Source organism: Talpa occidentalis, unplaced genomic scaffold, assembly GCF_014898055.3.
Source record: "Talpa occidentalis isolate TD23 unplaced genomic scaffold, MPIMG_talOcc4v2.1 talOcc4.8, whole genome shotgun sequence".
Classification (NCBI taxonomy): domain Eukaryota; kingdom Metazoa; phylum Chordata; class Mammalia; order Eulipotyphla; family Talpidae; genus Talpa; species Talpa occidentalis.
In genome coordinates, this window is record NW_023605194.1 from 30,781,338 (window position 1) to 30,925,516 (window position 144,179).

At 41.2% G+C, this 144,179-nt stretch overlaps 2 protein-coding genes across 10 annotated transcripts; both read left to right on the top strand.

The window, feature by feature from the left end:
- The first annotated feature begins 213 nt into the window (after positions 1-213).
- FRMPD2 (FERM and PDZ domain containing 2) lies at positions 214-70,806 on the top strand. The gene is made up of 26 exons (XM_054690410.1): positions 214-355; positions 1,912-2,069; positions 7,007-7,072; positions 9,164-9,355; positions 11,357-11,489; positions 12,178-12,259; positions 14,163-14,304; positions 16,190-16,261; positions 17,730-17,904; positions 20,410-20,560; positions 21,174-21,312; positions 25,607-25,762; positions 30,097-30,282; positions 37,242-37,389; positions 44,835-45,039; positions 47,310-47,398; positions 48,570-48,662; positions 52,792-52,931; positions 53,371-53,472; positions 54,467-54,560; positions 55,406-55,491; positions 57,274-57,418; positions 59,127-59,341; positions 61,854-61,952; positions 65,338-65,678; positions 70,515-70,806. Exons 1-26 carry the CDS (start codon positions 214-216, stop codon positions 70,804-70,806), a joined length of 3,843 nt encoding a protein of 1,280 aa, XP_054546385.1.
- Positions 70,807-82,631: 11,825 nt separating this feature from the next.
- On the top strand, positions 82,632-130,390 carry PTPN20 (protein tyrosine phosphatase non-receptor type 20). 9 transcript variants are annotated; one of them, XM_037496932.2, is made up of 12 exons: positions 82,632-82,730; positions 93,424-93,620; positions 95,210-95,334; positions 100,358-100,461; positions 104,052-104,149; positions 105,410-105,522; positions 106,977-107,125; positions 113,223-113,313; positions 119,245-119,579; positions 123,609-123,824; positions 127,801-127,863; positions 128,931-130,390. In XM_037496932.2, the coding sequence occupies exons 3-12, from the start codon at positions 95,301-95,303 to the stop codon at positions 128,994-128,996; spliced, it is 1,269 nt and encodes a 422-aa protein (XP_037352829.1). In that variant the 5' UTR covers positions 82,632-82,730; positions 93,424-93,620; positions 95,210-95,300; the 3' UTR covers positions 128,997-130,390. The 9 variants fall into 9 exon arrangements, with proteins under 9 accessions (XP_037352829.1, XP_037352837.1, XP_037352831.1 ...); XM_037496934.2 differs by having other exon boundaries at positions 82,633-82,676; XM_037496935.2 differs by lacking the exon at positions 82,632-82,730 and adding an exon at positions 85,841-85,865.
- Positions 130,391-144,179: the final 13,789 nt, after the last annotated feature.

The following is a 144,179-nucleotide window of genomic DNA, read 5'->3' on the forward strand; positions in this document are numbered from 1 at the left end:
TGCTCATTTACTGAGAAGCATCACCTAGTCAGCCTGGCGGCTCCCCCACCCCCATCCCCATGAACGTTTCCTTATCTTCTCCTGTGTCCCTGGCCCTGTACCCAGCCTGGGGACACAAATGATAAAAGCATGGTGCAGGCATGGGCTACACCTGGGCTGGAGTGGCGAGTGCTGGCTCTGACATGTTCCTGGACATTGCAGAAGTTCTGCCACATGTGTGTCTTTGTAGGCATGATCCTGGCTTCTGTGACCCTGGCCAGTGCCCTACAAGTAAAGGGCAAAGCTCTGTCTGAAGAGGAAATCTGGTCCCTCTTGTCCCTGGCTGCTGAGCGGCTCCTGGAAGACCTTTGTGATGGTAAGAGAAATATGTTTGGGGTGATTGAGTCATGGGGAATTAAATGTGAAGCTTCTCTGACAAACACAATTCTGGCTGCTGTTTCCTGATGTGTTATAGGTTTGAAGGATAAGAACAAGTAGGCAATGCCACCCACCCATGGAGCTGCATTGGGAGGGTAGGTCTGCCTCCTGGACTTATGGCATGCTGCAGAGTAGGAAGAAACACCTTGCTTTTGCCTTGATATTGCAGCTCTTCCAGGCATGGTGCCTAGGCAGCTCTATAGGACTCTCCCAACACCTGGGCAGCCTGGGCATAACCAGAGATTGGAGGCAGAGGGTCAGCTAACACCCCCACACTGTCCCCTGTCCCCATTTGGAGAGAGACCCCCACACTCTGTAGTCTAAACAGGGAAGGTTAATATAAAGAATTAATAAACTTTGATTTAAGAAAACTCCACATGGCCCCCTCAGGCCAAGGGCACTATCAAGTGAGAGACAAGCTTTGAAGTCTGGAATTGGGGTTCAGATCTGTTGGAGTTATGCTTGCAGTCCAAGATGACAGAAAACTTGGCTAATCTGCGTGGTCATAGATTGTCTATTGAAAGCAGTCACTTGAAAGCAGGGTGCAGACAGTCACTGACGTGGGTGGGGTGACCCTCTGGGTGGTGGTGGGTGCAGGGAAGACACAACCCTGGATGGTGGTATGAGCAGGAGACCTAGAGCTACCTTTTCCCCTGCCCCCTGCACCTGTGTAGACAGGGTCAGGAGAATTTGACCACAAGGCCAGGTCAGATTGCCAGGTGCTGGAGCTGCTGTGGGTCCAGGGCCTATGTCCCACACACCACTGGCCCTCCATGGAGCCAGCCTCCCACATATCTCCCCAGCACATCCTACTGAGAATGCTTCTCCTGGCACTCGCTATGAAGGAGAGGTGTCTAAGAGAGGAGCAGCTACTGAATGATGGATTTGGAGCTGCAAGGCATTAACTTGATAACTGGAACAAATACCAGGTGCCCAGTCTCAGATATCAACTCAAAAGTCACCCATGCCTGGGGGTTGCCAGGCCTCAGTGGAGATTCCTCACACGTGAGCTCACACAAGCGCAGTCAGGGTGGGGGTCCTAATGTGGGGAGATGAAGGGAGCCTATGTACCTGCACCTTCGGCTTTATCTTCTCCCTCAAGCTTCACTCCTTCCCTGCCCTGGAGGTTCTGATGAACAGCTACGGTATGCTCAGAAGACCAGCTGCCTTGGTCCTTGGCTTGGCTCCAGTGAATTAGAGCTTGTACCAATCTCCAGGTGACCCAACTTTCCTCTACCTTTTACATCGAGACTTCGGGTCACTAATGAGTTTGGATGCAGGAGCTAGTCCCCCCGTCATAGTCCCCACCTTTCTTAACACATGCTCCTGGGAACACAGGTGTGAGGTTTGAGTTTGTTCTGCTCATGTTTTCCCTGGCTGTGGCTCACAGTCCACCCCAGAGTGGGTACTGGAAGGGATACTCTGGGCACAATCCCACAGCTTGTTCTGCAGAAGGTGGCCTGTTTTCTATACCCATCACTGCCTTGGTTTCAGATTCTTCGGACTATGTGATCTGTCCCTGGTCAGCTTTGCTTTCTGTGACTGGAAGCCTTTCTTTCCAAGACCATATTTCTTATATAGAGGCTGCTCCTTTCAAGGCCCCTGAACTGCTGCAAGGACACAGTGACAGTGAGCAGCCTGATGCCTCTCAGGTAAGGCATGTGGTGTCTCTGCACATCCTTGGGCCCTGTCCCTGGGGAAAGACCTGGTCCTAGAACCTCAAATCTGTCCTCCTGGGGATGGCTTCCTCAGCTTCCAACTCATCCCCAAGGAACAATGAAGTAGAGTAGATTTATAGAATTTTATTCCCAGACTTTCTTGCCGGCAATTTATATTAGTCTTTAATGAAGACCAACTTCTCTGAGCCTCAGTTTCTACATGTGTAAAAAGGGGTTAACATGACCTAATCTATCAGCTTATTATAAATGTTAAGAATGAAGTGTTTTAAAGCTGTGGGTATATGGCCTGCCACATTGGTACCATTGGCAGCATGCAGCAAAGCCCTAAGAAAGACCCAACAAGTGTTCAAACAGGAATTTATCCTAAGGCATGAATAATGATTGATTTAACTGCAGCAATATTTATTACTGCATTGTTGACATTTGTTATAAATTGGAAACAAGCTAAATGTCCACTGAAACAAGACAGCATTAAAATGAAATCTAGAAGGTTATTTAATGTCTTGGGAATAAATGAAATATATGCATGTACAATATGTACAATGTGATCCCAGAGAGAGAGAGAGAGAGAGAGAGATCATTCTAAAAATACATACCCTAAGGTGTCGACAGTGATTATTTTTGGATGGCAAAATCAGTGATGATTTTTATTTCCCCACGGTTGTGTTTTGCTTCTGAATAACAAAATGTTCTAATAAACCTAATCTTCATTTTAAAAAAGATGAAATTCTCAAGATGCAAGGTATGATGCAAGGCAGGCACACAGCACTGGGAAGGACATAATAGGCATTTAGTCAATGTGTTCTGCTCTTCCTTCCACGCCTTTTCATGGAGAAAGTGCAGGTCTGTAAATTCTGCTCCTCTCTGGAGGCTTCCTGTCACTGGGGCTGCTTTTCCTTTAGGCTCAGAGAAGAGGGCTTTGATGGCTTCCAGGATTGGCTTGTCTGGGTCCCTGTGTCACCAAGTGACATCATAGCAGTGAAAGCATCAGCGTCCCCATGGCAGTGGCCCTGGCTCCATCACCCCACTGCCAGTCACCCTAGTTTTCCAGCCCCTAAACCCTTTTCTACATTGCCAGAACCCCGGGGGTAAATCCTCTCAGATTCCCACTGTTTGTCTCTGATGATGCTCCACCTTCAGCGGGTTGCATCTACTCAGCTAAGATGCCACATCCTAAGTCATGGATCTGACTTTTTTTTTTTTTTTTTTTAATTTTTTTTTTTTTAAGAGGCATGTATTATTTATTTATTTGTTTGTTTTGTTTGTTTTTATACATGCACTGGGTACAGTCAGAAGCGCGGGAGGGTGAGAGAATTCACCAGAGCCAGAGCGGGGAGCAGAGCAGGCAGAAGGACCGAAGTACACTGCTGAGGGGAGCAGCGGGCGGCAGGAGAGGTCTGCGTGCCATGTGGGACCCTCCTCCGGTGGCTGGGGAGCAGCCGGGGATCGAACCGGCGCCACAGAGGCCGCGGGCAGCTTCGCAACCCAGCGCTCAACCGCTGCGCCACCAGGGAGGCCCAGGATCTGACTTTTTGAGTGATAAGTGAAGGGTCCTACTGATGCAACTTGAAAATGCAGGGGATCCAATTTCTGTGACATGACCCTTAATCACTGGTAAATGAAAGTTTGATGGAACTGAGAAAATAAATTCTCCTTTCTTTTCTTGTGGACTTTTTTGAGATGGCTAAGTTTTGCAAGCTTTACTGAGACGTCCTAGGTGCTAGGCAGCTCTGTCTTTTGTGCTTTCAGCTGAGTTATGTGGCTTGTTGCAGGGAGGTTGTCTGCAAGGTGATGTCACCTCTGTCCTTGCCTCCCTTCTCATTTATTCCCTCCCACATATTACTCTGGGCTTACAGTTCCAGAATGAGGCATCAACACCTAACCCTTGTCTCAGTCTCTGCTTTGTATAGTAGTATAGTACCTGAGTTTAGATAGATCTTATGTACTCCTGGGGTCTTTCCCTGTCCCTACCACCACTCACTGGTGAGGAACAGACTTCACCCTGCTGACTGCAGCTTGACTTATGAAGTTGTAGTCAATATGCTCAACATGATTTTTTTTAAGATTTATTTTTATTTATTTATGCGTACAAGAACTGGGGTGTAGGCCAGAGGTGCGGGGGGTGAGAAGATTCACCAGAGACAGAGTGGGAAGTGGACCAGGCGGATCTACTGAAATACAATGATTAAGGGAGCAGCGGGCAAGACAGGAGAGGTCTGCTGCACCAAGTGGGTTAGCCCACTGGCTGGGGATTGAACTCATGCAGCAGTGGCCAGTGATAGCTTAACCCCTGTGCCACCAGGGAGGCCCCCCTGCTCAGCATCTTTGAGCTGAGTTGAGCTAGAGATATATATGCTTCTCTCTTCTGCACTTGGTCATCCATGCAGAGGAGTGAGGACTCCAAAAGTTCCAAAGCTAAAGGAATCTGAGCTAAAAACCGGAGAGGTGTGTTGCTGAGTGTGGGCCAGAGGTGTGTTGCTGAGTGTGGGCTAAAGGTGATTTTAATCTGGGGGAGGGCCAATTTTGGGAGGCACTGAGTCCTGAATAAAATGAGTAGTCATTTCTCTTGGCAGCTTATGAAGCATGGCATATGGGAGTATGGTTTATGGGGCAGAAGCCACAGCTTTGAATCTTGACTATCAGCCAGGAGGCAGGGTTGCCTGGCTAGTCTTACTCTTACAACATCTTTGCCATTCAGTTCTCTAAATTGCTTTCTTTTTCATTTATCATATGCTCCTTTCTTTGTCTAACTTAACTTGGGAGGGGAGGAGGGAGTAGGCAATCAGATAAGTGGTCTCTAGAAGAGTTACACTCAGAATCCTGTCCTAGCCCTCAGCCCCCTCCTAAGGTTTGGAGGAGATACCCTGATTAAACCCTCCTCAGTCAACATGCAGCTCTAACTTGCATATTGAGATGTTCTGCCCCACTGCTTGGTATGTTGGTCCTGGGTGCAGGTGGATAATGTGGGCAAGGCATTAAGTACAAGTCACTTATGCCAGCATCACCCCACCATGCTCATGGCAAACATTGCCAATCAACCATAGCATTCTTTCCCACTGAGCTGGGAGTTGCTTTTAAAATCCTTCTCACTACCCTTCCACAAGCATCATCTACCAAAGGTCTGGATGTGGGATTTGGGATGGAACCCTTTGTTACGGCCCTAGGCCTTGCCCTAGGAGACTTTCAGACTGAGTCCTTGGAATCCAGACAAGGTCCAGGTGTGGATAGTGCCTCTGGAAGTTCTCAGGATGCAGCTCCAGCATCTGCTCTCAGGGTCATTTCTCTGGAAATGAGGGTGTACCTTATGCACTTTCCTTCAGGTGTCCAGTCACATTCATCAGAGATGTGCTTGGCTAGTTTAGGTGTATAATACTGGCAAGAAGAGAGAGATTATTGGGGCATGTATGATTGGACACATGCCCTTGACCTAGCGATGTAAAGAAACACCTACTTGTATTTAAGTCCATGGATTGCTCTAGTAACCACACATCTTACACACCATGTTTCATTAATTCATTGTCTCCCCTCCAAAGTGCCAAGAGTCATTACTGAGAAGAGAGTTCTTAAGGAGACTGCTAGTTATATTTTGAAGTCCCACAATGATAATAAGGTGATATTTATTGAGAACTTACTGTGAGCCAGAGGTGACTTAGCCAAGTGACTCAGGGCAAGGGCTCTGGTGACTAGGTTCAAGTTTAGGCTTTAGGCCTTATTTGGGCAGATTCCCTACCTTGCCTTTGCTTTTAGTTTACTGTTCTGTAAAGAGGAGCAATTAAATTACCTACCTTACAGGATTGTGGTGAAGACTAAATTGGTTAACATGAAAGACTCAGAACAAGACTATATATATTATATTAGTATATTACAAATATTCTGTCAGTAACAATAACATTATTATTATTATTATTACTACTATTATTACCACCATCTCCATGTAATTTTCACTTAATCTTCATTAACACTCAGCCAAAATACTCACTTTAAAGATGAAGAAACTGAGCCTCAGAGAAGTGAGAAATTGTTCTTCCATTATACCATGTTGCTTTCTAACAAATATGTGATGCTTTTTAATCAGATTGAAATATAGTATATTGGGGCCCTGGTGGCACAGGGGTTAAGATGCAACCTATGAGGCTGTCCACAGCCACTGCAACATGGGTTCGATCCCTGGCCAGGGAGGTGACCCGCATGGTGCAGCAGACCTCTCCTGTCTCACCTGCTGCTCCTCTCAGCAGTGTATTTCGGTTCATGTGCCTGTTCTGTTCCCTACTCTGTCTTTGGTGAATCCTCTCACCCTCCACACTTCTGGCCTGTGCCCCAGCTCTTGTATGCATGAATAAATAAATCTTTAAAAAAAAAGAAATATAGTATATTGTATACAAATGATTTTGGCTATAAGAAACAGAAAGTTTCAGTGGCTGGGACCATCGATAAAGTTATTATTTATTTGACAAGTCCAGTGATTGGTCAGCAGCTCAGTAAATGTCATCAAGGATGCAGGCTGTATATTCCATTAAACCCTCCTTAGCTGCTGGCTTTCTGTGCATATGCTTATTGCCTAATGGCCACAAGATGGCTGCTGTGATCCCATGCATCACATCAGTGTTCAAGTCAGAAACAGGGGGGAAAGGATGGGATGAGGCAATTGTTACCACTGTCAGTTAAAAAAAAAAAAAACCCAACTTTCTCAGAAGCCCCCTAACAGACTTCCCTTACATCTTTTGCCAAAACTGAGTTTCATGGTCACTGTGGCTTTCAGCTTTTAGAGTAGGCCCCAAACTTTAAGGGAGATGCAGGTGGTTGTTGAACTAGTCAGCCAACAGTGTTGGAGACTGAGTTGTGTATTTCTTGCAGAACAAAGAATAACAGCGGTGGCTAAAATCTAATCATGTGCTTTTTCTCTTGGGCAGATGCATGTCTATTCTTTAGGAATGACCCTCTACTGGTCAGCAGGGTTCCATGTTCCACCCACTCAGGTCTGTAAACAAGATCCTCAAAGTCTTGCATTTACATTTATTTAGTGATTTTATCCAGGGTAGGGGTCACATTCATTGAGCTGTGTGTCACCACTTTGTCCTGTTAGATTCTGGGATGACTTTGCCAACTGGCTACAAAACTGCTTCTGCTAAGTCCAGAAACAATCTCAGAATCCCACCCAACAGTTGCACTCCAGGAAGCTGCAATCTGGAATTGGAAAGCAGGATCAGACTTATTTGTCACTCCTACTCAGAGGAAGTAGCAACCTAGAGGATTTTATAGACATTGAAGATACAGATTTGCAAAATAAGCTTTAAAGTACCCTTCATGAAGTAAGATGTTTTCCTGCAAAAGGGTTTTGTGCTCAATAGATTAAAATGCTTCCTAAATCTCCCTCTTGAAGATTTCCCAAGGTGGTTTACTAAAAACTCAAGAAGGTTTAAAATAAATGTTTTACCTCTATTATAGCATGCTATACAAATTTTGAATACAGAATATGTGTATTTGTAAATTTTCATCTGACACTGAATTCCTTAGAATTAAGAGCACATTGGAGAACCCCTTCCCCTCTCTCCCCCACCCCTATCCCTTCTTTCCTTACCACTCACCTTTGTTCTCTCCAATCCCACTTCCCCATGCTCCTGAGTGCTCTTTTTATTTTTTTAAATTATTTTATTTTATATAATTCTTATATCATTTTTCATTTTTGCACAATGTATGACTGCTCTTTTTTAAAATAGAGTCCTACTCATGTCCCTCCCACTGTGAGACCTTTCGCAGCTCCCATGGGGCTGCATTCTACTTCATAGCGGGCATACCTGGAGCCAGAGTTGGGTTCCTATCTGTAGCCGTGGTACCTTGCTGGTATTCTGCTGTTTCAGGCCAGTTAAATGGGCATGTGTTCTGTATAATAGCACAGGGCCCTGTGCTCATCCTATGCCTGATTTAATGCTCTGCTGTCACTGTCTATACATTAATGATTTTGAACAAGGAATCTACCATACATTGTTATTTTGCCCTGCACCCTGGCCCTGCTTATAACCACCTTCTTTTTAGACATATGGACACCTTTGCTGAAGCTACACTCTCTGCCTGCATCTCACTCTCCCATATTTCTGGCTAACCCAAGGGTGCTTTTTGGGATTTAGCCCCATTTACTTTCCCTACCTCCCTCTCCCTCTTCAGGCTGGGTTCGACACTTTTCTTCATGTCATTAGCTTGTCTTGTGTTTCCAGAGACCACAGGTATATCATTCTGGGCCCTTGTCTCTTGAGGTGACTGTCCTCAAGATTGTGAATGTATGGGGGGCTAGGACTTTCTCCCACTTTCCATCTCCATAGAGGTGCCGTCCAGGAGCATAGCAGGTACTCTGATTTGATCAGCAGCCTGGTGACACTTGAAGTGAGGGATTCTCAACTGATACTCCATGTAAAAATGGTAGTGCATCTTTATCTGGAAATTGATTTGCAGCTTGGATCATCCGTGAGAAAAGGCCTTATTTTGTGTCTGAATTTGAGGCCTTCCCCATATAAGCAGTGGCCATTTACATGCATTGGGAAGTGCTTAATAAAAGATCATTTTTTTGTTTTGCTTGGCATGGGCCCATAACAAACATTTCAAGCCGTTGTTGAGCACTGTGCTGACCACTGTCATTCCAACATGGAAAGAGCACAGCCAGGGGAAAGACCCAAAGAAACCCATCTAAATAATTTGCAAAAATGACAGGCTACCCAGGTGAATGCAAGTTGAAGGCCAATCTCTTCAACTGGGTGCCAGGTGAGTGGAAATCCGTTCTGTCAAGCACCCATTTTTCCTAAGTACTCCAAGCACGTTTCGTCTCTCCTTGCACGAAAGTGCATTCCAGATCAGAAAACAGCAAATCATACACAGCTGGTGCCAAGATCACTGGTTTGCATCTTGTAGCCACAGTGATATATTTTGTATCCATCCTTGAGCTCCCAGGAGGAGCAGGCATCTGTCTGGCACTAATAAGGACTCATTCCTGCTAGTTCCCGCTGCACAGCTGAGAAGGTGCTGGGCTGGGTGGCAGTGGTTCTCCAGATTTCACACCCAGCCTCTCTGCTCTGCAGCCTCTGCAGCTCCGAGAGCCCTTGCACACTGTGCTGCTGAACATGTGTGAAGACCAGCCTCACAGGCGGCTGCCACTGCTGTCAGTACTGGAAGCTTGTCGGGTTCATCGGGAAGAAGTGGCTATATATCCAGCCTCTGCCAACCTCCATGTCAGACATCTGGTCGGCTTGGTTCTGGGCACCATCTCTGAGGTCAGTATAGATCTGAACTATCTAATCTGGGAGCCAGGCTTGATTGTTAAAATTTAATTAGCAAAATTTACTTCATTAAAGTGAAATAAAATAAAAAAATTCCATTCCTCAGTTATACCTACCTCATTTCAAGTAGCTGATGATCACTGTATTAGACAGGGCAGTTCTAGAACATTCCCATCATCACTTTTCTATTCAGTAGTCCTGGCAAAAACCTTGGAGCAAACCCAGATTATTTTTTTAAAGATTTATTTATTTATTTATGCATATAAGAACTGGGGTATATATCTGAGGTGCAGGGGCGGGGGTTGGTGGTGGTAAGAGGATTCACCAGAGCCAGAGTGGGGAACAAAACAGACTGACTGAAATACACTGCTGAGGGGAGCAGCAGGTGGGACAGGAGAGATCTGCTGTGCCATGTGGGTAGCTTGTGCTTAACCCCTTGCACCACCAAGAAGGCCCCACACCCACATTCTTAATGTGGCTAAGATCCTGGGGATCTTTGAAAGGGTCTTTTTAACATAAAAACAGTCATGTTTATAATCCAGGATTCAGTCCACCTGGGCCTCTCATAAGAAACTTCCCCTGCTGCACTTATGTGGTCCCTGGTCTCCCTTCCCTCAGCTATTTTGTACCTGCAGGGGGTCTTGTTGTGCTTGTCACACTGCTGCTTGTCACACTGCTGCTCCCATCACCTAGCATGAGGCCTGGCACACAGCAGGGATTCTTAAATGTTATTTATTAGGGACATGCTCCCAGGGGAGGCGGACTGGTGGAAGGAGGACTGGATGGGGGACAAACCAAGAAGGAGGTGTTCTCAACTGGAGGCAGCCTCAGCCTGATCCCCCAGGGAGCTCCAGACCAGGGGTTGTAGCATGGTTAGTCCCCTCCCTGCTGCATTTGATGCCAGAGCAGGGCTGGGGCTAGGGTGAGGCAAGTGAGGTACATGGTCTCTGAAAGGAGGTTCGTGGTTTAGAGGAATCAGCAAGAGCAACTGGAGACAGGCTGGGTGGCTGCTGCACTTGTCTAGGGGACACGTTGGAGAACTGAGACCAAGACCAGTGCAGAAGTCATGTGGATGGAGAGGAGGGACTGTCGGAGGGGATGCTGCTAACAATCAGAATGTGCCTCTCCCCTCCTGTCCTCCTTGGATCCTTCTCTTTTAGTGTATGAACTTGTTACTTCTTTTTTTTTTTTTTAAAGATTTATTTATTTATGCATACAAGACTGGAGGTACAGGCCAGAGGTGCAGGCGGTGAGAGGATCCACCAGAGACAGAGTGGGGATTGGAACAGGCAGATTGACTGAAATACACTGCTGAGGGGCGCAGCTGGCGAGTCAGGAAAGGTCTGCTGTACCATGTGGGTTGCTCCCTGGCCAGGGATTGAACTTGTGCTGTGGTGGCTGTGGTTAGCTTTATAGGTTGTGTCTTAACCCCTTGTGCCACCAGGGAGGCCCTGAACTTGTTACTTCTATTAAGTCAGGGGATTTGGTGGGGTTTTATCTGAAAGACAGGAGAGCTTATCATCCATTGGTCCCCTGGTGGACATGACAATGATCTACAGCATTTTCCTCAGGGATCCATGACATGAATTTTGATCACTTATTTGAAATTCATGGGAGAACTGAATTAGGTGACACACTGTATTATAGGGAGATATGAGCAAAGTGATAAAGGAAGGTAAAGAGGGCACAGAGATGGAGAGGATTGGAAGTAGGGAGGACATAACTCTGGGTCTTGGAAGCACAAAGGAGTAAAACATGGAGACCTTAATCAGTGGAAAGAGTGCATGAATAAATATATAGGGTGCATGAGTACACAGGTGTAGGGTGCAGGGGAGTGAATACCTTTAGGGTGTGTGGGGGTGCTGGGTACAATATGTATTCTGGTTGCTAGAGAAGGCATCGTGAGGCTCTCACTGTAGGGCAGACACTTCCACAATGACTTAAACTGATGCCCCCCTTCTTGCAATGCCAATGTATAATGCACTTGACCTTCAGGTGGAGAGGGCTGTTATGGAAGAGCGCTCCCCTGTGCATCAGGACAGAAGTCACCTGCTCAGGAATAGGCTGCACGAGGCGAGCTGTAAGAGCCCAGCTCTATGGGCCCTGATGGGTCTGCATCCCTGGGGAGGTGAGTGCGGCACCCTGAGGATCCCCTTCATGGGTACCCTTTCTACTGATTCCTGTCCGTGTGGCCAGATGCTGCCCTGGCAAAGAAAGCCTATACAAGTGCCACTCTTACAGGAAACCCTTGAAGAGAGGAGGCTAAGCTTAGGATTCATCTGTGTAAAAGAAAGCTTCATTTGGAGATAAATTTAACATTTATTTATGTCAGACCTAAACCCCTTTATATAAAGTTCTAACTGTCCAAGTTGATAAGACAAATTAAAATAAGGAACATGAAAGAAAAATGTTCCTTTAATTAGTTTCTAGGTGGAGTGAAAGGAAAAGCAATTAGTAATAGATGCTTTCATTGTTTTAGGTGTGTTAAAGGAATGAATTTTGGAATAATCTTCAAATTTTGTACTCTTCTTGACTTTTCTACTAAATCTGAGTTTTTATTTTTAATTGGTGTTTTCTGTCTGTTGTCCCTAAAGCTAAGTACTCTTTGCCCTTTGGGTTTGTATTTCCCCGTCATACTTCCCTGAACCATCTATAACTGTCATTTTCCACATGAGGAAACAGACTCAGTTAAGAACTTTTGCCAAGGTCATGCAGCTAGTATGTGATGATGTAGATCATGCTAGGCTGCCTAATACAAAAAAATCATGCTCTTAGCTTCTGCATATGCCTTTACCATGCTGTTTGGCTAATTTCAGAGAGAAGCACAAAGACCCAGAGCTCCTTGGAGCCATGCCCCAGCACCTCAGCACATGGTCCCTGCAGCCTCTCTGTTAGCAGGTAAGCAGCAAGGTGTACAGGAATGTGACCTTGGTGTAGGATTTAATTGTGGGAGCTGCTATATCCTCCTTCTTTACTGAGTACTGTTGAGAAGCTCTTGCTTTTCAAAAACAACAACAACAAAAACAGATCCTATTCCAAGGGGAGGAGAAACCACACTTAGGCAGATGGGAAACTAAGGTGATGAGAGGCTTGATGGCACTGTGTTGTCAGGGCATTCTGTCTCCTCTGGGAATGAAGTTCAGACTCGGTTATGGATCAACAACACACTTGCATGTTGTCATGATTTTCTATAGCATAACAAACAACCTAAAACACAGTGGCCAAAATCAGTCATTTTATTTACTTCTTGAGTCAGAGTTGGGAACCTCAGCTGGGAGGTTCTTCTAGACTCTCCTGGATGCCCTGTGCACCTGTGTGCTACTGCAGGTTGGCTAGGCAGCATTGCTTCTAGAACAGGGTAGAGGGATGTTACCTGGGGGCATGACTCTTCAACCATAGGCTAGCCCAGCATTGTTCTGATAGACTTTATTTTTTTCCCCATTTTTAATTATTATTATGTTTTAAATTTTATATATTTTTACATCATTTTTCATTTTTGCACAATGTATGCATTTTCATCTTAGTTATAGTCCCCATACAATTCCCACCCTACCCTTGTTTTGAACCTAAATAAGGGACCAGGAAAAAGACTAACTATAATAAAGTAAAAATCAAAATCAACAAGCAACTGTAAACCAGAGACACACTACAGGGGGGGAGGTCAGAGGGACCAGGATTGTTCTTATCACAGTGACAGAGTTGAGAGGGAGGGAAGAGGAAGAGAAGGGGGAGGGGTGCACAGAACCTCCCAAACCTGTCCTCCACCACTTCTGTTTCATCCCGTTGGCCAAATCAAGTTTCACGTCCAGCCCAGATTCAAGGGGTGGGAAATAGACTCCTCTTCTTAATGGTGTTTGGGACAAAGTAAGCCTGAAAAGGACATGAATCAGGGAGAAGAATTGTGACTACTATTGCAGTTTAACATTGATGTTTAAATTTGCTCAAAATTCACATGGGCTTAAATCATCCTGATCTTGGAACACTGGACATTTTGAAGCTTAGGTATTTATTTACCTATTGATTTGTAGCGGGCTGTGACAGTGTGTTGTCCCTACACAGTTTATCTAAGGGCTGTGGTGTCAAATACACAGTGGAGGCTTTGACTAGATGTTGTAGGGCTTACTTCACAATGATTTTTCCTGCCATTAAACTCTGTTTTTGGGCCTCCTTGGTGGCACAGGGTTAAGACACAACCTTTGAGACTGTCTGCAGCCACTGCAGCATGAGTTCGATCCTGGCCAGGGAGCTGCCCACATGGTGCAGCAGACCTCTCCTGACTCGCCCGCTGCTCCCCTCAGCAGTGTATTTCAGTCAATCCGCCTGTTCTGTTCCCCACTCTGTCTCTGGTGAATCCTCTCACCACCCCCCGCACCTCTGGCCTGTACCCCAGTTCTTGTATGCATACATAAATAAATCTTAAAAAAAAAAAAGAAAAATTGTTTGGAAAAAAAAAACTTTTCCCAGTGAAAGTTGTTTTATTGTTTCTTCGTGATTCCATGAACAATCTATGTTTATTAGCAGCACATTTTGAAAAATATATAAAATCCTAAGGGAGAAAGTCAGAACCCTCTGTGACCCTCTTGCCTACTCCAGGATATTCAGGACTTGGGATCACGGGACCTACCTGTCCTGAGCACAGTGCACAGAGACAGGGTTGTGGGGTAGGAAAGAAACAGGCTGGGCATTTCGAAAGTGAATGTGATAATACCCCATAAAAGGTGGAGTGTACCTGGTGGGCTTTCACTAGTTGGAAGCCATTTCTCCTGTTAACTGCTCCTCCCTTCCTCTGACTGCCGACCAGTGCTCTTCCAGTTGAAGTTCCCCAGGACCTGCAGGAAGGCCAGCTGCTCGGCTCTGGATCTGGATCTGCTCTCTCTCTGGCAGTAGAAAACTCTCTGTCTGCAACTCCATTTCAAAGGAACTTTCTGCAAAGAAAGGGAAAGGTGAGCAAAAGAGACCTGAAAGATAGTCCCTAAAGAGGTTTGAACCGGGAGTTGTGGATGGCTGACACAGCAAATGAAATGGGTATCTTATTCAGGGTGGGTTAGGGGGCAGAGGGGTGGCTGGGCTGAGCTTTATAAAATTGGACTAAAATCAACCTGAAATGTACAATTGAAGGTGGGCTGTTCATTGAGTGACCTTGCTGTTGTAGACACTGTGTAGACTTGAAGATAGTTGAAGATGGGAGGTCTTACCTTTCAGGAAGCTGACAGCTATTGGAGTGGGTGATGAAAGCAAAGTGTGTGATAAGAGAGCTGACAAAGGTTGAATGTGCCTGGGAGGAGCCTTTTGAACTGACAAAATGTAGGCAAAAGGTATGGGAGATAGGATAGTCATAGATTCTCCCTCTTGGTTGGTAAATAGGATGATAGGGTTTAGATGAATGTGAGGAGGTGAGGTTCAAGAGTAGCCAAATCAGTCTGTCCTGGCTTTGAAGTCCAGCCTGGAAGCCAGGATGGATGTCCCTGTCCTCTCCAGTATGCCTTCAGGACACTTGACTTCTTAAAAGCTGGCTGGTCTCTATTGGGGACCAACTTGATAATCCTGGGTTAAAAGGTGAGATCAGGGTGGTCCCAGAATGCATATTCTGTCAGCAGCAGCCTGGCACCAGCTGTTATAGACACTTCTGGTGTTTAGGAAAAAAAATCATCCTTTCCTCAAACCCATCATACTGCCATTAGCTGAAAAACTACTTAATAGTCACATAATCTCATGGTAACTGTGAGGGATTGACATCCCCCTAGAGCTGTGAAAAGCCCCCTTCTGGGCAGGCTGTTCACTGAAGGAGACTGCCTCTCTAGGTCTACTGTTTGAGCATTCAGAACCTTCAGGTGCAGACCCAGATGTGCCCAAAGATCCTCGTCTGTTACAGAGAGATTTGCTTTAAACTCCTCCACAAATGAACATAAGCTGAGCCTGGAGTAGTCTCAGAACATCCTCCCATATGGTCCTGGATTCTCACACTCCTATCCATGCTTTCTCTCCTAGGCCACTCTCACACCCTCAGGGACCTGGGGGGATGGAGGGAAATTCTGGAAATCCGGTTCACCTTCTTTGTCATTCCTTCCTGATCACTCACTAAAGACACTAAGGGACTCACTTAGGATACAAATTATCCCCTGGCTTGGATTTTGGCTTCTTAAAAAGGGAGATTTCCTGGGTACCTTGGGGACATAGTGGAACGCCCCCCAGTCATATCACTCATTGATGTTGGATTTGGGCAAGTTTCTTAACTTCTTAGGGCCTTAATTTCCTGCAAATTTGTTGAGACTATGTACCCCGTGGGAGGATGACTGCTTTCTAAATAATCATGGGCATTAAAATATTTCCTGGGTCACAAGTATAAACAAGAAGTATTCAGTGGAGAGCGGCTGTCCATATCTGTCATTGATTCAACATTCAGAGCTAAAAACATGTTTCATTGAGTCTGAACCCAAAGGTTTTTTTTTTTTCAAAATACCTTTTTGCATATTATATATATATTCGTAGTATATAATGTGCTTTTTAATTTTCATAGATATAAAATATTACATAATGGCACATGAGTTATGAAATGTACAGTGAAGCAGACACCCAAATTAAGAGTTAGACCATCATTAAACCACTATACCACCTGTGAAACTTTTGCTTCCGATTCCAGCCTACCTGGGGCTGCGGCCAGTGGAGCTCCGTTTCACTTAAAGCTGTTTCCTGCAAGCTCTGAGGAACAGAATGCTGTTGGAGGGGTGGGGGAGCTGGTGAATCCACAGAGGAAGCCCAGTCTGAAAGCAGGGGTCCAGCCCCATGGAAATGCCTTCTCTACTGTGAGTGACTGAGTATTTTCTCCAGTTCTCTAGACCAGAGTTTGTCCTGCTGGCAGGAGAGGCCCCAGTGACTTTGCATCTGCCTGGATCAATTGTGGTAACTGCTGGGTTAGACTAGGAAAGGGTGGAGGGTGTCAAGGGGACTATCCAGAGGGCAGGCCAGGAGGCTGACAGCTTTGCCGGGTTCTCCAGCTGGGAGGGCCTTGGGGTGCTCATTCTTTCCTCCAGACTCCTGCCAGAGTCCTCCACCAAGTCATCGTCCTACCTCAGCCCTGCAGCACTTCATCTTCCTCTTTAAGAGGTCCTCTGTGATCCCTGGATAAGCCCTACTTATTCTTTATATCAGGTTCAGTTCAGCCTCATCTCCTTATTCAGTCAGGAAATATTGTATAGGTACAGAGCAGGTGCTAGACACTGTTCCCGAACCCTGACCTATAATGAGAACAAAACAGTCTTTTTCACATGAGCATATGTTCTGGTGCTTATGTATTTGCCCATTTTGAGGGGCAGGAAAAAAATCAACTTCTCTTGGCTCTAATGCCCCAGCCCAGAAAGGGCATGGAACCCCAGCTTCTCAGTAGAGGCACTCAGTGCATGAGTAGGGGGGGCATGAGGGGAGACTTCTCCCTAACAATGCCACAGAAGGAGCTGAGGTACTTCTGGCTCAGAGAGGGAACAGCCACTGTCATGCTCTGCTCTGAGGTGTCTTGGGGTGTGGGGTGTGCCTGACTGAAACAGACCCTGAGCCATCCCTGATTAGAGGGGAGTGATGGTACACTGTGAGCCAGAAGCCACCCTGGGTGGGGATGGCAGAGGTAGCAGCATAGGGAGGTAGGGTGGAGGGAAAGGCCAGGTGGGGTCTGGGGCAGCAGGGAGGAACTTGAATGGGGGAACTTCCCCTTCTATGTGGGAAAGGTGGAAAAGAACATTCTAGGTTGTGGGCAGTATGTGCAGGGTCACAGACAGACAAGTCTGTGTGTGGTGAATGAATCTAGAATTAATTTGAGTAGGGTGAAGAGACAGAAAGCAGACTGTTCCTCATCTCTGGGTGTGTCTCTGCTGAACAATTTCTTCATTCCAAGAAATCCCATAGATCTAGCCCTCTCTCTCGTCACTGGATCTGCACTGCCCATACTCTCTCTGCCGTGCTCTGCAAGACCTCAGGGAACAGTATCAGGTGTCCTGTATCCCCAGGAGTGTATGGTTCATTGGTGAGGTCACTGGGTAGCCCTGTTGGGAAGCTGCCCAGATTTCTGCAGGGAGGGACATCTGTTGGAAAGGCTGTTGCTCAGCCTTTCCATTCTCAGCAGAGCCTGGCAGAGAGTGCCAATTTGAGTCCAGTTCTGCCTCTTAGTAACTGCAACTGTGGGCAAATGCCTTACTGACTCTCTGCCTCATTTCTCATCTGCTGAATAGGAATCATAAACACACTCAGCTCTGAAGGTTGTTTGTCATTAAATGAGACATTGCGCTTAGATAATGTGCTTAGCACAGTAGTTAGCCCATGGCAAAGAAACATGTTTCATAGTTACTGTCATAATTGATACTGTTATTGTTGTTTTCAGACCAAAATTAGGAAATCCTATTTGGCTCTCAGGAACCTCTATGTGGTTCTGCTGAATGGGCAGTGTCTGGAGGTGAAATGTGACATCACATCGACAGTAGGAGCAGTCTTCAATGCCATCATGTCTGTCGCCAACCTTGGGGAACCCACCTACTTTGGACTGGCTTACATGAAAGGCAAGTGTCTCCTGGGTAACCCACAGCTGGTCTGGTGCCTCAGGTAACTTAGGTATCTGGGTAGCTGAATGTTATTCCTTCTATAAAACAAACTACTTGAGACGGGACTCCTCACCTTGTACTCTCGGACATTGACTGCTTGGTGAAGGCTGCAAATGCTCATGTGTTAAGTGCAGGTAAGTACAGAAGCTGTAATGAATAGTGCATGTGAGATGTTGTAGGTTACTGTGTTGTGGCAGGTCAGTTTGATCAATCTCAATACATTGGAGTTACATAAATAAATATTGAAACATTTCCATCTAGGTGGAAATATAAAGTGGTATCACCACTATTGAACACATTAAGGCAGTTCTTCAAAAACTAAAATTAGATTTATCGGATGATCCAGCAATTCCACTTTTGCATTCATACCCAAATAATTAAAAGCAGTGTGTCAAAGAGATAGTTGTACACCTGTGTTCATAGCAGTATTATCTACAGTAGCTAAAATGTGGGTACAACCCAAGTGTCTCTCAGTAAATGAATGAGTAAATCAAATGTAGTCTACATACATAATGGAATATTACTCAGTCTGAAAATTCTGACACATGCTACTATGTGGATGAACCTTGAGGACTTCGTGCTAAGTGAAATAAACCAGTTGCAAAAACACAAATACTGTATGATTTTCCTTATGTAAGGTACATAAGAATAGTCAAAATCATAGAGACAGAAAGATGCTGGGAACTGGGTAAAGGAAGAATGGGAATTGATGGTCAAAGAGTTATAGAGATACTGTTTTGCAAGATAAAAAGAGTTATGGAGCTGGATGGTAGTAATGGTTATGTAAACCATGGGAACATAATACTCTGAACTGTATACTTAACCATTGTTAAGATGGTCAGTCTTCTTTTATATATATTTGACTACCATAAAAAAAATCCATCTAATCATGTGGGACTAATGGGAAAACACACACCACCCAGGAATCCAGGTTTAGAATCTGTTCTGAATATCACGAAGGAGTTCCTACCATCGCATCTGCCCTTCCTTTGAGGGGCTCAATGACTATTTATGCCTTTGCTGTAGTTGAAGCTCTTTAATCACTGTGAAGAGTGATGGGGGCTTCTCCCCTACTGTCTTCTCCCAGCCAGGTACCTGTCCTGGATCCTTCCCATGTGAACATTCTAGTACTGTTTAACTGGGTTCTCCTGGGTCTCCCATTCAAAAGTAACCAGTCTGGGTTTGGACATAAACCCACTTAAGAAGGCTTTCCAGCCAAGCTGTAATGGGGAGCCAACTGTCTATCTCCTGGGGAGAAGTCACCCTAAGGAAAGGGTGAGTCAGTGTGGATATCAGATTCAGCAGTAAGGGCTAAGTATACAGGGGGCAAAAGTCTGGGCATTGTGTGTTAACTGCTATTGTACTTCTCTGGATACCTCCTTCTCCCTTCCCAGCTACTGTGTGCATCTGATTGAAAAGACTACTTACCTGAGTAAAAGCTCTGCCTTCCAAAACTTGGCATGACTCCAGTGTCCAGGCAGCCTGGTGCAGGGACTCCAGAAGGAGTCACTACGAGTGCCCAGACAGGATGGGGAGGGTAGACAAGCTTTGCCTTGAAGAGAGCAGAAGGGTGGAGGCCCTGCCTTCTGTGGCTGGAGTTCACTTAGCTTCCCTCACAGAGGACTAACTCAGTAGATCCTGCCTTGTTCTCTCTTATTAATTATGAAATCCTGAGTTTGGGCTGCTGGAGTTTTCAAGCTGGCAACATTCAGGTCATCTTAGACTGTTGTTTGGGATGTTATTACAAAATTCTTTGCACTAAGTGACTTAAATGACATTTATTTCTTATAATTCCAGAGGCTGGGAAGGCCAACATCAGAGCTCTAGCATAGTCAAGTTCTTGGTGAGAGTCTTCTTCCTGACTTTTAGGCAGCCACCTTCACACTGTCCTCACATAGCGGAGAGAAAGAGAACGAGCAATTCCTCTTCTTATTAGAGTAATTACCTTAGAGGGGCCCCAAGATAAACCTTATTACTTCCCAAAGTCCCTATCTCCAAATACCATCACATGGGGGAATTTGGGCTTCAATATATAAATTTGAGGAAACATAAATATTTAGCCCATAACACACTCATAACTAGGGGGGACTGGGGATGTTCCAGTTGATACAGAGGGCCAGTCCATAGCAAGAATGGAACAAATACTCATTCTACTTTTTCATTTTGTCTCCGTAAGATGGTAGCTGGAAGGCTGATACTAAATGGTATCTTCTCTAAGATAATAATACATTTTCTCCTTTTGGTGCTGGAATTCTATTCCTTGACCCGTTCCTCTTTGTCTCCTGCTCTTGGACTCACAGACCCAGCAAATGTCCGGTGGTGCCAGGTACCCAAAAGATAGGTGGGCTGTCTTTTGCACATGCCTCCTTTGTACCCCTCTGGACCTGACTCAGGGCTCTGGACCCAAAGGGTAGTGTCTTCCCCACTGCTCTTCTCTCCAAATACTCTCTACTTCCATTTCAGGCCAAGAGTTCTTTTTCTTGGACAACGAAACCAGGTTGGGCAAAATAGCCCCCGAAGGCTGGAGTGAGAAACCCCAGAAGAAGGCCTCCTTGGATACCTTCACACTCTTTCTGAGGATAAAGTTCTTTGTCAGTCACTGTGAGCTGCTCCAGTGAGTGCTGCAAACTTGTTCCTGGGTTCCTTAAGGGATTTAGCAGACTGAGGTTAGAGATGATAGATAGATAGGCAAGTGCTTGTAAACTGTAAATTATATATAAATAACAGGTTATAGTGACTCAACTCTTGTTGATTGGTTTCCAATAAGACAGGAAAGGGGGGAAAATCAGTGTTTGGGGGAAGGCCCTGGTCAAAATGAGAACTTACCCTTTTATTTCAGATATTCGCCAGTCAAGGTCAAAGCTCTCTCTCCCCCGACCCTTAACAGTCCTCTACCCCAGCAGTACAGTGATAAGGATGGGGGAGAGGGCCATGGCTTTGGATCTTGGTCACTGCCTCTTTACTCTTGTGCTTACTAAAGACACCATCTAAGTGGATACCAGTTTTCTCACTTGAATCTTCCTCAGATGGAGTAGCACTCAACTAGAGGCAGGAGATGTGTATGAGGTAGACCAGGCTTGTCTTGCTGACATCTCTCTCTGGGTTCTATTGGCTTGTATTCTGCTTTTTTTCCTTTCCATGCTTTCCAGATTGAGGAAAAAAATCTGCTTTTAGTGTTCTCCCTTCTCCATTATCCAATCGCCCTTATTCCTGCTTGCTCCCCCTAGGCAGAGCCAGACAAGACATCAGTATTACCTACAGCTTCGGAAAGACATCCTGGCAGACATGCTATACTGCAACAATGAGACGCTGCTGCAGCTGGGGGTCCTTGCCTTGCAGGCTGAGTTTGGCAGTTACCCTGAGGAGGTAGGGGTAGAAATCTGGGGCCCTTGGGTGGGGTCACTTAAAAAGCAGTTATGGGTTAGGTGTCCTAATAATGTGGAGACTGTGTCTTTGAAATTGTTATTAGCATCTACCACTGAGATTGGGCTAAATTCCATCCATCCATCCATCCATCCATCCATCCATCCATCCATCCACTCATCCATCCATCCATCCATCCATCCAGCATTCATTGAGTACTCTTTGCTAGGTTCTGAGGCATATAAATATAGATAAGTTAAATTTATACATTGTAATGTAGTTCTAGTCTAAGTCCCCTTCTAAAAATAGTAATGAATTTATTGAGTTATCATTATCATCATCAATAGTAATACCCAACCTTTATTAAGATATTATTCTCCAAAGTGTGAAATTACTTAATTTTCACAGTAACATAGATAGATAGATAGATATTATTATTCATATTTCCTAGAAGAGTGATATGAGACACATGTCTAGAAAATGCCGAAGCTTAAATTTGAACCTACATGTATTTGAATCCAACACTAATGCTGATTCTGCTGGACACACTACCTCTGACATGACAGCTCTAATTTCGTTGCATTTGCATTTGCAGCAGAACTACATGTAGGTTTCATTAATTTTGTTTGCCTGTGATGGTTCCTATGGTGCTCACAAAGTTAGTAGAGGCTACTGGCTACTTAATTTGTAAATTCATCAAAGTAGGGAGGCATGTTGCTAATGTATTTATTTACTTAATTAGAATTCAATATGGAGACACCAGACAGGAAGAGGAAGCATCAGGTGAGCTGTGACAGAAAGCAGGGCAGCTTTGCTCTTAGGTTCATGAAACTTAGGCTCATGTTTAAAGTGAGGGGGAAGGGGCTTGTCAACAAACCTCAATATTACATGGTATACAAATGTGAGTCTTTCTGTGGCTGCATCAGCAGAAGTAGAAAGGGAAAAGCAAGGGAAGTGAAGTTCTCACTGTTTTTCTCCCAGGTGACCTCCCAGTCAGCACACTGGGCTTTATCTTGAAAGGCCTCACTACTGTCATGTGACAGAAGCTGGCTGGCTCTGCAATTTACTCACCTTGTAGAAGAAATGTTCTAAAGAGAACATTGGAGATGGGTGAAGGAGGAATTCACTGTTCATAAGACAAAAATAAAGAAAAGTTTAACCCCCATGTCCTTGGGTCTTTGAATACCTTCCCAGTAGTGTCTGGATGTCAAAACTCAGACCCACCCTTGAAGTCTTAATGTTTTGGGCTGAATTGTGTTCTTTCCAAAATCATATGTAAAAGCTCTAAGCTCCATAACTTCATAATGTGACTGCATTTAGAGACACAGTCTTTAAAAAAGTAGCAGAATCAAAAAGAAGTGATCTGGGTGAGCCATTCTTCCAGAACTGGCCTGTCTTTTCTACCTCCTCTCTGTTCCTTTGACAAGCCTCCAGCCCTGTGACTGTTTAGACTGGAGCACTTTCCTGTCTCCTTAGCCCCCAGCACTGGGGTCTTTTCCTAGGACAGCTCTCTTTTGCTCTTGTGCTACTATACTTGGGGGTCTTGGGAAGAGAAGTGTCCAAACATTTGGAGGATGTAATAAGTCAAGGGTGCCAATAAAATAGGCAACAACTTGCTGTCATCTCTGGTCCAATCCTATGTATGACTTGTACAATGTAGAAGGTTTTGGCAATGTTAGTCTATTCTTAGGAGCAGCCTCCATGGGACAGAGGAGTGGTCCTAAGTTTTGGAGTTAGACAAAATGGGTGCAGACATGGCCTCTTTTAGTTAGCTGTTACATGTTCTCGGATGCATTATCCCTCTGAGCCTCAGCTTTCATCTTCGAAATGAAAACAATAGTATTTCATTATTTCAAAGTGGCTGTAAGGAGGGGAGGTGGTAATGCATGTATGACACCTACATGTAGTGACTGCTGTTTGCAAGTTTCTCTTCTCCCTTGCCTAGAATTAGGAGTGTTTTATTATAAAGCCATACTCATCTTCAGACTGTAAATTCAGACATGTGATGGTTAAATCTGAGACCCTACCTCTAGCGCTTAGTATTGGTGGAAACTGTGGGCCAGGCCCACTGAAGGCAGCTGAAAAGCCTGAATATAAGGGTTCTTATATCAGAACCCTAGCTCAGGCAGAGATCTCCCCTATCACGTTACTTGCCCCAAAGCCTCAGGGCCCATACCTGTCTCTAGACATCCCCATTCTGGTGACCCCTGTACCTGTCAAGCTTCTGACTGACTTTGCCCAGCTCCTGCCTCAGTCTGATCTCATCCCTCACCCCTGCTGGGTCTCTAGGAGATCCTGCCCAGCATCAACTCCTCTGTTCTGGGGACCAGAACAATTCCAAGACTCTCTCTGCTGCCCTCATGTGGCTCTCAAAGGGCGACCATTCCCTTTCTCTATAAATAAATCCAACTGATTACACAAACCCATTCATTTTTGCATCAACTCACTCACTCGGAATTTATGGATGACCTGCTCTGGCTTGGCATCATCTAATCCTTACTTCAACTCTGCAAAGCCAGTGTTACTTCCATCTTCAGTTGAGGGGAAATGTACCTCTGTGAGATTTGGTGAGCTAGTGATTGCAGTTAGGCTTTGCTGTGTTGTGTGCTGGGCACTAGTTGGGTATGAGGGGTGACCTGGAGAGGAGAGACCCTCCCAGAGTTTGTGTTGTTAAGTGGGCAGGAGGAGGAGGAGCCTGGTCCATCCAGGGCACTGCTGGTATTTCACTAGCTCTTGCTAAATCCCTATGAAGCAGGCTGGCACCCCTCCTCCCACCATGAGATCCTTCCAAGAGGAGGGCAGGACAGATGTGCCCTCTTAAGGGACTTATATTTTGTGTGATAAATGGTTCTGGTGTTGGGCAAAAATAATTTAGAAACCACTGTAGTGAAAGATTGGGAGCAACTGAAGAATTCTAAGCAGGGAAGTGACATGATTACATTTGCATTTTAAAAAGGGAGACAAAGACAATTTGGCATAAAAATAAATCTCCTTAATTACATCATTGCAGCCAAACAACTTTCCTCTGGGTGCTTTCTCTTCCAGCCTTTGATCACATGCAGGGGATTTAATACAGTTGTAAACTCTGCCACATTGGGTTTGCATTCAGCTTTCTCACTCAGTGGTGTATATCTTCCCGTGGCCTTCCTAATGGTCATTTGGAATGGCTACATATTGTGCCTTAGCAGGAAGTGCCTTTCCTCACTTGCCCCTTTTCTTAGTGCTGGGCCTCACTTAGAAGTGTCATGTGAGTGGAAACTACTAGTATTTTAGTTTCAGTTGCGTCTGATCCTTCTTTTTTATAAATGACACAGAAATTGGGTTTGTACTGGATATTTTTTTAGTTCCATTTTGACTTCTCTTAGACATATTCCCAGCAATAGGATATTCAGTCAAAGGCACTAAGTCGTAGTTGCATATTTAATAGACATTATTTATTTTAGAGCAGTTTTGGGTTCATAGTAAAATTGAGTGGAATGTATAGAGATTCCCTATATACCTTTTGCCCCATCTGCTGTGGTCAGCTTCCCCCACCATCAACATCCCACTAGTGGAATATTTGCTATAATTCATGAATCTACATTGATGTGTCATAACCCCTGAGCCCATATTTTACAGTAGGTTTGCGCTTGGTGTACATTTTATGGGTTTGGAAAAATTTATAATGGCATGTATCCACTGTTATAGTGTCATCCAGAGTAGTTTCACTGCCCTGAGAGTTCTCTGTACTCTACCAGTTTATGCCTTTCTACCCTGACACCTGGCAACTTCTTCATTTGTCTTCATAGTTTTCTTTTCTATGTCCCTTTTAAGAGGGACAGTGCGCTAGGAGTGCATGTGGATGGACATGCTCAATGAATAAAAAGAAACAATATTCGAGGGCCATGGTTTTGCTGTGCCTTTTGGGACGTGACATGGCATCATGGGTTGTGTGAGGATTTGGTGACTAAATCTTGTGCCTGTCACTTTCCTCTTTTTTCATTTTCTTCCTCTTGGCGGCAGTGATGGTAATGTCGCTTTCAAACAGTTACATTGAGGATCAAGAGCACTCAGTGTTCTGAGGACCACCTGGCATGCAGAAGGGGCCCAAGAACAGGGCCTCCTTTCTTCTCTCCCTTCTACTCCTGTCATGTGTTTTGGCCTGACTTTTGATATAGTAGAAAAAGATATCCCAGTGGGCATTTCCAAGGATCCTCCTTGCCAGGGCCCCTAACTGGGGTCTCAACTGCACATAGGCATCAGAGTCCCATGGAGGGCATCCTGGTGATGCCCCTTTTCTTCTGTGTCTTATTTCCAGCCAGTAGAAAACAGAGCTTATTTTCGAGTTGAAGATTACATCCCAGCAAGTCTGATTGAGAGAATGACTGCCCTTCGGGTGCAAGTCCAGATCTCAGAGATGCACCGTCTCAGTCCTGTGCTCTGGGGAGAAGATGCCGAGCTGGAGTTCTTGAGGGTGAGGCCTCCATACCCTGGGGTGTTGGTGTTTAAGGGAACCTAGTCAGTGACTTCCTCCAGATCATTCTCCAGATATGATTGGACCTAAGAGTGGTACAATCAAGGCACTTGAGGCTCTGGGAAGAAGGAAGTTCCATCACTCAGTGGGGCATGAAGAAGCTTCTGGAAACAGGTGGCATTGGAGATGATCCCAAAAGATGGGTAGGCCTTAGTGGGTTGGGATGGGTATGTCAGGGTCGTTCTTCAACCTTAGAGCTCACAGTCACTTTTCTGTGAACAGGGAGACAACATTTCTCATAGATGACATGTGGGGCAACTGAAGTACAAAATTGGGTCATGAGCTAAAAGCAAAGTTATTGGAAGACCCCATATCAGCTGCCTTTCAGGCTGCTACAGCACAACACAGATGGTATAGTCCATGCATACAGGTGAGGTTGGATCCACCCTCTCTCTAGCCCTACAGCAAAAGCAGTAACACTTCAGTGCCACAGGTTGTGGGCTCACACAGAACCTTCAATGATAGGCTTTGCTCCATCCACAGCTTACATCTACTATGGACCAAGAATGGAGACAGAAAAAGACATCCTTCCTGCCTCCTGAGAAACCCATCTCATGGAGAAGGGAACATGTACCCAGAGGCATGCAGCATTTTATAAGCCTGATGATAATACCAGTGACTTTATGTCAAGATGGGAGAGAGTGGTCACTCTGCCCATGATGGAGCTGGAGAGTTATGGGGAGGAGGTCCCCAGCTTCCCCAGGATACCCAGCTGGACCTTTAGAGCAGTTTCAAAAAGAAGCTCCAGGAATTCTAGGTTGCTGTATACAAGTGTGTCCCAAGATGGGTGGAAATATTCTGCCCTGTTTTCCTGCCTTTGATAGAGATGGCTATTTCAAAGTAGAACTTTTCAAGCAAGTCTGGCCTTTTTTCTTGTTGGTCACTTAACAAAACTCTGCAATGTAGTGTGGGTGTAAACAGCAAGCATTTCAGCTGAGAAAACCTGGCAGAAATGCACTCCAGCCTTCTCGAGTGTTCCCTTTCAAGAGGATAGACCATTGACAAAGGACAAGTGGGGACTTCAAAGCTATCAGCAAACACATGATTGAGAGTGGCCACAGACCCACAGAAGCAGCAGAGAGGCCAAGCATTTAGGCCAGTGGGGTGGATAGCGCCAGCTCATCTCTCCTCAGGCCCTGGCTTGTAGATGGAGCTCAGTGTCCCTCCCTCCACTGGTTGAATGATAAAAATGTCAAAGAAGCCACCATCTCATAAGCAAAAGTTCAGAACAATTTTTTGAAAGTCTTTCATGGAAAACACTGAATAGATTTGATTTCATTTGCATGAGATCTCATCAGTTTCAAGGAATCCTGGGTTTGGCGGTTCCCGTTGGTGGCTCATGGACTTGTTAATGCAGCATATGCCCAGGGTGCAGAGACTAGAACTAGAGAGGACTTTGTGACCCTCCAGAGCACATTGTACCCCTTCTCCTTAGGACAAGTGTTTGTTAAGTGACAACCTTTCCCCCACGTTTATAAAAGTAAACATTTGCTCCTGATTCTGCTCCTGGAGACACTCTGCATGGTGGTCATTTCTATACATTTCTGGCCTCCTCCACTAGGTTATAAGTCTCCAGAAGGTCCTGATTCTCAAAGTCTACCCAGAGCCCAGTTACTCCATAGGCACTGGTTTGTTTAATTATAACTCATCCCAGTTTTTCTCCATATCTGATGGTGCCTGTTGGCTTCCAGTTCACTGATGACTAATTCTGCTAGTTCATCATCTCTCGCTAGAAGGAGACTTGGCAGAAGTCCAGTTTGGGTAACACTGAATGGCATACACTGTCTGGAAGATTCACAACTACATTAGCATATCAATTCCAGAACAACTTGTTTAAGATTAACTCAGTGTTTTCCAAACTTCCTCAATCATGGAATAATTTTTCCACATAACTAGAGATTATTATATATATTTTTTGTTGTTGAACTCATACTGGTTCACCCTGTATTTTGCCCAACTTAGATTTTATAACATACGCATCCTCTAGGTGATTACAAATGCTTTGTAAATGTCATTTATAAAGATTGCCTGGACATTCTTTCTAAGGGGTTATAGCCTTTACAAAATCATTACTTCTGGGAGCTTTTCTCCCCCAAACCAACCCTGCAAGTCAAGATCAATCATTGCTATGAGTAGAGTTTATTTTGATTATTCAGTATATTTTCTTAGGAATATTTTCAGGAGTGGAAGAGCACAGAGACACACATAACATTATTTTATTTTATTTTATTTTTTGCAAATTGAAGATACCCTTGACATTAAGTATAGTCACCTAGATCTCTAGATTTAATGGAAACTTTCAATTTTAGTTGCTAAGAGTAAAGAATCAGAAGCAAACAGACACATGTTTCCATTTCTGGCTCACCAGTGGGAACTTTGACAGAGTACTTAACCCTTCTGTGCCTCTATTTCCTCTTTTGAAAAGAGATAGCTATAGTTATGAAAATGTTAGTTATGAAAATGGTACAATAGAGTAATAACATTCTGAATAAGGTTTTAGAATTCAGAATCTTCTGGGTCATCTCATGATACGTTTCTTTTCTCAACTGTTTCTATCATCTCTTCTGATTGTGTGAAGATGAAATGAATTCATGCAGGGGAAATGTTCAAAATGGTGCTTCACTATGTTGAGAATTTTGTAGATTCATGTACATCGATGCCATCTCCCTCTCATCCAATAAAAAGAAAGCAAAATATTTAAAAGTATAATCAAGTCTAACAAATACATCTTTATTCTAATGAAGCCACTTTAATGCTTACAATTTTTATTTTTAGAAATATCACATTAAATTCTTTTTTAAAAATTATTATTATTATTATTTTATTTATTTATACAAGCACTGGGTACAGTCAGAAGCGCGGGAGGGTGAGAGAGTTCACCAGAGCCAGAGGGGAGAGCAGAGCAGGCAGACTGACAAAGTACACTGCTGAGGGGAGCAGCGGGTAGCAGGAGAGGTCTGTGCGTCATGTGGGACCCTCGCCCGGCGGCCGGGGATCTAACAGGCACTGCAGAGGCTGCGGGCAGCTTCACAACCCAGTGCTCAACTGCTGCCCACCAGGGAGGCCCCCACATTAAATTCTTAGAAAAAAATTTTATCTAATTTTTGGGGAGGTGGCCCTACTTTGTCATACTTTAAGCACTTGTCTAGTCTCGCCGTTGATATTTCAGCACTATTGCTCAAGAAATAACTCTTTCTGTCTGTTGCTGCTGCTATTAATGCTGCTGCTCCTGCTGCTGATGACAGGTCTCCCCAGAGGGAGGTTCAAGGCCCAGAAACTTAATCAAAAGCACATGATAGGCTCTGGAGGCGGCATAACCTATTATTAGGTTATAAGCAACAATTATTTATCAATAGGACAGAGGCGGGCAAAGAGCCTGAAAAAGAGCTTTCAAAAGTCACAATTTGTCCCTGCCCTTGGACCCTACCTGGGGTGAGACAGATTGGACAGGACATGATACTCTCTTTGGAGAGGTTTTCAGATTCTTGGAGCAAGATGTTTCTGCTGTGAGTCCTGGTGCATCAACTTTATGAGGAAGACTAGAGTTTTCCAGGTGAAGGTGAAGATGGCAGAGATGTAACTTCCATTCCAACATAAAAACATTTGTGTGAGGTTTATATTCCATTTTGGCCTGATGCAGTTCCCAGCTCTGATTGACTCCCAGGTCCTGATAAAATACAGTTTCCTAGCATGGTCAACTGAGGATAGAGTTTGGGCAGTGGGAACCCCACCAAGGCACTGCTACCTGGTAAGAAAAGCCAGCGACTAGTCATGTTCATGGCTCCTCTTGGCTTAACAGTGATGCTAGCCACCTGGAAACTTGATCTCTTTGCCTTGGCCTCAGTTTTTCTACCTGTAAAATGAAGGCGTTAGTTACACAGGGTATTACTGCAGTAGACTTTGATAGAAACAGTTGAGAAAGGAAATCAACCATGAGATGACCCAATTAGATTCTGAATTCTAAAACCTCATTTGGAATGTTATTACTCTGTTGTAACCATTTTCATAACTATGTTCCAGGTGCTTTAGATATTCCATAAAGAAAATATTTCTTTGCTTAATAAAATTAAAAAATGCTGTCATATCAGAAGTACAGAGAAATTCTATGTATGGAGATCTGTTTAGTTCATTGTTTTCAAAGCTTGTTTGACAATAAATTTGTCAATCTTATTTTTTTTCCTCAAACATATGTTAAGGCATTTTTCATAGAATGGTTTGAAACCCATTATTTCTGAGTACCTGTCTGTTCTAAATTGGCCTTTTTCTTGCTCCAGGTCACACAGCAGCTCCCAGAATATGGTGTGCTGGTTCACCGAGTTCTCCCAGAGAAGACCAGGCCAGAATGGGAGATAGCCTTGGGGATCTGCGCCAAGGGTGTAATAGTATATGAAACGAAAAATGACAGCAGAATCGCAACCTTATATTTTCAGTGGAGAGAAATTAGGAAGATTTCAACTTATGTAAGCATAGTTGATAAAGGACTCATACTTCATTTTCCTTTGATCTTTTATCCCTTTTAAAGAGCAATGGGTCAGATTTCCTGACCAGTTAAGTTCACAGCCTGTCCACAGACCTGTACGCCTGTGCACAGGTGATATCTTTAGGAAACTGCCAGGAATCTGAGACCCTAGCAGGGCTTTTCTTCCCTATCATTCCTCTGCTGGCCTCCTCATAATTCTGTGGGACAGTTATCAGCTTAAAGGGCTACACTTTCCATCTAGGTTAAGGTTTTCTTAATTTGGAGAATCCACCATGTCAGTGGGAGATGGAAGAAGAAAACCTACCGAAGTTGAAATAAAGTCTACAAGGTTTTAAAACATTTTTCCTTGCATTTAAATTTCCTTTGATATACAGTATGCCACGGCACCTGGCCTGACTCCATGGATTGGTGTGCCAGTGGGCACTGGACACTGTAAACCTTTGATAGCCATTGAAGGTTTATTTATTTATTTTTTATTTTAAAGATTTATTTATTTATGCATACAAGAGCTGGGGTGTAGGCCAAAGGTGTGGGGGCAGTGAGAGGATTCACCAGAGACAGAGTGGGGAGCAGAACAGGAAGATTGACTGAAATACAATGCTGAGGGGAACAGCAGGTGAGACAGGAAAGGTCTGCTGCGCCATGTGGGTCAGCTCCCTGGGCAGGGATCGAACTATTGCTACAGTGGCTGCTGATAGCTTCTAAATGCTGAGACTTAACCTCTTGCGCCACCAGGGAGGCCCCGTCATTGAAGGTTTAAAATTCATTTTTAAAAAAAAACAAAGAAAATCCTAATTAAATGTACAACATTTGAAATCTTATCTGAACACAATTTGTGTGGGTATTAAAGCTTCTTGACTTTGATTACAATAAATTTGGTACTGAAAAACGTGTGTTTTTCCAGAAGTCGAGTAGCTAGCCTACCTGCCTGTCCTGTAGGTCATCCCTGTCTGCATGCCTTTATTTCAGCAATGATTTCATGATGTTCTTCATCTTGTGGCCCATGACAAAAATTAGCTTTTCTTTCTATTTCATTTTCCCTTATGGTTTTGTCACTGGAAAAGGGAGAGCATCTGGGGTTCCTGCAGTCTGATCATACTTTCTTGCAACATAGGTGGATAAGCTGGGAACAAATCAACCACTGTTCCCCTGTCCCACTTGTTAGAAATCAGAGGGCTGGATCAAGGGGCTCTGTTTCCAAGCTGGGAATCTCTTGAGATCATCTGGTCAAGATTAAAAAGAGGACTCCACAGATAGTGGTGAGGACAGGCAAGGAGTCCATATTTATTGATTAGTGAAAGAGTATGAAAAGACCCCTCTGGAGAGATCTCTCTGGGCATGGGAGACTCTCTGAGATGCCAGGGCTAAGGGTCTATGTAAGTTTCTAGGACTGGCAGTTGAGAATAAAGGAATTAAACTTCATTGGCTAAGAAAGCAAGTGAGGGCCTCTCCGGTGGCCCAGCAGTTGAGCGCTGGGTTGCGAGGCTGCCCGCAGCCTCTGCAGCGCTGGTTCGATTCCCAGCTGCTCCCCGGCCACTGGAGGAGGGTCCCACATGGCGCACAGACCTCTCCTGCCCCCCGCTGCTCCCCTCAGCTGTGTACTTCTGTCCTTCTGCCTGCTCTGCTCCCCGCTCTGGCTCTGGTGAATTCTCTCACCCTCCCGCGCTTCTGACTGTGCCCAGTGCTTGTATAAATAAATTAATAAATAAATAAATATTAAAAAAAAAAAAGAAAGAAAGTGAACTTGGCTAAAGTCTATTTATTGTTGCTATTTGTGTACTGATGAGCTGCAGCTCAGTGGTTGTGCAGGGCTTGTGACCATAGCCAAGGTGGACCTATCATGGAAACTGTGTGCCTGCAGCTCCAGTTTGAATTGGTCTGGTCTTAAAGTCTATAGCTCTTTTCTTCAATAGCAGCCAACTTGAGAAACTGTAAAGGGATGGCTCAGGAATGCCAAGGCTGGGGAAAATTAGTAATTACAACAGTGGGCCAAGGACATTTATGGCAGCAGGTGTCTGGGCCTGGAGTCACAGGTGTGTTTAACCTCTTGTTTAGCAGCCATGGGAACAGCAAAGTTTTGCCCTTGAGTCCTGCCCTACCCTTGTCCAGGACACTTCTTTTCTCTGTTTTAAGATATTTCCTACTAATTGAATTGTAGTTTTAAATGATCATTATCTGGCATTCAGTTTCCTGACTAGAACATAATTGGTTTTATTCATTTTCTCGATGTTGCTTTCATCTTGGCTGTTGGAGTTAATATACTGTTAAAGTATGATTTGTGATAGAATTTCATAATAGATTATTGTTTATCTTCAAGGAAAAATGTTTATATCTAAAAGTAAGTAATAATAAGTAAGCATAATTTGAGTACATTAACATTACCTTTATATCAGCAAACTGGCTTTTTCCCCAAATATTTTTGACCATATATAAAGGTGAATGATATTTACATTTGTGAATTTTTCAGAATTTTAATGATTTGAATTGATTTAATTCAATTGAAAGATTATTTAAAGAATTTTAATGATTGAATTAATTCAACACTAATGCATTATTTCCCATGTTGTCTTAATTGTTCAAAATTTTCAATGCAATTTGCTTTAAAATATTTATAAAAATACAGATAACTTAAAGAGTAATTTTGAAAACTAAAATTTTTTGAAGCCTTATAGTTTAACAGTCTCTTTAAGGAAATATTTTCTACTTATAATTTTTATAGCTAATCTGTTTTCCCCTCACCAGGGACAATTTCTTGATTAAAGTTGGAAAGTCATCAGGTTCATAAGACAAATTTAGTAGTATAAAAACCTTGTTGTTAATTAGGATTTCCATGCCCTGATAACTGTCCTCTTCCTCAGCATGAACATCTATTTTTATGAAAAGGTCATTACATGAAGTTGTGTCACCAGCTGCTTGTGACAAACCAGGAATCTTACACAGAAAATGACTTGAACTCTTCATGCTTCTGCAAGCACAAAATGGGGAACTCTGCAAGCAATACAAGACTAAGCTCAGGAAGCTGGTTTCAAAATTGCCTAATTAACAGGGGAAGCCAAAATGCTTCAAACAATTTTAGATCATTGATCTTGCCAGCCTGCAGGGAAATAGTAAAGGAAACAGGAAAATGCCATTTTCAAAGAACATGGTTTGTAGATGCTTTAGCAGCTTGTCTTGACAGAGACATCAAACCAGATTATTCAATCAAGAAAGTGTTTGGTGGAGAATGATAAACCTACCCATGTTAGTAATTGTTCTTGGTTACTAGCAGTGAAGATGGCTAAAGGGAAATGCATCCAGGTAAGGGAGGATACAGGCTTTGTAGGGCAGTCTTTAGCAAAAAGAATGCAAAGTTCCTAATACAAACTATGGTAGGAAAGTGAATGTTCATTGAGAATGAGGCAAGAAACCACCAAAACTATGAATTTTAAAAAGCTGAACAAATACTGCAAAATCGCAGAAGCCCCAAGTAATATTTTTATTAATTAACTCCCTGAAAAACTCTGTAATTTTCTTTTTCTTCTCACATTTTGGTGGCATACACTGTGATTACTTTTCCATATGATGATGCTTTTATAAAATCATTTTCTCTAGAGACTAGAAATATAATATAGAATTCCTTCTACCTGATTGAAGGGTGTTTTTATTATTGATAAGATGCATAAAACATGTGGCTTTTCACAGAGACATACTTACTCTTTGTAGTGCTACTACAAGTTTCTATGCAACAGTCATCAGAAAGGTAGTCAATTCTATTTTGAGTGAAGCCCATCAGAAACAGAAGAATATTATGTGGTGTGTTGATAATGCAGTTTTATGCAATTATAAAATATATTCCTTGTAAGTCAGAATTTCCACTTAATTGGGTGCCACTGAGTACTAACTTGCAGCTTTTTATTTCTGACAATTGAAAAAATTTCCTGCAGTTTGACTCCTGGCTCTGTACTAAATAGACCTTGTTCCCCTTTGGTGCCCATCCCATATACTTCTGGTTCTGCGTATTGTAGAAAACAGTCAATTTTATGTGGCCATTACCTTGTACCTTTGGATGAGTTGGCCTAATAGAAGGAATATTCTGAGATGACTAACAATGAAGTATTGCAGAAAAAAGACAAACAACCACGTAAATAAATTGCACTATATCTACACTAATGTGTCCCCATCTCAACTCTTAGTGGTATCTGCTTCCATACTACCCCACACCACCTGTGGTGAGGAGACTTGGGAACATTTGGAGTGGAACAACAGTTGATTGTGATGAAAGCATCTTACTTTCCACATTTTACAGGAATCCACGGACATGTTGTCAGTCTCTCTCAGGGAATGGACCTGGTATTCTAGCTGCCTTAACTTGTTCTGCAAAGATGTTTCAAACAAAATAAGTTTTCATATTTATGCTGAAAACTCTGAGATTCAAGTTATACATCATCTTATTCATCGAGCAGCTTGCCTATGTGAAAGTTTGCCTGCAGATAGGATTTTTCCCATTAAATGATGTTATCAAAGTGGTGATAAATGGAAAAAAATCCAAACCATGACAATCACGACTGTTTTCATGCGAAGAAATGCAATCATAATTCCACATGTGTAGTGTTTAATACATACAGCATTGGTGTCCAAAAAGAGAGTTTGGCTGAGGGTTTATGAGCAGCCAGAAAGATGGACTCTTTTCAGATTTCTTTTTTTTTCTTTTATATATTTTTTACATCATTTTTCATTTTTGCACAATGTATGCATTTTCATCTTGGTTATAGTCCCCATACAATTCCCACCCACCTTGTTTTGATCCTACTCCTTCCTCCCCGCCCCATAGTATGTCTCTGGTTTATAGTTGCTTGTTGGTTTTGATCTTTACTTTACTATAATAGGTTTTTTCCTGGTCCCTTATTTAGGTTTTCTAAATTCCTGCTATGAGTGAGACTATCTGGTATTTTTCTTTTTCTGGCTTATTTTGCTGAGCATGATCCCTCCCAGCACCATCCATGTTGCTGCAAATTGCATGAGTTTATCTTTTTTGATTGCTAAGTAATATTCCATCGTGTATATGTACCACATCTTCCTGATCCAGTCATCTGTTTTTGGGCATTTGGGTTGTTTCCATAGTTTAGCTATTGTAAATAGTGCTGCTATAAACATAGGAGTGCAGGTGCCCTTTTGAATTAATGTTTCTGTGTCCTTTGGGTAAATACCTAGGAGTGGAATTGCTGGATCATATGGAAGCTCTATCTTTAGTAGGTTGAGGAATCTCCACACAGCTCTCCATAGTGGTTGGGCCAGTTTGCACTCCCACCAACAGTGCAGGAGAGTTCCTCTTTCTCTGAATCCTTGCCAACATTTGTTGTTGCTAGTTTTTTTAATATGTGCCATTCTCACTGGTGTAAGATGGTATCTCATTGTAGTTTTGATTTGCATTTCCCTGATTACAAGTGATGTTGAACATTTTTTCATATGCCTGTTGGCCTTTCGCATTTCCTCTTAGGAGAAGTTTCTTTTTAGCTTTTCTGCCCATTTTTTGACTGGATTATTTACTTTGTTTTTGTTGAGTTTTTTTAAAAATTGACTTACCTAAATATTTTTAATACCTGAGAGAACTTAAAATAATCAAGACTCTATGAAAGCTTATCGATGTGTATTGACAAATTGTAGAGTCCAAGAAAATACTGAATTTTGGAAAAGTATGGATAAGAGGATAAAGTGAAATTTATGCAGCATTATAATTTGAATACTAAGGAAGAATTTTTAAGTCTACCAGAGTAGCACCTATGAATAGTTGAGAAAATATATTGTTTTAAAGAATGCTTAATGTGATATAGTTCAAAATCCATTCACATTAGTGTTAAGATGTTCAACACTACATTTGTCAATAAAAGGAAAGAGTAGAGAATGATCAAATTATTTAAAATTAGGTTAGTGGTTAAAAAAAGCATTTCCTGGATGAAAAGCAATGAACAATTATTTGCCTTTTGTTAATGTCTGACTTGTGTGATTGGAGTTTTTTAGAAATGGTGACTATTATGATTTAAAAAGGATCAGAATTAAAGAGGACCAGGAGTGATAGGGAACCCTTTTAAGCATAAACCCTGTATTAATAGTTATCTTCATGGGAGTAACTTCAAAGTTCTTACTGATATCACTAGAATAGCTAAGATAAAGATTTGATTTTTTTTGAATATAGATAAATTCATATTTCACCTCATCTCTATTACTGTACTAAAATCTATTGTGAATTTTTTCCCATGAAGCTCCATAAATAAAACCCCATGTAGATAATCCTTTTTAGATGATCCCATTGAGTTAGACAAATATCACTTTCTATTGAGGAATATGAGGAAGCATTTCTTGTGATGTGACCTCTATTCCTCTGCATTCTGAGGACTCTTGCTCTATTTTCTCATCTGTAGAATAAGAATAATGATAGGACATCCTCTTTCTATAGCTCTGAGGATTAAGTGAATTAATACCAGAAACCATTTAGAACAGAGACTGGCACATGATAGCAAGAAATATGAAATAAATACAGTGTTTTATCTCTCCTAAAACCTGGCTAGCTGAGATTATGCCTGCAACTTTCTTGAGGCTTGTGCAATGAAAACTATAAGTATATTTAATAGTCTTTCAAAATGCACACTAAGGATTGTGTCACTTTGCTGAAGGTCAGGTGTGCACCTTACCCATTTCATATGTTTTCACCGATCACACTCCTTGGTAGATAGCAATTGCCTGATAAGCATTTGATTTATGAATGAAGGAAAGTATAAAAAGAGGGATTTTCTTTAAGAAAAACTATTGGGCTATCTTCAAATACCTGCTATACATTCTGGATGCCAAGTTCAATGTTATATTGAACTGTGGACTCCAGTATTTGATTGCTCTCAGTACTGCTGTGCTTCAGTGGATGGGTAAAGACAATCAATATATTAAAGCCTGTGTTTGCCCCTTCAGCGAAAGAAGCTCATCATCACAAGCAGCATCACGGGAAAAAAGCACTCATTTGTCACGGATTCTACCAAAACTTGTAAATATTTACTGGGCCTCTGTTCTGCCCAATACCTGTTTAATGCTCAGACAAGCTCTCCCCAAGTTGCAACTGGTGAGTAGACATTATACTCTCAAGCTCTATTTTGGCCAGCTTATGTCATAAAATAGTTTGTATAAATTAATATAGTTGACCCAGAAACTCTAAAAAGTTTTGAATATATCTAATAACTAAAGAAATACATGTAAAATATGTTTTTTTCTTAGATTGTAAATGCTTAAATAACATTGGAGGGTAAATTGACACAGTGCAGTGGGAATATTTATCAAAAGCCTTTTTAAAAAATCCCTGTCCTTTGGCCCTATAATTTTACTTGTGGATAGGTATTTATCCAAAAAAATAAATATAGAAGCACACAAACGTTTATACTCATGGGTATTCACTAGAACATTACTTTAAACAGTGAATATTTGGAAGAAACCTACATATCCAAAAACAGAATCACAGCTCATCTATATAATTTAGACATTAAAATCAGTATTTGGAGAGTGATGACATATGAAAATGCTTGATGTGTTGCTGAGTGAGAAAATGAAGATATGAAACCGTATCTATCCTATCTAGCGCTGTCTGATAGAACTTTCTGTGATGATGGAAATATCTATACTGTTTAATATGGAAGTCACTACTCGGGTGTACCTATTGAGCACTTGAAAGTTTGCAAGACAACTAAAGAATTGAATTTTTAATTTTAACAAATTTATACTTAAATGTGAATGGTTACATATGCCTGCTATGTTGGGTAGCATAGGAATAGGCACCATGATACTAATTTGGTTGATTTTAACATGTTATAAAACAAGAAAGAATATGTATATGAACTGCACCACAATTGATATGGAATTAGCTACTAGCTAATTCCTTTGTGAGTTAAGTATGTAGGCATGACTGTTTTCTCTTCTGTACATTTTAAAGTATTTATCAAACTTTCAACAGTATTATTAATACATGAAGCAAAGAGACTACTAGTTAAAAGTGTGACCACACATCATGTAAGACTAGCTAATATTAATTGTGTATTTAGGAAGTGCTATGAAACTGTTTACTACTGTCAGTGCTTTCTCCAGGTGTTATGCTATCTTTATATAAGTTATCATTTATGCTTATAATGTACTCTTTTCTCAAGCTGCAATTGTCAGGCAGCCCAGTGAGGTGCTTGCAGCATTATTAAGATGAACAAACCGAGGCCTGGGAAGTTAAGTAACCTGGTTTTTGGAAGCCTTGAGATTTGAAACATTGGCTTTCTGAGTCTGGTGTCTGTATACTTCACCCCTACACTATCTGCCAAAACTTAAGGATTGAGTGCTGACTTTGCCATCTTATGCTGTTACTCTCTAAACATTATTTTTCTTTGACTATAAAGGGACTGGTAAATTATATAGTGGTTTCATCATTCACGTTCATAAAGGGCTCTCTGCATGTGTATTACTTGAGAGCTTGAAAGAAATACAGATTCTCAGACCCCACCCCAGACCTACTGAATCTGTGCCTGCATTTGAAAAATAACACAGGTTACTTGGATGCAAATAAGCATTTGAGAACCACTGGTTTGGAATGTGGCCCCTGGAGTTCAGTAGACTCAAGGCCATGCCACTTATTAGTCATGTGACTTTGAGCCACTCATTAGCTTGGTCTCCCTCAGTGTCCTCAGTGGAGAACACTGGCCCCTGGTAATTTGTTCTGTGCTTGCATGTAATGTTTCTGGCTCCTTAATTGATGTTCATTGTTCAGTATGAGTAGTAATGGCTGCCTCTGCTCATGGGGTTTTGTTCTGTATCAGCTGGGAAACAAAATTACCAAGCATTTGGATGCAGAATCAAACACAGAAAATAAAGGTGTCATATTATTGGCAGCCAAACCAAATAAATATATAAATATTTCATTGACATAGCAGAGTGGCAGTTCTAGGATCTTTCCAGGGAGCTGGAGATAATGAATGTAAATTAATTGTGTCTTACCTGTTATTGCTGAGATACAGTATGAAACATCACCAATATTGCTTTTATTGCCTGATATCAGTGAACATTAAATATTTATAAAGACACCACAGGCTCATTGTGAAATTAGTCCTTCTAAACCTGTTTTGCTCATAATATACTGTTTTCTCAAATTACAAATTTTACCATCATTGAAGTTTTCAGAACTATAACATTTTCATTAAAAAGATTATTCTGGACAACTTTAACTGGCTGGGTAGCTGGTGGCTGCTATTTTATATCCCCCCAACTTTATTGAGATATTACTGACATGAAACATGGAAGTTTAAAGTGTATGCAGTGTGATGATATGATATACCTGTGTATTATAAAATGATGACCACAACATGTTACTAATACCTCTATCCCTTTCCATAATTACTGTGTGTGTGTGTTGAAAGCATTTAAGATTTACTCTCTTAGCAACTTCCAACTACATAATACACTGTGGTTAACATAATACATAATCACCATGACAGACATTCGCCATGACATATTCATCCAATAGTTGGGAGTTTATACCCTTTGACCAGCATCTCCCTATATCCCTCAGTCCTAACTTCTGGTAATCAACATTCTATTCTCAGTTTCTGTGAGTTGAACTTTTTAGATTCTGCATATAATGAGAATATACACTAGTTTTCTTTCTCTGTATAATTAATTTCACTCAGCATAATTCCTTCAAGGTCCATCCATGTTGTTACAAATGGCAGGATTGCCTCCTTTTTTGCATTTGGGAAATGATCAACCACACATATGACAGCAGCCCAAATAGACTATACCCGTATAGCCTACATGTGTAGTAGGCTATGTTACCTAGTGTTGTGTCATTATACTCTATGACACTTGTACAACTATCGAATGACTCAACAATGAAATTCTCAGAACACATTCCAGTGATGCATGGTTGTATATCACTTTTGCTTTCTCCATTCATCTGTTGATGAACGCTTAGTCTATTTCCATGTCTTGGCTGTTATGAATAATGCTGAATGATGCAATTTCTCCTTGAGTTAGTGCTTTCATTTCTTTGGGTATATATCCATAAGAAGAATTGTTGGATCATATTGTATTTTTATTTTTAATTTTTAAATAATTAGACAGTTTTTATTTGGATCTTCAAAAAATCATAAAAGTAAAAACTGAGTGAAAAATCATCCTTTTGGGACAATTCACAAGCAACATTAAGATTCATCATTGTTATAGACTTCTAATGACTATTTTTAATATTTTGAGGAAATACTATATGGTTTTCCATGCTGGTTATACCAATTTACATTCCCATCAGCAGTGCACAAAGGCTTCTCTTCAGCACATCTTCACCAGCATTTGTAATTTTTTGTCTTTCAGGTGATAGTCATTCCACTAGGTGTGAAATGATACCTCGCTGTGGTCTTGATTTGTATTTCCCTGATAATCAGTGGGGCTGAACATCTTTTCATGTTGACCATTTGTATGTCTTCTTTGGAAAAATGGGACAATCTTACCTTGCCTTTAAAAAAATCTCATGTGAGAAATGCTCTCTGCAGACACCATTTTCAGTGATTGCACCTGTTGAGAACTGGCCATTTCAATTTTATGGGTCCAGGCAGTCTTTAAACTCACTGTGTCTACATTTGATCTCATCCTTCTATACTCTTCCCTCTACCATGATCTTTGTCTTGTTCAAATGAGACCATTCACCCACCCTGAAGGAAACTGGGAGGCACTGGACCTGTGCCCTCTCTTCCTTCCACACCTGTCATCAGGTGCTCTCCAAAAGTGTTCTCCAGGGCTTTCTACTGGGCACATGTCATTTCTTTTGTCCTGCTTTCAGCCTTCAAAATGACCTTCAGAAAGTATCAATCCCCTCATTTTCTTCCATAATGAATATTTGTCAGTGGCTTTCTACTCTCTCCTGGGATAAGCTCAGACATCCTAGGATGACATATCAGATTCTTCCCACTGTGGCCCCAACCCTGACTTATTTCTTGCCACAATCCCTCCTCTGCTCTCCAGCTACACTGCAAGCAGGCTAGGAGGCTTATGAACTCATGAGAATGTCTCAGTCTGGGGCCTGTGTGCTCAGCATGGTCTCTCCCTGCAGTGCTGTTCCCCCTTCAAGGCTAAGACCAAGATAAGCCTGATTCCCTAAGATTAAGTTCAAGTCCAAAGAGGAGGCTTCCCTGTACTCTCTTTGCAGATAGTACTGAGTGAACTGTATTCTCTAACCTTAATATTCTGCCACTTTTATTTGTGGGTATGTCTGCTTCTAATCGGCAGAATACTGGGTATTCTCAGGACGTGTCCCACTGCTTTTACAGCTCCAGCATGGAACAAATATGCATCAAGTAGGAGCTGGTTAATATTTTTTTGAATGAATGGATGATTGAGTGTGGGAATACAGTCATTTATTTAATCACTCTATTTTTAAATTTGCTTTTCATTTTTCAATATATAAATAATACTGTAATAAACATCATTGGAAATTTCTTTCTTCTGTATCTTATTTTTTTAAGATTTATTTATTTTTTTATACAAGCACTGGGTACAGTCAGAAGCACAGGAGGGTGAGAAAATTCACCAGAGCCAGGGCGGGGAACAGAACAGGAAGACTGATGAAATACACTGTTGAAGGGAGCAGCGGGTGCGGCAGGAGAGGTCTGCGCACCATGTGGGACCCTTGCCAGTGGCCGGGGATCGAACCGGTGCTGCAGAGGCTGCGGGCAGCTTCGCAACCCAGCGCTCAACTGCCGCACCACCAGGGGAGGCCCTCTTCTATACCTTGTTTTATTTCTTTAAGCTAGATCTTGGAAGAGTATTTATTGGTTACAAATGTTGGGACTTTTTTGCTATATTCCTGAGTGCTATTCCCATGTCCACTATTATTCCCATGTCCATTATTTCCATGTCCACTATTTTCTGGAATAGATACCATGTTTATCCTTATTCATTTGGCATTTCTTTGATTGTTGAGAAGCTGAAAATTTTCCAAATGTTTCTTAGTCATTCTTCTGTGAATTGTCCCAACAATTCAATTTATAGTTATATTTGGTTCCCTGGGGAGAGAGGAAAATCACTGAGCTTTTACAAGTGCATAATGTGAGGACTAAATCAGACATTGCAGAGTGGGGCCCACAGGCCTTTTCTCAGCCCTTTCAGATGGTGGTAGGGGGCTGAATGAAGGCTCTCACTCTTCCATGAGCTTATGAATGTGAGATCACAGACGTGAAGAGGGCTGCCAGCATCTCACCCTGGCTTCTTTCCCCATTTCTTCATAGTCCTTGGCTCTGTGTTGCTCCTGTGCTCTTGAGTCACTGTAATTGACTTAGGTTTTATCCCTTGCCATCCAGACCAATTCAGACATTTGTCAGTAACTTTCTTGGTGCCACAGCAGTCATGCTGTGAGTTACCCATGGTCAGTGGACAGAAGCTATCCTGTCTCTGGGGTGTCCATGGCTTTGGGACATCCTTGGCCACTCTTCCTTCCATCTCCTTAAGGTTATCAACTCTTGGCCCTCTTCTACCAACCATTCTTCTTGCACTGTTTGTCTACCCAATCAGGACCCACTAAACTGAGGCCTAGTAGTGATTATATCACTCTTACCAGCTTCACCAGCCCCCTGCTTCATCCTGAGTGTCTTATACAAGTGCTGATTCATGATCTTATTTCTTGACCTCACTATATATAGCATTTGTCCAGTTATTGGAGCATCCTCTTCAGTGCCCCGATACTCTCTGACTTCTTACTTGGGATAAAGCCCTGTCTAGAACTCACTTGGGTTCTCACTCCTCTGCACTTTTCATAAGCCCCTCCCCCAGGGTACAGCCCCTTCTTCTTGCTCCCCCAACCTCTGTACAGCAGTTTCCTTCAAACCTGGTAAACCTTTCTGAATTGAGACATTGCCACCACTATCTCTCTCTAGACTGTCTCCTCATGGGTATTACTATCTACCATGATTAAGCCCCAGGTCACTGTCCCTTTGAGCCCTCATGGTGAGAAGACTGGGCTGCCTCTCTTGAGCTTCCATTTTTGTCTCCAAATCCTCAGCAACTGCATTTTCTCCTGTGGACTGTGGAGTCAGCTGACTTGAGTATGAGTCCTGCTTAATCACTTACTAGCCCTGGGATCTTGAGCATGAGATATCTTAGTCTCATGTTTCCTTATCTATAAAATTGGTCTACTGACATCTACCCCACAGTGTTTTTGTGAAGATTAAATGAAGCAATGCAGAAATCACATTACCACTGTGCCTAGCACATGATAAGCGTTCAGCAAATATGAACTATTGGCATTGATATTACTCTTTTGCTACATGTTTGACCAGGTCCAATCTCTGGAAGAAGATACCATGCAATTCGTGCAAAAGCTGTAGGTCATAGTCAAATTGCTTCTATTCTTCTGTTCTTTCTATCTCACCATATGTGAGTGATGGTACCAAATAGACAGAATTCATAGACACAGAGAATTCTCAACAAAGTATGTTTTAAAGGCTATTTTTCAGTGGGCACAGTCCTGGAAATGAACCAGACACCATTGTAAGAAAGAGAGGGGTCTGCTTGAGAAGATAAATGCCCAAGGACACCCTCACAGAGAAAAGTATTTCACACACATACACACCCCCTCTGGGAGCCACGATGAGTGCCATGTGCCCAAGCATTCTTTCTTTCTTGGCTTTAGCAGGGAGCAGATGGTCAGACTCAGTCCTCATTTTCCCTTTTCAAAATACAAACTGGGCTTTGTATAAAGTCTAGTTAATGTAAGGGATCTATCCATATAATCCCAGCTTCTTATGAACAACATGAATATTGAAGTGGGGCGTCTCACATCCATGGTTTTAAGTTAGGGACTTCATTAGAGTCACTTATATCTTCCTGCGTGAAGGAAAAGAAGAGAGTATCAAATATGGGAAACTCAACATATCTGATAAGTATTTATATTTCAGAAAATCAAATCTTGGCTTAAAGATGACTGCCAGGGAAATTAAGATTTGTAGCTAAAGATGGTATTCCATCTTTGGAAACCCAGGTAATTGGAAGACCCACTTGTTAAAACAATGTTTGTGAAGACAGTTTCCTTTTTACATAATAAGAATGTTTTTTAAGAAAGGAAAATTGGGGAAAACTCAAAATTAGTATTATCCATGGCCCTCTCTCGTCAGTCATAAATGAGTACTCTTGACATTTTGACGAGGACAGTTTTGTAAAGGCAGACAGTGGCAGTTAATTTTATCCAAGCCTCTGCTGGTGCCATGACATTCCCATGAATGCTCTCAGGTAGCACCATCATGGTTCAGAACCCGTCAGCTACAGAGAGCGTCTCATACAGTGTTTCTGAGGTTTCTTTTACTAGTGATTGCTAATTAGGAACACTTGCATTCTCAGGGCTAATCAGAAAAACTTCATGAGATAGAAGGAGGAAAAACAGCAGGAAAAAACAAGTGATACCAGAAACTGGGTCTGTGGTGTTTCTTGCCACAGGAGCAATGAAACCAACATCATTCTTGTGTGTTTTTATGCTCATCTCTCGCTTCTAAATTTCAGACTATGATAAGTGTGTGCAAATGGCCGATTTGAGTCGTGCACAACAGGCCCAACCCAAGCCTCTCACTTGGATTCAGAGATTGTCATGCACAGAAAATGCACTGTTTGAACCGAGGTTGGAGGACACCACAGGAGGCCTTCTGTGCATGTCACTGGATAACGTGCAAACTGGCAAAGAGACAGGGGCAGAAGGAATGAGAGGCAGGTGGGTTTGACACATCTGTTCTCAGAGCCCCAGTCACCATGTACTTGGTGCTCTGGAGTGATCTGCACCTGAAGAAATTGTTCAGAGGAGGTCAAATGTCTAAGGGCAATTTACATTCATTGGGTAACTGTCAGCTAAGCTCACAGAGATTTCCTGAAGACCGGATATGAACAAAGTCTATGCCAGACACCATAGGGAAGACTTGCTGGCCTATTACTATGTTGCTTCTGTCTTTAGGTAGAGAAAGAACTAGGTGTTCATAATTGAACAGTACTAAATAAGCAAGTTGTAATAAAGCCTACTTGGTCTTATTATATGCCAGAGACTGTTTTAAGCACTGTTTCTTTCAACAAATTTAACCATCACACCCCTGTGAAGTTCTGGTTCTCTCCATTCTACAGAGGAAGCAATGGAGTTTGGCATTTGAACACACAACTGGCTCTGACCTCTACTTGTGCTACTTTCCCTATTGATGGAGTGCTTGCAATTTAATTTACAAGTGAAAATAATGAGCTTATAAACACAACTTTACATTTTAACACAATGACCCATACAGTGTAAAAATAGCCTGGAAGTTGGATTACACTTACATTGCAAGTTGTATAAATAGTGCAGATTCATAGGGAGCGCGTGACCAGTGAAGCTTGCTGAAGGAGCTGTTTTTGAAGACAAATACATCTGCTTCAGCAAGTGGGTAGACATGATTCATTATGTGTGTGTGTGTATATATAGATATATAATATGTATATACATATTATATCTTAAAGTAATTCTTAGAAAATTATTGCCCCAAATTCTGTTGATGCAAATGTGCCTTACCATGCATTGCAAACTGAATCAATAATGTTGAGGCAAAACAGTCTGTCTCTTGCTAGGTAAAAATCTACCCCAAATTGCTTAAAGCAATCATTTTGTTATCCCATTTCACAATTTTCTGGTTAGAAATTTAGGCAGCGGGTAACTGGAAGACTCTCCTGCTTTGCTTGGTATTGACTGAGTCGCTTGGCGGTACTCAGGATTCATCTGGAATCCTCAATGGTGGCATTACTCACATGTGGCCCCTTCTTGGGGATGGCTGGGACTGTGAGCTCTGCTGGGTCTTTTGTAGTCCCCATGTGGCCTCACACTCTCTCCATGTCCTTCCTTCAGTAAGGAAGCACTTCTATATGGCAGCTCAGGCTGCAGGGGCCCAAGACCAGGCTGCCAGTCCTCTTAAAGGCTAAACCCAGAGTCGGCACATCATCAGTTCTGCTACAATCTTTTGGTCTAAGCAATCTCAAGTCAGCATAGATTCACGGGTAGTAGAAACAGACCCTACTTCTTGATGTCAGAGCATTTGTGACCATCTTTAATCTGCCACTCAAATTGGTAGTATCTCATAGCACTTTTTAGTTTAAAACCCAAAGAGGCCATGACTGAATAAAAGCCACCTTGAGAATGTGTTCACTGCAAGGCATCCTTCCTGAGACCCACGGGGCTTCTAATGACCTGCCGGTGGACTTGTGCAGTGGCAGCCAACCTTCTCAGTAGAAAAGTGAATTAAAGTCTTCCAGTAAACTGATAATACTCTAAGTTTAGTTTATGAATATCAATTTTTCATAGCCTTTGTAACTCACTGCAGAGGTTACCAGTAATGTTATGTGAAACCAGAATTCTAGTACCATCTGGATAGTCTCAGTATCACAGCCTAGAGCAATTATTTGGATACAGGTTATTTTTGTGGAGATGATTCCAGGAAGCAGGAGTGAGCAGAGAGAATGAGATAAGGGAAGGTGGGTCAGTAGAAAAAAAGCAGGGGGGTGGCATGGGGGAGCCTTCTTTTTCATTGAAGTAGCTGTTGTGGGCAACCAGGGCTCAGTTCCAATGAGAAGTATACAGAAGGCCTTCCAGAATTTACACCTGAACAACAGGAGGATAGACACTGTCAAGACAAGCCTGGGATATAGGAAATTATTCCTATTTCATGGTTTGGAAAGGGAGGTTATAAAGGGCTGCATATCCAACCCAAAGGTGAAGTAGTGGGAGATTTACAGGAGGCTGGATGACTCTAGAGTCCCTTCTAAGGCAGAAAGACCCCAAAGCCCTTTTTCCCAGTACACACTGATAACCAGATTGGTCTTTGATGGGGTCTGTTAGTGGATCGGTCTGTTAGTGAATCAAATGGCTGATCTGGCACAGACTTGCCTTCCCTAGGCCACTAGCCACATCCAGAAATGCTAGGAAGTTGCTTCCTGGGCCATTTTATCTCATCTTGTCTTCTTTCCCCACAGCCCATGCATTGGCCGGGAGCAGTTGGAGAGTATCTCTTTGATCCAGAAGCCAAAGACTTGTCACCCTGTCTCTGAGCCACCTATTCAGAGTATGCACATGTGTATGAACCAGGCCAGGGGCCAGGTTTTGTGGTCAAGGAAACTTTAAGTGACACTTGCTTTGATTCTTTTGTTATTTCTTCATTATGCTTCATCAATCATGTTTATAGCCTTTTTGTTTTGAAAAGTATCTCCCAAATTTCATATGGTCAGAAAGAGTGCTTGTAACACACCTTTAGCTATGAACCTGAAATGTGTTAGAGCTGGTAGAGCTGGTGGAGAGATTCCCAGTACTCTGGTCCGGTACGAAGAACCTGCTGTGAAATGATATGGTTGGAAAGCTCATCATACGGTTTAGTCACAACTCTTCATGCAGGCCCAGAATATCACCTCCACTATATCAGAAACCATATGTAGAGTAGGCGGCATTGCCTTCTGCCACATCCTCCAGGCAATTCCCCAATGGAATGTAAAGAGATTCCAGAACTGAAGGAAATATTTATGCTTAATGAGCATTAAGCCTGTGAATTGAATCTGGGTGACTCTCATGAACTGTCTGCCAGGTTAGGCCATGGTCCCTGGGGCAGTAGGAATGTGGAAAACATTGAGTGGATGGTCACCACTTGGGGCTTTTCCCCCTGGGCTCTCTGATGGGAATTGAGTGTCCCACCCAGGATTCCAGACCACCCAGAACAAACTCAGGGCTCTCTTTCTGTCTCCTACAAGACCCAAGCTGGGGGAAGCACCGTAGGGCACGTATGCTGGACTGTGGGGCCTTATCACCCTCTGACAATTAGAGGGCCAGAGGGGAAACCTTGCTGTCTCATCTCTGCTCTAATTTTATTTTTAGTTTTCCATGCCAGCAAGTATATCTCTGCTCAAATTCTGCCTTGTCTCAAGACCAAAAAAACAAAACAAAACAAAACAAAACAAAAAACCTACAGTGAGTTGTATGGAGAACAAGTAAATCCCATGGCCCTGCTTCTGCTCTCTTAGCTCAAACTTAACCAGCATTGATCCAGTGAGGTTCATCAGAAGTATGTGTTCAGTAATCCATTCAGTGTGTTTGTGTTTGTGTGTGTGTGTGTGAGAGAGAGAGAGAGACAGAGAGAGACAGAGACAGAAAGAGAAGGAGAGAAAGAGAGAGAGAGAGAGAGAGAGAGAGAGATACTGTCTCCTGGGGTTGGGGAAACACAGTGTAGGTCTTTGTTGCCCCCTTAGGGTCACAAAATAACAGGAGGAAGAGCTTTTCAGCCAAAGCCAGTCAAGAAATTGTGCAAGTGACACTGAACCAGGATCCAAGTTGTGGTTTTGGTAAGTAGGCTCCCAGCAGGTGATGCCCAGTGTTTCACTCTGGACAGAAGGGAAGTGTGAGCCAGCTTCCCTCTTGTCTTTTCCATTCCTCTTTCTGGGCTTTCCTCTCCTAGTTGACTATTTTTCATTTATCACTTCTGGTTCAAAGTTTTCCTTCTTGGGCTAATAAGGTTTGGGGGTATATGTCATGAAAATCTTAGTTGTTTAAAAAAAAAATCCTAGTACCATGTGACAACATTTCTCTAGTATATTTAGATTCTTAGCGATGGGGAGGAACACAAAATCTTTTCATCTCTTAACTACTTACCACATTAACACTTTAGACCCTTAGGATAAGAAATAATACATGGAGACAAGGTAATTGATTAAAAAACATCTCTTTCCATCCCTGATTATCTACTGGAGCAAAATCTGGTACACATTCATGGGCAGTGGTCCTAGCTCTAGCTGTGCTTACTGATAAGGGTCAATTTACTTTCCTCCATGTGTCAAGGAAGAGTAGAAAGAGCTGTTTGAGGATCAGAGGACATAGATACTAATATCAGCCACTTGGTAGCTGTGTGATCTCAAGCAAATAACCTAACCTCTCTAAGCTACAAAATCATTAAGTATCATGAAAAAATCATCTTGGATTACAGGTTTTGTCATTAATGAGGGTGAAGATGTAGGCAAAGTTTATCCTGTCATCTTTATATCTTCTCTTATACCTGGGGGACCAGCTGAAAAAGCTAAAAAGATCAAACCAGGTATGTCTTCTTTTTAAAATGACCTGAGGTGCCACTTTAAGGAATGGCTCTTTCTTGAAGGTATTGAGAACTTTAATTTTTTCAGGAGCCGATACTAGCCTTGAATCACATCAGTCTGGAGGGCTTTACATTTGACATGGCTGTTAGAATGATTCAGAATTCTCCTGACAATATAGAATTAATCATCTCTCAGTCAAAAGGTGTGTCAGCCTGCTTTCAGAAGTTTGGCGGGGGTGGGGGGGGGACCCTCCTCTATTATCAGTATGTTATTGCTATGGGGTTTTGGATCTTTAAGCCCATGCAGGTCTTTTGCATTGCTTTCCTTGTGACTTTCAAAGAAGCAATGTAATGGCACAAATCAATAAGCCCTGCAATTTCAGGGGCAGAATGAACTCTACTGGTGCTTGTCCTGCTGAATAGGAGTAGCCTATGCTATCCTTTATTGGAAATGGCCAATACACCCATTGGATTTTTTTGGTTCACTCTTCCTGCATGGCAGGGAAGACATTCTTTTTGTTACTGAAGTCAGTATAGAAAGTGATTGTTCCAGGATTTCTACATAGGTGGAGCTTAGGTGTGGGAAGGACACTGGGGAAATGTTCTTGAAGCTGAATTTGCATAGCAGGCATGCTGTTCTTACTTGGCGTGCATGTTAGAGATCAACCAAAAAGGTAACTTTTTTTTCCAACATGATTTTATTCATCCTTTATATAAGTAGTATGGAAAAACAATCATTTACAGCAAAGAAAAATATGCTTAATTGGGGCAGTTTTGGAGGGGGACTGATGGAGGTAATGGGGGAGGGGAACATTCACTCTGAGTTACCTGAGAACATCACTGCATTTTGCTTGGATGATCCTGTAATTTTACAGCTGACTGCCTGCAAATTCAGGCTCATGGGATTTATCCTCACACTCCAGAAGCATTGCACAATTTCCCTTATGTACACAAATCCTTCATATCACACCAACCAGCATTTTCTAGGTCCTAACTATAGATATTCCATTTCCCTGCCCTCTGAAAATCATGCACACTCTCTCATTCTTGACATCTAGACATCATCACCAACAGATGACTTTCCCAGGTGTTATAATCTCCCTGGTTCAGAAGTCATGGAGGGAAGAGGTGTAGCAAAACTGGTGCCTCAGTCAGGACCTTTCATCCCAATCTTGGAGTTGACCGAGGGGCCTGCCCCAGCACTTCTAACACCAGAGACCCAGCTCACTTTCGCTGTTGGATTTCCCAAAGTTATCACTATTCTTACCACAATAATTTACTCTCCTTGTATTCCCTGCCACACTTTCCATGGGGTAGGAAGAAAAGGAGAAATAAAATCATCCTTTTTTTTTAAAATCAAGATATATAATGCAATTGATCTGGGCTCAATATAGTGTTGTTTAAGGATGATGGCCCATTGTGATGGGGAGATGTCAAAAATTGACACTCAAAGTCTTCCAGGTTCAAAGCACAGTCACATATTAAAATACTAGACAGCAGGGCCTCCCCTGGTGGCGCAGTGGTTGAGAGCTGGGCTGAGAGGCTGCTTGCAGCCTCTGCAGCACCAGTTCAGTCCCCGGCTGCTGGCGAGGGTCCCACATGGCACAACAGACCTCTCCTGCCATACCCACAGCTCCCCTCGGCAGCGTATTTCGTCAGTCTGCCTGTTCTGTTCCCCACTCTGGCTCTGGTGAGTTCTCTTGCCCTCCCGCACTTCTGACTGTACCCAGTGCTTGTATAATAAATAAATAAAAGTAAAAAGAAAAAAAGAATACTAGATAGCAGATTTCCCACAGTGCCCATGGATAACTTGTCCTCTCTCCCAGGGGCTTCAGTGACTTGTTGCTAACACTGCCTCATCACAGTTGGGATTCCTCACACAACTGCTACCATTACCAGAGGAAGATGTCTCCATGGTGATGCTTGATAGGTCTTGACCTCTATGAATTTCTATTTGGCTAAGCTGCTGTGAGGGCAGGCAGTTCAGATCAGGGACAAGACAGATAATATTTCCATGATAAGCAGCCATCACTGACTACAATAGGTTGAGTTTTAATTAGCCACAGAAGGTCTCCCAGCTTGCGTTTCTATTAGACAGGACACAAGTTCACAGCTTGACTTTTAAATTCAACCATAAGTCCCATTCTTGTCTCTTACGGAGGGTGTCGAGGAAATGGAACAGATGCTTTCAGTATTGCTAGAGGACAATGAAGTGGACTCTATGAACAAATTGGCCAGGAATGAGGCATTATGGAGTGGTGACCCCACCAATCCCTACTGATCCCTTTAGATTTGAATGTCTTCAAATCTAATTCATTAAATTAAATTCAGTGTGTGAGTTTGGGCACTAATGAATCCAATGAATCTGGATGCTAATGGATCTGTATCAAAAGCGGTAAGCCTATTGGTGTGTTTACATATACAGATCCAAAGGTAATATAAATAAAATGCCTCTTTCCCGTGTGCATTTGTTGACTAGTTAACATAAACATATTAACAGTGAATACATCTGTTGAGGGCCTTCTGAGATGTAGTCATTCCATCTGGTTCTCTCATATATAGTATCTCTAGATTTCATCTGTAAGACTTACCAACCATACAAGGTAGTTGATATTATCTCTAGGTAAAGGGAAATTGAGGTTCAGAAATGTTAAGTATTTTTCCCAAGGTTTTATCTATTGATTCTCGACCTTGTTGTCTTTCCTTTGTTCTGTGCTTGGTCAAAGGTCAGACACAGGGTTTAAAAGTAATAGGTGGCTCAGCCTTCATAGGAAGTCCATGGTTAGTTATTGCCAAGCTCCCAAAAAGGATCTGATGTGTTCTGCTTTGGGGATTACAAGTGTGCTCAGCAGGGTCTATAGATGAGACTGGGTTTAAGAGCACCACCAATTGCTAGTTATGGAATCTTGGTAAGCTTCTTAATTTTTTTTGACTATGCTTTCTCATATTTGAACAGAGATAACACCTTCCCGGTGGGTATGTTGAAAGATGGAGGGGTGTGTGTATGTGTGTGTTTGTGTTTCTCTGTGTGTATGCGTACTGCCCATCACACTATGGGGGATCTGGTATTATTGACTCTCTATTACTCCTGTGTTTTCATAGTTGTATTGCAAAATTTCATTTAAGTTTCGAATCACATCCAGAATCATCCCTCCATTCTAAATACAACATCCATCATGATGTGTGCAAAGCTCACATCATTCCCAGCAGCTATAAAAGGTCTCTCAGTCATTGGAATAAAGCCCTGCACCCCATGTAGAGATACCACTGAGATACCAACCTTTCCAAGTTGTTGACTCCTTCTTGGCTTGTTTTTATAGGTGTTTGTGGTAATCCCTCAAACAAGGAGAAGGATAACACAGCCAATTCTGGGATTTTCTCCACAGACAGCCTGAGCAATGGGCACCAGGAAAGTTTTCTGTCACACACAAGAGACCATGAGAGAAACAGTGAAGAACTTGAAATGGCTGGGACTCAGAGTTTAATGCCCAGGTCGGGGCCTCAGGTCTCCTTTCTGCCATTAAAGGTAATCATCCCCTTGGTTGCCTCTGTAGAATTTGGAGGAAAGAGAATAGGCTGTGGAGCCTAACAGTGCTGGATCCAAGTTCTTTTTTTCCCTTTATTTGCCATGTCAGAGGGGGATGCATCTCAGCTTTCTCAAGTACAAAATGGAAGTAAATGAATTTATGGTTGTTGAGAAGACTGTAAAGTGGGAAAGGCAAAGCTTAGGTCACAGGGCTCAGTGTTTGAACCTCTAGTGTCCTTAGTCATTAACTATAATTGTTCCTTATAATACCGCTGGTTGCTGCCAACGTCAATGTGTGGACAACCAGGCCTATCTCATATTCTTGACCTCTAGTTGGTCTCAAGGTGCCAACAGGTGAGCAGGTGAGTGCTAAGAGGTGCCACTGCCTATGCAGGTTAACTGCCCTCATGCTATCTTTATTTTTGCTTGTTTGATGCAGGGTCCTGGGTCTTGTCCTCCAGCACCTTCAGAAACTAATGCCAGTGAAATCTACTTTGTAGAACTGGTTAAAGAAGATGACACACTTGGATTCAGCGTGACTGTAAGAGTTATTAGGCGAGCTTACAGAAAAGTAAACAGTAGGAAAGACGCTCATTTGAAACCTTGGTGGGCATTTCATTCAGCCCACAACTCCAGAAGTGTGCTCTCTGGGTGCCAGCAGCACGTGGGAAGTGGATGCACCAAAAAGACCCTGCGATGCCTGGGTCAGGGAGGGAGTTTAAGGACAAATTGGGAGACCCAGAGCAAATGTGGGGTGAGCAGGAACTCTCAGCAGTGTGGCTGAGCTGATTCCAAGGTTATGCTGAATACCGAGGAGAAGACAAAAGGGTGGGGCTGCAGGGACACAGGCCAAAGGTTGAGTGGGGTGCTCCGTGGCCAGCCAGGGCTGGGTCATGTTCATAGAGGAACCTGGTCCTCCTGCCTCCAAGGCCAGGATGAGCATTTTGCATTTGGTTTCTGCAGAGAACAGAGGGGAAAAAAAACTATGCGAGATACAATCCCACTGATGTGAAAATATGTGTGCATACATGCATAAAATAAATTAAAAGAAAAAGAGCTTTTTAGTGATCTGTGGAGAAGTTTGATGATTATTAAGCTAAAAAAAAAAAAGTAAGTTGAAGTATAATAGGCACTTTAATTCTACTTTTCTATCACAAACACACACACAAGACACAAGACGTGCCTTCGGCCCTGCGGCCTATCCACCTACCCTGGTCGCTGCCTGTAGAGAGGGGCAGTGGTGTGGCACATCCATGTGACTGGTTCCTGAGCACGTGCCTTGGCCAGTGCAGGAGCGGGATGTGGACAGCCCCCTTACTTGCCTTGTCTCCTCACACTTCTGATGAGCTCCAAACCTGACTGTCCAGGGGATAATATGGTCCAAACAAAGAGGTGAATGTCTAAGATGGTGTCACATGATGATGCGCTGAAGGGATAGAGCGGCAGGCAGGTGGGGGCTTCCTTAGTCAAGGAGGTCAGGAAGGCCCATCCAGAAGGAGATGGACAGGTGGTGTGTTTTCCATTGTGTTTTTCAGGGTGGCATTAACACAAGTGTGCTCCATGGTGGTATCTATGTGAAATCCATTGTTCCTGGAGGGCCGGCTGCCAAGGAAGGGCAGATCCTGCAGGGTGAGGCGCAGGGTCGTACTGGACACTGCATTCTGAGGTGTGATGAGTCCTGGCCTGGGAAGGCAGCTCCTGGCCTCCCTGATTCTACTCTGACACCTTGTATAAATGTTGCCTCTCCAGGTCAATGTTTCCTCACCTGGAAAGGGGGTAATTCAACCTGGCCAGGCCACTGATGTGGGGACTGAATGTTTTTGGTGGCACATTGCACAGCATAAAATGACTTAAAGTGATAAATTCTTAAAGAGCTTGATGCTGTTTGGCTTTTGTGGCAGAAAATAGTGCTTCTCGTGAGAACAGAGTGTGCTCACATAATGATTTCCTGTTTAGTGTGGGAGCAGCACTGTGAGCCTTCTCTCTGCCCTTCCTCATGTCCACTGAGGAAGCTTTGTTCTCCAAAACAGCCAGAATTGAGCCAAAAAAGGAACCTCAGATCGTACTCATCTCCAATCCCCCTAGAATTTGTGTTCCTGGCATCAACCACGTCCCTTTGACTTTTTTTTTTTTTTAAGTAAAACACTTTCAGAAAACAGAAATATTACCCCTAAGAAATTTGAAAATACCTTCAGGAACTGTTACGTAGGGAGGCAGAAAGGCAAGACTGTCACAGCAAGTTCTACCACCCCAGAAACCAACTATCAAGAGCCTTCTCTATCAGCCTTCTCCGTCACTGCTCCTGAAGAGGTTCAGAGTGGTTGGCACTGGGCAGGAGGGCTTTTTGCAGCATGTTCCCTGCCCCTCCTGAGACTACATGGAGGGACGCTGGGTGGGAGCTTCCCTGAAAAGCTGTGTGGCCCTGTGGAAAAGCTCCTGTGGCCCCAGGAGCATGACATCTGTCCCTTTCCCAGGTGACCAGCTCTTGCAGGTGGATGGAGTGAGTCTGTGTGGCCTCACCCACAAGCAGGCCGTGCAGTGCCTCAAGGGTTCTGGACAGGTGAGTGCGTGGTTAGCAGGGAGATTCCCTTCCATTCCAGGGCTTTCCTGGACAGCATCAGAAATTGCAGTTGCCTCTGGTGGGGCAAGCAGGAAGCAAAACAAGACTTTCTTTTTCTTCTCTTTCACTTCCTTTAACCACCACTTTTCTATGGAGAAAAGAAAGCCAGGATGAAGCAGACAGATGTTTTGAAGTAGAAAACCTCACCCCCTATAAATAGGTTGAATAACTGTCTTTTCATTTGTAGAGAATTCTGGAATTAGACAGCTGAACAGAGCTGATGGAGTGAGACCTTGTGGGTCTCCTGTCTGACTCTGGCTGCCCCTCACCTCTCTAGTCCAGCCCTAGCTGATCAGTGCTTCCTTTTGCCTTCAGGCCTTCTCACCAACCTGCCCTCCTCCTCCCCCAACCCCTGCCAGATTATCCCTCTGTGTGAGGACAGGCCTTAATCTCCTGGGCTTCTTTTCATAACAAATAAGCAGATATTCAAAATGCCCAGGCATTCACTCATTACATAACTCCTATTTTATGCAGTACCCAGGCAGCTTCTGGGTGTCAGGGCCTCTGCTTGAGAGTGGGAGCCTTTACTTGCCTCTTGCCTCTGTGTTCTAAACACCAGAGCTGGCATTGCTATCTCAGTAAGTTAGGAGCTGGGAGAGACAGAAAAGTCTTCTGGGGGCCCTTCTAACAAACCACGGGGCAGAAGGGTCCCTTTTTCCTTCCTTTTCCAAGCAGTCTTTTGGCATTTACTTAAATTTGGCAAACTTGGTTGATATATTTTGAGAACAGAGCCATAATTTATTAGTTATCTTTGTTCTATAAATCTTTGCAAATGAACTTGGTTATAGAAGATACTTGGCTGGCCTATTGGCAGCAATCTCAGGAGGGCATTGCCACCTGGATCAGGGGTTTGGTGCTGAATGATTATTGCAGCAGACAGTGAAGACTCCTGATTGGAAGCTTGACATTTCCAAAAGGCTGCCAGGTGATATTTAGCAATGGGTTCTTGAATTATACTTTGGTTAAAAGAGTATAGAGTATGTGTGGAAGAAGGAAGAAGAGGAAATTGAACCAGAAAGAAGAGGGAGGCCAAGACGGTATAGGCTTGGGATACCATGCTGTGGAGGGGGAAAAGGGACTGTTTGACTTTTAAGAAACAGGAAAAATTGGAGACTCTTAATCAGAAGTGTTGCACATTCAATTTGTGGCTTAGTTAGATCCACAGATAACCACGATGGGCTGGAGCTGTAGTTAGGGGCCAGGAAGCCGAGTTAGCCACAATCGGCTGAGCATCGATAGCAGGAGAGGGAATGGAGGAAGAGGAGCAATAAGGGAGATTTGGAGAGCATGCAAGCCATAGGAAACAGATGGCTCTTTGGAGGGCAGAGGTGGGAAAGCCGGACCACTGCAGCATGGCCTTGGGGAAGAGGGGAGGCTAGCTGGAGATGGTTCGAAATTCTGAGAGAGCATATACAAGGGAAGGCCTGTTTTAATGTTTTAGGCAGAATGAAGAGGGGGAGACAAGGATGCATAAAAGGAAGAAGATGAATTTGGCCTTAAATACACTAAAAAAGTGGTACATGTGTTAGTTCTAGGAGCATTTGTCCAAGAGAGAGTTGGAAATACAGTTTTGGATCCTATCAAATAGCCTAAATTGAAGATTTTGATTTGAGAAGCAGCTACTGGAATTATCAGAAAATTAAGAGGCATTTGCAGAGTGAAAGGAGAGATTCCTGTCTGCCATATGAAGTATAAATGGAGTTTGTCCATCTGTCCTTCTAGGTTGCAAGACTGGTCTTACAGAGGAGAGGCCCCAGGACTGCACAGCAGTGTCCTGCTAATGACAGGATAGGAGATGAATGCACAACTGTTTCCTTGGCAACAGCCTTGCCTGGCAGGCCCCTGAGCTGTGTCTCAGCGACAGATGGTGAGAGGAGAGAGAATCGAGTGTTACTATTGTCATGTCATCCTGTGCCGCTTTTGAACTGTCAGCTCAAAAGGGAAAGCAGGAAGGCTTCTTCTGGGTTCTTAAAAGAAAAGCCCGCAGTGGTGATCATGATGCAGCTGACTTTCTGATGCAATGGAAGCTAAATTAGTGAAATACGTTTCTAGAAAAAATAATGTATTGTGCCAAAAATGATTCTTTCCCCAAGTCTCCTGAGCCTTTCTGATCAGTAGCTGGAATGTTTGTGTGTAAGATTTTCAGGGATGAAATTGGAGTGAAAGGTCGTGCATATTCTGGCCAAAGCTCTGCATTCCAGCCAGTACATTTGTAACAAAAGAGCTGAGGATTGATGTGGCAGGTGGGAAGAGGAAAATACCTAGTCTTGTAATCAGCATCAATTTATAAAGCAAATCCAAGATGAATTTACAGGGGTGTCATTTCAAATAATGACAAATCTTCTGATGGGCTGCCTCTCTGCACCTCCTTGTGGTTTTGTTTCCTGCTAGGAAAGCATTTATTTCCTCAGTATATCATGAATTGGGGCTTAGCTATTTTTCACTGCCTTTATAGAGAATTTCCAGCCCTGCTGCAGGAGGTATAAGTCAGACTGAATGCCAGGTAGCAATGGTGAATAATGGGGCTAGATGGAGAGAAAAGTGTGCAACTTAAAACAAGTCTGTGTCCTCTTTCTTGCTTCTTTGCCTACTCCAGTGAGGGCTTTTGAGAAACTGACTACAAAATGAGCTTATGGTGATGGTAAATTTGTCCATACAACACACTTGAATCTAACCTCTTTAGGATCCTATATTCTTGCCTCGGATCAAAGTTTACAAGTTAATACTCTGTCTCTACTGATTGCTTGACAACTGAGTTAGTGAAGGCAGACTAGGGGAAGCCCAGGGCCTCTGTAGCTGCCATATTATCTATGTTCCTGGGACAGTGTCATTCTTAGGCGCCCAGAGGCAGCTCTGTTCTGTCTTATGTCAGTCCACACAGCTAAATGAAATAGCAGCTAAAACATTTCCATAAAGTTGGCCATAATTGTGCCCATGGTTTAATGATGCAAAATTTTGTTTCAAGTATACCAAAAATGATTGAAATTTTAAAGGAGTAGTAGGAGCATACAGAAAAGTAGTTTTACTAAATGCCATGGGCATATTTTATGTGGCTATAAACTGTATCTTTCTATATAAATATTGTTGATTATCTGCAGTTGTACAGTCTGATATGATAGCTGTTTGCCACATGTCACTGTTGAGTCCTTGAACTGGTCAATCCAAGTTGTAAAAGTCCATTCTGGATTTTGAAAACTTACTTCACAATAAGAATGTCAACTATCTTATTAATAATTTTTCATTTGATTACATGTTGAATGGTACTACTTTAGCTATATTGAGTTAAATAAAATGTGTTATTAAGTTTAATTCACCTGTTTCTGCTTGCTTTTTAAAATGAACTCTTTGAAAACTTTGAAATGACATATATGACATTTCCCTACAGCTCACATTATATTTTCATTGGAAAGCACTGATTTATAATATTATAATGAACTGTCATAAAAATTAGCAAAATGAAATCTTTTTATATAAAACAAATAATTCATCTATCTGACAATTTGCATTTGGAGGCTGGCTGATTTAATTTATAATATCTACTGAAGAATTGATCTTGTTCACATCCCATGATACAGGTCCTAAGTTTGAAGTCAAACTGAGAAAGAATGCCAGTGGCCTGGGATTCAGCTTTGTGCAGATGGAGAGAGAAAGCTGTGGCCATCTCAAGAACCATCTTGTGAGAATCAAAAGGCTCTTCCCAGGGCAGCCAGCTGAGGAGAATGGGGCCATCGCAGCTGGTGACATCATCCTGGCTGTGAACGGAAGGCCTACAGAAGGCCTCGTCTTCCAGGTGGGAGGCCAAAGTGATGCGGCCATGTACAAGCTGATGCCGGCCTGGTCCTCTTGGGCCACTCCCCAGAGGGAATACTCTGGGTTCTAGAAAACCACACTTGGAGCCTGGAATTTGATCATACAAAGAACAATTGTTCTTTACATTTAATTTAATTTTCCACTTTAGTTCCTAAATATCTGACCTTGAGTAAGCCTTGCTTCTAATTAGGTTCATAATGAAACCCAAGATTAAATCTCTGGGTTTCTCTGCTGACTGCATTTCTCCTAATGCACATTCTGGAAGGTGGGTATGAGAGCTGACAGGGCTATAGTGGTTCCTCCTATTTTCCCTATCAAACATACCTTTCAATGCATAGTGTTGCATAGGTTATCCTGTGTATAATATAAGATGTCATTTCAAAAAATAGTGAAAAGTGGATACTTCTCAATGCTTATAGCACAAAAATCTCATATTTTTGATATCTTGTATATATCAGACAGGGTCCTGGAGGAAAATTGGGGTATTTGAAAATAGTTCACTAAAGATGTGGGCTGTCGATAGGAAGCTCAAGAAAGAATATAGAGCCCTGGTGCTGGGAACAGTAGCTGTAGCTGTCTGCTTCTGCAAGTCCAAAGAGATATGGGAAGGAGCATTTACACAGCCTGGAAACTGAGAGAGCTGGGTGGTATAGACCACTTGGCTTCTGTGACACCTGGGACATAAACTGTGACTTTTACTGAGGGATAGTCATCCTGTGACAACCCCACAGGGAAGAAAGCAGGAAAATAAACACCACCTCCTTCCCCACCCTGTGTCTGGATGTCTGGTCTCTGCCCAAGCTCCCTCTGGCTCAGCCCAACAGGCAAGGTGGTCACAGCTGCACAAGTCTCCCTGCCTGCAGAGCACAGAGCAAGGGTACACAAAAGTGAAGAGGGGCTCCGAGCAAGCTGGGGAATAGGGGTAGAGCACCTTTGGGACAGTGTACATTAGGGCAGGGGTGTCCTCATCCATCAGCTCCTGATCCAAGGACCGTTCTCTGAGAACTGTTGCTGGGTCATCAATTCTGTAAGACCTAACGACATAGAGACAGATGGTTCATGCAGTTTCAACTATCAGTGAAGGTGGGATGGAGCAGAAAACAACAGACTGTGGAAAGTGCATGTTGTAAGAGATTAAAGCTTCCAGTGCAGTGCTTGCACCAGTGACCTGGGTTGGGGAACACATTCGTGGATATCCCTTGGGGCTAAAGGGGCTACTAAGTAGCATACAGATCAGAGGTTCTCAAGTAGGGATGATTCTGCTTTTTAGGGGATGTTGGCAAAGTCTAGAGACATTTATGGTTGTCACAACTGACAGGTGCTACCGGCATCTAGTGGGTAGATACCAGAGATGCTGCTCATCCTCCTACAATGTACGGGAGAACACCTACAACAGAGATTTATCCAGCCTAAAATGTCAATAGTGCCAATAGTTTAAGTAGGAAATAAGTGCTATCAAGGCAACCTCAATCCCTGGGGTCTGAAAGGTTTGGAGTGCTAAAAAAATGATTATAGACAAACAGCAACACTTCTTCATTTTAGAGACTGAAAAATGGGGTGGAAGGTGGGAAAATTTTCTAGGATAAAGACTAAAGAAAAGGAAGAGAAAAATAGAAAATAACTGATAGAATAGGGCCACATTGTCAACCTGGTTTAGGGTAAGAAGACCCAGAGCTGACTTGTCACTTGGGGACTGGCCTACTGAATATGCGGTTTCTGGTGAAACTGAGCATTACAGGAACACAAAAGTTGTGTAAGTTTCAGTTTGCTGATGCAGCATCCCCAGCAGGAGTGGCTCCATCTTGGGCCAATAGGAGCAAGAGATCCAGCATGGAGGGAACTCATGATGTGGTGCAGAGTGGAAGAGTGAATGGGGTGAGAGGCAGTTGGTCTGAATGCTGTGCTGAGAAGCTTATATTGAGGGTGAGGTGAACAAGCAAGGGTCTTCAGCAGGAGAAGAACCTAGTTATATATGTATTTTGGAAAGAGCACCCAGGTATGGAGAAAGGCAGGTCCCCACACTGGAGGACAAGGAGCAGAGGGAAGGCCATGGAAACCTAACAGGTGAGAGTGTCCATGGATCCTGATAGTCATGCCATGGCAGGAAGCTCAGGGCCAAGTGATAGGCTTTAGAGTTTGGGAGGTGGAGCCCACACTGGTGGCCCCTGAGATGAGGGGAGTTGGGAGTTCTTCACTTGCTCTGTGAAGAAAAGGGATCACTATTGGTGGGTGCTGCCATGAACAGGCACTGGCGGACCCTTGTCACGTCTAGTCCAATATTGATGTATCACCTCTGCAGGAACACAGGCTAGTGGCTTTGACTACTCATACTTAGGGAATTCAGGCCCATAGCTGTATTCCACAAAGTTCTCTGGGGCTGGGAAATAGATCAAGATGGAGTGTTGGAAGGACCAGGACTGGAGAGATAGCAGCAAACACAAGACCACAGCCATGCCAACCCCACATTTGACCACAGACTTTGTTCCTCATAGGAAGTGCTGCATTTACTTCGGGGGACCCCACAGGAAGTCACACTGCTACTCTGCAGACCTCCTCCAGGTGCACTGCCTGAAATAGACCAGGGATGGCAGGTAAGATGTTGTGATCTCTGCTCTTTCCACAGGGCTCATGTTCAGCCACTTTTCCTGTCTGGTGAGTCCTAACAAACCCATCTTTGCTTTAAATAGGGTTCAATGCCACCTTCTTCCACTGGGGCAGGAAAATAGCTGACTGCAAACCTCTATTAGTCTTTATTTAAGAATAAAGCAAATATAAAGAGAGTAGATATTAAAAAAAGAAGATAAGAATTCCCATTGTGAGAAATGCAGTGGAAAACAAGATCTGTATCCACCCTCCTAATGTATGAATTAAACACATATTATGGTCCAGAAAAGCAGGGAAATTCAGAATTTTTACCTTGATACCTATATTAGTAAGGTCCTCCAGAAAACAGAACAAATAGGGTGTGTATGTGTGTGTGTATTCATATCTATGTTGAGAAAGACTTTTAAAGAATTGGCTCATGTGATTGTGGGGATGGGCCAGTCTAAATTCTGCAGAGTAGGATGACAGGCTGAAAACTCAGAGCTGAGATTCCAATATGAGTCCTGAGGCAGCCTGGAGGCCAAATTTCCTTCCGGGGAATCTCAGTCTTTTCCTTTTAAGACCTTCAACTGATTGGATGAAGCCCTCCCATATTATGGAGGGGAATCTGCTGTATTATTAAATCTACTGCTTACCATTAATCTCACCCAAAAAATACCTTCCCAGAAATATTGAGACTAGTATTTGATCACACATTGGGATATTGTGGCTTAACTGATTTAGCGTATAAAATTAACCAATGAATTGGCACCTGGACCCATTTGGTTGGGTTCCCAGGACACACACTCTGTGGTAGACATTTGAGTGTGGGGGTTTATGGGCCAGAATGGCACATATTAAAAAAACTAGCAACAACAAATGTTGGCAAGGTTGTGGAGAAAAAGGAACTCTCCTGCACTGTTGGTGGGAGTGCAAACTGGTCCAATCACTATGGAGAGCTGTGTGGAGATTTCTGGACCTACTAAACATAGAGCTCCCATATGATCCAGCAATTCCACTCCTAGGTATTTACCCAAAGGACACAGAAACATCAATTCCAAAGAGCACCTGCACCCCTATGTTTATAGCAGCACTGTTTACAATAGCTAAGCTTTGGACACAACCCAAATGCCCAAAAATAGATGACTGGATCAAGAAGATGTGGTACATATATACCATGGAATATTACTCAGCATTCAAAAAAGATAAACACATGCAATTTGCAGCAACATGGATGGCGCTGGAAGGGATCATGCTCAGCGAAATAAGCCAGAAAGAAAAAAAAAAATACCGGATGGTCTCACTCATAGCAGGAATCTAGAAAACTTAAATAAGGGACCAGGAAAAAGAATAACTGTAACAAAGAAAATATCAAAATCAGCAAACAACGATGAACCAGAGATACTCTGTGGGGGGTGGGGGGTGGGGAAAGGAGGGCTTGGGGTCAAAATAAGGGGGTTGTAATTGTATGGGGAACATAAAAATAAAATTTAAATTAAAAAAAAAAGAGTGAGGGAAGAAGGGCGAGCAGAAAGGGAAGTTAATGTGAAGTAGCTGCAATAGAGGCCTTGATTAAGCCCCCAGCTTGCTCTGGAGCTGGCATGGCCCCCTAAAAGCTATCTGGAATTGGCTATTGTAGGTACAAAGGCCCCTACAGTAACCAGCACTGGCATATGAGCTGCTCCAAGGGAAGAGACTTAACTTTGACTGAGGCAGCTCCCTGGAGCTGAGTACAATTCCTGGGAAGCAGTGGCTGTGAGCCAGAGCAACTGGCCCTCCTAGTGGCAGGGGAGGAAGATCTCAGTCCCAGAGGGGAGCCTGTGTGGGTACCCCAGAATCTCCTGTACCTGCTCTGCCCTGCATCTGCTGCCCGGGCATCAGCAGTTGTCTGACATTCCTAAGTGTCATGATGCTTGATCTATAAGACGCTGATAAAGACAGTCGCTTATTATTGAGAGTGACTGTCACTAAAGACAACACAGGGCATTTGGTGACTTAGATCCTTATGATGCTGGGACCACAAGAGGTCATTTGACAAGACTTTGCTGAGAAAAGAGCTATGGAAAGGGCATCAGAAGTTGCCAGTTTGGAAGAGAAGGTAGAAGATGGCAACTGTATTAGGCAACTGAAAGAGGGGGAGGGAGGGCGGGATATGGGTTTAAGCAGAATAAAAGGAAACTAAGGACACTGGTGGAGGGGCAGGGGGGTGAACACATAGCAGGTACATGGACTGGAAACCTTGGAGAGGTTGAAAGATTTCTGAAGAGCAAGTACTAGGGATGATGGGCTGGAAAGAAAGGAATGTTTAAAAACGAAGTTCTGAAGTTCTTCCAAGGAGTATGAGAGAAATGTAACTGTGCTTAGTATTTATTTTTGTCTTACCCATTCAAACTTTGATTTTTTGGTATACATTGTATATTAGTAGTATCATACATGCTTATGATTTATAATTAAGTAAAAGTGCATATTTGGGGCTGTATCCCCCTCTCACTCTAGGGAGTGGGCAATCAGAAAGGTGAAGAGACACTAGGCTGTGATAGGTGGGAGTGGGGTGAGAGCCCAGCTCACCCTGGGTCACAACTCCATGTGCTCTATGACCCAGGCATGTAGGTCATGGGATAAAAGGTAATTTCCTAGAAAAGGTAAAGTCACAGCTGTCACATAGATACAAAAATATGAACGCATGCTAAAAATTTGATCTAACTAATTCAGAGGAAACCAGGCAAACTGGTTCAAAAGAGATTTCAAAGAACATGTTAATTTATGTAGAGTTATAAGATAGCTCAAAACAATGAATGCAGCTAGAATCAGATAACCCAGAAGGTTGTTCTGCAGAGAATGCATTTTCTATGAAGATTTTTTTTTTTCTGTAGAAGGTTGAGCCATGTTAGTGTGTAATAGCAGGTCACCAAGATTAGGATCTAGGACCTAGAGGGTCCAACAAGGATGTAAGCAGTTGATGAGAAATTAAGTAACGTTTGGGAGGGGAGATGGAGCTGTGAAAACAGGTTATCTTGGATGAGGACAGATTAAGACAAAGAGATTGAAAATGTTTTTCTTAATGGAAAGAGAGAGAAAAGTCATTGTTATTTCTGTTTTTATATTTTCTAAGTTTACCAAATATTTTTGGTTAAAAAATAAATAATGCTCACATTTATCAAGAGTTTTCCGAATGTCCCCGAGCCAAGGGGCTTGGAGGTGGTGAACTGTATTGTCTAGGCCTGGTGGAGCTGGGGTCCTGACAGGGGGAGACTGATCCCAGAGCCCATCTCTTAACTGCTCTGCTCTACAATCACATGGGGAAAAAAAAGTTTTATTTTTTAAAGAAGTAATTTTTAGATTTTTCTCAGCATGCACCTTGGATCCAGTAATCCTTAGCAGTTCCTTTTATAGACACCCGTGCTCTCAGCAGACAAAGAATTCAACAGGGCAACATGCACTGATTCAGAGCGGAGCTCCAGCCTGGATCAAGAAGACAGCCAAAGGGGCTGTGCCATTCCAGGCACAGGGGAGGGCCTGGGTCACAGGCCACAGTCTTGCCAAAAGGCTACCAGAGAAGCACAATGGGATCAAGAGCCAGAGAGACCCTGGACCACTTATCTGATGCATCCTCAGGATCCCCACCCTCACTTATGCAAATTTCGAGAAATGGATGCATTAGCATTGGCTACCTCTTTGGAAAAGGATATGAGGCAAAACTGCTACTCAGTTTGCGATATCAGGAGACTTGACAGGTAAGCATTACCACATTTGTAGACATTTTGTGAATGGTATGTGTTTCCATGATAGAAACTACAATGGAACAAACAGTACCTCAGATGCTCACCCAGGAGCTGCACTGTTGTAGGCATTGGAGAGAAGGTGAAAATAGGAGGAGAAAGTCAGAAGCTGTTTTAACCACAGCTTGTGAGCTTTGGGGACCACCCAGTGGTCCTCTAATAGTTTTGGAGCCTCCAGATGGCAGGTCTTGTTTTTTTCCCCAGCACACAAATCTTTGTCCACATACACCCTCTTAAAGCATTGTAATAAGAAAGAAGTTCTATTGTATGTATCATCATTTCTGTTGCTGTTATAACGTTTCACAATCAGTACATAAACACACACACACACACACACACACACACACACACCCCTTCAAAACCACACTGAAACATTCATTTTAACAGGAATTTTTAACTTAGTCTGTATTTTTGTTCACATCTCCCTTATGTATTTTCAATTCTCAGTTCTGTTCTTAAGGAAAACATACTCTTTTATTCAGATTGACAGATATATTTTCTGTATACCCAAGGGCTCAGAAACCTGTTTGAAGCAGAGAGAGGGGTACCAATACTGAGAGAGGGTAACATGCTGTTTCTAGGAATGTACTACCTTAATGCATGGACACTGAGCAGGCTAACCGAGAACAATGTGTTTGACACAATACACACCTGCTGAGATTGAATGTTATTGTTTGTTGGTCATTCTAGGACACTCACAAGGGTAGGTGAATTTCAAGTATGGAGCAACTGGTTAATTCAATTAAGCAGAATGAGATCTATGTCTATTAGGAGTCAGATGTACTTCCCTAAGAGCATTCAGATACGTGTTTTCAAAGAATGCCATGCCAGCCAAACAAAAGCCAACTATTTTCCAAAGTGAAACAGAGTGGGCAGACACATTCACTCATCAGCGGTGTTCATTTTCATGGCCTGAAAATGTATTTATAGTTCCTTACTATTATAGTCTAGGCAGTAATTGATACACCTCATAAAACATTTTGTAATGAAGCAATACAGTTCATTTTCATGGAGGAATGTTGGAATTGTGTGCCTGTTAGAAGGAGGTCTTGGCACTTTACTGGACTGGCATCTACTGCAAGGTTCATTTCTAAAGTTAGGGCAAAAGGTGAAAATAACATTAGGTTACATTACCCTTGAATATCATTCATTCCTTTGGAAGGTGTGATTTTTTTATTTGATCCCCTGTTATGGGAACATACCATTTTATTCTTTGCTTGAGTTTCACATGGCCACACCGTTGCAAAATGCTTATCTGTAAATACTGCACTCACAGGATGGAAGGATGTCAAATTCAAGTTTCCAAGTCACATTCACTTCAGTGCTGAGCTCGCTGAATGGGAACGCTCACTGAGTGGTCATGACTGAGTATTTAAGGTTCTTTCTCGGCCTAGACATATACTTAAATTCGTGTAACCAACATGCATATAGTTTCAGGAAGTATCATTTAGTGAAAAAGTGATGATACAATATTTCATGATACAAAATTAAGCCAGAGTCCTTGAAATGAGCCTAATTTTTCTCTACAGCTTCTGGGCACCACTATTCCTGAAATAGCAGAGGATGATTAGGTGGTTAAAAGTGTAATTTAACTGCAGCTGCCATGCTAGGTATATTATCAGGTAGGGTGACTGAGGGAGGAGGCTGCCGTGTAAGCAGAGGTGTTGATCAGATGGGGGGCAGAGAAGACCCCTGCGAAAGCCACTCTGGAGTTGGACTGTGACAGACACAGAGGCCTGGCCAGTAGCAGCTGTACAGCTAACAGCAGAGCAGAGACAGTAGCAGTCAGGGGCCTAGGTGCTGCCTTCAGTAGGGTTCTCTCTACATACTTCGAGGCTCTCAGGGAAAGCACCCACCCCAGGCATACCTAGCCTGGCCCACGACTCTTGCAGCTCAGGATTATCATTTGAACTTCAAACCCAGCAGTTGCTGGACTTCTCTATTTGGTGTCTTAGTCACACCACAGCCCCAACCTGCCAAATGCTAAAGTTCGGGAACAGAAGCCCTAAGTTCTTAGCTACATTTGCTGGGGCTGACAGGGTGGGGCTGATACTGGAGAGCTGGAGAAAGCTGAGCCTCATATAAGAGACGCAAAAGCAGAACTTTGTTGTGAGTTCAATCCCAGCCAATAGGGCAATTATAATATCCTGGTATTTCAGGCCTGAAAGTCTATCTACTCATCTGGCTTGTCTTCCTGAAAGAAGGACATGATTTTGGCAGCCCAAGTCTCTAAAGAGCAACTGTCCAGGGAAGTCGGACACTGTGTCTTCCAGCGTGGGTCAATATCATGTAGCAAGCAGAAATGATTTCACTCACCTCAGAGTTGGACTGAGATTCCTTTCCTTAAAAGTAGCTGCTAACGAGTTGCAGGATTTGGGGTGGGGCTTGATTCCAGGCCTCTGCCAGCTTGTACGGGGGAGGAAACTGGGCAGGGAGCCCTGGTGGGGTCTCCAGATTCTCTTCTAGTCTGTCTAGAAAAGGCTTCTTTCAACAGACAGTTTGGTAGGGAGGGAGTGAATGCAGGGAGCAGCTGAGGTCATTAAATGTAGTTGAGGTGAGCAGAGAGCTCTGGGCACCCTCTTCCCTTAAGGCTCTGAACAGGAGTCCTGCTGTATGAGCCCCAGACCCCTGATCTAACCTTGAGCTCTGGATGAAGGACTTTGCCTTTACTTGCTGTGTTCAGCTGCCAAGCAAATCCACTGTCCTTATCAGATTCCCCAGGTTGCCAGTCTTGCCCCTTCCATGAAAGTCTCCACTTGGGGACTCTCATGGACCTCTTCTTTCCTTGCTCACCTTTTCCCATGTTACAATCACATACCAGATCCTATCCCCGGGAATGGAAAAGCAGTCATTCTCCTGGGCTTAGTGGGATGATGGCCAGGACTTGATCCTGGGATATGGGGGGTGGGAAGAGATACCAGGCCCCCTCTGGACAGTCTGACTACCTTGCCTCTTGCCTCTCAAACTGATGGCCTCCCTGGGTCTCTGTCTCAGCAGAGTTAGTAGCTGGAACCCCATATCAAACCCAGAGAGCAAGGGACTCCTGGAAACAGCTGGAGGATGATGGTGCTGGGAGTTGCGGCGAGGGCAACCAGGGGTTGTGTGCTTTAGGCACCTTTACTCCCTGCTTCCTGGCAGGGAGGGAGGGAGAGGCCTCCTGCTGGGGGATTGTGAGGGGCTGGGACAGGGTTGGCCTGGGCAACAGGCTGGATTTCCCATTTTCTTGGACTAAACTTCCTTGATGTCACCTCTATGTTTACAAGAAAATTTGAATTTTCTATGCAGTGCTGTTGAGTACTTTAAGTTTTAAAATAAAATATCCCTTAAACTACTTGCTTAGATTTTTTTTAATATTGTTTTCTTAATTCCTCTTTAGTCCTTATAGCACAGTCTTCTTTCACACACATGAATGTACATGTATTCACATGAAATGCACATTGACATGTTCTCATGAGCAGAAATCATGTCTCTTTGATAGCAAAGTTCAAGTTGGGACAGACACCCCGACTCTACTGGGGAGGGGGACTGACTCTCTGGGTGTGTGTGGGTGGGTGCTTATAGCTATTGGGAGGTGCCAGAGCTAATTTCAAGAGCAAGAGGCATTGCTGGAAGGGGAGCAGGAGGGTGGGGGCATGTAGCAAAGTCAACCCATTGACTGGAGGTGGGGAAGGGAGGCTGGTGAGCAAGGGTTTATGTATTCGGTAAAAAACTAAATTTGTGTGTTTTTCTCTTAGATTTTCCTACTCATCCTCTCTAATCAGACTTTCGACAGATATTTTCTGAGCATCTTCTCTGCATGTTTGAAGTACTATGCAACACGCTCTGCCATCTGCATGAGCTGCTTTTTCTAGTCACAAAGCATCTATGGCACATTATGGAAGCCTTATTCTTTCACCTTTGTGTCTGCAGCTTCACTGCCAGACAATGAGCCTCACCCTTTGTCTGCTTCCTGTGTCACATGGGGAGTAAATGTCATTCCAGCTGGCTGCCTCTCCAAATAGGCACTTTTTCATTGCCTACAAAAGGACCTGATATTTGCACAAAGTGCTTTGAAGGTCATCTATTTGAGCTGCTCCCAACCTTCTTCTTTGACCCTTTCCATCTATTTCCTCCATTATAATAACAATCATAACCATCGTAGTCATAATAGCATCTGCATTTTACTGAGAGCTTATCCTGTACCAGGAGCCATGGATGGCTGTATAAAAATTATTTAATTTAAGCATTCCAACAATCCTATAAGTTTCTTGACATTCCCGTTTTTCTCATCATCTGCATCCACGGCCTCCTCTAGGTCTTCCCATTCACTCTCATTATCATGGGACTCTTGCAGATGATGAGAAAACTGAGGTCCCAGAGAAATTAATAAACCTCCTAGAGGTCTACACAACTTTGTTTTCTAAGTGAAGGTGCAGCGCTAGATCTGGGTCAGAGCTCTGCTTTCCATGCCATGCCCTCTTTCACATCCTCCATGATCTCCTGGGCTCAGTAAGGTGCTCCTCCAGCTCCTATAATGCACTGTGCCGCCTCCATCATAGCACTTACTCCCTGCTTTGTTACATTTTTTTTTTTTTACCACCTGCTCTTTCCATTCAATTTGAGACACCTCAAGGTCAGGGGCCATCCCTTGTTCATTATTCTCTTCTTGGTCTCAGAGCAGTCTCTGGCAGAAATTGTTGAGCCCTGATAGCTCTCATGTGATGTCATGATGCAACACCCTGAAAGGCAAGAGAAGGTGGGGAGAGGAATTTGTGATCAATGCTGGAAGACACATGGATTTCTGTTTTCTAGTCCTGAGTTGAACAGGGATGTTGAGGAAGCTGACATGTGCCATCCACTTGAAGCCCCTTCACCTACCATGGCAGCCGAAGCATATCTTACCATTTATTCTACAACAGAAGGCCAACTACCTTGTGGAGAATGTTTGGAGGCAGATTCAGCGACCATTCCTTTGCCACAGTTCTGCTCCTGGGGTTATTTCTCAAAGTCTTTGCCTCCAGAAGAGTCCCATGATAATGAGAGTGAATGGGAAGACCTAGAGGAGGCCATGGATGCAGATGATGATGTCCTCAGGTTTGTCTGAGTGGAATAAGGCTGGGCTGAGTTATTCTAGGGGAACTCAGGGTCACAATGTTTTGGTGCAGTTGATTGGGTGGTGATCTGCAGGCATCCCCTCTGAGTGTTACACCTCATCAAGGCGCTTACTGTAGTCCATAGTCCGTGATGACAATAACTTGAGTTATTGAGTTATTGTCATGAGTATTGTCATTCCTGTTTCATGAATGACACATTTGATTTTTCCTGGGGTCATTTAGTGCGTAAATGGCAGAATCAGAATTCAAGTCAAGGGTCTCCTGGACCATGTGACCAGTGCTCCCCTCCTCCTCAGCTTCCAGCTTGGGACTGGATACACGGTCTTTGTCAGACCTCTCTCTTTGGTGACTGCTTATGAAGTGCTGATTTCTGTTTTGTTTCTTCCTGCCTATGTCTGGGCTAGGTATAGTTCAGAGAAGAGTTTGGGTGTCATTGAGCTTTTGATTGAGCTGCTATATCTCAAAACAATGAACTCCTTTTTGATTAAGAACATAAGATGCCACCAGAGTCACAACTGGGGTCAAACAGCAATAAGGAAACCTACCTCATGCTGTTTTTGTAAGAGTTACATGTGCCTACCCGTATCCCAGTATAAAAAAATTAGGCTAAATGTTTCAGAAACTTTCACATAAATACATAGGCACATTGAAACCTACTGAGGCATTGACTTATGAAGATTTAGGTATAATTGAAACACACTCACTCACTTCATTCCATTGGGTCCCTGCTACATTTTTACTACAAATGATTGACCTGGCTTCTTAGTGGCCACTGTCAGGCCAGCCAATAAGGTGGGTGGATATTTGAAATTCAAATATGACAAAAGGGCTGGTTCTTATCTAAAATTGAAAGCAACAAGTTAATAGAGGGGATGACATGGAGGCTTTGAAGACTGTGCACACCATTTATGGAAAAGCTGAACACTGACAACTTTGGGAATGATGCACTATCGGCTCACAAAAGTGTAGAGCAAGCATGGCGTGGCTTCTGTGTGGAAGGCAATCTTCCCATAGGGTATTCCTAGGGGAGATAGGGTCAGCAATACTCTGGGCATTCACATAGAAGCAACCAGCAATTTCAGTGCATATTAAACATCCCAGGAGATGCACAGAGCCCTGGAGGGAGGCTGCAGAGAGGAGAGTAGTGAGGATTTTGTCATTGGAGGAGCTCATGCTTGAAACCTAGCTCTGCCACTCACTTGGTGGGTGACCAGCAACTAATGATTTTTAAGCCATCTGAGACTCAGCTAACCTACTGCCAAACAGCAATAAGGAAACCAACCTCATGCTGTTCTTGTAAGAGTTAGATGACAATGCATGTTAAGTGTTGAGCACACTACTATGTGGTAAGGACTCAAAAGGTGTTAGCTTTATAAATCATAAAGAAGGAAATGAATTCAGTGAGATGATGCAACCTTATAATCAATCCCACTGGTTTTTGTTCCACAGGACAAAGGAACTAGGCAGTCAGATTTGTGCCCTAACATGAGGTGGGCAGTGGTGGGGAAAGTACTGTTATATAGTCAAGGTGTCAGGAACCAGAGCAGACTGAACAGCCCTCAGGTATGAATGATGACATGGGATGTAGTTAGTCCTAGCCTTGTCGTAGTCAGTGATTCTCCCTGCAGAGAGGAGGCAGATACGTGGGTGTGAGTGACCAAGGTCAAGTTCTTAGCCTGGGCACCATGGAGACTGAGGAGGGGAGCACTGGTCACATGGTCCAGGAGACCCTTGACATGAATTCTGATTCCGCCATTTATGCACTAAATGACCCCAGGAAAAATCAAATGTGTCATTCATGAAACAGGAATGACAATCCTCAAGACAATAACTCAATAACTCAGCCCATAGACATGCCTCAAGACATCAGGCACTTCTGCAGCTTGAATGTTGACTTGCTGCTTGTTTTACCCTCCTTTAAATTCTCTAAGAAATCCATAACCCCCAAAATGTTAAGGACATATATTGTATATATTTTCTTTTCCATCTTGGAAATAGGAAGTCTGGGAGAGTATAAAGAGGACATTGCTTATGAATCTAGTAGTTTATTCTTTAAACCTCTACAATGAATGATTTTATTTAGTCCTTTTGCACAATAAGAAAGTGATACTAGCTATATAGTTTATATAAACAATTTACTTTAATCTTTACATCAGCTTTCCAAGTTATTTTAATAAGGTGTTCTTAATCTTCTATTACAAATGGGGCTTAGGTTTATTTAATTTGCCCAATCTTTTTGAAATAAGAGGATGGATTCACACTGCATCTGTCTGATTCTACTATTGGTACATCTTTATATTTCACCTAGAATATGCCTTTCTACGTGCGTGGACACACATCTTCTTTCCATCACAAGTTATAAATCTTGCTATTTCCTTCATAAAATATTTCTCTCTTATGAGGTTAAACACTACTCAGGCAGGGGACCTAAGGAAATTGAACTGTTCTACTTAGAGAAGGCTTCTGGTTAAATGGTGAGGCTACTCAATAAAAACTACTTATTGTTTTATGTGAACAGAGAAAGTGGAGCAATTTCCCAAAGCAGAACCTGAGGATTTGTACATGGACATTCTTTTGACTGTGATTACACTGAAGAGCCCTCAAATGTCCTTGGTCCAGAAGATGTAACCACAGGCTCCACAATCAGCAGTGAAGCCTGAGGTTCTCTGAGAGAGAGACCTGGGATGGAGGGTCTGGCCTAGTTGTTAGAACTAACTTCAAAAAGAATTTACCTGCCTCATCTGAGACTCATTTGGAATAATTCTGACTTCTTTCCAGCTCTGGGACTGATGTTGAGTAAAGCTTTGTGTGTGTGCACATGAATATGCACAAGCTCTCCAGGGCTTCCCCACATGAAAGGATTCGATAACCAACTTCCGACATCAAGATAAACCAGGACAGAGTGACATGTTGCTGCTGCATGCGTTCACACTTTCTGGCACAGATGCAAAATTTCAGTTTGCACTTTTCAGTTCTTCATTGGTTGGAGTACCCATAGTTTTCATGCTACCCCCAGTTCCCTGGAAGGAATCTACTAAGGACCTTGCTGAAAGTTCATAGAAATGTGTTTTGACATTTTTCTGTGTCTTTTCTGTGTAACTGCATATTTATAAAATTCTTTTAAAAGCACTTTCCCTTTGGACTCAACAGCCTGATTCTAGCGGTTGTATAAAGGACAAATAAAATGGTAACCTCTGATAACAAAGGAAGAATGAAGTGCTAGATACCCCCATTGCCAGTATTAGGACATATAGCTACCATAATAACAAAAAACTAAAACCATGTGGAATTAGCAAATGTACAAAAATAATAGACCCTGTGGACCAAAATATGAGTCTGGGAATCCATTTGTCTCCATGTGATGGGCACTTGGCAGTCAGCATGTCAGCATAGGTAGGGGGATGCTTTATAGAACTGAAATAGCTGGAAAGGATGATTTAGATTCAACACTTACTTCATCTACTAAACTTACATACAGTTGATTAAATTAAAAACAGGAAAAACTGATAGAAAACAAACTCTTCCTTTATTAGATCTATAGAAGAATAACAAACCTATGGTTATATCATTAGATAAGCATAACAATGAAGAACAACATTGCAATACTTAACAGTAAAACTTTTGTACAGTAACAATGACAAAGGGAATGCCAAATTTTGGAACACAATGGATTGGTAAAAAATTTTCATAATTGTGAAAAAATTAACATCTACAATATTTACAAAACCCATTATTATTTATAATAGATTAATGAAGAATGTCAATAGACAATAAATACAATAAAAATAAAAATGGTGTACAATATGTATTCAAGTCAAAATAGTGTCAGCATACTAGTTTTGGTTTATAATTACAAAACTTAAAAATAATTACTACCCAACTTTGATGATGCTAGTATTCTTAGAAATATCAAAAGTCATAAAAATACATATGCCCAATAACCTGAATATGACATTCTTGAGAATTTATTCTAAAGAAGTCATTCAAAACTAGAAAATTTCCATTTAAGATGTTCATTGACGTGTCCTCAAAAAAAAACCCAACAAATTAAAAATGGCTAAAATGGATGCATGAACCTATGCATGTGATAAAATTGCATAGAACTTAACACACATGTTTACACAAACAAACACAAATGAGTACAAGTAAAAAAAATAAATCTGAGTAAGAGATTTTATCTATATCAAAAATAAATCTGAGTAAGAGATTTTATCTATATCAAAAATAAATCTGAGTAAGAGATTTTATCTATGTCAATATCCTGGTTGTGATATTGTACCAGTTTTGGGTAAAGGCATGGGGGGTCATCTGTGTTATTTCTTATAATAGTGTGAATTTATAGTTATCTCAAAATAAAGAAGTTTAATTAAAAGAATAGTCCTTCCCAACTCTGCTTTAACTATGTGATGGCTGATCCACGTACTAGCAGGGCAACTTTTATAGAATATTACAGATCCATTGACTGAGAGTGGGTGCTTAGATTGAGCTGCCAGCTGCATCTGAATTGCACACAATTCCCCAACAGCCCATCTACATAGTCAGTGCCACCACTGTGATCCTTGTAGTATATTTTTAAAAATAAATTACAATTTTGACCGTCAGCTAAATAAATCTCTGCTGCAGAATAAAGGATTCAGCTTCAGCATCAAGTAATCATGGAGAAAAATAAACAGGAAATATACTGGAACAGCTCTACTGTTTCTGCCTCACTTTCAGTTTGACACACATTCACTGAGCACTTACTGTATAGTGGGCTCCGGGCAAGGCTCAAGGAATAGAGATGAGTGTGGACAGTGACTGTGTATGGGAGCTGCATCCTGTGAAGGAGACAAAATATAACTGTCAGCAAGGGGAATAATGTAAGATAGTATGGACATAATTGTATAGGAAACAAGAATTTTTCCAAGAAGGAAATATTAATCATGCCTGAGGCAGGTTTGAGACGGGGTGGCAAGCTCTGAGAGGAGTGGTATAAGCATGGAAAGGCCTGGGAGGAGGCAACAGAGACAGAGCATACAGACAGAGTATGCAAGGGGTTGAGAGGGAATAAAAGAACCGAGAGATGGATTGGGGACAACTAAGCTTGCCTTTTCTGTGGGTGTTTGTTTTATTGAGAACTTGGATCAGATTTTTCTTGTTTGTGGTGTAGGGAGGACTGATGTGGGGGAGACAAAATTAATTAGATCACTTTGGAGACCACTGCTAATTCCAGAGCAGGAGGAGTGGTGAGTCCACTGACTGGGATGGGCAATATTGAAGATATCATATCTGGTGATCAGTTTGGTTCTGTACATGTTGAGTAAGAGGTATCTCTAGATATGAAGCATCCCAAAGGGATATTTTCACTAAGGCAGGATCATCTTGAATTCTGTAGCAAGAGGTGCAGTTACAGAGGCTTCAAAGCTATGCTATGGCATGGCTTATCTACAAGAGATTCTGTAAAATGGACAGAATATGAAGGAAGGTGCAGAAGGGGGAGAGTTTAATGGAGAGTGTGAATGTACGTATCTCAGGGCTGTGACAGAGGAGGAGAGAAGAGAGACATTGTGTCTCCTCTGTGCTTCTACATTAGGCTCCCCGTCTGCTCACTGACATACTCTAACATGTCACCCCATCTCTTTGACAACAATGTGCTAAAGATCAGAAGTTGAAAACTATCTCAGAATCAGCAACTAAAGTCAGACCTGCCTATTCTCAGTACCCACTGATTTTAAAGTAGGCTCACCTCCTCCTTCCTGCTAGGGTAAGGTTGGTTTAAGAGCAACTTCTTTTTTTGTGTGTGGTGGGACTGATGGCTAAATTTAAGCCAATGAAATGTAAACAGATATTTTGCAGAGACTTTTAGAGAAGTTCCCCAGGCAACTTTATGGGAAGTTGTCAGAAAGCAATTATTTATTTGCCCTGGTGGAGAGCTCTGACAGCCTTTCTATGAGCTGGAGAGGACCCAGTCTTAAGATGAAGCCAAATGTGAATGTGAGAGCAAAAAACGATGGAAAGAATCTTGGTCTTTGTTGATATAATTGAGTGGCTGAATCAACCAACCTGGAACCCTGCCCTGTAGTGGGACTTTGATTCTCATGACAATAAATCTACTTATGCTAAGTCAGTTTGATTTGCAACCCAAAGTCTTCTAACTTCCACTGTGGGTACTCAACTACCTTTCCCCAAATCCTGTCCTTGAGGTTCACCTCAAGGGACCCCAATTGAGTCATTGAGGTCCCCTATGACTCAAAGATAGAGACATTTGTATTTCTCAACAAAGTTTTCATTCACTGGAATTTTCAGATTTCCTTTTATCATTTTGAACTGGAAGGTCTAGTGCTCACCTGTGTTGTTGAGGATACAACCCTTCCTAAAGTTCTTATTGAGGAGCTGGGAGTCTTAACAACAACTGTGGGTAAAGGCTGGTCTTTATAGAAGAACTTTGTCAGAGCCTGCTAGGTTTCAAACTCTGTGCCAGGAATTCAGTGTTGGTAACCACATTTAACCCTCACCATTGCCTGGTGGGGTAGGTATTTGTGTAGTCAGACAGGGCCTCTTGGTGGTAGAGTGGGATCATGTGACTTGTTTTGATGAAAGAGAAATAATGCATTCCATTTGCAGGGTGAGGCATTTAATTGTAGGGCAGGACTCTACAGAGTTCTTTCTCCATCATCCACAGTGATAGCAGCGTGTGAATAGGTGGGTGCTACCTAAGTCTGCCTGTTGAAGTCGGGGATCATGGAACAGATTCCACATGTCCCACACTGGGTATACAATAAAAGCTAGATCCACACCTTTACTGCATGACTACAATTTGAGGTATGTTTATTGCAGCAACATAATCTAGTTTACTCTGACTCACCCTTACTAGGGTCATTTTTATATATGAGCCACTGAGACTAAGAGAGTTTCAATAATTTGTCAGAGGGCGCAAGAAAATAGTGATGTTGAAATAAAAGAAGCACTGGAATAAAGTCCATGCCCTTCTCTCCCAATCACGATGCCTCCCTGAGGTCTTGACAAACGAAAGAGAATGAGTTGCCTTTAGACTGTGTTAGGAAGACTGAGAAATAGGAAAAAAGTGAGAAAATCTTTTACTCTGCTTGTTAAATTCTCTGAACATTGCTTTTGATGCTCTTAATTCATATTGAAGAAGTCTTCACTTTCACCATGCCTCTCCATGCCACACTCAGAGACAGTATGCTAAAAATGAAATAATAGCATGCACTACCCTTTTATGGCTAACCTTAGAGGACAGTGTTCAAATTTCATAGAATAGCTTGGAAAACATTTTGGGATCTGGTTACAACTCAGTTTTCCAATTCCAGTTCCAGTTTTTCAGACTGCCTCCGTTTCATGCAGTCATATGGGGCTCCTTTGAGAACCCTAGAATATGCATGCTTTTTCATCTTCCATCTTATGTTTGTCTATGCCCAACACAATCATATGGCACACTTCCCTTCTTCATTCTATTTACACATCCCCTTACTGTATGGTCACCTCCTCTGGCAAGTCTGCAGCACTGGTGATCACCCACCCACAGGATGTAAGGGTTGAGAGGGTAAGGAAGTCAGAATGGAAGATTCCTCTGGAGAGAGCTGTTGAAATGTTATGGCATGTCTCTTCATCACCTGTTTTCTCTCTTGGGGAGGCATTGGAAGCCTTAATTTGGTATGTATGAATTCATTTGCCTGTATGAAAGGGCTATTTAAGAAAATATAAGACAACATATGTCTCCTACAATTTGGGAAGACACAGGATTAAATGTGACAGGTGATGTCTGAAGCAACATGCCTGGTGGGAGAGCAAGGGGATAGTAGCTGTCCTGGGAGTCAACTGTCAACACCGTTGGCAGAGTAAGGACATGGGAAACCTTCTAATAGTCAAGTGAAAGTCCTACTGGTGAGGCAGTCTGGAGTTGTCATAAAACATGCCTGGTGGTGCAGGCAGTTGAGTGCAGCGCTGTGAAGCTGTCAGCAGCCTCTGCAGTGCCAGTTCGATCCCCGCCGGCCTCGGAGCAACCCACATGGCGAGCAGACCTCTCCTGTCTCGCTTGCTGCTCCCCTCAGCAGTGTATTTCATCTGTCTGCATGTTCTGTTCCCCGCTCTGTCTCCGGTGAATCCTCTCACCCTCCCACATATCTGGTCTGTACCCCAGCTCTTGTATAAATAAAAAATAAATCTTAAAAAAAAATGCAGGAGGGATGTGTACCCAAGCAGAAAGAGAGAGAGAACTAGAGCCTTAGCTGATCCTGAGAGGGTGCGCTGGCAAGAATCACAAAAAAGCACCCTCCTGTGCCTGATGAGTTACGCAAATTGAGTTCAATTTGAGAAACACTCCACTGGGACACAAAACCATGTCTGCATTTGGGCTTTTACCTCCTTATTTGTCTGGTGCCTTTATTCATGCCACAAGCTACATACCCACAGAGCTCTGTGTATATGATAGCCCTGGAATGGCCTTATGGAAGACAGGAGCACAGGGAAGGTATTGGAAAAAGTTGACCAGAGGCAACACCACCCAGGAAATGGAGCAGCAGTTGAAGACACCTCACAGGGAAATTTTGGGGGGAAACCACAAGATTCACTTTCAGGATAGTCAGCTCAAAACATCTGCCAGGCCCAGAGGGCCAGTGCTGAAGTCTACCTGAAGAGGTGCTGGACGGTGTCAGGAGGGTGGGATGTGGATATGAAGCTGGGTGGGGAAGGAAAAACTGGTGTGCCATTTTCCATCCCTGTTTCCAGCCCAAGACAGTCCTGATTTGGGGTGGAGAGAGCCAAATGCTCATACAAGAAGTTAGAGGGTATTTTGTACTGATATGGAGCTATTCTGGCTATTCAAAGTTAGAGACAGGTCCAAGATTTTATAGCAATGGGTCAGGAAAAAATGCACCTGGGCATTTGGATGACATTGGAAAGAAATAGAGAAGTTGTCATCTGTATGTACTGTTCAGTTAATAAAAATCAATAAGATGGCAATACCTGTATCCTTGCTGTAAAGTACAGAGCTTGGCACAGACCAAATGGTAATAGATGAGGACTGAAAGGTATGAGCCTAGCTCCTTTCTTAGAATTTGGCAGAGTCTGCAGTTTTTTCCTGCCATATCATTGTTTTACTGTTTATAAGTATAGAAGGCAATGGAAGGCAGGACACTTATAAAGAAGAATTTGTATCAAGTCTCTGATCAACATAGCAGTTTTTCCTAACAAAGATTAAGGATCCTCCTTACGGCCTGTGCATGCAGAGCAATGGGCTGGTTGAAGTTTTGCAAATCGGTGAGCAGCCAACTAATAGATCAATCGATCAATATTTACTGGACATCTACCATGTGTCAGGCTCAGGGACCAGGCAGCTGAGAATTCACAACAAGGTAAGTGCATGTCCTTTTGCTCTTTATTATTTAAATTTTTTTTTCTTTTTATTTGGATATCTTTTTTATTATTTTTATTTTTTTTAATTTTATACAATTTTTACATCAATGCATACATTGTCCTTTGGCTCTTTAAATAGTTTTCAACCTCTTCTGGGATTTTTATTGGCATTGGACTTTCAACAATTTATTTTTACAGTCTTTCATGTAAAGTTTCTCAAAGCTGAGCAGAGAGAAAGAAGTGCACAGAAAAGTTCCTGCAGTTTTTCAGAGCTCATGGTCCTCATCAGCTCACACCTGGTGGCACTGGGTGTGAAGAACACCATCCAAAAATAAACCAGGTTGTAAGGCCAAGACCTGGAACTTGGTGGAGCCTGTGGTAGGCTGTCATTGAAATGATTAGGTTTTTTTTCCCTGTCATTTTTCTTGTTCTTAGTTATCTGCTCTTTTCTGGTCCTTAGCCAAGTTTAGAAAATCCTGAACTTGAATGTGGGTTTCAGGGGTTGTGAAGAAATAATGTTGGGCCCTGAAGTCCTGGGTGTGAGCTATCTTCTGTGGTCTGGGAGGCCTTCCTGGGTCCTCTCTGTGTCTTGAGACCCATGGCTTGGGATTAGAGCCCATTTGACAGTAAGTTCTTACACTGGAAAGGGGCAGATGGGAGGAGCAGACATTTGTCTGACCCCAGGGTTCATCCCAGAAGGAATCTGGGTATCAGGCATAGGAAATAGACTTTGGGATTTCAGAATCAGTATCTCTTTGTGCTTCTCATTACTATTTCCCATTTGAGCTTCCCCAGGGATTTGCCTAGGACCAAGCAGGACATGAGGAGGCAGCATGTAGAGGCAGCAGAGAATAGAGAGGCTCTCTGGGCAGGCTAGAAAGGGGACCTGGAGGGATGAGGCCTGGGTTGGAGGACCAGAGAAGGACCACACATACTGTGAGGAGCAAGGTGAAGAGGAACAGGAATGTTAGCAGCCTGGTCTGCAGGACTCTGCTCCTGGCATGATAGTAAGGTACATGGATACATTTAACCTGATTTGTGAAGGGTATCATGCCTCACCCACACAGGTCAGAGACCCTGACTGCTGTGAATCCCCTGCTTAGAGAGTAGCAGAGTGAAATATAGTGCTTCTGTTTCTTTTCCTCATTCAGCACTTACAACTCTATGTCCCTTTAAAAATAAAAAAGAAACCAAGGCAGAGATTATGAAGTAACTTGCCCAAAGTCACCAGCCATTGAATAGCACTTTATTTCAGGTTGTCAAAACCCTTGTGCTGTAGGTGAGACACTAAGATTTTAAAAGGCCCCCAGAGAATGGTAGCAATCTTGACAAAGCACTATACTTTGTAGCTCTTTGAATTTTTTTCACTAGTGAAAACAGGAACATCCAAGAAAAGCCTTCTGGATCAGTGGCCTCTGGGATTATTGTGTCGTTTAGGAGGAAGCTAGGGAATAGGATGAGAATTCATGGTCCATTCCCACCAAGAGTTCATCTGGTCTCCAGGGATTTCATGATGTTGCAGGTGGGAATTCTCCACTCTATGGGCCCCCAGGACAGTCAGGTAGGGACACAACATTATAACATTTCAATTCATTCGCACTTTTCATGTGGCGCCCCAGTGCAGAGTTCTGAGGATAGACATTATGAGAAACAAAAGAACATCAGACATGCGTCCATCTTCACCCTCCCTGGCACTGCTGTGGCTTGCCTGGAGGATTCCTCAGCTCCTGAGGAGAGGTGAGGCTTCTGATGGAGAGGAAGCATTAACTGTCAGTGACTGAGTAGGTCAGAAAGCTGACCCCTCCAAGCCTGGACAGAGAGGACGTTTTTGTTCAACCCCAGTTCAGTTCATGGAGAGGGCGCTCTCCTTAGACCAGTACTGAAGGCTGTGGTCTGGGAGTCAGGTGTCATCACGACTTAAAGGGATCTAGCTCGCCAGAACAAAATGGAGAGAACTGTGCTCACCAAGAGAGAAACATTCAGGCTTCATGCATTAAGGCGATGTCCGTAGCGTGGATACCCTCTGTACTGATTACCCTGGCTGAGACTGTTTCAACCTGGTAGCAACCTGTCCCCCATGAGTCCCTCCCCTGCCCCTCTCCAAGGCCATGTTCTGCTGTGACTCAGTAGGGGGCTTAGGGGCAGGTGTGAACAAGGCAACTGCCCCTACAGATCACGGTCCACAGTTTCAAGAGGTGGCCATGGCTCAGAAAAGTAATGGCATTATGAGCGCGGCCCCAGAGACAGGCAAGCCCAGCGCCACGGACCAGGTGCCACGCAAACCTGTCACTGGGCGTGCGGCGGACGCTGCAATACCAGCTAGGACCAGCAGGGGGGGCGGGGGTCATGCTTACTCTCGCCGGGCTTGCCTATGGCGGTGGCAGTGTGCGTCCCGGCTCCAGTGCGCAGGCTTGCAGGCACCATCGGGATTGGACAGCAGGGACCCAGCAGCACCGGCTGGGACCAGCAGGGAGTGGCAGGCCCCCACGCGAACCCAACTGGCAAGGTGGGCTGGGGCGGGCCTGGGCAGTTGGGGCCTTGGGGCTCTGCACTGGTTCAGGTGAGGAAAGATGGCTGGGAGCCAGGTGGGACGGGGATGGGGAAAGGGAGGTCACTGCTCTGTGGTGAGAGAGGCCTCCCCAAGGGAAGATGCCATTGATGCGCAGGGCCCAAGAGTGGACACCAGGCAGGCTGGGCCCAAGTGGGAGGATTCAAGCAGGCCCTGGGCCAGAGGGCAGCCGCAGACCCCTGAAGCCTGGGGGGAGACTCATTGTGGGCAGTGTGATGCCTGGCTGGCCTGTAACATGCTGTGGTTCCCTTGTGTGACAGGTTTGGGGACCGGAAACACTTTTAATTTTGTGGTAAAGAAAGTCCTTGAACTTTCCTTGAGGAACATGGATCTAATATGAGTGGTAAAAAGCCATAATCGGGTAATAAGTCACCGTATTTGCTGGCCTGGACCCGGGTTGTTTCGAGGCCAAGAACTCCATTCTCACTGAAGGACCAGTGGAGCTTGTGGGACCTAGGGAGAAATAGCATTAATTAAGCAATTAACAGCTATTTTTGAACACCTCCTGTGTGTCAGGCACTATTCTAGAAACTGGGGATATGGGTAAACAAGATGAGCAAGGTCCCAGCTTTCATGGAGTTATATTCCAAGTGGGAGATAGCCAGCCAAGGCCCAGTCCTCGGTTTTCTGTTTTTACCTTGCTCCTTAATGCCATGGGGAAAACATTAGGTAGGGGGCAGGTTTCATTTTAGGAAAATAGAATCAGTAATTATGTTTCTAAGTATGTTATGTTTGAGATGCGTAGGAGGTATTTTCCAACAAAAAACATGTGGGTAGCATAGTTGGAAAGAGTTCTACAGTGAACTCCACATACACACCACTTGGGTCCTGCCATCAAGTTATATATGCTTGTTGTTGTTGTTGTTTTACATATCTATGCATCTCTCCATTGCTGTCTCCATCTCTCAGTCACTTGGTAGGTTTATTTTTTAATAGTGGTAAAATATACATAATACAAGTCACCTAGTAGATTTTCAAGCTGAGATGTCAAATAGGTAATGACCTATTTAAGTCTGAAATCCTGGGGGAGCTCAGTGTTAGAGTTGGTCTTTAGAACCATCATGATAGAACCATTAAGATAGTACTTAAACTAAAGGACTGAAGCCAGAAAAGGGAAGGTAGTTGTTAACCACAGTGAATTAAGATGGATTTAGCAATTATGAGGATTTTAATCATTTTGACAACAACTTTAGGCAAGAGGGGTTTTAAGGCCTAGCAGAATTTTTTGTTGTTGTGGACAAAGAAGAAGTTGTTTATATTCCAGTAAAGGAGAACTTATCCACCTGAGAGAGTGGAACATTGCAAGGGGAAGTCCTGTATACCTGAGAGGAAGAGTGTCCCCAGAGCAGGTGGTGGTTAGCTTTGAAATGGAGAGAGAGGGCCACACATTCCATTGTAAACTAGAAGGGAAGGTGAGACAACAGGTGCAGTAGTAGATACATGGTAAAGAGACCCTTTGTGAAGGTAATCTTTGGCTGAGAATTAAGGGCAGTAGGGGAGGAGAGAAGAAATATTGGAACTTGGAGGCGAGACATACAGCATAGTCCTTCTGGAGAGGAAAAGTGAACTACCTAGGGAAATGGAACTAGATTGCCAAGTAGTGTTGAATTTGAGCTATGTAGTTACGCATTTGAAGTGAGATCCACCAGTAGGGTTGAGTGGTTTTCTAATGAAATCTTCAATTTTGAAAGGGTGTTTTGAGTGTTACCTACTTTTGTATGAGTTCTCATTTTGTTTTTCTTTTGTTTATACAAATGTGACTGAGGAGGGCTGAGGCATTTAAACCTGTGGTATTTGCTGCAGTCAAACCAGCATCCATTGGTGTTTATATTTATATAATTAATAATTGAGAATGTTTGCTAAAACTATAGCAAATAGAGCTTCCCATTGTCAGACTAATTGATGGTCTTGCATTGAATGGACTGGGGGTTGCCACTATGGTAGTTTTTATGAAAATATTTTTTATTGCATTTCTTATTGGACCTGATGTACTGGGAATCTGCAGAATCTATATATCTAGGATCAGGGGATCTGAAATTTTCAGTAATATGTTGTCATTTCTCCCTGACCACTTGGGCTATAATATCATAAGTGATGATAATTGCTGATGTTACTGATAGCTCTTAAAAGTGCCAAGTTCAAATCACATCATATACAAAAACTTTTAAATCCTCATTTCAACTCTATGAGGTTAGTACTGTATTTAAGATGCAAAAAATAGGCTTAGACAGGTTTAGTAACTTGCCCAAAACATACATAGTATGATCGTCAGTTTCTGCTGCAGATATAAATATTTTTAAGAGGACTGCTTGGCTGTAATCACCACTGTAATAGTTAAGGTAATAGTCTAGAGCACTTTTCCTGGGTTAAAAAACTGCCACTTAATAGCTCTATGACTTTAGGCAAGTCATTTAACCTCTATGTGTCTTCATATCTTTACCCTTGAAGTGGGAATAGTAATAATGGTTCCTGTCTAATATGGTTATTGTGAGGATCACATGAATTAATATATATAATATGCTTAAAATAGTACCTGGTTGCTTATTTTTTATTTTTTTTAAATTTACTTATTTATGCATATAAGAACTGGGGTACAGGCCAAAGATGCAGGGGGGGAGGGGATTCACCAGAGACAGTGGGGAACAGAACAGGCAGATTGACTGAGATATACTGCTGAGGGGAGCAGTGGGCAAGACAGCAGAGGTCTGCCGTGCCATGTGGGTTGCTCCCTGGTGGGCCGGGGATTATACTCATGCTGCAGAGGCTTCTAATTGCTTCATAGTGCGGTGCTTAACCCCTTGCACCACCAGGGAAGCCCACTACCTGGTTGTTTAAATGCCTCTGTTAACCTGCCTGATAATGCCAGCATGGTGTGATATGTACTTATTTATTGGCTCCTTTAAAGTCTGTAAGGGTCTTTTACAGTACCTATGTAGAGTCTGAAACTTGCAGAGTGCTTTATTTCTGCTCAAGGACCACCTTTGTTTCCTTTGCTTTTATTATCTCTCTGAGGAAAATAAACAGGACAATTGGCTTCCAGGGGAAGAAAGCAACTCAGATTTCATTTAGACTCATCAGACCAGTGAGGTTCATTTCACTAGTCCTGGCCTTGCATACTACTTAAGGGTAAGTTAGGCTTGGTGGATAAAGTGATTCTATTTTGTCGTTCCCAAATTGGCAGCTTATTAGTGGAATTTGGTTGGAAAGGCCAATGGACTACATAGCTGGTGCTGGGCACAAGAGATGGCAAATGGTGTGGGTCAGTGGGCTGCACATGAAAATGTTCTAAAAAGATCTGTAAGATTGACATTTACTGTGATGCATTGTATCAGTTCCTGATTAAAAGCAACCAGGCAGGCTTGGCAGGGGAGGCCCTTGAAAGTGCTAAATGATTTTTGCTGGCACACAACGTGGTGCATAAATGTATGATTTAAAATAGTGAGTCCCAGTGTGTTTGCATCAGCATCATCAGGGGGAGTTTTATGATGCCTTGCAAAATGACAGGCTCCATGTTCATAGATTCTGATCAGTAATCCAAGGCAGGGTCCTGGAATCAATCTTTTTTTTTTTTTTTTTAAAGATTTATTTATTTATACACAAACCAGGGTACAGGCTAGATGTGCGGGAGAGTGAGAGGATTCACCAGAGACAGAGCGGGGAACATAACAGGCAGACTGACGAAATACACTGCTGAGGGGAGCAACAGGTGAGACAGGAGAGGTCTGCTGCACCATGTGAGTTTCTCCCTGGCCGGCTGGGATCGAACCTGCACTGGAGAGGCTGTGGACAGCTTCACAGTGCAGTGCTCAACCGCCACCAAGGAGGCCCAAATCAATCTTTTTAAAAGAGTTTCTGAGTGACTTTAATGTGCAGTGAGCCCGGGATATCATTCGTTAAAATCAGGGTATTTTAGTCTGTGTTTTAAAATCAGCAGTTAGCTTTTCAAAAAAAGTACTGAAGCTCTGGACCTACCCAGGATTTCTGATTTAATTGGCTTGGGCAGGGTCTGAACAGTTGGTATTTGGTATTTTTGGTATTTTTAAAAAGCTTCTTAGGTGACTGTATTCTGCCACCAGGTTTGAGAATCATAAATAATCAACTAGATTTTCCTCCATAGTTTAGTTGTTCCTAGATTTAAAATAGACATCGCTTTAGGCAGCATCTTATCATCAGGAAAGTGAAAAAAAAAAATTGGCGTTTCTGAACTTCCTCCATGAAATGTTCACTCTAATCAGGTAACAATGAAAGATATGAATTGCGGATTGAATTAGCATTTCTCACACTTAGCAATGAAGATTTCATCAAGTTTGCCCTGCAGAAGAAAATTAACATTTACTGAGAGATTTATATTTAATCTCATTCTTACAGCAACTCTGGGAGGTATCTGTTATTTCTGTTTTATAGATGAGAACTTGGGGACTGAAAGAGGTTAGTAACTTGCCCAAGATTTACACTCAGGTGTTGACAGCTCCAAAGTCTAGATTCTATTGATATTTCTTTGGTGGCTCTCAACCTCTAATGATCAGTACATGGGTCCCATTCTCAGATTCTGATTTCATTGGTTTGGTGTGATCTAGAATCAGGAGTTTGCAAAGCTAACCAAATGATTCTAACGTCGCTGAGCCTGGCAATCACTTTATCACACCATGTAGCTTCTTGATGGTTTCAGTTCATCTTCAGTTCATCTATACCAGCTGGTTGTCCCTCTGTAGACTGCTGGTCTGTATGGAGGGTTTCTCGCTGCCATAGATTCATTTATATCTGCTTCCTTTCTTCTGCTTCTTGCCGTTCATTAAATATATATTGAATTCTACTTTGTATCATTCTTACTGATGCTGAGTTGAGAGAATGGTGAAAGGGGTAGACCAAGCACAAGCATCATGCTGCTTATATTTGAGGGAGGTAGACAGTATACATGTGAGCAGATTTTAGATGTGAAATTTATTTATTTATTTTCTTACATCTTGTACAGTGTGCATCTTACATTGCACAATATTTGATTTCTCCCTCGGGTGTAATCCCCATAAATCTTCCATCACCATCTCCTCTGTGAACCGTCGCCATAGTCCCTTGTGCTCTTTCCTCCCCTGTTTTGACTCCCTCCCTCACTCTCCCCTGCTATATGTCTCAGATCTATAATTTTCCTGCTAGTTTTGTCTTTTTTTTTCTCTGAACCTTTGTTTGGTTTCCCTATATTTCTCCTATACGTGAAACCATCTGATTTTTTTTTCTTTTTGACTCATTTCACTGAGCATAATCCTTTCCAGTTCCATCCATGTTGCTGCAAATGGCATGAGTTTATCTTTTTTGATCATTGAGTAAGTAGTATTCCATTGTGTATATGCACCATTAGACACAGAATTTATATATAAGCAAACTAAGATAATGAAAAGTACTGTGAAGAGAAAGAAAGCAGGGTACTATGTATGAGTAGAGTGAGCCTTTCCACCCAACAGAGTATAATTCAGCCAAGCTTCTGTTACTTTGTAACAAGAATCACTTTTCTTCCAGTGTCCGTAATATTTTTATTTCTTTTAATGCCTCCCCAGAACCTTTGAAGTTCTATATTTCTAGCAACCTTTTTTTCCTCATTGATATTCCCTGCTTGCTTTTCTTTCTGACCTTTCACTAGAATCACCTTTAACACCCTATTTCTACCAACAGTCTTTTGAAGGCAATCTAAGCTTTTTTCTTTGCTTTTTTCTTTTTTTTTTTTTTTTTAAGATTTATTCATTTATACAAGAACTGGGACACAGTCAGAGGCGCTGGAGGGTGAGAGAATTCACCAGAGACAGAGCGGGGAGCAGAACAGGCAGATGGACCGAAGACACTGCTGAGGGGAGCAGCAGGTGGGGCAGGAGAGGTCTGCTGCACCATATGGGTTTCTCCCTGACCAGCCGGGAATCGAACCCGTGCTGCAGAGGCTGCAGACAGCTTCACAGCACGGCGCTCAACCCGCTGCACCACTGGGGAGGCCCAATCTAAGCTTTTTCTGTCATGTACCTCAAAACTCTTCCAGTCTGTACCCATTACATAATTCCAAATGCACTTCCACACTTTTAAAAGGTATTTATTGCAGCAGTACTTCTGGTACCAAAATATGTATTAGTTTCTCAGGGTTGGCATAGCAAAGGTATGTACTATGATGGATATACTGGATGGCTTACAAAACAGAAATGTATTCTTTAATAGTTCTAGAGGCAAAATTTTGAAATTAAGGTATGAGCAAGGCAATGCCCTCTTTGAAGGCTGGACAGAGGATCCTTCCTTGCTTCTACTTAACTTGGCGATGACCAGGAATCCTTGATGTTCCCTGGCTTGTAGATAGAACGTTCCTGCTTTTGCCCCTCTTGTCACATAGTTTTCTTTCTCTGGGTCTGTGTCCAAATTTCCCTTGTCTTTACCAGGGCACTAGTCTTTGGTTTAGCACCCCATTTTAACTTGATGGCATCTGCAGAGAGCCTATTTCCAAGTAAATTCACATCACAGGTAATTGGGGTTAGGACTTAAAAATATCTTTTTAGGGAACACAGTTCACCCACAGCAATCATATAGGAGAAAATCTAGGTGACTGGTTGGCAGTGAGTTTTAGATTCAACACCAAAAGGATGATCCATGAAAGAAAAAAATTTGTAAGTTGAACTTTGTTAAAATTAAAATCTTCTGTTCTGTGAAATATGTTGTTAAGAGAATAAAGTCAAGCCTCACACTGGGAGATGTTTATAAAATCCGTCTCAATCTGATAAAAAATTTGTTTTTTATAGTTTTACTCATTCAGTATGCAGCCTTTTCTGGTTCACTTCTTTCCCTTAGCAGTATTTATTTCAGTTTCCTCCATATCTATTTGATAAAATTCCTTTTTTATAATTGAATAATATTCTATTGTATAGACATACCAGTTTGTTTATCCACTTATCTATTGCAATATATCTTGTTTGCTTTCAGTTCCCATTCTCCCTCAGCTTTTGACCAAGCATTGGAATGCAGGTTTTTGTGTGGACATAAGTTTCAGTTGGAATGTACCTAGGAAAACATTTGCTGCATCATGTCAGTACTTTGTTTAAGTGTCAGAATTTGCTAAACCTCTTCCAGAGTGGCTGTACCATTTTGTGTTCCTGAGTTCACATCCTTATCAGCATTTGATATTGCTAGTCTTTGGATTTTCATCATTCTACAGTGCTCTAATGATGGGTGATGTAAGGCATCTTTTCACGTGTTTACTTGCTATTTGTGTATATTCTTTGGTGAAGTGTCAGTTTAGAGCTTTTGCCCATGATTAAACTGATTTGTTTTCTTATTGTCCAGCTTTGAGTATTCATTTATTTGACACTATCAACTTGTGGTACTCTTTTTTGTTTTTGTTTTTTATCTTATAAATACATATTTTACATTATTCTTCATTTTTGTACAACATTGAATTTCTTCCCTTTGGTGTACCAACTTATGGTAGCCTTGGGCACCACCACAGTTATCATTTAGAATGTTTATAGTTTTGTGTTTTATATTTTAGCTTGTGATCCATTTGACTAACTTTTTGAAAAGTATAAAGTCTGTCAAGATTCTCTGTTTATATATAGATTCGATTGTTTGAATGCCATTTGTCAATAAGATTATTCTTTCTCCAGTGAATTAACTTTGCTCCATTAAAAGTCAGTTGAATGTATTTGTATGGGTCTTTCTGGCCTCTATTCTTTTCCTTTGAGCTATTTGTTATTTTTCTAGTACCCTGCTGTCTTGATTACTGTAGCTTTATAGTAAATTTTGAAATCCTGTTGTGTCAGTGTTCCAACTTTGTTCTTCAGTATTGTGTTGCCTATTTTGGGTCTTTTGCCCTTTCCACTTCAGAATAACTTTGTTGAGAACCACAGAATGGCTTACTGGAATTTTATTGGAATTACATGAAATCTAGAAATCACATTGGGAAGAATGAGGTATTAATAATACTGAGTTTTTCTATCCAGGAACATGTAATATTATCTCCATTTATTTAGACCTTTACCTTCTTCCGTCAGTGTTGTAGAGGGGTGAAAGAGGACATTCTTGCTTATTTTCCATCTTAAAAGAAAGCATCTACTTTCACACTATTATGTTACCTTAGAATTTTTTGGTAGATTTTCTTTATCAACTTGGGGAAATTCCCCTCCTGTAGCGTTAGGTTTTTGAGAGTTTTTGTTGTGAAAGGAATTTGGAATTTGCCAAATGCTTTTTTTTGCATATGCTGTTATGATAACATGGTTTTTCTTGATCACCATACACTCACTTCCAACATTAGTAATGTGTATCTTCTCACTTTTTTCCTTGGTTGACTCTAGCCATTAGTTTATTGATTTTGTTTATCTTTATCAAGAACCAGCTTTGATTTCATTGCTTTTGTCTATTGATTTTCTGTTGTCCATTTCATTTATTTCTGCCCTAATTCTTATTGTTTCTTTTATTTGCCTGCTTTATATTTATGTTGCTACTTTTTCACTAATTTCCTGAGGTGGGAGCTTAGTTGTTAATTTCATATCTTTCATTTTAGCAACTTTGAAATACACAATTTATTTGGTACTGCATTGTTATGTATATATCGTTATATATATACACCGTATTGTCAACTATAATCACTATGCTGTAAATTATATCCCCAATATTTGTTTTATAATTGGAAGTTTATACCTTTTTATCACCTTTTCTTCAAGGATTTTTATTCTCAAAGCAGTCCACACTCAGCCTCCAGCACTTTGTAAAAGTCATTGTTTAAGTGTTTCTACTACTTTTTGGCTCTGGTACCTTCTACTGTAAGTCAGTCAGTCTTAGCTATGATTCTTCATATTTTTCTGTCTCTTCAGACTCTCAAGTGGTGATTTGCTCCTAAAACGCAGTTCTCTAAATGATCTAAGAACTAAATGGTTTTTAGTTTCTTCAGCTCCTTTTTTTTGTTGTGAGGATATGAATGATGACTTCCTAGCACTTTGCATGTTGGAACTTCTATCGTTCAAGAGATTAAACACAAGAAAAAAAAATTGTATTTTTATCATTTCTGAGGATTTGTCACATTTTTGAGGTAGAGTTAAATTTCCATGTGTATATCTTTTCTTGAAGAACTTCCTTCACATTTATTTCAGTTCAGGTGTGCTGGCCCTAAATTCTGTTTTTCTTTTTTGATTTTTTATTTTGATCTCATAATTGAAGGATATTATTGCTGGAAATCAAATTCTGGGATGATAGTTGTTATCTTTCAGCACTTTAAAAATGTTAACTGTTGGGGTCTCCCTGGTGGTGCAGCCTGTAAAGCTGTCAGCAGCGTCTGCAGCACGAGTTTGATTCCTGGCTGGCCAGGGAGCAACCCACATGGCGCAGCAGACCTCTGCTGACTAGCCCGCTGCTCCCCTCAGCAGTGTACTTCGGTTGATCTACCTAGTCCGTTCCCCACTCTGTCTCTGGTGAATCCTTTCATCCCCCCCACACCTGTGGCCTGTACCCCAGCTCTTGTATGCATAATAAATAAATCTTTAAAAACATAAAAATGTTAACTGTTGTCTTCTGACTTGAATCACTTCAACTAAGAAGTCTGAATTTTCCTTTGTTCCTCTTTATTTGATTTTTGTTTTTCTCTTGGTGAGTATTGATCTATAGGGTTTATTTCACTCTCTTTCTGTCAGGCCACTATAAGTCTTAGAGAGTGGAGCTTAATGGAACATTCAAAGGGATTGGAAGTGGATTCAGCCCTAGAGGTCAGCATTGCCAGGATGACATGCTCAGCATGTCTTTTCAAATTCTGTATTTTGGCACTTTGCACCACTATGAAGTCCTATAAAGAAATAGTTTTTGCTAATGTCTGTTTTAGTTTTGAGAGATTTTGAGATAGACTGAAAATAATGCTCTAAGAATATGTATAGTATTCATTGGCTCTTCTGTGTCACTGTAACCCTAAGAAAAATATCCTGCTTTTGCTGCTGGGCAAACCTCTTATGTTTTCTTCCTCTTATGATCAGATGGAACCACTTTGCACCATACTGGAGCTTTTTTCCCTCTCTCCTCATTACTATGTCCTAAAGCAAATAATACTTTTTTTAGGTATCCTCTTTCTCAAGGTTAATTCCCTTAATACAACACCTTCTTCAGGAATTGAAGGGACACTTTATTATAAGAATTTGACTTTCATGACTTCCCAGAGTTCTTGACATGATTATGCAGATTTCCTCATTATACATAAACATTTTTCACTAATTAACCCATTAGACATATCTGAGTGTCTAGAAGATGTAAAAATGAAAAGTTTATAGTTCTGCTTCAAGATGCCGATAATCCAACTTGGGGAGATAAGTCCAGCAATCATTATAAAAATCAGTAAGTATAATGGGAGGAGGACTTAGCCAATCCTGGCGGAGGTAGGTAATGTGGTGGAAGTTTTCACTTTATTTCCTGACAACTTTTACTTTATAATAAATAAAGATTCTGTATTTATTACATAATTTATTTTGAAAAAGTTTATAGACAGCTGTCTGGCCTTCTGTACACATTTATTGATGTGAATTGTCTAATCTTCCACTATTACTGATTTGCTACAGTAGCTGCAACTCAAACATTGAGTTAAATGTTAATCAGCTTAATATTGATATTATTTTGTTTGTTTGTTCTAAAATATGGTAAAATGTCAGAGAGGAGAAATTCATCTGGTTTGATTCTTATGTTTCTATAGGATTATCTCAAACTCACTGCACTAACACCAGAAGTGGGTATGCATTTCTGATCAAAGCTGTTTGCTCTGGAAGTACTGCTGACTTTTATGGAAGATTTGAAACTGCTGACTGTGGTATCGATTAATTTGGATTTCAGTCTACTCATCTGTGTGCTAGAGAGATCTTATTAATGTATGTGTGTGTTTATATAAAGAAGGTAAGTTTGGGGGACATACACTCACTGTTGTCTTATGTTTAATTGGTGGAATGCAACCTGTGCTATATTCAGATGTGGGCATTTAAATAAGTAAGAATATCTTTAGCTTTCTAGGAGTATCTTAAAATTATCTGACAAAATTTCTAAAGAAAATTAATTTTGTCTTTAATTAAGATTGTACCACTAAAAAATCTTCCAATCATATTTAGAGAGGCAGAAGCTTGGGTATCATTCTTAGTAGTTTTGCTTTACAATGAGGCATTTAATTTCTCAAGTGTTCTTTGGGGATGCTCATCTCTTAAATCTTTTATCTCATACCAGATATAAGGCCACTGCTGTCCTTTTTTTCTTGTCAAAGTAGACTTTTCAAAAAATTTCAAAACATGACTCATTAAAATTAGAAATTAAACCATGTTTAAATACTTTATTCAATGAAGGCGCCAGGTTGGTAGCAAAGGTAGTTGAGTTTTTTAATAGGTATTTTGAGGGTCTAAGTTTTTTAATAGGTATTTTGTAAGAATGTTTGAGTAGGAATGTTATATTTGATTTAAAAAATGTGGACCATGTTTTCAGGGCAAAAAAAATGATAATTTGGGGTATTATTATTATTATTTTTTAAAGATTTATTTATTTATACAAGCACAGGGTACAGTCAGAAGCACGGGAGGGTGAGAGAATTCACCAGAGCCAGAGCGGGGAGCAGAGCAGGCAGAAGGACCAAAGCACACTGCTGAGGGGAGCAGCGGGTGGCAGGAGAGGTCTGCGCGCCATGCGGGACCCTCCTCCGATGGCCTGGGAGCAGCCGGGGATCGAACCGGTGCTGCAGAGGCTGCAGGCAGCTTCGCAAGCCAGCGCTCAACCGCTGCGCCACCGGGGAGGCCCTGGGGTATTGTTTTTCTGTCAGACAGAAATTATTTGTATTCCTACTGGACAGAAATCTGTAGGTGAACATGTAATTTCACTAAGTTTAGTACTTTTAATCAACAATAAGCAATGAATTGAATATAGAACTTCTGTACACAATAATAATCCTTGAGAAGGCCTGCTAAACATCAGCCTCATATAGCACTGAAAGGACATGCCACCTCCTTTTTTGCCTCACATTCATGTTTTAAATATTCTTTCTTAACATCCTGTATCTCAAAGTTGTAAAGTATATATGTGCCAAAATATTAACTTTTAGATTTATTATAGTAATTCCACTCCTATACATATAGCTAATAGAAAGGTCACCAGACAAAAAATACTTTAGATTTAAACCAATGGGAGCAATATAACATGAGCTTATAGACCTATTATGGCAAAGATTAGAAAAGAAAAAATGCTTATTTGATGTGTCAGGACTTTTTTTAATGGATTGAGCATGAACTTCTTGAAGATAAGCTCTGTGGTTAATTCTTATCTATTCAGTATTGAATCCCCAGCATCTAATTCAGCTTATGTGTGAGCATTAAAAGAATTAAGTAACTCAGTGACAGTGACTGAATGAATCAGTGATAATATGTCAACAGTGTGAAAACTGAAGATATCTAATAGAAATTCCTTTTCATTGGTTGACCAGGTAAATAACAATTATGCACTCATTCCAGAATTACCACTAGACCTTCTGCCCAACTCTCAGAACACAGACTCAGTACCTGCAGAAGCCTTTTACCCTTCTCATCTGGGAATGGGTATAACATGTCTTCATTCAGGAAAACCGTAGCAGGGTCTGGTAGGTTCTATTATTTTTGCACACTTTGGGGGTTGTCGGGAGAAGGAGGATCCAGAGCAATGCTTCTTGTACTGTAAAATATGTGGGAACCACTTGGGTGGTTGTTAACTTAAAGATTCTCTGATTTACTGGTCTATGGTAGAACCCAAGGTTCTGCAGAACACTTAGAGTAGTAAGGAGTAGACGCTTGTGATACATTTTACTCTTTTCAAATAACATTTTTCCCCATATCAATGTAATATATATTTATTACAGAAAATTTGGAAGATATGTAAAAATACAAAAATGCAAAGATATCTTTTGGTAACTTATATTAATGCACTGTTTTAATTACATGTCAGCTGTCCTCCAACCAGATCATAATGTCATCATCTTGCTTCATACCTCACTTTTGATCATTTCTTTTATACCTTTCCTCATTCCTTCCACGTTCAGCTCAACTTTTGTTCCCTCTTGTAGCCTTCCTTTGCCATCAGTGGTGCTCCCTCTCCTAGAGGTTTATGCCAGAGTTCTGCGTAGAGTAGTCCTTACCTGGCTTCTTCTCTGCCCTGCAGCTGACTCCACGAGTCTATCCGTCTGGTTCCATTTTTGCACTTTGAAAGACTCGAAGCAACTTTCTCATTGTGGTATTACTTATCCATAACACATAGGCTATTTCTAGTTTTTTTCTCTTCCATTATAGACATTAGTATTGATAATGTTTTAATGCTTATAGATTTTTGGTTTTGGGTGCTTATTGCCATATTATCTTCCAAAAGAGGTTAATCTTGTTCCCAGAAGTATACCAGTTATACTGTAACTGTACCATTATATGGTATTTTTACAGCAAGAAGAAATGTTGCTAATCTGGTTGTTATAGAATGATGCTTTGAGTTTAGCTTAATTTACGTTTCTCTGATTATTGTTCAGGATTATTGATTTCCCTATGTGTTAGCTTGATTTTAAAAAAAAATCTGTTTGAAATTTTTGCTTTTTGAGCAGTTAACTACATTAACAGTTCTATCAGTTAATTACCTTCTAAAACCTTCTATTTAAGAATCTGTTGACATTATAAAAATTCTTGGAATATTTTAAAATGCAGTTTGACTTAGCTTTTCTTTATTCTAAATACTCCATGTTTTTATTTTAGTTTCATGAAAAGGACAAAGAGCACACAGAAAGATAGGTGAGACACCTATTTACATAAGACATTTGCAAATTAATATGCAAATGGCCAAACTGGGTGGGTTTTCTTAAGGAACAAAGCAATTCTTATATTTTATTGGCAGAGATTCTGAGAATCTATATTTTTCTTATCCAAGCACTACTACATTATGTTATAGAAATTCATAGTTTTGTTCTTTATTGCCACCTAGTGAATGCTCTCTTCTCAAAGAAGCAAAATGCTTTGCAAAATTGAAAAGTTAAATATATACATGAATTTAAAGTAAAAAAAAAGATACAGATAGAAAAAACAAGAACCAAGTTACTTCAAATTAATTAATCCCAAAATCATTTATTAAAGAGGTATGTAGTTTTCTTAGAATTCCAGCCGGAATTTGTATTTGCTTTTCTGAACTCCATAAGGCTTTATTAATATTCTTATTAGAGGACTTTCTTGTTGTGGCATATTAAAGTTATTTACATATTTCCCTATTGAAGTGCAAATTCCTTGAGGATTAAAGTTGAGTATTTTTTTCTTTGCTTAAGCAAGATTAGTAGTATGTTATTTAGATGTTTAATCGATGTTTGTTGATAATATCTTAGAGCTGCTCTTACTGGAAGAAATCAGAGAATAAAAGGGGCACTATTAATCTGCAGTTTCTATACTGTCATCCTTTAAGAAATGACAGATTAACAATTTGGATTTATGGAAAATTTATATATGGAGAAACATGAGCAGGATGTTTAATACAAGAACTATTCAACAAACAAAAAAGAACTCTTAAATATTTGTCAAGTGTTAGCAGAAAAAAAATATTCAGAGTTGAAGATAAAGTTGGATATGTCTTTCAGAAACTAGAACAAAATGATAAAGAAATAGAAAAAAAACAGATGGTTAAAGAATGAGTACAAGACAACCTGCATTTACTAGGAATCCAGGGAGAAAATGAAGATTGAGGGGCTAATTATTAAAGAAAAGCTGAAGGACATGAGTTTGTAGATTGAGAGTGAGTTCAAGTATGCAATAAAATGAAAGGAAAAAGAAACATCACATCAAGGTACATTATTTTGGAATTTCTAAACACAGGGGAAAGTTCCCAAAGCTTCCAGGGGAGGATGATTAAAACAGGTCACATATCAAGGAATGTGCTCTGGAATGAGAATAGCATCAAATTATCTCACTGGAAGCCAGAATAAAGGGTTTCTCAGACATGAAGTAAGTGTCATATTTATTTTCATTGTAGAATAAGTAAGGAATTAAAGGAGTGGAATTGGAAAGTAGATATATTCATTCTGGAGAAGAGAACCTAACAGTAGATAATACACCAGTGTGAAAATATTTCCAGAGCTATTGGGAAAGGACCCCAGCACTCTGAGGTGTTTCAGACTGAGGAAGCAGATCAAGGATTACAGGGAGACTCTGGTTTTGTTGTAGAGCAACCCCGATACAAAACGGGGTGCCTGACTGTGGGTCCTCACCCGCGCACTTAAAAGGACTTATCAATGCTTTACTGCAGGCACACCTAAAAGGTTAATAAAAGGTTTATTTACAAGGGAAGGGGAAATGAGGAAATGTACAGCTCAGGGAGAAAAGTAGGAGACAAAGTTTTAAATGAGTCCTACCTGATCCGCCAATCAGGAATTCCAAAATGGCGCTCTGAGAGCTGGCTGCAAGCCAGGAGCTGTGTAGTCAGGAGGCGAGCGATAGCGAGCCCCCCAAGGCCCACGTGTTTGTTTTTTAAAATGAAAGGAAAAAGAAACATCACATCAAGGTACATTATTTTGGAATTTCTAAACACAGGGGAAAGTTCCCAAAGCTTCCAGGGGAGGATGATTAAAACAGGTCACATATCAAGGAATGTGCTCTGGAATGAGAATAGCATCAAATTATCTCACTGGCTGTCCAACTCCACCCTCAGGTCCCAGCCACCCTCACTTTGGTGGTGATGGGATTTGTCTTTCCCAATGTCTTGATGGCTTTAGTCTGGAGTGGGGGTGGGGTCCACAAAACCTGTATGGGATTAACTCAGGACATCCTTTCCCCCTAACAATTTCACTTGTTAAAGTCCTATGCTGTTCAGTAATGAAGTTATTATTGTCTAATACAAACCCATGCAGTTATGATAGAATTATATAAGACAGCCTCTTGAGAGGTTGCTAGACTATTTCATGTAAAATCTAACTAAACAATAAGATCTCGTTATGACAATAAATACCATTTTATTGTATAAATTATGAGAGGAAACTGTCTGACATAGGCAAAAAAGAAAAGTGGATCTATTCATCTAGCAAGGTTTTGTTTTAGTTTAAAAAAAAGTTAACAGAGCCCTGCATTCCTTTAGAGAAGCACAGTGTAATGAACATGAGGGTTCTCCATTTACTTGAATCAAATCTTGAAAGTGTAATATATGACAAAATGATCCAATGCATTATTTACAAGTAGACACAATCCTCTTTGTAGCTTAAAAATTATGCTTGAAAAATCACTCTGCATTTAAGTGTGAGTTCATTTAACTGTATTATATTAGAGGGAAATTCACACACATATATAGAAAGGACTTGTCTCAAGTAATTTATTCAACTCATTAGATAATCAGAGGATAGTTAAAGAAGGTTGAAAAAGAGCATTTTGAGGAAGAGGGTATGTATCATCCACTAGGAAATGCATTTTGAAATAAGTTTGCTGAATTAGAAGTAAAATATGAATGCTCTTTGTGGCATTGGAACTGTAACCTATCCTCTTAGCCAGCTTAACAAAATGATAATAAATTAATAATTTCTATTATAACTTATGACCTACAACTTTAGTATTTTAGTTCTTATTGTAACTAACTGTGCTGTATTCACAAACTGTTTTGACTCAGTAGAGCTCGTTTGTGAAGTATAAACAACTAAAGAAAACAAACTGATAAAGTAAAGCAAAAATACTTTTTAGATTCTGTGAAAAATGCTTTAACCAGAGCGTTTAGGGAGGGAGGAAGGAGGAAATAGGAAGGTAAGGGGATAGTTCTTTGGCGTAGGCGTTTTGGTGGACAGTGACTCAAGCATGTACACATATGGAGGTATAAAGTTGTATCCCCCAAATTATATAGTTATGTACATGACTGACAAATTAATAAAATTTGAGAAAAATAGACTGTGCAGTGAAATTAACAGAATAATTAGCAACAGTCCTGTAATAAAACCAGCAATAGTTTCCTAGGGATGATTTCTATTATGTTAATCAATAAAGACTAAAACAATGTTCTTTATTTATTAATATATTGCTAATTTATTATTAATAATACAAGATATTAAAGTGAGATGTATTTGACACACTATTCTTTTTCCAAGACTCTGAAACAAAGAATAATTTTATTCTGTAGATCCCAGTGCATAGTTCTGTTGGTTGAATATGTTTAGAATTTACCTCAAAAGTGCTTTCTTGAATAACATGGCAGTAGGAACAAACGGCCTGTTAAACACCAACTTCCTGCGGGTCTCCCTGGTAGCGTAGGGGTTAAGTCTCAGCGCTATCACTACTATGGCCTCTTCTGTCTTGCCCACTGCTCCCCTCAACAATGTATTTCAGAGATCCATCTGTTCACCTCCCCACTCTGTCTCTGATGAATCCTCTCACCCCAGGTCTATGCAAAAACTACAACAACAAAAAACAACCAAAATACCAACTTCTTGAGAATAATTCTAAAATTCTATAATCATCTTTGCTAAATTACTTTTTCAAAACAGGGAGAAAAATAATTAATATAGATGATAAAGATGAGATGACTCCAAAAGCGAAAAATTAGGCTAACAGTCCCTTCATGTAGCTTGGCTTTTCTCATTTAGGGTCAACCTTTCTGTCAGTATTTGATCAATTTCTTCCCTTTTCTTTGTTCAGGGAAAGATAAGGAGGGAGATGACTCTGATAAGAAAGACCGGAAATCTTGGAACCCTATGCCTTCATCAAATCAGAAAAAGAAAACTAGATCAGTGGCTTATGAGGTAAAACTAGAAGAGGAATCTCTGCTAATTGACTGGTAATAGCTATATCACTTATGAAGCACTCTAAGGAACAGGTGTCCATTTTGTTCTCATTAATAGAATGATTTCCCAATTCCAAGACACTCTGATGTTAAAAATGACCAAAACAGGGATTTGAAAGACTGGGACATTTCACAAGTTAAAGAAAACTCCTTTTGATGCTATCCAGGATATATATTTTTAATATTTATTTTTATTTATACATACAAGAACTAGGGTGTAGGCCAGATGTGCGGGTGGTAAGAGGAGCAGCGAGGGAGACGAGAGGTCTGCTGCACCATGTGGATTAGCTCCCTGGCCAGGGATCGAACTTATGCCCAGTGGCTGGCAATAGTTTGATAGCACTGAGACTTTAGCCCCCTGTATCACCAGGGAGGCCTTATCCTTGATACTTTCTTTTGACATCTAATTTCATTTTGTGCTACTAATAGGGATACAAGATGAATTTTACATACAATTTCAAGCAGCTTTCAATATACTGATGTTGGTATTTTTAGTTGATAGAGACAGCGTGGTGCAGTGTGTCTGGACTATGGAAAAGGAGAGGGTTGCAAAAAATCAGGTAAAAACTCTCACATGGACATTTTACCTTCCTTGTGGAGATACTGTCAGGAAGGAAGCATTTACATCTTTTGTGTGCCTTGCTTTATTCCCTTCTTAACTGATCTACTGGAACTTTGGGACTTGTATCATTTTACTGTCCTTATACTCACTTCTTGTAAATTCCAATGTAAATAGAGGTAAATCTCTGCCTCTCCCACTTTCCCAGTTTGACTGCCACCTTCACCCAAATCTGCTGCTGCTTTGAAAATAAAACTGTAGTTTGGTTGTTCTCTCTGTAGGAATCTGTCCACCCTTGTGCTATTTAAGGTGGCTGGTGAAGGCCACCATCACATCTCTTGACTGGCAGCCTCTAACTCTCAGTGTGGTGCTGGCCTTTTAGTCCCCCCGTTGATACTTTTCTCTCATCACAGTAATTTTCTGAGGGAGAGATGATGTGGAAGTGAGCAATGTCATAGAATAGAGCAGATCCTTCATATACCACATAATTACTCCTTTCTTGAACTGAGTACATTTTATGGTTTGGGTTTCCCCCTATATTTTATGACTGAACCTATCTAGGATGAGTTTTGATGTGCTATCAAAGATTCCTTTTCGGAAAAAAAAGTATCTTAGGATATTTTTTAGTTAGGATAGTTTTTAGAGTGTGTGGGAAAAAAATTAGCTGATTTTACCAGAATTTGCTATTATATTTCATGAAGTAATTCACTTGATGTAATAGGCATTTGATGCCCTTTTGGTTATGATGTATCCCTCGGAATTGTGTGGACTAATAGACTTGTATATGGTTAGGTTTGGAGGATAGATCAAGAAATTTTTAGTCCAGCATTCATTTTAGAGGTGAAAAAACTGAGTCCTAGAGAGCTGATGTTTTGTCTGCGCTCATATATCTCTTCAGCCACACAGAAAAGACTAGAAACCAGGCTTCTATCTCCTGGTATTACTGTTTTCACTTTGCTCTCATAAATCCTCGGCATATGCAGTTCAGAAAAACTAACTTGGGCTCCTCGGAAACATTTATCTAGCCTTTTCTTTAACTTGACATAATTTGATTCAGTGATCAGTCTCTAAAAAGACCTGGCACCTTGGTAATTTAGTATGATTCTCTTTGTGCCTTGCTGGCATTGTTAGTGAAATCACATTTCATTGAAAGACATATTAGAGTCCTCAGCGAACCTTTAATTTGAATTGCAGCCATCTAGAGCAGTTTGCTGCTTTGATAAATATAATCGAGTTGATTTTGAAGCATGACTTGAAATATGTCTTGGGTTTAAATTGTGCTGTGACTTCTCATTCAGGTGATGTCACTTTTCTTAGTAAATGAATTCTATACAAATGGTTATTTACACGTGTCTTCTTGGAGATGAGAGGGATCATGTTGGTGTGATATGATTCTCACTTCCTTTCCTCCATCCATTTCATTCACAATCTCTGTACTCTTCATTATTCTGAATTTAATTTTTAGGGACTTGCCTTACCAATTAGTGTTAATAAACTAATTTTCAGGTCTAAGTCATTTAATTTGTTGGTCATCTATGTAGATTTATGAGAAGGACTCTTTTTTGTGGGGGGGCATTTTCCCTTGATATTACAAAGTAAAATAATTCAAATACTAAAATACACAGAGCAATTCTAATAAAGGAGAGCTGGTGTAGCTAGAATATCTATCATAATATATGCTTGGTTTTGAAATTGATTAAACCATGTTCTGGAATGATAGCCCACAACAGGTATTCCAGAGCTAGGAAGTTTCATGGAATTAAGCAAAACACACACACACACACACACACACACACACACAGAGCAAGAGGGGAAAAGATTAATAAGTTTTTATGGAATCAAAGTTATTGAAAGACATTTCAAAAAAGGATGAAAAGACAGGACTTAGATTGTGGCTAGAAATACTGCATGAGCGATAGAATGGCATGAGGTGGTAAATTAGGTAGAGACCAGACCATGGAAGTCCTCCTGGATTTTGGACCTGCTCTTCCTTTTGCTCAGAATACTTCCTTACCTCTTTGCTTAGCCTTTCCTTTTACCTTTTAGGAACGTGGAATTTGTGTATCACCATTCTCTGTTACTTTATTAACACAAAGCTCATTTGTGACTTTTATTTGCTTGCTGGTGTGTTTTCTCTCTCTTGATTAGAATTTATGTTTTCCACAAGGGAAGAACATATGCCTTTCTTGTTGAGTGTTTTATCTGTAGCCCTTTAATAGTATCTGCACATACTAGGCCCCAAGAAAAGAAATGTCAAATGAATGAGTAGATTAATCGAAGCAAAATTGAGGAATAAATATTGATTACTGAATCTTTTATTTTGTAATTTTTTCCTCCTTAAATATATTCAGTTTTGTTTACCAGTGGACCAGGTACCTTACAAGAAGCTTCAAATGGGGCCTCCCCTGGTGGCGCAGCGGTTGAGTGCTGGGCTGCGAGGCTGCCCGCAGCTTCTGCAGTGCCGGTTCATTCCCCAGCCTCCTGTGAGGGTCCCACAAAAAAAAAAAAAAAAAAAAAAGGAAGTTTCAAATGCAACAAAGTCAAGTCTCTCTCTCAGGCATCACAAAATCTCAGTGGCAGAGACATACTTAGAATTACTGGGTTAGATTAATATTGATAAATATAGTGCTAGGAATTTTATGTTCATTGTAAATTAAATGTGATAAGCAGTCTTTACAAAATCTGATCTGGATTCTGTTAATATTTTTAAGAAAAAATGAAGCTATTTTAATCAATTTTTGAAAAATAATATGAGTGATTCCATAAAAATCACTTGTATGTGCATATTACTGTATACTTTGTATTGACAGATTAGAAAATACTTAATAGGGAGATGCACATTTCAAGTGATTTCTAAGAATAGTAGTAGCACTGTTGTGGTTTTAACTCTATTATTGAAGACCGTATTCTTCTTAAGGAGCTATAGTGATCATATTTCTCTCAATCTATCCTAAAATCATAGCCATAATTTTGTTTCCTTATATCTGTAGGTTTTTGAAGATGAAATTAACTCAGAGAATGCAAATTTCTATCTTCCGAACTTTCAAAATAGTAAATATAAGAATCTTTATAAAGAGGACACAGAAAGGTATCATTAATATATTTAGTGAGTTTTCTGTTTATTCATATTTATAGCTAATCCTCTGAGTGGATACAGTGAGTAATGATCCTCAAATTTTTAATCATTTTAAGATACAGCTCTTTGTAGTAAGTATGACCTGATTTGACATGAAGTGGAGTATATTTATGATCTCATAAGTACGGTTTTAACACAAGAAAAAGATCTTTCTAAAGAATTCAATTCCTCTATTATCGTAACAGTTTCACAGTTCCAATCTTTTTATATGTGTTTGGAGCTCTTAGAAGAGGGCAGTGTTGAGTTAAGGTAAAACTGAGTTGGTGGGCAGATGTAATGAAATTTAAATTTTAGGAAGAATTTTCTTTATATTGGATTTTAGAACCAGAAATTAAGTTAAGATGCATTTGTTAAGTGGAGTCGCAGGTAACATAAGTGACAGCATTTAGCATAAGTGAGTCAATTAATTAGTGAGAAATTGGAAAGGAAATGGAAAGTGAATGTGGGATAATAATTGAAAAATCTAATAAGAGATAGAACTATAGTTACATAGAGATAGTTTATTTTTTTTTTAAGATGAAGAACAATAGAGTATTCTCACAATGTGGAAGAATTTGTAGATAGGGAGAGATTAATACGATGTGAAAAAATAAATTAAAAAATCTCTCAAAGACAGAAGGTCTGGTGTTGAGAACATGGAAGGATTAAATCTGAACAGGGGGAGTGTACCAAGTAATGAAGAATGCCAATCCATCTAAATATACACTTTAAAGAGAGTAAGTTGACAGAGTTCAGAGTTTCTGGCTTGCATTTTCTAGAAGGGCTACATTTTTACAAAAGCAGAGTTGAGATGGGGTCTACATGAGGGCTCTCGTTCCAAATTAGCTGCAGTGGCGGAAAGGTAAAGAAAGCCCAGGAGGAGCCCATCAGTGTTCTCCAAGTGGCTCTCTGTTCATATTAGAAACCCCAGGACCACAGTGCTTTTCTCCTACAGCCTAGGATAAAGGAGGAAGGAAGGTGAATAGGTGATCCAAAACAACTAATTTGCAAGCCAAGTAAACACATGGGCGAAAACGGAGTTTGTGATCAAACATTGGACTTTGGAATTATCTCTTTGGAAGTGGGCCAGTTCTCAGTGCTCACAATGGAAGTAGATAGCTGAACTGAATGGAGGTGAATGCCAGTTGAATAATTAATATAGATTATCAGAGATTCTTTAAGTGTGTACATTTGTTGAAAAACCATAAGCAAATGTTAAAATTTCTTTTCTAGTGAGAGTGAGCCAAGCTCATGGATGACCAATGTCTCCTATCAAAGAGGCATTTGGAGCAGTGAGTCTGAAGTGCTTGCAGGAACTTCCCGGATGTCCAACCCACAGCTTGAAGGTAGGATTTGACCCTATTTTTATTAGCAGACTCTTAAGGATACTGAGCTACAGAAGTATGCACAAAGAAGTTTCTAAAATAAATGCAAGAAAAAACTAGGAAAAACTTAAAAATGGGGAAATATGATTTTCTATTGAAAATGCTGCAAATGCCTTTTCTCTCCATCTTCTTTCTCTCTCTCTTTTTTTTTTTTTTTTTGTAGCTAAGTCTGGGACACAGTGGGAAGCTATTAAGGTTTCTTTTCCTTGTGTTAGGAGTCCAAGATGATTAAAATGGCTTTTACTCTTGTGGGAGTCTTTCCACCCCTTCTAGACTTCCTAGACCACCTCTCATACTAAATGTAGATGTATTTGCAAGACTTTAAGATTACGCAAGACTTTAAGATTACTTTGATTGTCTCTTGCAGCCAAGAGTCTCTCACCTCCAACCCTACCAAGAGCTTTTTGGGAATAGTAGGGTTCCAAGACAAGATGAATTTCCCAGGGCAAATTCTTATAAACTTCCATCACTTTTTGTGCCTGTTTTTGAGTTGCTTTTGTATATTTTTTTCTGGCATTAACATGGTGTTTGTTCATATTTGGCTTTGGAAAAAATCCTCTAAGAACTGATTTTACATGACTATTTTACCTCAAAAGTTTTTGAAATAATCTTTTAATATTCACTTGTAGCTTTATCACATTTTGGCTTGAATATGATCTATAAAATTTCAGATATTTGGAATCTAAATTGTCAAGTGACCTAAAATGTTGTTATTTACAAAAAAGATTCTATATGTACTATTAAATAGAATGTATTCTTTTCCATTATTGTTATTTATAAGTGTATAATGAAATATATTACGTAACATAGTTGTGTTGTATTATGTTTTATATTGTATTATATAGTATATAGTATATCTCATATATAGATACCATATTTATATGGTATATTTATATATTTTTTAGTCATAAATATTGCATCATATAAATTCTGTACTTGGATTGTATGTGGGGTGTGTGTGTGTGTGTGTACACACTTGATCTGTTTTAAAATAAGGTGTATTAGACTCTCTACATTTTCATCTCTGACTCTAGGGGCTTCCAAACACTTGGTCCCAGGGAGGGCATAAGTTCTTTCTATTTCTCATCCAAGTCTTATTTGTGCTTACCTTGGAATAACTGTCAATTCATAAACCCAACTAACATTGTACAACAGAACATTTATCAGCCCACTGCATCTGTTGTATTTATAGCACTGAACAGTTTTCTCCAAGAATAGTGAGTTTTTGTTCTTAAAAGTAGGTAGTCAATGATATTTCCAAAAATGGCATTCTTTCTTTCAAAGTAATAGACCCTTCTCTGGTGAAATAAATTTGTAACTTTTAAGTGACTTTTTAAAGGGAAAGCAACAGAAACAAAATTTCCTTTCACATATATACAAATAACTTACAAATACAAATTTTTCACCTTTTTTAGACATGCAAATTGTTACTGAAGTGGAACTAGATCAGTTGGCTCAGGTTCGACCATTCATATTCACGTCTTATGAGCAATCAACCATCAACGAATATATAAAAACGTTTCAGAAAAAAGTAATAGAAAGTGAGATCAACGAGGAGTTTTTGGTAAATGTTTTCCTTTTAATAAAGCCTCTATGTGCTCTGTTTCCACATTACTATGGGGGAGGTTTTTTTTTCTGTTATTCAGATTAAATATGTTGATAATCATGTTTTTAAAATTTGTTTTTAAAGTAATACGAGTATGTAGCAAAAGTCAGGTAGCCAAAAAGGCTATAAAATGGATATTCTCTCTTTCTCCTGACTTTGTGTCATATCAACTTTTTGTCATATCAACTTACATATAAAATATAAAATTATTGGACTTGTCACTATTCCACCCTTTGTTTCCTTTTAAAAACAAATTTGCGTTCAAAATGATTTCTAACTGTATTATCAGCATGGATAGCTCTATCACATTCTTTTTAAGTGTTGCATGTTACATGGTAGTTAATTATATGATAAAGACCTTCTTTAAGCAGTCCCCTTTGATGGGCATTTAGATTTTTCTAGTTTTTGCTATCATTATGAACAACAGTTATCCTTCATACGCCTGAGAATGTAAGTATTCTTCAGAACAAATTCCTAGAAAGATAGTATTATGTGCTATTAAAATTTTGGAACTTTGCTCATCTCTTAAATGACAAATGCTTTCTTGCTGATGATTGGTTGGTATTTCTTTATTTGAGAACAAATGAATTGCTTTCCATATGTTTTTAAGCCTTTCATGCCTATTTTCAGTGAACTGCTAGTTCCCATTCTTTGCCCAACTTTTTATTACATTTTCCAATCAATAACTCAATCAATAACTCTTTATATAAAGAAGAAATCACCCATTTCGTTTGTGTTCTGTGTGGTAAAATTTTACACTTTGTTGGTTGTGTTACACATGTGTGTGCACACCCACACATTTACTAAGAAGAAATAGCTAATCGTTAGTGGTTAATGTGGCAGGGTCATATTAACTGATTGGTAGTTCAGGTTCTTCTGTGGTATTTGGGAATGCCCCTTTCACTCTAGGATCATAATAATAACTATTTCATATTTTTAAATAAAATATTAAAAGTATTTTAATACTTTTATTATTTTTCAAAATATCTAAGTCTTTGATTCACCTAGAATTTAATTTAAGATAAGATATTTGGTATACCAAGCATTATATAGCTATCTAGTTGTCCCAATAGCCTCTTAAAATTTCTCTTTAGTCATTTAAACTGTCACTTATGGAAAAAAGGGAGAAAGCACAAATACACAGAATCATAAATGAAAGAGGAGAAATCACAACGGACACAGCAGAAATCAAAAGAATAATCAGTAACTACTATGAACAGTTATATGGAAACAAGTTCAACAATCTAGAGGAGATGGACAAATTCCTACAACTCTACAATCACCCAAAGCTAGATAAAGAAGAAATAGAACACCTAAACAGACCAATTACAAGCAGCGAAATTGAAATGGTAATTAAAAACCTCCCCAAAAACAAAAGCCCAGGACCTGATGGATTTACAAATGAATTCTACCAAACATTCAGAGACGAATTAGTGCCTATCCTTCACAAACTCTTCCAAAAAATTGAGAAGGAAGGGACAATACCAAACACGTTCTATGAAGCCAATATTACACTAATACCAAAACCGAATAAGGACAACACAAAAAAGGAAAACTATAGGCCAATCTCCCTAATGAACACTGATGCAAAAATCCTCAATAAAATTTTAGCTATCAGAATCCAACAATGTATCCATAAGATAATTCACCACGACCAAGTTGGATTCATTCCAGGGGCACAAGGATGGTTTAACATCCGAAAATCAATCAACGTTATCCAACACATCAACAAAAAGAAATATAAAAACCATATGATAATATCAATAGATGCTGAGAAAGCTTTCGACAAAGTGCAACACCCATTCATGATAAAAGCCCTTGAAATTCTTGGGATACAAGGAACATACCTCAACATCATAAAGGCCATCTATGACAAGCCAACAGCCAGTATCATTCTCAATGGTGAAAAGCTGAAAGCAATTCCATTAAGATCTGGAACAAGACAAGGATGTCCACTCTCACCACTGCTTTTCAATATAATACTGGAAGTCCTAGCCAGAGCAATAAGACAAGAGAAAGACATCCAAGGAATCCAAATAGGAAAAGAAGAAGTCAAACTATCACTATTTGCAGATGATATGATAATATACATAGAGAACCCCAAAATCTCCACAGAAAAACTAATTCAACTCATCAATCAATTCAGTAAAGTGGCAGGATACAAAATCAACACGCAAAAGTCAGTGGCCTTCCTATACACAAACAATAAATCTGAAGAAGAAGAAATCAAAAAAACCACCCCTTTTATTATCGAAACAAAAAAAATCAAATATTTGGGAATAAATCTAACAAAAGAGGTAAAGGACCTATACAAAGAAAACTATAAAACACTGTTAAAAGAAATAGAAGAAGACACAAAGAAATGGAAAGACATCCCCTGCTCATGGATTGGAAGAATAAACATTATTAAAATGGCCATCCTACCAAAAGCAATATACAGATTCAATGCTATTCCAATCAAAATCTCAATGGCATTCTTCAAAGAAATAGAACAATTATTGATGAAATTCATATGGAATCACCAAAAACCCCGAATAGCCAAAGCTCTACTGAAAAAAAAAGAAGGAAATGGAGGCATCACACTCCCAGACTTCAAACTATACTACAAAGCCATAATCATCAAAACTGCATGGTATTGGAACAAGAACAGACATACAGACCAATGGAATCGAATAGAAAATCCAGAAATAAACCCACAGATTTATGGTCAACTAATCTTTGACAAAGGAGCAAAGACTATGCATTGGAGCAAAGAAAGTTTGTTCAATAAATGGTGCTGGGAAAACTGGGTCGCTACATGCAAAAGAATGAAGCTTGACCACTACCTCACACCATACACAAAAATCAACTCAAAATGGATTAAAGAACTAGACATAAGACCTGAAACCATAAAATACATAGAAGGAAATATAGGCGAAACACTACGGGATTTGCACATCAAAGACATCTTTACAGACACATCACCCAAAGCAGTGATAGTGAAGAGAAAGATAAACAGCTGGGACTACATCAAATTAAAGAGCTTCTGCACAGCAAAAGAGACAATAACAAAAACAAAGAGAAACCCCACCAACTGGGAGAACATTTTTGCACCCAACACTAATGATAAAGGACTGATCACAAAAATCTGCAAAGAGCTGATGAGACTCAGCAACAACAAAGAAAATAATCCAGTCAAAAAATGGGCAGAAGAGCTAAAAAGAAACTTCTCTGAAGAGGAAATGCAAATGGCCAACAGACATATGAAAAAATGTTCAACATCACTTGTAATCAGGGAAATGCAAATCAAAACTACCATGAGATACCATCTCACACCAGTGAGAATGGCACATATTAAAAAAACTAGCAACAACAAATGTTGGCGAGGATGTGGAGAAAAAGGAACTCTTGTGCACTGTTGGTGGGAGTGCAAACTGGTCCAACCACTATGGAGAGCTGTGTGGAGATTTCTGGACCTACTAAACATAGAGCTTCCATATGATCCAGCAATTCCACTCCTAGGTATTTACCCAAAGGACACAGAAACATCAATTCCAAAGAGCACCTGCACTCCTATGTTTATAGCAGCACTGTTTACAATAGCTAAGCTTTGGAAACAACCCAAATGCCCAAAAATAGATGACTGGATCAAGAAGATGTGGTACATATATACCATGGAATATTACTCAGCATTCAAAAAAGATAAACACATGCAATTTGCAGCAACATGGATGGCACTGGAAGGGATCATGCTCAGCGAAATAAGCCAAAAAGAAAAAGAAAAATACCGGATGGTCTCACTCATAGCAGGAATCTAGAAAACTTAAATAAGGGACCAGGAAAATGAATATAAGAAAGTGAAAATCAAAATCAACAAAAAAACTATGAACCAGAGACACTTTTTGGGGGGTGGGGGGGCGGGAGGGGAAGGATTGGGGTCAGAATGGGGCGTTTGCAATTGTATGGGGGAATATAAAAATAAAATTTAATATTTAAAAAAAAAAATAAATAAAAAAAATAAACTGTCACTTATGTCATATACTGTAGCCCCACATGTATTTTAATTTTATTTTCGGGTATTTTTCATTGATTTGCTTATTCATGTACTATACCAAACTTTCAATCAGCATAGCTTTTATTATCTTTTACCATCTGTTAAGACTCATCTTTACTCATTACTCTTCTTCTACAAAGTTATTCTGGTTCTCCCTATAGAATTTTTCAGATTAATTTTAGAATTGGTTTGCATAAAGATTTAAAAGGTGAAAATTTTACCATATTATCCTACTTCTTAAAACTTTCACTGGCTCCTCGTTGCCCACTGGCTGTGAGCACCACTATTATTTAATGACCGAGTGCCAAGTTGGCTACTCAGGAGTTACTGAAAAGCTTTTAAAATGTACAGACTTTCAGGTTTTATTCACAAATATTTATTAGTAGAGTAGAAATAAATATATCTCAGTTTCTTTTATAGCTGAGACTAGGTCTTACTAGCTAATTTTGAGTCTCATTGGACTAGGTTGTATGCGTTTGTTCCCATACAGTTCAGGATTCCCCATGAGGACATATATGCGACATTCCTGTCCCACCGAGAATGGTGCGCTGCACCTTCACTCTGCTCTCCTTGTGCACACACACACACACACACATACACGCTCATGTGGCTAAGTTCTGATGACTCAGGAATGCCCTGTTCAAGTACTGCTTCCCTCCTGGAGCTTTCCTTCCCATACCTCAGGTACAAGCCGGTGCTGTCCTCTGTACCAGTATCTCTACATTGACCATGTGCTGTTAACTCCTTAAAGATGAGCACACTTCATGGGGCCTCCCTGGTGGCACAGGCGGTTGATTACAGCGCTGGAAGCTGTCCATAGCTGCTGCAGCGCGGGTTTGATCCCAGCTGGCCGGTGAGAATCCCACATGGCGCAGTAGACCTCTCCTGTCTCCCCCGCTGCTCCCCTCAGCAGTGTATTTCAGTAGATCTGCCTGTTCTGCTCCCCACTCTGTCTCTGGTAAATCCTTTCACCCTCCCGTATACCTGGCCTGTAGCCCAGTGCTTGTATGCATGAATAAATAAATATTTATTTATTTATTTATTTTTAAAGATTTATTTATTTATTTATACAAGCACTGGGTACAGTCAGAAGTGCGGGAGGGTGAGAGAATTCACCAGAGCCAGAGCGGGGAGCAGAGCAGGCAGAAGGACCGAGGTACACTGCTGAGGGGAGCAGCGGGCGGCAGGAGAGGTCTGTTGCGCCATGTGGGACCCTCCTCCAGTGGCCGGGGAGCAGCCGGGGATCGAACTGGCGCTGCAGAGGCTGCAGGCAGCTTCGCCACCCAGCGCTCAACCGCTGCGCCACCGGGGAGACCCGAATAAATAAATCTTTAAAAAAAAAAAAAAAAAAGATGAGCATATTTCAGATGCATCTGTGTGCTCCAATATCTAGAACAGTGCTGAGTACATTACTGAAGTTCAATAAATGCTTATTGAATTCATACTTGGTAAAGACATTTTTAATAATGCATATTTGAAATGTTTATAATGTTATGGTGCCATGTTACTTAAATAAATTTTTTTTTAAAAAATCTGCACATATTTAGATAAATGGCATGATCTGACTAAAAAGAACCTAGAATTACAATTGCCATTATGGGAAACATTCCAATTAGGTAAGATTATTTATTTAAGACTTTTTTTTTTTAATAGGAAGAATTCTTTCATTGGTATCTTGGCTATACTGTTTTTTGTGGGGCAAGAAGCATTTTAAAACTGTTTATATTTCTTTGTTTATATGTATATAACTTAGTTGATGTTATTTTATTATTTTTATTTATAAAATGATAGATTTATGGGTAGGTCCTAAGAAGTGAATAATCTACATTGCCTTTTTTTATGAAAAAGGATATTGAAATTCATTTTATCAAGCAATTTGTTGATTGACATGTCAAATTTGATATTGTATATAGTATTTCTTAATAGGGTTCTGACTTCTCTATACAATACATTTCACATCAGGTCATAACCTGATGTCTTTGTTATAGTAAATACATGACTTATATTTCTTACCTTTTAAAGTCTTTAGAAAGTAAGAATCTGCCTGGTGAGTTCAACTCTGGGAATGAACCACACAACAGAGATAAAAACAGATATCGGGATATTCTTCCATGTAAGCTAAAAATGGTTTTGATTATTTTCCTGTTGACATTTGGGAAAAGATAAAAAGTTGGTTGTATGTCTTTCAGTATTAAGCTTTTTGATCATGACCATGTTGAAGAGTTCTGATAGCTAGCAGTGGGTGGCCTGGGCATGTTCTTGGATATGCTAGGACATAGTAAAGGTCAAATCTTCCATTCCAAGTAGTACTTCTAGCCAATATAAGAGAATTATTTATAGCAATCCTTCAGCCTAATTCCTATGCAGTGCTACTTCTCAGGTCATAAACCATCTAAAACATAAAGTCTAATAGTCTGAGACATCTGTCACATTTGGTACCCCGATCCCTGACTACCTACCTATCCCTTTGTTTAGACACAAAAGGACAAAAATATAATGCGGCTATTTATATCCTTTGTGTAGGCCAACAAAGCTGTTAACCTATCCTCCAACAGGAGGCTGCTCTTTGATTGTCTCCACAGAGGGCCTTACACATTACTCAGTGATGCTAGTGATACCACACACCACCCTCCCCCCACACCCAAAGGTACAGGACTTATCTGTCTCAGAGTATCCAAAAAGCAGAAACAGATACAGCACAGTTTTAATCTTAGGCAGGAAATCTCATTCAGGGCCTCTCATTCCTTTCAAGATAGATTTTTTTTTCCAAATTAAATGTGTCATTTTTCTTTCTCCAACTTGACCTTCACCCTTTACTCTATATCTTATTTGCCATAAGCACCTACTTGTCCAAGCCAGAAAATGGCAATATCCAAAAGTAGTCACTAGATCCTTTTGATTTTACCCTCTTAATGCCTCTAGAATCTTCCCTCATCTTTTGATTCCCGATTCTGCTAACTTAGACTGAGCCTTTTAGATCTCTCAGCTAGTATCTGACGTCTTCACTGCCTCCAGTCCCATATACTAACAGCAGCTACAGAAATGATTTTCTCAAAATGTAAATCAGAACATCCTTTTAAAACTTTTCTTTGGCTTTCTGTTACCATCGTGGTAAAATTCTATAGCATGCCATAAATTACATCTCTTTATCCTCACTCCCACAGAGCTGCTCTGGTCTCTGAAATTTATCATTCTCTTTTTCTTGTCTGCAGGCCTTTGAACCTGTGATTCCATCCATCCACCCTTTGCTGAGGTAATCCCTGCTGTCTTTCAGATTTAGTTTGCTTAGGCGGTCCTTGTTTTCCTCAAAGCATCTTGTGAATACCTTCTCCCACTCACCAAAAACGTGTATTTTAATTGTCTGTTTTCTTTCCTGTTTCTCCTATTAGAATTGATGTGGTTATCATAAATACCAGAGTAGAACATAGTGATGGCTATCTGTGGCTAAACACCTTCATATTTACTTGGTTCATTCAGCTTTAAAATAAGTTTATGATATTAAATTTAATGAGTAACCCTCCCAAGATAGTTAAAAAAAATAATAATTTATTTTGCTATCTTTTGTGGAGAAAGTGTGCAGAAGTGCATTGCTGAATATTTCTGAAATATGACTGATGGACTGCTATTGGACATTTTAAAAGAGAATGCAAACAATTGGGTCCTACCCTGAGCTCAAATATCCCAATTATCTACTCCTACCCCTACATGTACAAGTAGCCCTCAGGGAGACTGGATACAATTGGCATTTTATAATCTCACGAATATAAGAATATTGGGCATAGGGTAATTTAGCATTTGATCTGACTTAAACATTTTATTCTCGGTACAAGAAGAATGGCAGCTAAAATGATGCAAAAATATGAAAAAGAGTTAAGTGATTACAACTAAAGAAAATCATGTAAGCTTTTTTCTTTTCTCTTAAGAGAATCAACTATTATTCAACTAAGTTCTATTTTAAAGACCGCTGAGTTATTTACTTCATACCTCAGTGTAATTTAAAACCAGCCAAATTAAGTGATAACTCATAGAAAGTTTCTTTGATCTCTCTGCCACACATTTTTTTAATTTATAGAGAAGGTTCTTGAAGAATCACATGAAGAAAGCCAGAGGAATAATTTTTCTTCCTCTTGAAGTGTGCTGAGCATTCTAACTGGGGGGAATTCACACAGCGCAGGACACTGCAAGTACAGCAGTTCCCGCTTTGCATGGCTCCTACATGCATAAATTTCAGACAATGTTTAGATAAATACCAGTCCCTTGACCACACAATTCAAATTTCAGTAATGATATGTTAACTATGACTGACTACGTAAGATACATACTCTACTTCTAGCTTATCACTGTGTAAATAAAAGAGGGTATCATGATCAGTGACTAATCATGTCACTTCTTTATGAAACACATTCTTTTATCCTCAAACCCTTCAACATTTTATTGTCTTCTGGAATTCAGAAATGTTATCTGGTGTGTTTCATTTCATCAACCTTATAGAACTGTTTAGTCTGTAGACTCATCTTCCTTTAGCAGTAGGAAAGTATCTTCAGTTATTTAGTAATTGCTCTTCCTCAGTCTACTCTTTGTTCTTTTTCTGGAGCTCCCTGTAGGGTCCATGTCTTGGATCTGCCTTCAAAGGCTTTCATATTTTCTCTAGTTATTTCTTTACTTCTATTGGTATTTTTGCATGTATTTTCTCTTTTCGTTTTTTTTCTTGTTTTCTATCACTTGGTTTTCTAGGTAACTAATTGAAGTTTCAAGAAAGATCTTCTCTTTCAAATGTTCTGCTAGGTGTTTTAGCTCATGTGATGATTGATGGGCCACTTAACTGGCCCAGTATTCAGATATTTGGTCAAACACTAGTGCAGATGTTGCTGTAAAGGTGTTTTTAGATGTCATTAAAATTTAAATCAGTAGACTTTAATACAGCCGATTGTCCTTGTAAAGGTGGGTAAACTTCATCTAATCACTTGAAAGCCTTAAAAGTAAAAGAGGTCCCCCGAGGAAGAAGGCATTCTATCTCCAGGCTGCCTTTGGACTCAAGACTCATCATCAACTCTCCTCTGGATCTCCAGTCTCACAAGCTGTCCTGCGAATTTCAGGCTGGCTAGCCCCCACAGTCATGTGAACCAAATCCTTAAAATAAACCTCATTCTCTATATACTATATTAATTCTATTTCTCTGGAGAACACTGATTAATACTAATTTTGGTACCAAGAGTAGTTCTGTTCTAGAGAAACAAAATCTTAAAGAGGAGTATTATGAATTGGTTCATTAATGTGATAAAATTTAAAAGAAATTAATGACTCTTCTTTCCAGTGACAAAGAGAGCACTGGTAATCTGTGGTGAGATGTGGCAGAGGAGACATACAAAATCTCACCATTGGATGTTCCTACTCCAATACTTAACATGAAGCAAGGTTCTGGATGACCTGTGTATTTCATACCTTAGAACATTTTTTATCAAACTAACAAGTATAATGAAATTGACTGGTTGATTCTAATTATACTGGGTAAAGTGGGAAAGGAAAGAATGCTCTCAGGGTTTCAAATTTCCAGCTCAAGAGCCACATAAATGTCCCAGAATTTTTGTCTGCCTTGGAGGAAACCCTTACCTTCTGTAGATATGGAGCTGAGACTGCTGAAAATCAAACCCAGAGTCTCATTCTGCAAAGGATAGAATTACAATGGAATTGAATTCCCAGCTTTGCAGGATGTTAAAGTTAGGACATTGCTTGAGAATGAATGCTGTTGCAAATTGGAATGGAAACATGGGAAGATGAATATGAAGATGACCACATCAAGCTCCTAAACCCTGAAGGGTCTTCTCTGACATTAGTACTAATACCGGCACTAATCTGACACTAATTCCAGGAGAACCAAATCATCACTGTGGGCTACCAGCTAGAGAAGCACATTAGGGGGTCAGATAATCGATGGAGGTTTAGCTCAGGTCCATTTCACAGTGGGTCCAATGGGTCTTGATTCACTGTAGTTATTTTCCTAGTTTTGGAATGCATAATAGCAACAGACATACTGTAGAGCAGGACTGGGCACAGTGCAGGTTTTCTGATCCCATGCAGACTGGGTAAAGGAGGAGTCAGAGTCCTCAGTAGTTTTGCAGGTTTTTTATTTGGGGTTCACCAGGCATATGGCAGGCAGGGGTGCTGGCTGGGGTCTGGGAGGCTGGCAGGCCTCCCAGCCCCCAGCAAGTCTTCACTCTATCTGGACTCTGTAGCGTTCGTTCTGCTGCTTCTCGGCTTCTCTCGCTGCTGCTGCTGCTGCTGCTGCTGCTGCTGCTGCTGCTGCTGCTGCTGCTGCTGCTGCTGGCGTCCCCTGCTGCTGCTGCTGCTGCTGCTGCTGCTGCTGCTGCTGCTGCTGCTGCTGCTGCTGGCGTCCCCGTGACGCCGCCCTTAAAAAGCACAGTCTTAACTCAGCTGAATCCCATCTACCTATGCCCACACCCTATTCCAGGTGCCCGCCATCAGGCATGCATTCAGGACAAGGATCCATCATCTATCCTGATGGCAGAAGGGCAGAAAAGCCTGACATTTTCTTTACCCTACACATACTCAATAACTACTGGCCAGTCCCCCACACTGGTTCTGTGACCTGTGGAATAAGGACTGTTGTGGCGAAAAAGGCCAAGTGGAAGCCAAGAGAACTGCCTTTACTAGGAAATTAGTAAAATAAAAGCAATACTGTATCCCTGGAGATAATGCAGAGGCTAGTGCTACTATCAAGGTCTTAAAAAGACTCAGGGGTGGTGATTCCTACCACATCCTCATTTAACTCATGTATTTAACCTGTGCAGAAAACAGATGGCTCTTAGAGAATGATTTCACTAAATCCTCTTGTGACATAATTATGTCACTAAGCATTATCCTTTCAAATGATAAAATATTGTTCTCTCAGATTTCATTTAAAATATAAGTAGGAGTTTTTAAGATATTCTTCCCTTTCATAGAAAGGAAAACATTTGCCACTTCTCAGAATGGTCTCCTCTTGTGATATCTTTCTATATCTAGTGGATTGTTTCCTTTAAATATTCATAATTCCAAAAGGAGGAGTATGTTTGCTGTGTTGGAATTTGAGGAGGGTTTTGTCAGACATTGTGTGAGTTATCCTGATCAGTTATCCTGGTCAGAGCATATTTTCTAGGTATGCGGTTCCACATAACTTTAAGTAGTAGGAGGGGCTATTGAGACCTCTGGCTGGCAGGGAGACCCTCCTTTGCTGGGGGCAGTTATTCTCTTTGTGGGGAGCAGTAACAGTAGCCCCAGGTATCTTTGTAAAGTGGTGAAGACTTCCCAGATGAAGACTATTCCTGGGCCAGTGAATTTCATTAGTGACCCAAGGAGCTGTTTTTCTCCCTTTTAAATTTATAATAATGAGTCCCATGTTACTTGGAGCAAACCCCTTTCATACCATCCTGTTGCTACTATACCCTTCAGGTAATAGCTACTTCACCAGGTGAAGGCTGAGGGTAAAATAAAAGATGGCTGCCTTGTGTGGGGACACTGAAACAATTCCATTAATCCTAGTATTTGTATTTTATCAACTACCAGAGCCTGTTTTTCGTTTGTGTCTTGGACCCTGTTACTCTAGTATTGCTCTAGTATACAAATTCTCCCGATTTGTAAAAGAATAATGTTCACTTGCTCCGTCAGCAGGCTCCTCCTTTCCTTGTTCAGCTGCAGACTAGTAGGAGCCTCTTTGATCCAAACCCACCTGTGCCACGTCTAACTGAAATCTCTCAGTGCCTGGATTGGATACTGATGGTATCCTCTATTTAGTGGAAACTGATTTAAAGCAAAACAAAAAATTCCCTTAATTCTATATTTCTAAGGTCATAGCAATAGGTTTTGGGAGGGAAAAATGTAAATTTATGAACTTAAATATCCTTTTGAAAAGAAACTTCCATGACATCTTCTCTATTGCTCAAAGAGAGAAATGGATTTACCTGTGTGAAAGGCTTTTGTGAAGTCTGAGTGTATTGCATCTCCTGCTTTTCCTTTTATCTACTGGATGTTTCTGTTTTTGTAACAGATGATTCAACACGGGTTCCTCTTGGGGAAAACAAGGACTACATCAATGCTAGTTATATTAGAATAGTCAATTCTGAAGAAGAGTATTTTTATATTGCTACCCAAGGACCACTGACAGAAACCATAGAAGACTTTTGGCAAATGGTTTTAGAAAATAACTCTAATATTATTGTCATGATAACCAGAGAGACAGAATGTGGAGTTGTCAAATGCCAGCGTTACTGGCCCATTTCTAAGGAAATGCCATTGGAATTGAAAAACTATCGTATCTTCCTGGAAAAATACCAGATACTTCAATATTTCATCATTCGACTATTTCAAGTTGTGAGGAAGCCTGTAAGTTTTATTAAAAAAATAAGTATTATATATGTGTAGCGTTTATATAAATACACATATCAGGTGTTGCAGTTAGAAGTAGAATGGGATATAGACTGGGAATACATTTTTAAGTAACTTGTTTTTACTTCTTTGTACCAGAAAGTAAGACACGACCACCTCTGCTTAGCCAAACTCTGACTAGCGAGATTAAAAACTTAAAAAGGAGAGCTGGGGCAGGGAGAATAAAGTTGCCTAATCCTGGGATACTTCTGCTGAGTATGAGATATAATTCATTCCCTTAGGTATGCTAATCACTGTGCCAGGTACTATCTCTACTGACTGTGGAGAGTCTGATATACTCACTGATGTTAGTGGAACTGATACTGATCTCAGTGGTAATATTGACATTTGTATGGGGTGCTTTGGGGATTCAGAAAGGAATTACTTAGCTTTACTTGGAACTTGGGGGAATGTTTGCTGGACAAGGCAACGACTGAGTGAGAATTATCGAAAGGAGAAATGTGGAAAGAAGAAGTAAATTTTTAGATATAAAATAACATGAGATGTATATAGAGAAATGTAACTAATTCAATGTCTTTGGAATGTAAAAGTTCAATGACAGGGAGTAACGAGATATGATGATGAGCTATAGAAAGTAAACTGGGAGCAGTCAGCATGAAATGTCTTGGATTTAAGCTAAGGAGCAAAAATGAACTTTATCATGAAGGTAATTGGGAGATACTGAAGGTAAGAAGGTAACATGATCAGTTGGTAGTGAGATGTAAATCAGAGAATTTGTTGTTTTTCAGGTAAAATTGGCAGACTTAAATGTGACATGACTTATGAACTTAAAAGTGACAGGAGGAGTGGTAAAAGTATGCTATCCAATAAGTAGGCACATGTGGCTATTTAAACTTAAATTTAAATGATTTAAATTTACATGAAATAGCAAATTCAGTTCCTCACTTTCAGAGGCACATTTCTAGTGTTTAGTCAGATGCTACTAGTGGCTACCATGTTGGGCAGTACAGATATAGTACATTTGCATCATTGTAGAATGTTCTGTTGAGGACTGGTGGTCTAGTATAATTAATAAGATGTCTTGCTCTGAAAGATTTGGGAAATAGAAAAGGAATGGTATTTAGGAGAAAGTGATTGTAAGGCCAGGAATGGGCCACTGAGCAGGTTTTCTGATCCAGCAGACCGGGTAAAGGAGGAGTCAGAGTCCTCAGTGGTTTTTGCAGGTCTTTTATTGGGATTTACCCGGTACAAAGCAGGCAGGGGTGCTGGGGGGCCAGGAGTCTGGCAGGCCTCCCAGCCCCCAGCAAGTCTTCACTCTATCTGGGCTCTCCGGTGATCTCTCTCTCTCGGCTTCTCTTTCGGCTTTTTCTGCTTCTGCTGGTGTCCCTGTGACGCCTCCCTTAAAAGCACAGTCTTAGCCCAGGTGAATCCCATCCACTTAGGCCCACAGCCTACTCCGGGTGCCCGCCATCAGGCATGCATTCAAGACCACAAGGATCCATCATCTATCCTGATGGCAGGAGGGCAGAAAAGCCTGACATTTTTCCTTACCCTACAGTGATGAGTTACATTGGCCTACATGGATGGATTAGCAGGTAGGTAATGCATGTGTTCAGTGGCGTGAAGGGGGTGGAAATTATATAGGAAACTTAAAAAGAGTGATGAGATTTGGCATCATCATCAAAGATGTTGAATGGAGTGATGACATTGACCAGGAAAAGGGTTACTGAGGTTGGAACCCATCAATTTGTAAGAGCAATAAAATATGCATCTATGTTAATATATTCTTCTTGGCAGGCTGACTGGGATTAGGCATGTAGTTTAAATTTATTAGGGAGATGAATGGAATCCGGCATTAGTCAACTAGAAATATATGGAGGATATAAGGGGCAGGAGAGCTCCACTTGATTACATTGTTGTTACACTTGAAATGAAGCATAAATCAGGCAGTAGTAGACATGTCCTTCTGGTCAGGAGAGATATTGGGGTTTAAGAACCTGGAAGATTTTTGATACAGGACATTAGAAGTGATGGTAAATCCCAGGAGTGACTGTCACTATAGAGACTAGAACATAGGAGTGGTCTTCTCTTCAAGAAAGAAAACTGCTGTGAGTTTAGAGTAGCTCTTGGGCTATTGAGACTGTGAATTTGCTCTGGATGATGTCAGAGTTTGTGGAAGGGAGAAGATCAGAATCTCCAGTGAATGTGGCAGGTCAACTGGAAGATTTACCCCTTTAGTGATAAAATCGGGAAGATGAAGCTAAGCGGTATGAAACTCAGAGGTAAGAGGGTTTTTTATACAAAAGAAGAAATAATGAATTGGAAATAGGGATGGGCAGCAAGGAGTCTTCAATTGAATCTCTATGTTCTGCAGTGCCAGGAACACAGCAGAATAGGTGACGTCGATTAGAGAGGGCAGGGAGTGCTGTGCCTGCGGAAGACTAGGCAAGGAAGAAACATTTAGGAAAGAGGCTTTATTATGGGATGGAGTCCTAAGTGCAGAATGAGAAGTTGAGGACATAGAGGAGCAGGGAGGTTGAAAGGTGGGGGACCTGGAGCACAGAGTGGTGACCAGGGGGGCCAATAATAATGATTGGAGAACTTGCTGATTATGTGCTAGACACTATTATTTTGTACACCTGGAAATTGACCTGGTCCTTACTCCTCTAGTTCTTGCAGATTGCATCCTATTAACTAGGTATTGTGCCAGGTGCTGGAGATAGAAAGAAAATACAATCTCAACTTTTAGAGTACTACACTGTCTAGTGGGGAAGAAGGCACCAAACACATCAGTTCTAAATGTTTGGTTCATGCTAGGGTAGAGGACAGCTTGCTGGGAGAATATAGGTGAGGTAGGAGGAACAAAGGAATGTTCTGTCTTCCAGGATTCAAATTCTGGGCTCTACCTGTGGAGCCCTGGAATGGGAGTCTAGAATGGTGGTCTTCAGGCTGAGACCCACATGCCTCAAAACCATGAGTAAATCTGTGCCAGGGGTTCAGTCTTCATGAAACTGAGTCAGGAAAGTGGAAAGTCCTACCTTTGTGCAGATTCTCAGTGGGCAACAGTGTTAGGAGAAATTTCATTGCTAATATTTGGTAGAGTAAGAGCTATCCTAAACCTGGTACCATCATATGATTTTCAAGTATTGTTTTCATCCTCACGTACTAGGATTCAAACTTTAGTTTTCTATTTGGGGTTTAAAATAGCTTACTTCTATTTGGAACTTAGGAAAAGGAGGTGCACTGGGGAGAAGCAGAGTAGATGTTTGGATTTCCCATAAGGGGCCCGAGTGAAGTTTAGTGAGGACTCTATATTGGACAATGGGTGATCTCTTGGAAGGGATGATGGTGGGTAAAGTCAAAGTCCTTTTTCTCCTGAGGGTGGTTTCATGACTCTACTTCCAGGGCCCTCAGTGTAAGAGTGGGAACTTAGCTGGCCATTAACCACCCTATTCTCATTTCCAGAGGAGGTTGGTACCTTCGCAGACACCTCCTCTCCCCACCTCATCAAGCAACCTGACAGCACCTTTATGTTATAGTTAAATTTGCTAGAATAATATTTAAAACAGATTGCCTTTCTATCTTATTCTTAACATGCTAACCCACCTTTCATTCTAAGGTTTTCAGATTCTTGGTTTTTCTGCAGCCTCATGGATGCAGGAGGCCTACATTATTGTCCCAGCTCTACACATTTGAGAGCCCTTTGACCTAACACCCACCTCCTAGTCACCCTAATCCTTATTTTCTCATCTGTAAGATGAGGATAAAATAGTGCCTACTTCTCAACATTGGTGTGAGGATTAAGTGACATAATGTATGTGAAGCCTTATGTGACACTACCTGCCACATAATAAGTGCTCGATTTGTGTTACCTGGTAGTATTCTTATTTTTATTACCATATAGATATTTTTATTAGTGGTATTAGTAGTGATACATATTAGAAATTGAAATCAGATCTCTACTATAAGAAGTTGATAAATCTTTCCCCTCCCTCTCCCTCCTTCTCTTCTGCTCTCTCTCTACAGACAGGAAAGAGTCATTCTGTAAAACAATTGCAATTCACCAACTGGCCAGACCATGGCACTCCTGACTCAGTAGATGGTTTTATAAAGTATGTTCGTTACGTGAGGAAGAGCCACCATACAGGACCCATGATTGTTCACTGCAGTGCTGGCGTGGGCCGGACAGGGGTGCTCCTGTGTGTGGATGTTGTGTTATGTGCCATTGAAAAGAACTTTCCAGTAAGTGTGAACTAAGTAGATACACTGATAGTGTTCGTAAACACACTACTCTTAATAGCCTTCTAGTACCTGAAGACAGTATGTGACCTTCGAAAACAATTTAGTGAATAGAAAACTTGTGAGCATTGTGTACCTGCTTCTGAAAGATTAACTGCTTTGGTATTTAACTGCTGCAGGTTCTTGGAGGTGGTTGTGAGGATTAAATACAAAGTGCAAGCGATTGGTTTTGGACAGTGTCTGGAACATAGTAGGTCCACAGTAAATGTGAGTTTAATTGGTGCTGTATTTTCTAGTGGTATGGTGCATTCTATAATGAGGATGCTTAGATTTGATGAAATACAGTGGTTCAAAAACAGGAAATAAATCCTGTTTCCTTATTGGCTCTCCATTGAGCTTTAAACTGTCAAATGTTCTTACAGGTGTTCCTCTCTACTCTTTTCAGAAATTTTGTCCACCAGAGCTACTCAAAATAAGGTCTTGGACCAGCACTAATCTGTGGATGTTTGTTATCTGCAGCAAGATAAATTTATAGAAATTGAGAGTAAGCATTTAGGAACTTTGAAAGCAATTTGGTGTATTGCTGTGACATCTGAGAGCATGACCAGTGGGTTGGTCTTGTTTAGTAGGGTGTAGACCAGTCTGCCAGTTGTGGAGCGTATGTGGTGGGGGGGTCTCCATGCTGCAAGCTGACTACCAGTTGTGTGAACTCGAATGAGTCGTGACCCATGATATTTTAAGATTAGTTTATGAATTATAATTCCAAGGATATGAAAATCTGAGAATATGTAGTCATTTATTTCTTTTTATTGTTATGTGTATTGCCAAAATTATTTTCAATCAAAACCTGCTTAAAATCCTTAAAACATTGAGAATAAAAGTGATCCTTATCTTGCAGAGACATTATCTTGCAGAGACAGTAACTGACAAAGAGAAAACTGAGATTGCTCTGTAATTCAAACATTATCCATGAAACATTCTCTTCTAACCATTTTCAGCATGCAATGGCAGTTACTGTCAGTAACAATATTATCATCATATAATGAAGCGAATAATCCACACAAAATTCTTACTATTACCATTGTTTGGTTTATCTGGCAGGGTTTTTCTTTTTCTTGTTTTTTTTTTTTTGTAACAAGACCTTTTTGATGAAGCAGTATATTGATTATCCAGTATAAAGTCCTACATCTGTGTAACTAAACCTCTGATGTTCACTTGTCATTGTAGTTCTACAACCAGAATATAATCCTAATACAACATTTAAGATCCAAATCACATTTGTTGTCAACGTAGTACTTTGCTTTTTTCTACAGTTTAGAACTGGTTGTGTTTGTCAGTAACCAAATTGGAAAAAGAAAGAATTCTCTTTTTATCACATTATGTTCAAATTACACAATATTAAAAAAATCAGTATATTAGCACTATCTATGCATTAAGTTACAATGGTGAAAACGTTGTTACTTTAATTTGTTACATAAGTGGGTACCACCACTCTATCATTAACCAATTCCTGAATTTCTCAAGCTGTGGTATCACTAAGAAAAGACGGTCTGTCTTCTCATTTATTTAGATCTTCTTTCCTCAACATTTGTGATTTTGAGCATACAGATTCTGTATTTCGCTTTATTAGATTTATTTCATTTCTTTGGAGGAGTTGCAAATTATTTTGTTTTGCCATCAGTTTCCATGATTTCATAGTTAGTATGAAGAAATGGTTGATATTTGTGTGTTTATTGTATATGCTGTGATTTTATTGAACTTACTGTTTCTAAGAGGTTTTTATGTTTTTTTTTCCTTTTTTTGCTTTTATATTCCTTGGGATTTTCTGCATAGAAAATAATTCCATCTGTAAATAGAGACATGTTTATTTCTTCCTTTCCCAACTGTATGCCTCATTTCCTTTTCTGCCCTAGTTTCTTTGTCTGGCCTTATTGTGCCACTCAGAACTTTAAGTGCTGTGTTAAATATAGGTAGTGAGGGCAGACATTCTTGCCATCACTGATATTTGAGGAAAAGCAAATTAAAATCATTTATTTTGTAAACGGTTGTATGAATAAAATGAGTAGACACAGACTTGGGGACACTGTTTGCAATCCACATAACCAACAGAGGTCTTGCATCTAGAACATATAAAGAACTCAGTAGCAAAAACAAACAAAATAAAACAAACAAGTGAAAAAAAACTCAGAACATTGGTACAAGCAAGGTATGAACAGTCAGCTCACCAAAGAGATGACAAATGTAGATGACAACTAAGCACACGAAAAGATGCTCAATTTCATTAGCCTTTAGGGAAATGAAACTAAACCCATAAGGAAGTATTACTAGATTGTGTCAGAAAGTCTAATCTAAAACCTAGTGATAACACCAATTTCTGGAGAGGATTTGAAGAAACATCACTTGTAGGAATGTAAATGGTGTACCCATTCTGGAAGAGTTTTATAATTTCCCTAAGGAAAGAACTAAACCAAATTTACTGTGTAACCCCACTAATAGCACTCCTGGGTATTTAGCGCAAAGAAATGAAAACTTATTTTCACACAAATACATGTACACAAACATTCATAGCAGATGTATTCATAATAACCCCAAGCTGGAAACAACCTAGATGTCCTTCAATACGCTGATGAACAAACTATTATATATATATATATAAAAACATGGAGTGTTATTGAGCAGTAAATAGGAATGAACTATTGTCAGGCACAATTTGGATGCATCTGAACGCAAGTATGCTGAGTGAAAAAAATAATCTGAAATGGCTAACTATTGCATGATTCCATTCATATAATCCTCTTGAAATAATAAAACCATAGATGGAGAACAGATTAGTTCTGTCGAATAGCATGAAGTCTTGTGATGAAATAGTTATATAACTCGATGTGGTTGCAGATCTGAATCTTCACATGATAACACATACATGCACACTCACAGATGATTGCATGTAAAACTGAATAAACTCTGAGTTAACTTCAAAATCTGAACGAACTCTGGAGGTTGTACCACAGTCAATTTCCTGGTTTTGATATTATACTATAGTTATAAAAGATGGTATAATTGCTGGATGAAAGATGCATAGGATCTCTCAGTTCCTTTTTTTTTTTTTTTTTTTTGCAATGCAGCAAAAATCTCTAATTCAATATAAAAAATTTAAGGCTTAATTAAAACCTTGAATTATTAAAATTGATCAAGCTATAAAAATAAAGGCATGCTTATACTTCAATTTTTATATACATTTGGCTTATAGTTGATAAGTATTAAAATAGAAGGTGTCAACATGGTCTTATTACATATGGTTGGTCTTCCAGCTGGTACTATACGGGATTCTCCAGGAAAGTCCAGCAGTACCTGAGATGCTCTCTGTCCTGTTCTATAGGGATGTTGCTCAGTGCAGGGCCAGAGTGAGATTGCCATGACAGTTTCTAAACACTACCAGTTTCTGGACTCATCTCATTGTGGACAAGTGACAGCTCTTTATGGATGTGCTCAGCGTGCTGACCACACTTGGTAGTGCTGGTTTCCACGTGCAGGTGCAGAATCTGGTTTGGGGCCAACTGTTGCTCAGGGTCTCCATTTGAGTTGAGAGGACTCTTTATATGAGAAACAGCTGTGTTACTATTGTGGCCAGAAAAAGTCTTCTTTGCTTCAGACTTTTCCAGAATTGCAATGCTGCTTTAAGCTCTCCCCTTAGAGAGCAGGAAGGTACACACAAGGGCAAATTTGTTGTTATTTCTTTTGGAGAGCAATTCTTATTTTAAGTTATTGCTTCCTGCTTTTTCCTGAAAACCCATTTAAATGAGTTTTCCTTATCCATTAGACTGTTAAAAATAGCACATGTTCTTATGACTGAAAATGAGACCTTTCTGGTTAAATCCTGACATCTCTTTTGGAAGGCAGTATGGAGTACTCATTTGGCAATCTGTGGGGTTGAGTTTTTCCCCATTATTCACAATACGAAATTACTGTTATTCTGTTGCAGTTTGATATCTGGAATATTGTGGCCCAGATGAGAGAACAGCGTCGTGGCATGATTCAAACAAAGGTAAGCTGTCACCACACAAATTCCAGTAAGAAGAGTAATGACTATAAATGATTGAGTGTATTGTGTATTACAATTTGTTCAGCTCTTTTACCCATATGGTCTGATTGAATTCTCATTGTTTAAGTAGATCCTAGTTTTGCTCTGATATTATTGATGAAGTACTTCACATTCAGAGCAACGAAATCTGTTTCATGAGATCACTTAGATAGCAAGTGGCAGAGCCAAAACTAAAACTGGTCTCCTGATCCCCAGACACGTCTGTCCATAGTGCCATGCTATTTAAGTAATACATCTGAAGTTACTTTCTTAAATTTCTAGATAGCAATCTGGGATAATTACTTATCACTAAAATATTAGTCATTGGCTAGTCATAAAGAGGCATCGCTATGTCACGGATTAGTTATTCATCAGTGGGAACAAAGGGAGGAGGGGTCAAGAGAGTTTGGATAATGAAAACAGGCAGATACCCTTAAATCTTTATAGAAAAGTTGACCTGTTTTTAGGCCAGTGCTGATTGATATGAAGTTTTTATTTATTTATTTTTAGATTTATTTATGCATTGAAGAACTGGGGTGTAGGCCAGAGGTACAGGGGGTGAGAGGATTCAAATCAAACAACCAGAGACAGAGTGGGGAGCAGAGCAGGTGGATTTACTGAAATACACTGATAAGGGGAACAGTGGGCAAGACATGAGAGGTCTGCTGTGCCATATGTGGGTTATTAGTTCCTTGGATGGGATCGAACTCAGGCATTAGCAGTGATAGCGCTGAGACTTAACCCCTAGCTACCAGGGAGGCCTGACGTGTTTTATTTAAGCTAAGGTTGCCTAGAGACTTCAGGCTACATCTGAAAAAAAAAAAAAAGATGAAATTTGATTTATCCAGAGATGAGATTAGGAGATTGAAATTGAGAGGAAATTCCCCCTCTGTTTACTTAAGCCTTCACTTAACTGGTTAATTATTTGTTCTTTTCAAGAACTTTGTGGTTTAAAATTACGCATGTGTTCTCTGAAAGTTGTTATTGGTATTCAGTTAACATTCCATTGTTTTTCATATATATGTATATAGGAGCAGTATTGCTTTTGTTTTAAAATCGTGCTTGAAGTTCTTAAGAAGCTTCAGACTGTCAAGTAAGAAAGGCTTCTATTGCATCACACTGGAAATTACCATGTGGCTTGGAGCCTCCTCATAAAGAACATGTTTAAGCTGTGCTGAAGGGCTTCACTGATGTGCACAATGTGCTTTCTTGGTGTATGATTTGGTTTTCTTACTGGCAACTCCATGAGGTAGCATCATTTCGTAGGAGTCAGTAGTGTTTACTCATTGATCTTAATAGATGATTTCAAAATACCCTCTCTCAGTAAAACAAAAGTTACATGAAAATAATTGCAACCTTTTTGGTTGAAGGGATTACAGAACTCATAAGGACATAAACTATATTCGGTAAGATGTTATTTGGAAAGATGGATAAAGAGAGCTGGGATTTCCAGGACCTTACAGTGTCCTTAGTCTGGGACACATGGGACCAGTGAACTGCAGAATCATATTGTAATCTCTTACGGATGTTTTCAAAACAGATATTTATCCATATTTTCAAGCTTTTAGCTGGTATTTGAATAACTCAGTTCACTAAAGAGTCCAATTGGGGTGGATTTCAACTGTCTATGCTAACTGGATTTCATTTCCCTATGCTGTAGTGCTCTTAGGGGGCCCTTGGGGCCTCAGAGGATGAACTGCCTTTCTAGAGGAGCTGGGCAGGGACCTGTTGGTCTGGGAAGCATTTCATGGGTGGACAGTGTTCATCCTCTCCATCACATGAGTGCACTGTGGACAGTCCAAAACTAAAATAGATGTTTATATAGAAAGTCCAAGAGGAAATTTTTGCCTGGCTTGTGTTCTTTCCTATCCCACCCTGACACTTAACATATTAGTCAGTCTGCTTTGTTAAAAGTAAATATTCCATTTTACTTGACTCTTACTCTCTGCCCTATAACCAGTGAACTTTGATATATGCATTGTTACATACTTTTGAGTATCTCTTACACCAGGTATATATTTTAAACTAAGATCTAGAATAGTTATTTTTTTTTCTTCAGAGTTCCATTAAATCATCTTTTTCCATTACTGCCTTACCTCCCTCTGCTGTAAAATTTAGAAGTTGGCTTTGGGAACCAGATTTTGGAAAACTAAATTCATAGTTTTGAAAATAAAAAGTTTCATATTCTATTTTCTAAAATATTTTAATATTTAATATATGCATCTTATTAACATTGCAGTTACAGTGGAATTTTGGTGATCAGTTATACTTGATGATCTGTAAAGCAATTCACCTTTGTTCAGTGTAATTCAGTGGAGATCAGAATTTTCTATGTATTAATATTGAAAAAACGTTCTAATATTAATCTGTAAATCTTCAATTTTTTCACTTTGAGAGGCTTATTTTATTCCCTTGGTTGAAGAAATACTTGAATTGATTGAATAATAATTGATAATTCTCATTTTAAAAATAATTATATGCCAAAGGTGTATTTTATACTGAATCAAATTGATGATTCTACCTATTTACATTGTTCATATAAATAATAGTCTGTGCTAAACATTAATTTAATTTTGATTATTGACCTTTAATATTTGTATCCTTAGTTTTATTTCTATAATCGTATGATAACAGGTGTGATGTATTATATTCCTGAGAATGATTCTGTGTTATTATTTAAATAAAAATATTTACTATGTATTGCGTGAGGTGTTCTTATAGCTGAGCCTTGAAGTGTTACTATAGAGGAAAATTCCACAATTATTTATGGTAAACATGTCTCTTCTTAAATGTGTGCCTCATATTGTGTCTCATATTTTTGTAGTTGGACTAATTTTTAATTTTTCAGGGACATTAAATACATAAATATGGATATATTGATTGCAGTTGTTTTTAATTTAATCTTTGGAAAATATATTCTAAATTGTAAAACTTTGACTAGTTGAAATATTGTTTCATACCAACATTAAATCAGTCTTTGCCCAGGATAGAAATATGAAACTTCCATTGACTCTTCTGTGGGTGCATGAACACTTATTTAGAGGTGCTTTAAAAGTATTTAAAATATTAAAAAAATAAAAATAAAAAAATAAAAGTATTTAAACATAAACATAAAAACATTAACTTTCAACTTTAAATATATATTTTAAAAGTTGTGTATGTTTAATGAGCTTACATGTTAGTCTAAAAGCCTTTCAGAGTACAGAAGATACAGAAGGTTTTATTCTTATGTAAGTCTTAATAATTTGTTTTTCTTACGACTGTTCACCCCCATATATCTAGAACATTATTGAATAATCAATTTTATATTTACTACTCAAAGGTCACTTCAGTAATTTATTTTTATTGAAAAAAAACAAAGGGAAATGCCTAAGTAACTCTCAATAAAAAAGTTTCATTTCATATTTAATTTTTCTTAAGATCTGGGAAAAATTAATTTTCTTCTATGTTATCTTGAGATTTGAGTAATTGAACCAGGAGATTTGGAAAGTATCCATTAAGTACAAAACAGGTCAGTGGTATTCAACAGTGATGGATTACTCAGTGGAGTACTCAATTTGTCTACAGTGACAGTCAAAAAGCAGTAAATAATGACCTCATAATGAAAGAAACCCCATTAGAAAGAATCTTAGAAGGTATCTAATACAACTATCAGATCTGAAACTCTAATGTGTTAAAGAATTTTTTTAGAACTAATAGCAACATCATTTCTGGAGGTGAAAGAATAGAGATGATAAATTGGCTTTTACCAAGAATTGGTTATGCCTCCACTTGGCAGAATTAGCTTGCATGCCTAATTATGGTTCATTTGCATTGCTATCATTTACTTAACAGTTTACATGGCTTGAAATAGTTCAAACACTATGAAATGTACAGGTCCCATAAAATCAGAAAACCTAAAATTATAAAATTTCTATAGTTTTCCATCTAAAGTCCCAAGTTATCCTTTTGATCTGTTTCAAAAACTTTCACAGTTTTTCCTGGCATTGTAGAAAGGATAATATATCATGATTATGTAGGGTTTATCCTAGGAATGCCAAATTGGTTTAGCATTATAAAATTAATGTATTAAATGTATAATGTATAAAAGTAAGTCTTGGTAATAAGACTAAAAGAAAATTCTATGAACAAGTCAATAAAAAAATTGGAAGAAATCTTAATTCCATTCTTGATTTTGGAAAGCATTTTTTAGCAAACTTAGCAAATTAAGGGAAATTGCCTTAATCTGCTAGCAAATAGCACATCAAATTTATAGCAGACATTCACTGATAGTAAAAGGAAAACACTATTCCTCTCATACAAATCAAGTAATCTTGATCGGATGACTTGACTTCTAAAAAATACATGGGAGTGGAACTAGGGAAACTGAGTCCACCATGCAGTTAGGCTTAGAGAAAATAACCCAAGCAAACAACTGAAAGTTGCTTATACAGAAGGTCATGCCTCCCTGCCGGTGGTGATTCTTTCCTGGAGGGGCATGTGGATTTGGTTTATTTAATCCCATAGAGCACCTTTCAACATTTCTGTTCAGGATCACCATTTAGATGTTATCCAGAACCAGTCCTCCTGTGAACCCAGAGTACAGAAGACACTTCATGGGCCAATCTGTGAAATACTGCATATTTAGCAGTATTCTCCAGGAAAATACATCTGAACAGCACAACACTCTGGTGTTTAAGTGCTTATTTTCAGGGAATTCTGCCTGCCTAAAGCAAAAAAAAAAAAAAAAAAAAAAAAAAAAAAGAAGCAGAATGTTAAAGCCATTTACAACAAAAGGTCAAATCAAAGAGGCATAGCATTCCACAGTTGGAAGTTACTGGCCCTACGAAACAAAATGGCACCCGGGTCCCATAGTGACCACCCACACTGCGTGGCCCTGAGGATGGGTCACGTCCCGGCCTGCCCAGGATGTCTCCGCTGACATACGGTGGAGCAGTTTATATTATGAGAGTTCTAAGGACCTCTTGACACAATGCCTATGTCCACTAGTACTGGCCGTGGCCTCCAGACCTAAATGACACTCTACCATCCATGAATGTTTGGGCCCAGCGGACACACCTTAATTTTTCAAGTCAAATCTGTGAGGGAAAATTGTCCAGGAGGTAGAGACTGCCAATGCTCCTGCCAGAGCCAAGGACCATGAATAAGGGAATTGGAAGGGAGGCCTGGTATTGAGCAGGATTGCTCCTTTCCTCCGGATCTAGACTTGAGGGTGGGTAGATGGAATGATGCAGTATAAAAAGAAGTCCAATAAAATAGTACAATAAGAACAAATAGCCCAGATTGGGTAAAGGAGGTCAATTGCATGTTGATGGATGGAAACTAACTTCAGCTGGTTGTCACCATGTAATAATGTATACAGATCAGGAGTGATGACATGGCACACCTGAAACTTAGGTTATGAACCAGTGTTACCTCAATAAAATTTGTTGCTTCTGAAAAGAACAATTTATTATTGGAAATCATCAGCAGTTTTAGAAGAAAAGAGTCCTTCACTCCTCAGTGCAGTGATGACACCAGGTCTGGATTTGCACCTCTGGCCAGGAGGGTATCCTGCCCGAAATCAGTGTGGGGAGCTCAGGCTGCAAGCAACTCTCTTGAAGGGGCAGGGCAGGGGCGGGGGGTCTCAAGGACGACTGGGTAATGCTGGGTGGGAGGCAAGCTGGGTAAGCCTACCTATGTAGGCAGAGGGGCGTCTCTGAGCTCAGGTTGCTGGTTTTGTTATAGTATGGCTTTATTGTGACTTCTGCTCCTGGTAAGTCATAGAGATGCCTTTGTAGACCTCGGTCCTTTACTCTCACACAGATAATTTCAAGCCCCCTGGCCTGTGTGTCTCAGGGGCTGCAGACAGTGCTGCGTGAAAGGAGAGCATGTGCTCCAGAGCCCTGTTCACACTGGCGCCTGACCAGCAGCAGCACAGAGAAAGGGGACATTCTTGAGTCAAAACAGGGGCTCACCGGCACACAGCCCCCTTCTTAGTGCTGCTGTTGGGTACTCTGCCCACTTCCCCCTGGCCTGGCTCTGTATTTTGGCCTCCTGCTGGCCTGTACATAGGCCTGCCTTTGTGGGTATGTTTGTATCTGTGCTCCGGCCGTGATAGGGAGGAGGGTCGTGGCATTTCCTGAAGTAGAAGTGGGTGCTCACCTGCTCACAGGTTTGCGGGCCAGGCAGTGTGGTGACTTCCCCAGGCCAGAAACGTGCTGATGCACCTAGAACACATACCATCCTTGTGTTCCAGGCTGTAGAGGGGGAAGCTTTGGGATCCGGTGGCTGGGATCAGCTCTCATTTGTCTCTTGGTCATAGGTTAACTTCTTTCTAATCTGAGGTCCCCTCCCTTCAGACCCAAGGGGGTCAGCAAGGCTTAGAACAAGTGCAGCTCCTCTCAGAACTGTTATGCCCTTATAATCCATGTAAATTTCCTCTTACAGAAAATCAACTTCCCATTCAAGAAAAGAAAAAAAAAACAGACCCCAATTTTAAAAGCTTATTGGTGGAGTGATCATTTCACTATTCACCTGTGAAATTAACTTTGGTTAAATATACTGCCAGCATTGCCATACTCACTTTGTAATGTCAGTGCTTGATACATTTTCTGGCACCCAGAAACAGAAGTTAAATGAATGAATAAATACATCTTATATAAGAATGGGCAGCCCGGTGAGTTCACCCTAATTCTAAATTACATTACTGTCAGGGAGCTGGGCACCAGCGCCCTGGCATATGAGGACTGCTACTTGCAGAAGGGGGTTACAGGATACTCCCAACCAGCCTCTCATCTAGCTCACGGTAACCCCTGAGACCGGGTTATTGGTCCTTGTTTGGAGATAATGTGCTGGTTCTCTGTCCCTCTACCTGTCTGCTCAGCATTTGCTGTCCTGGAGGGGCTCAGAGTTCCCATGAGTCCAACAGTGAGTGGGGGTGAGAGCTGTGTGCACGTGGTGTGCATGGGAATTAAAGTCTTTTACTGGAGTCCTTTTCTGCCTGATGATGGGTCTCCCATTCAGCAGACATGTGTTGCCTGATGCTGCCTATGTACACCTGTTATTTACCTACCAGTAGCCCTCACTCTGCAGAACCCATCTGAGTCTAGCACCCAGAATTTGACTCAGGTGGCACCTATGGCCCTGACACAGGCAATGGGCCTCGCCCTCCAGGCTGCTCACCCCCAACCCCAGGCAACACTGGCCCAGAGCCATGGATAACTTCCCAAGTGGGGGGACTCTGCAGGTGATTTGAGAGGGTGGAATATGAACTGTAAAAGAAGGGAGATGGGAGGCCATAGGATCAAGCCTCACCTAGATCTTTTATAACTACCTCGAAGTGGTTTCCTGCCCCAAGCACTGTCCCGCCTCCATCACCCCCCTACACTGTGCCTACTTGTGAACACACAGCAGTCACTGTGCATGTCCCTCCTGGACAACCTCTCTCTAAGTATGCCTGTAAAGAGGTGGTGTGCTCAAAACCCTGGCGTGCTCCCCACCATGAAACCTGTAAGTTCAAACCACCCAGGTTGACCTACTGTGAAGTTTTCTCGGCTGGCATGGCTTCTACCTCCCGTGGAAGAAAACCAGCAGAGAGCAGCCCTCTCATCTGGGTCTGGAAGGAGGAAGAGCTGGCAAACTAAGTGTCCTTTTAGGTCACCAGGTTGTCTCAGGGACACACAGGCCCTGCTTACCCTGGCCAAGAGGGTGGCAAGCTACAGGGGTGAGAGGCCAGGGACAGCTGCCTTCCAACTTTGGTGGCCTTTGCTTAAGCCAAAGAACCTCCAAGTGCGAAGGCTGTGCTCTGAGTTGTCCTAATGGATCATTAACCTCTCACACTGACTGGAACAGCAGGCCAATAGCTCAAGGGACTTGGAGACAGCTCCAGCAGGTGGGGAGCAGCGAACCCACAAGGGCACCTCAACTGAGGGTCTTGCTGGAGGTGACACTTGAGGTGCTGGTGCAGCACCCTGGGCAGGCCTCTCCCCTCACAAGCCCTCTCATGGAGCTGAGCACGCTGCTGGCACTCAGCAGATCATAAATCACTTCCCCGCCATGCCTTCAGCTGGGCTAAGTCCACAGCTGGATAAGTTTTCTTTTTTCCCCCCAAACTTTACACCTCATAAAACATAGCTGTTTAGGGAACAAAGAACAGCCAGGAGGTGTTTTTGCCTCTGAGGCTCTATTTTGGGAAAGCTTGGAAGGTGAGGCTTGGAACCCAGTAAGTCCCCACAGCCAGCCAGTTTCACCAGTGAACATTGAGAATGGCTATTCCGCCAGTACCCAGGCAACTTCTGGACCATCCAGCTGGCTGTTGTAGCCCAGGGCTAGCCAGACTTAGGGCAGGCAAAGGTCATGGCATCCCCCTCCAGGGCCACCTTGGATGTGACATGTAGGCTGACTGTAAGCAAGTGTATTTGTCCTGGAATTCAGTACTGAATCCTCTCATCCCTGTACTTGGCTCAGGTATGTGTACTGTAGTAATTCTTGCCCATGATCCCTCAGGTATCCCAGATGCGCTTCTAGATGTAGTGAGTGGAACACCTACAAGGAGCACCTTTCCAGATCAGAACCCCCACGTTCTGGGTGGGCTGTAGGGGATCTCCAAGAGCCACCATTAAATCCTCCCCACCCTATAAACTGCTCTATTAGGAGAGCGCTTTTAATCCCTGGCACATAGAATTGAGGCTGGATCTTTAACTTGCCTTGACCAATAAATATGTGGAGAGAGTGACAATTCTAAGCCACTGCTGGGTTTGACCCTTCAGAAGAGTGACAGCTTCTGTTTCTTTTAGGGAAGCAAGCACCGTGCTGTAAAGATATCGGGTTAGGCTAATGCTGATGCCATGTGAAAAAGGAGGCCACATGATGAGAACCCATTTCCTGCAACTCTAAGAAACAGTGAAAATAGCCACGAGGTTGCTGGCAAGATGGGGTGAGCTCACATGGACATAGTCAGGCACCTGGTAGACATTGAGCCAGGGCTTACTACCTTTCTTCTCAGTTTTGTTGTCCATTTGATTCTAGAAAAGCCATCTTTGATTCTGGCAGCTTGTGGGCCAAGAGGATAAATTCAGCTTAGCAAGACTTTGCTGCTATAAGCCAGGTAGAGCCAGCCTCAGTTCTGGTGTGAAGAACAGCATCCATTGAAAGAGCTAATTGCACCCCTTCAAATCTGGGGTGACGTGATAGGCATACATCACATTATGACAATCACCTTCTGGTCCTTTTTTGAATTCCTTCCTTGGATAACTGAGTGGACAGCTTATCCATTTCACAAATGTCAGAATGACAACCTGGAAAGCTGAAGACTTGCTCCAAGACAGTTGAAGGAAACCAAGACTGAGGTCTATGTGGACATTCTTCCTGCCTGTCAATGTGGTGTTACACTGGGCATTTGTTTAACACAGCAAGGCAGACTTTATTTGATTACTGCAGTAGAGAAGAGAGACTTCACTATGGAATTGGGTTCAACTTTGAATAAAGCAAAGCCAGCTGTGGCTTTATAGCCAAAGGGCAAAGTGAGGGAAAATCACTAAAAGGAATTTGCTTAGATATCAAGGTGGGAGAGTCAGTAAAATGGGTCAGCGGGCTAAAGACAAGGCATAGTTAAGATGGATGAGCAGCACCAAACTGAAATTTGGTCAAGGATGGGGTCTAAGGGGGGAGTCTTTGCAAGCCACACTCCTGTTTCTTATCATGTCAAAGTTCTATGATACAGCATTACAATCTTCACTTTCATGCAGGCATGCATGCAATTCCCTTATTCTCCTTCCCCACTTCCTTCTATTTAGTACAGATTATTGAGTATTTCCTGAGTGTAAGGGCATCCTAATAAACAGAAGTAGCTAATAGCTAAGATTCCTGCTCACAAGATACTTTCAAATTCACTAGGAAGATGGACATGTATATCCTAGATTTCAAAATCTCACAACTATTTGAAGAGACAAAGGGTGGGAAAGGAAGTGGGTACCTGGACATCACATGGCAGAAGCACCAGTCTGCTCTCTGGCTCCAGGGCAAACACCTCCAGGCCCCAAATCTCTATCTGTAGGGTGAATGAGAGGTGCTTTGCTGAGGATGAGCTTAGGCAGTCAAGCAGAGGGGCCAGGCAGCCTGCAGCAGGCCCTGATTCAGGGAGTGGGGTAACAGATTATGTCCCCAGAACTGAAAGACCAGTTGGGCTGAAAGAGTGAAGGTGGAGGGCGGTAGCTGGGGAGTAAGCTGGCCTCTTGGAAAATAGAAGCAGGGTCATCTGCTTGGAGTGGCTGGTGTGTAGCAGAAGGAGGCTGTAGTAGAATGGAAGTCAGAAATAGTCATTTTGGGGGCAGGAGAGCAAGTTGACCAAAAAATTGGTAGCACACTTGAGATGTTGAAATAATGGATCCGTTGTGAAATCCCTACGTCTTGTTGTGTCTGCTTTGCTGCTTTTGTATAAAAATAAAAAAAAATGTCAATGCTTTTATGCATGTAAAAATCAGCATATCTGTCATATATCGTTATATGTATCAGGTTATATATATGCATGAGAGAGTCTTGGTGGAAACAAGTAGTGTGAGAAAAGGCGAGAAACAGAGCAGTGTGTTCAGGAAACTGCAATCTGCTTAGCTCGGCTGGAGCCATGGGGGAGGGGAAGGGCGGCGTAGCTTCCGTCCCTTGGGCTGACCCCAGAGGAAGAGCAGATGGGACATATTAACTTCTCTGGACAAAGGTCACCTTAATTGGAGGCTGGGGATGATTGCACGCCAGTGAATAGGTGACAGCCCAGATGATGTGACTTGCAAGGTGCCGAGGGCCCACCTGCGCAGGCATCGTCTCCGGCCTCCTAGAGGCATTTCTCTCAGGCCAAAGTAATGTTGCTCAAAACCACCAGTCCCATGACTCTGAGAAAAAAAGGCCAAATAAGTTTCAAAAAAAATGTTCCAAACTCCCTTTTCCTCCACTTGGAAGCACTGTCTTTATTTAAGGCTCCTTGATATCTAAAGCTGTGAGAAGTTTTGCAGTTCAGCAAAGCTGTAATTGTGTTTAACCCAGAGTCAACCTTGTTTGTTCTGCATAATGCTTATTGCCTCCCCGGGAAGCTGGTGTTCCCTGTAATGTATTATGGGAAGCACTTGCTAAAGTATCATGTTGCCCTAGGCCTGTGTTCTCATTTAAATCTGTTGCCAGGGAGTAACACGTTGGCACAAGAACACACATACATTACTCTGGAGGAATGCGACACTATTCAGTTGAAGAGCATCTATTTTCACCAGTGACTATCCCCTCAGTGGCTGTCTCCCCCAAGCCCCTATCCCCCACAGGGGAACCCGATAGGAGGCTCCTGCACTGACAGAGAGATGGATGTGGCTGGAAGTGGGCCGTGGAGTCTGGAGAGAGCGTCTCCTGCTGCAGGCCCAGTCTGGAGTGACTGGGACGAGTGTCCAGGACAGCATTGAATAGGGACTTGGATATTTGAAGTTAGAGTTGGGGGAGGCAGTGTTCCAGTTAAAAGAAAAGATGAGTGAAAAGGCAGCACCAGGTGGAGGGTGGGTCTCCAGCTCAGGACCCTGGTGGAGCTGTGATAAAGATGCAGATGTGGCATCAAGGTATGAGATGTGTCGAGTCAGCAAAAGTGGTGGGTGGGTGGTGATGTGAAAGGGGTGGTTTTCGCATTTCCTCTTTCGACACACTCTCCAGGGATGTGACACATGCATCAGCAGCTCGGCTCACGCTCCAGGCGCCCTGATAGGCTCCTGTACTAACCCTGTATTATTTGTATTCTGATGCTTTGACACCGAGGGGCCTTGTTGCTCCTTCCAGGGCCAGCCAGTTCTTAAAGACAGTAAACAACTCTCCCAAGAGTGTGTTTTTAAGTGAAGACCGTGGGTTCCAGAGCTCACACCCCCAAACACCTTTACTGGTTCTCACACTTTGCAGCACTACCCACTGTTCTAACCACCCCCAGGGAGGGTTTCAGACAAATATGGACAGTCCCTATAGTTGAGAATCCGCTGAAATTATCCAAACTAGCCGATCCTAAGCCTGCTTGTCCTAACGAGTCCAAATTACCCGTGGAAGCCATAGTAAAGGCCCTTTACCTTCAGTTTCCTTCCCTGTCCCCAGGTGCAGTCTGGTGCTGGAACATCTCCATGTGGCCCTGTGAGGTGGGCCGTGCCTCCTGCTTCCTTCCAGGAATCTATGAGTATCCCACCATTTTTCATCACATCATTTCTATGTCTGCATGTCTTACTGTAACTGATAAAAACATATCCCAGGTACCCTGACAACAACCCCTAAGGACAGGATGGCCAGAGCAGTCCTGCATGGTATCCAGTGCCCTTCATGGGTATTAATGCCACTTCTTTCACTTTTGAAAGTGCTCTGGTTTGGATGATAAGTTATAAAGGGCTGTGCCTCTCCGTTGAGAATCACAGGTGAAATGTGGTGAGTCCAGGACAAAATTCTAGAAATTCCAAGGGGAGGGTTAAAACCTCTGAGGATTGCTGTGAGGTGGGAGGAGAGACTGCATTTATCATATCAGAGAAACTGAGACTTGCGAAGTTACTGGCATAACATATTGTGGTGAAGACAGAAAGAATGCAAACCTTGAAGGAGCCAGGATCATGGTGTTAAGTGTGTGGGGAGGGCTAGGCCATGAGCAAGAGAGGGTAAGGTGGGACGTGATGATTGCATAGTTCATGACCCAAATTCATAATCAGGTAGGCAAGGAAGAAGGAGATGGAGCAGGAATCTGAAAGGTACCAAGGTTGAGGAAATGTTTTATTAGAAGTTGCAAAATTCAATTTTGTGAGTGTTGTGGAGGAAAGGAGATGTTACAAGACAATATACAATGGGGAAAGTATAATCTGCTCAACAAATAATGCTGGGGAAACTGTATATCTGCATGCAAAGAATGAAATTGGACCCTATCACAGGCCACTCGTAAAAATCACCTCACAATGAAGTCAAGAATTAAATGTAAGACCTGAAACTATAAAATTCCCCAAAGAAAACATAAGGGAAACTTCTTGACATTGGTCTTGGCAATGACTTCTTGGATTTGACACCAAAATTATAGCTCCAAAATTAGAGCCCTGTTGATTGGAATAGTATGACAGAGTCTCAAAAAATTGAAAATAGCATTGCCATAGGATCCAGCAATTCTACTTCTGGATATATTATATCCAAAATTATCGAATCAGGGTCACAAAAGAGATAGCTTTATAGTAGCTTTATTTGCAATAGCCAAGTAGGGAAACCACCCATATGCCCATCAACAGTTGAATATATAAAGAAATATGGTCTATACATACAACAGAGCATTATTTAGCCTTAACTGAGATAGAAATCCTGCTACTTGTGAAACATGTGTGAACCTACAGGTCATTATGCGAATGAAATAGCCAATCAGAGAAGGACAAATACTTCATAATTCCATTTTTATGAGGCATCTAATATATTATAGAGAATAGAATAGTCATTGCCAAGAGCTGGGTAGAGGAAAAGCATGGGAGGTTTTGTTTTAGTGGGTATAGTGACTATTATGCAATGTAAGTTCAAGAGGGCTGTTGTAAAACATAGCACTTTCATTGCAGCCTATTTACAGTATCTAAACTATGGAAACAGCCTAAGTGCCCCAGAACAGAGGAGTAGATCAGAAAAATGTTTGTACACACACACACACACACACACACAGAGAGAGAGAGAGAGAGAGAGAGAGAGAGAGAGAGAGAGAGAGGAATACTACTCAGCTATATAAAAGGATGAACTCCCACCATTTGCAACAGCATGGATGGAACTGGAGGAGATTATGCTAGGCAAAATAAGAAGGAGAAAGACAAATATGAGATGATCCCTCTTAAATGTAGAATATAAAGAAACATTACAAAGTGGCAGTCAAAACTAAATTTTAGTTATAAGATTTTAACATTTATCTGCAAAATTGAGGCAACCAGTGAGGGAATGTGGTGGGGTGGGAGGGAGGGGAGGACCCAATGGAATATGGTGGAGGATTGTTGGGGCACTGGTGGTGGGCATGATATGAAAATATACATGTATTTAGAGTTAAACCTATAACCTCTGGAACAGGTACAGAGATACAAACTTACTTTACCTCAGTAAACATAATTCAAGAAGAAAATAAATCCTACTACCTATAGTTAGCAATACATATACTTTAAAATGTGCTAGAAGAATAAATGTCACGTTAAGTATTCTTACTAAAAAGGAAAAACACATGAGGAAATATTTTTGGAGGTGGAAGATATTTTTCGTGCCTTGATTGTGGTGATGGTATCAGAGGTATGTGTGTATGTCCAGACTCATCAAGATATCTAAACTAAATGTGTGCATTTTTTTTGGTATATCAAGTATAGCTCAATAAAGGTTGAAAAATTAAAATGAAGTTATAAGACAGAAGGTATGAAAGTAGGTCAAGAAGAAATCAGGAAAGCGAGGAATCCAGAGTCCATGGGGGGAAGTTTGTCTTGAAATGAGGAAGGCTATTTCTCAATAAAGACTCACTGGGGGAAGATAGATACATTCTGAGGAGAAAGGGAGAGAGGTGAGAACGTCATTATGGGATGAGATTCTCAATAAATTATGAGGTGAATTCATCTGCTGTGAGTTTAGGAAGTGGGGGTGGGTTTATGGGCTTGGGAAGAGGAGGAAGATTGGGAACAGCTGCTGGGGGAATATGCTGGAGGAAGAATTGGGCTGTGCAGCAGGCCTGAGTGGCCAGAGGATCTTAGCCAGGGCTGGCTTGTCAAGGAGCCAGGACACTCAACTCCACCATTTCTCTCTCAGGCATGGAGGGAGAGGACCAGCAGGTGGTGGTTTAACCCCTGTTGGTGCCTAACAAGGCAAGAATAGGAAAATGTTAGGAAGGCCAGGGATGTGGGCCTGGATGTGAGGATAGGGTTTAAAATGATTTCATGAGGGACTTGCAGGATAGAAAAAAAAATGGGTAATAGAAAGAATGGAACAGAAAAAATGGTGTAGAAAGAAGGTAAACAGGATTGGGGAGAGGGTGAAGGGCAGGCAGATTGTGGTCAACAAGGGCAACATCAGAGGGTAAGATCTTGGTGCTGGAGTGATTCCTGAGGGATGAAGAGACCCAAGGTGAGGAAGCATGAATGTCCTGCGTAGAGGCCACCAGAGGGCCTGGGAAGGAGAGTTCCAGAATTATCACCAGTATGAAGTTTGACATCCCAGCTTTACCTCAGCTTAGAGATGAATGGCAGGAGGCCAGAGCCAAGAGAAATGCGGAGGGTCAGGGCTCCCATCCTCTAAGAAGATGGGGAGCTTCAGGAGTACAGTGGGGAGTTGGTGCTGTCAGGGGGTGGCATTATTTTCGAGTGATGTGGTCAAATCGCCACTGCGGAGTAGACACAGATAACATGGTGGTGCCATAGCAACAGAGGGACTTCTGAAAGAGGAGGCAAATTCTGTTTTCTTTGTGAGTGTTCCTATGTTGATGCTGATCAGGTGCCTCCTGCCCCCATCTCAACAAAGGAGACCCTTACACTTCAAATCTCTCTAACTACCTCATCTGTCACCTGCCAGATAAAACTCTGCTTTTAATGTTTTGTGTAATTAGTCAGGTTCACCAGAAAAATCTCCCTATCACCTCATTAGTAGACTTATTGCCATCGGCAAAGTTTCTTAGCCATAGAAGTAACCTCATGATGCGAGAGATAGCTCCTCGAGCTCGCCAGTCTTCCCCACGTGGAGGGGAGGAGGTAATACAGGAGAAGGTGATTAGGGGCCATCTTGGTCTTCTACCACAGGGTTAAAAAGGGAAATTCAGTGAGGATACACCTGGAAGGAATTTCCTGGCCCTGGTAAGATGGGGGGTTTAAATCAGTATTTTTAAGGGGGCACCTTTGAGGTCCCCAGGCTAAATATTATGAGAATAGGGGAGGCAGCCATGCTGAGGATCAAACAGCCTGGCCTTTGATGATAACTCAGCTGTGTTCCCTAACTCTTCTGTGTCAGTTACTTAAGGCCACCCCAACATCTTAAAAATATTGACTTAAAAAAACAATCTTTCTTTAGCTTAAGAAACTGCAGTACAGATAGGAGCAGGTCTCGGTCTCTGTGGGGCTCATCTGCTCTCCCTGGTGTCAGCTGGGGCAACTCCACCTGACAGGGCCCCCAGGGCTCCACTTATAAGCTGTGTGGCTGCACGGCTGGTGAGCTGGTGCTGCTGGCAGGGAGCTTGGGTGGAGCTGTGGGTGGGGGGCTCGCTTCCTCTCTACTCGGGCCTCTGCACCAGGGCTTGCTCATAGAACAATGATTGGGTTCTAAGAGCAGCA

Bases quoted from the DNA above. Each gene is read 5' to 3' on its own strand.
- FRMPD2 (XM_054690410.1), top strand. From the start codon at position 214: ATGTGTGTCTTTGTAGGCATGATCCTGGCTTCTGTGACCCTGGCCAGT. The intron at 2,070-7,006 runs GTAAGGCATGTG...TCTCTTGGGCAG, and splicing joins AGCAGCCTGATGCCTCTCAG to ATGCATGTCTATTCTTTAGG. The intron at 45,040-47,309 runs GTGGGTTTGACA...CTTTCCCCACAG, and splicing joins GCAGAAGGAATGAGAGGCAG to CCCATGCATTGGCCGGGAGC.
- PTPN20 (XM_037496932.2), top strand. From the start codon at position 95,301: ATGTCTTCATTCAGGAAAACCGTAGCAGGGTCTG. The intron at 100,462-104,051 runs GTAAAACTAGAA...TTATATCTGTAG, and splicing joins CTAGATCAGTGGCTTATGAG to GTTTTTGAAGATGAAATTAA. The intron at 107,126-113,222 runs GTAAATGTTTTC...TACCTTTTAAAG, and splicing joins AGATCAACGAGGAGTTTTTG to TCTTTAGAAAGTAAGAATCT.